We start from the raw sequence: 144179 nt of genomic DNA on the forward strand, positions 1-144179 counted from the left end.
ATCACGTTATGTATCAAACAGTAGATAAAATTTAAAATATACCTTCTCGACATAAATATTCCCAGTGCGGAGTGAAAGGCACGACAATAATAAACGGTTGCGCATCCTCCGCCTGGCGCTAAGAAGTTTACACTTGTTCCAAGCACTCTTAAAAACGTCTAAATAAAAGTTAACATTATTTATTCTTAATTGAAGCTTTTGTATTAAACAAGGAACCTCTTTGAGTATGAAGAAAGTATTCATGTTAGAGAAAGGAAAGGTTCTGACTTGCAAACTCACCAAATCTCATCCGCTCGTGCACGCACATATATGCTGCGCACAAAAGGATGATGCCAACAGACTTCATATTTGCTTCGGAATGGAAGGCGCAGCTTAGGAAACGAAAGTAAAGTTCAGAACATTATTAGCCTGACTTGTTTGACATAGTATGTGTTAGAACTTCTGCTAATAGCACTCAATCAACTAAATCAATAGGTTTATTTTTCTAATACAACAAGGGGTTACTTGGCTAAAAGCTGTCTGTACAGCCTCACGGGGTCCAGGAAATCCGTGCACACAGTAGCACACGAGCGGTATAGGGAATGCGCAGATCTATCAACCACATGCATTATAGGCAAACAGAATGCGAGAAAAGAATAGCTTTCATATTTTTCGCAAGGTTTGAAAATGACCAAAATTAGTGCCATGCATATGCATGGCAGTGCCATGCCATGCATTGTATTTTTTGCAATGCATTACTAGAAATATCTAGGGAACCAGATCAGGAAAAGCAATTTACAGCAAAAACAATAAATCATATATATTATTACTGAGCGGTTTTCGCTGGCCGTGCTGACGAAAAAGAAGTGCGACAGACTCCCAGAAGAAGAAGACGCAGACGAGTGCTGTGCTGTGCGAGTGCTGTGCTGTGATCATCCTCAGTGGTGTGGACAACTGCCGTACTGTGAATATTTCCCGTAACATCTCTTGGTGGAGGTGAATCTTTCGATCCCCGTCACAAGCTGGATTTCCGCAGCGGCGGACGCATCATTACCACCACTATGACTACTGACGCCGCTACATCTGCTGCCGCCGCACCTGCTGTCGTCATGGCCCATGCCCGTGACCCCGGAACCTTCTGTGGGACCAACGACGTTGATGTCGACGACTGGCTGGCCCTATACGAACGAGTCAGCAAGCACAACAGGTGGGATCCCACACTTATGCTTGCTAATATCATCTTTTGCTTGACTGGAACAGCGCGGGTGTGGTTTGAGACCCATGAAGAAGACCCCACATCTTGGGACATCTGTAAGCAGACGCTCCACGAACTCTTCGGAAAGCCCATTGGCTGTCACCTTGCCGCGAAAAAGGCGCTCACCTGCTGTCGTCATGGCCCATCCCCGTGACCCCGGAACCTTCTGTGGGACCGACGACGTTGATGTCGACGACTGGCTGGCCCTATACGAACGAGTCAGCAAGCACAACAGGTGGGATCCCACACTTATGCTTGCTAATATCATCTTTTACTTGACTGGGACAGCGCGGGTGTGGTTTGAGACCCATGAAGAGAGCCCCACATCTTGGGACATCTGTAAGCAGAAGCTCCACGAACTCTTCGGAAAGCCCATTGGCTGTCCCCTTGCCGCGAAAAAGGCGCTCGCTTCTCGCGCGCAAACGTCTACAGAGTCTAACATCACTTATATACAGGACGTCCTATCCCTGTGCCGCAAAGTCGAACACTCCATGCCTGAGGAGGATAAAGTCGGCCACATAGTAAAAGGCATTGCCGACGATGCTTTCAACCTCCTTTTATGCAGGGATTGTTCCACCGTGGACTCTGTACTACAAGTGTGCTGACGTTTCGAACAAGCGAAACAGAGACGCATATCTCATCGTTTCGACCGTCTACCATACGCGGCTGCCAGCTCTTCCTGTGTCGATCTTCCGCCTCCTCGATCGCCAACTAATGACACTACTTTGACCCGCATCGTCCGCCAAGAGCTCGAGGCAATGACTCCTGCAGCTTCACTCTAGCCTACCCCCAACAATACCTTGGCTACAATATCACTCATTCAGGCTGTTGTTCGTCAAGAGGTTGCCAATATGGGTCTTCCTTCTACCTACCGCACCGACACCGTGGATTCAGGACCTGCCCCTCCAGTAATTGCAGCTGCCTCACCCACCGCCGGTTTCTCGCCCCGATATCGGTGCCGCAATCCGAATGAGTGGCGTACCCATGACAATCGTCCCATCTGCTTTACTTGTTCCCGCGTTGGCCACATTTCCCGTCACTGCCGTAGCCGTTGGTACATGCCATCTCGTCAATTCACCTACGTCGACCGCCACGGAGACTATGCCCCTCGCTATACCTCACCTCACCTCGCCCCGGCCAGACCACTGTTGACGTCGGTGTCCCTGCTCGTGATGCCAACCGTTCACTATCCCCGCAGACCCGACGCTCGCGTTCTCCTCTTCCTCGCCGCTGTTTGTCCCCGTCTTATTCCAGCCACATACCGGAAAACTAGCCAATGCAGCTCCCGGAGGTGACGCTGCATTTGTGACCCGGACTGAAAAACCTCTGCTGACCCCTGCACTACAAAGTAATCGCATCGACGTCCTTGTGGATGGTGTTACCGTTTCTGCTCTCATTGATACCGGCGCCCAACTGTCCGTTCTCAGCTCCTCATTCCGCCGTCGCCTCAAAAAGGCCCTCACTCCAGCCGTCTCGCCCACAGTTCGCGTTGCCAATGGAAACCCTGCTGCCGTGGTTGGCATGTGCACAGCGCGAGTTACCATTGGTGGTAATCATGCTCCAGTGTTGTTCACCGTCCTCCAAGAATGCCCCCACGACGTTATCCTTAGCATTGACTTTTTAACAGCCCACTCTGCCCCCATTGACTGCTCTACCGGCCTACTTCGCTTGGACCTTCCGCTCTGCTCTGAAGACCCCTCCTACTTACCCCGCCTTCGATCAGCACAGTTTTGCCGCCTTCCTCCTGAAGCTGCCGTCTACATCCCTATGTCACCATACAAACCCGTCCCAGACGGTGACTATCTCGCGTGTCCCATTACTGATGTCACCTTGCAGCGGCACGTCACCCTTCCTCATCTCATTGTGCATATCTCCCAGAACCGTACCACTCTCCCGGTCCTTAACTTCAGCTTATCAACTCAAGTTCTGCCCGAGGGAATTTCACTAGCAGAGCTGTCGCCGATGGCCGATTGTGCCATTTCAGCTCTGCCTACCGATAATCCAAATGCCGTCCCTGCAACACCTCCCTCGTCCTCTACATCGCGCACTGATCCTGTTAAAAGCATGATTGCAGCTGATCTCCAGCCTGAATTCGCCGCCGAGTTAAAACAGCTTTTGCTCACCTACAGTGACCTCTTTGACTTCGGTACCCGCCCATTGGATCAAACCACAGTTGTCAGTCACCGCATTGACACCGGTGACGCCAGTCCTATTCACAGGCGGCCCTACCGTGTTTCGCTTGCCGAGCGACGCGTCATCCAAACAGAGGTCGACAAAATATTGGCGAACGACATAATTGAGCCTTTCAGCAGCCCCTGGGCATCCCCTGTTGTGTTGGTCAAAAAGAAAGATAACAGTTGGAGATTCTGCGTTGACTATCGTCATTTAAATAAGATAAGCAAAAAAGATATGTACCCTCTTTCGCGTATAGACGACGCGCTTGATACTTTGCACGGACCCAGCTACTTTGCGTCCATCGACCTTCGTTCCGGCTACTGGCAGATCTCTGTCGACGAGAGAGACCGCGAAAAAAACAGCGTTCATCACCCCTGACGGCCTTTATCAATTCAAAGTCATGCCTTTTGGTCTTTGCAATGCCCCAGCAACCTTCGAACGTATTATGGACTCTTTGCTCCGAGGCTTCAAGCGGACCACTTGTTTGTGTTATCTTGACGATGTAATAGTTTTCTCGTCTACATTTGAAAGCCATCTCCGTCACCTTTCAGCAATCCTAGCGCTTTTTCGCCGCGCGCGACTGCAACTCCAAAAAGTGCAGCTTTGGTCACCGACAAATCAAAGTTCTTGGTCACTTGGTTAATTCTGCCGGCGTTCAGCCTGACCCCGACAAGATTCGTGCCGTCAGAGATTTTCCCACTCCACGTTCATCCAGCGATATTCGAAGCTTTATTGGCCTATGTTCTTATTTCCGACAATTCGTCACAAATTTCGCAGCGCTAGCTCGTCCTCTCACCGATCTCCTAAAGAAAGGCGTTTCATTCTCCTGGGGGCCTGAACAAGTTGCAGCCTTCTCGAAACTTATTGCTGCTCTCACAACTCCATCCGTCTTGGCCCATTTCAACCCATCTGCCAATACTGAACTCCGCACCGACGCAAGTGGCCACGGCATTGGAGCTGTACTTGCCCAGCGACAACACGGCCACACAAGGGTGATTGCATATGCCAGCCGCCTCTTATCTACGTCCGAACAAAATTACTCCTATCACAGAGCGAGAGCGCCTGACACTTTATTTATTCAGGTTACCCCTAAAGGCCCTCCAAAGGAGGGCATTACATAGGGGGGGGGGATACAATTGTAAAAAAACATGATGCAATTAGCAATAATTACAATAACAACAGTTATATAACATCAAAAGAGGAAAGAAAAAGAACACCAAACATTCTACATATTTCCGTCACAGCGAAGTAGCTCTTGGAATTTATTTATGTTAGTTTCTGTAGCGATGTGCGATGGCAAGTTATTCCATTCAATGATAGTGCGAGGTATGAATGAATTGGCATAAGATGATAAATGACACTTGGCGCGTTTAACTTTAAAGGCATGATCAAGTCGGGGAAAAATGACATCAGGTGACTGAAACAAATCACTGCGCAGTAGTGGATGGTGATAAAGCTTATGGAAATGTGTGTACCGAGCGTGTTTACGACGACATGATAAGTCTTCCAGTTCAGCACGTTTTTTTAATGCTGTGACGCTAGTGAAAGGTGAGTAATCTGAAAAAAATAAAACGCACAGCACGGTTCTGCAAGGATTCGATGTTGGTGATAACAAAGACTTGCTCAGGGTCCCAAATAGCCGCAGCATATCCAATTTTAGGGCGCATTAGAGTGATATAAGCAAGTTTTTTAACATGGATAGGAGCGTGTTTGAGAGCACGTTTAAGAAGAGCAAGTGAACGGTTAGCAGCAGCTAGTGTGAGGTCGATATGGTGATGCCATGTTAGATCAAACTGAAAGTGCACGCCAAGGTATTTGTAAGTGTCTGTTAGATCAACCGCATTGTCATTGAGCATGTAAGTGGTTGAAATGCGAGCGGTACGAGGGGTGAAAGATATAAGTTTAGTTTTAGAAACGTTTAAAGTCATTAACCAGGTTGATCACCATGAGTTTACTGCGTTCAGGTCCGATTGTAGGAATTGGCGGTCACTGTCATTAATAATGTTACCGTAAATTACGCAGTCATCTGCGAAAAGACGAACTCTAGATGTTACACAGGCAGGTAAATCATTAATATAGATTAGAAAAAGCAAAGGACCAAGCACACTTCCTTGGGGTGCGCCAGATGTCGCAAAAGTCAAGAAGAGTTGGAATTATTAACTGAGGTATACTGAGATCTAAAAGAAATTCCTTAATCCAGGCGAGCACATTAGGGTGGATGTTAAGCTTTGCTAGTTTTAGTAAAAGTCTGTGATGAGGAACCCGATCCAATGCTTTTCAAAAATCCAGAAAAACTGCGTCGACCTGAAAGCCTGCGTTCAGTGATGATTGTAAGTCATTAACAAAGCCAGCTAGTTGAGTGTCACATGAAAAACCCTTGCGAAAACCGTGCTGCTTTTTGAAAATGATCTTCGAGGTAGTTAATGTTATGATCTTCGAGGTGGTTAATGACTTGGCTATGAATGATATGCTCTAGAAGTTTGCAAAAGTTGCTGGTTAACGAGATGGGTCGATAGTTTAGTGGGGAGGAACGATCACCTGATTTGAATATAGGTATTACCTTTGCTACACGCCAGTCATTATTAATTAGTCCGTTCGATAACGACTGCGAGAATAAACAGGACAAGATAGCGGAGATGCTTCCGGATGTATTTTTTAGTATCTTATTGTTAAAGCCAAGGTGATCCGAGCTACTTGTAATTTTGAGATTGTTTAATAAAACTGAAATACCTGCTTCGTTAATAACTATGTCAGGCATGCAGATGTCATGAAATGTAATTAGGATAGGAGATGAGCTAATGTCTTCGTTGGTAAAAACTGATGAGAAGGTAACGTTAAGAACCTGAGCACAATCGGATTCATTGATTATGACGCCGTTACTGTCGGAAAGCAAAATGTCAGGGTGAAAGTGAAAATTTATGATGCGCCAAAATTTACGAGGGTTGTTGGTTAACAGAGAGGATAAGTCATGATTGAAAAACTGACGTCGAGTGGATTTTAATAATAACTGGTATTCTCTGTCGCATTTCTTACACCTTCCCCACGTGCCTAAACTACCATCTTTTTTGGCCTGCCGATAAAGTCGCATTTTTTTGTTATTCATACGCCGCAGCTTGTGATTAAACCATGGTGTATTGCTGCTACATCTAATGGACGTAAGAGGCACAAAGTTGTCGATAAGGGTAGTAAGGGTAGTTTTGAATAAATCCCAATTTTGTTTAACAGTGCGCAATAAATATTGGTTTTTGAACTGGACAGCGAAATAATCTAATTCAGTGTTAATTCTTTCATAATTAGCTCTGTTGTAACATGTGATTTGTTTAACAGTAGTTTTCTTTTCGTTAAAAGAACCGGTAATGCGTCCTGTTATCACGTCGTGATCAGAAATGCCGTCTAAATGAATTATGTCTGAACAAATATCAGGATTATTTGTTAGTAATAAATCAAGAATGTTTGCGGTGCTCGATGTGCGACATGACGTGTGGGATTGGTGATAAGTTGCGACAGCGAAAAATCGACATGATTTAAGAAACATATGAGCTTCGATTTCACTCGCTGTGACGGATTGTGTAAGCCAGTTTATGCTAGGGAAGTTGAAATCTCCAAATATGAGCAGTGTAGAGTTAGGGTTGGTTTGGTTTGGTTTGTGGGGTTTAACGTCCCAAAGCGACTCAGGCTATGAGAGACGCCGTAGTGGAGGACTCCAGAAATTTCGACCACCTGGGGTTGTTTAACGTGCACTGACATCGCACAGTACACGGGCGCCTTGCTTTTCGCCTCCACCGAAAAGCGGCCGCCGAGGCCGGGATTCGATCCCGCGTCCTTGGGAACAGTAATCGAGCGCCGTAACCACTGCGCCACCCCGGCGGGGCTAGAGTTAGGGAAACGCGTACAAATTTCACACAGGATTTGATTAAATTCAACAGAAAAGTAAACAGTCATATTAGGAGGACGGTAGATAACACCAATGATTACATCAATTGAAAAGCACTTTAAAGAAACCCATACACATTCAAGAAAAAAACTAACCATTGTTTGGGCTATTACAAAATTCCGCCCTTATTTGTTTGGCCGGGATTTTACTGTTATAACAGACCATCATGCCTTGTGTTGGCTTTCCTCCCTCAAAGATCCTACAGGCCGTTTGGGGCGCTGGGCGCTTCGATTACAAGAGTATACATTTTCCGTCGTGTACAAGTCCGGCCGGCTTCACCAAGATGCAGAATGCTTGTCCCGTCATCCCGTCGACTCCCCTAGTCCTACAGACTCTGACGATGACGCATGTGTCTTGTCTGTGTCGGCCTTTTCTAACATTGCCGACGAACAACACTTAGATCCTTTGCTCTATTCCATTATCCTCCGTCTCACCTGCGACCAACCTGATCCATCTCTTGCCTTATATGTACTCCACGAGAACACCCTATACCGACGCAATATGCGACCAGACGGCGCAGACATTTTGCTCCTCGTTCCTCAACATCTGCGTTCCACCATCCTTGACCAGTTTCATGATGCTCCAACAGCTGGCCACCTGGGTGTCTCTCGCACATACGACAGCCTGCGCCGACGCTTCTGCTGGCAGGGGCTCTATCGCTCCGTCCAGCAAGACATTGCCGCATGTGAATTGTGTCAGCGTCGAAAGAAACCCACATTTTTGCCTTCAGGCCATTTGCAGCCGATTCCTATACCCACTGACCCGTTTTCCCGTGTAGGTGTTGACCTTCTTGGGCCCTTTCCAGTTTCCGCCGCAGGGAACAAATGGATCGCCGTTGCCATCGATAATGCTACGCGGTACGCCATTACCCGAGTCATCCCGACTAGCTGCGCCACAGCCATTGCTGACTTCCTCCTAGAAAACGTGATTCTACATCATGGTGCCCCTCGTGAACTACTAACTGACCGTGGCCGCTGCTTTCTGTCGCGAGTGGTTGACGAAATTCTCTGTTCTTGCTCCGTCCGTCACAAATTCACCACAGCCTATCACCCCCAGACCAACGGCCTCACGGAACGCCTAAACCGTACCCTCACAGACATGCTGTCCATGTATGTGTCTGACGACCATCGGGATTGGGACGTTCATTTACCCTTTGTGACATTCGCCTACAATTCATCTGTCCATTCTACCGCTGGATACTCCCCATTTTATCTGTTATTTGTCCGACACCCGTTACTGCCCTTCGACACCTCACTACCCGCGGCAGACGCCACCAGTGCTTACGCCAGTGATGCCGTAGCCCACGCTCATGATGCCCGCCGGAGAGCTCATGCCAGGCTCTCTGCATCCCAAGACACTCAAAAGTTCCGGTACGACAGTCGCCACCGTGATGTCCACTACACTCCTGGGTCACTCGTCTTGCTGTGGCTCCCGTGCCGTCGCGTGGGCTTGTGTGAAAAACGTTTGCCCCGTTAAACAGGCCCTTACCGAGTTCTGCGCCCCGTGACAGACGTCACATACGAAGTTGAATCTGTGCCTCCAAAATCCTCGTCCAGAGCACCATCCTCTGAAATAGTGCATGTGTCCCGCCTAAAGCCCTATTATGCACGTTCTGTTTCAAAAACGTAGAACGCTCCGGGACTGTGCTTTTCCCGAGGGGGGCAGTGTTACTGAGCGGTATTCGCTGGCCGTGCTGACGAAAAAGAAGTCCGACAGACTTCCAGAAGAAGAAGACGCAGACGAGTGCTGTGCTGTGCGAGTGCTGTGCTGTGATCATCCTCAGTGGTTTGTACAACTGCCGTACTGTGAATATTTCCCGTAACAATATTTCAAAAAATTCCAAAAAATTATTTCCAAGGTTCAGTTTTGTTATACCATATTGTGTTTTTATGTAGCATTAAGTGTGGTTTAGAGATCTGCACATTTCCTATACCGCTCGTATGCTACTGATGCGCGGATATTCTGAACACTGTCAAACTGTACCGACAGCTTTTAGCCAAGTAACTCTCCTGTTGCGTGTTATCTGTAATATGTATATATATATATATATATATATACATACATATATATATAAACAAATAACCAGGTTGTAGGACAGCATCATCAACATCAACATCAGCCTGATTATACCCACTGCAGGGCAAAGGCCTCTCCCATATTTTTCCACTTAACCCGGTTCTGTGCTAGCTGCATCCACTTGACCCCTGCGAACTTCTTGATCTCATCCGCCCACCTAACTTTCTGGTGTGTCCGTTTCTCATGATTACTCATACGCCACACTGCAAAAAAGGGAAAAAACTATGGTAATCCATTGAAACCGATGGCCAACCTGGTGATAAAGGAAATATAGTCCATGACAAACTACTGATAAGCGACGAACTGTATGCCTGGGACGATGCTAGGAACGGCAGGGTGCTGTTGCGCAGAACGAACCAGCAGAAGGAACCATGATGCCGTTACGCTGAAGGGGTCGTCGGCGGAAAAGATTTTCGATTTATTTGTCTAAATGCGCGAAGTGTGCGCAATAAACAGGAACAGATTGAACATGTTTTGCTTTCCTACGATACTCACGTGGTGGTACTCTCAGAAACATGGCTGCAGCCTGATATACCTGACTCTTGTATTTTCCCGCCTTCATACGCTTGTTACCGCAAGGACCGCTTGACAAAGGGAGGCGGTGTTGCGATTTTAGTTAAAAGCGGATTGTCATCTCACGTACTCCCATCAATCGACAGTGATCATGAAAGCGCGTTGTGCCGAATCGACTTTTATGGTAACACTATTGTTATAGTTGGTGTCTACAGGCCTCTCGGCGCTCGCCATGGCTTTATGTTAAAACTGTACGATGAACTAGAAAGATACAGAAGGCATAAAATGATAATAGCTGGCGATTTTAATCTACCAGATATCAATTGGAAATCGCTGACTCCAGGCGGACGTGAAGTACTGAGTGCAGAAACCCTGCTCGACATCTTACTAGCGTATAATCTACAACAGGTTGTTTTACTCCCCACTCGTGTAACCGAATCAACGGCGTCAGTGTTAGACTTAATCCTTTGTCCAAAGTGTGTTAACATCCCGTCAATGACTGTAGCGAGTCTTCGGAAATAGAAACAATACTTGGTTAGTATCCGCGAAGGCAGAAGATTGTTTTACTGTTACAAATCTAAGTTTGTAACAGTAAAAAATTTTGCCTTAGCGGATCATCCAAGTATTGTTTCCTATTTAGAAGACTCGCTACAGTCATTTGACACCGGGGATGTTAACACACTTTGGGCAAAGGTTAAGTCTCTATGCCAATGTTGCCCTCACAACTTCGTTTTAGACAAGAAAAAGAGGGCAGACAGAATGAACCCGTGGATAACAACAGAAATATTCCACATCAAACGTAAACTTAAACGTTGCAGAAAACAAAAGCAGCCCACCACTTCCATCATTAGCAGCCTAAAAGCTACACTTTCAGCAAAATTACATGCATCTAGAGAGCGCTACTTTAACCAGACACTTACCCGTTTTGTTACCGAACATCCCAGTAAATTTTGGCAGTTTCTCTCGAACAAAGCAGATCGAACATCTGACAAAATAGTAGTAAATGACTCCCCTGTTACAGACAAAATCAGATGGCAGATGCTTTCAATACGTATTTCCAAACCATCTTTACTAAACATATATGAGGCGTTCGACCACGGATACCCCACTGACTCTCACACGGCTATAACTATTAGCAGGAAGGAATCCTAAAACTGCTATTGCGCTTAGACCCGAAGAAATCAGTCGGTCCCGATAAGATTCCCACTGCTTTTCTCAAAACTTACGCTCAAATAGTAGCGCAGTTCTTAGTAATAATATATAACAAGTCTCTTGAATCTGGTATTGTGCCAGATGAATGGAAAATATCCCGTGTGGTTCCGATGTTTAAAAGTGGTAGCCGAAAGGAAGTCAGTAATTACCACCCAATTTTATTAAATTCTTCTAGCGGCAAATTAGTCTAACACGTACTTACGACCTACCTGAACAACTTCTTAGGGCAATTATGGATTCTAACTAATGCTCAACATGGCTTCCGACGAGGATTTTCAACTACAACCGAACTGGTGGTCACTGTAGATGAACTTGCTAAAGTACTTGATAGTGGGGGTCAGGTGGACATAATTTTTTGTACTATTCTAAGGCCATCGATACAGTTTCCCATAATAAGCTAATAACTAAAATGAAAACGATAAGCGTCTCGCACCAAATAATTAACTGGATTGCATCATACTTAGCAAACCGGAAGCAATTTGTTGACATCGATGGGGCCAATTCTCGCTTCTTATAGGTGTACTCAGGTGTGCCTCAGGGATCGGTCTTGGGCCCAGTACTGTTCAACATTTATATAAACGATCTCGTTATAGCTCTAGAACCGTCTGTGTGCGTTAAGTTGTTTGCTGATGAATGTATTCTTTTTAAATCAATCTAAACAGTTGATGATCAGTTCGTTTTGAACTCTAACCTACAGCTGTTAGCAAATTGGTGCGACAAATGGGAAATGGTTATCAACTTCGATAAAACTGTTGCTATCCATATGAGTAAAAAAATTAACCAATTAAAGTTTGAATACTATATCAATAATAATGCACTCAAAGAGGTAAATGAGTATAAGTATCTAGGTGTCACAATATCGTTCTGCATGAAATGGACAAATCACATAGACAATATATGTTCCTCCGCCCGTAGGAAGCTTTGTTTTCTCAAGTCTCGTATGACCAGTGTATACTAGTGTATTGAGGTTGAAAGCATACAAATTTATAGTAAGGCCGAGCCTCGAATATGGTTAATTGGAGAAATATGGGAGAGGCCTTCGCCCTGCAGTGGGTATTTTTCAGGCTGATGATGATGATGATCATATTAATAATAAGAGGGGAGGTCCTGAGGAGGTGTCTCTATATAGGCGGTTTTGAGGCAATACAGGGAGCCGACTTCATCACGACAATCCAGCACGATAATCGCCGACTTCGTTGTCTTTTTGAGGACGCAGTAGGGGCCCCCTTATGGGGTTGCAAGAGGCGCTTTTACGGCTCTCGCCTTAGAAACACATGCGTTGAGGACGCAACACTCTGGATGCACGAAGACCTGACGGTAAAATAATCGAGGCGGCAGTGTGGGCAGGTGTTCAATGCAGTCTTTAAGGCGTTCAAGATACTGCGGAGACTGGGAAGAGGAAGCCAAAGGAGTAAACAAGTTTACAGGAAGCCGCAGGGGTGCACCGGAAACGAGTTCAGCGGCTGAACAGCCAAGGTCACGGCGAAGAACGGCGTGTAGGCGAATACTTACCATATTAGGGTAGTCATCGCAGTGCTCATAATAAAGGTGAGCAGTGAGGGCAGAGATGGCAATCTTGAGCTGATAATGGAGCCGCTCTACCATACCGTTTGCACAGGGATGGTATGCTGTGGCGCGGCAGTGTTTAGAGCCGAGCAGACGGGTGAAGGAAGTGAAAAGGTAGGATTCGACACGGAGGCCGCGACCCTTTTTCGCAATTCTGGCACAGCCGAAGCGAGAAACCCATCCTGAAACGGAGGCTTTGGCAACTGCTTCTGCAGTGTTGCCCGGAATGGGCCCTGCTTTAGGCAAGCGAGTGAAGCAGTCGATTATTATCAGAATATACTAGCGGCTGTGAGAGGGAGATAGCGGTCCAAGTGAACATGAATGTGGTCAAACAACCAGGTGGCATGAAAGACAGGTGGAGTCTTCTTGTGGCGGGTCAGTTTGGTGGACTGGAACGTTAGGCATGACCGGGCCCACTGGCGAACGTCGGTGTCAATGTTCGGCCAGCCGAACCGCTGGCTAACGAGGCGCTGTGTGGCTCTGATGCTAGTATGACAGTTGTAAATTGAATTGAAAATGACCCGACGAGAGGCCTCCGGGATTAATGGACGCGGTAGAGCTGATGACATGTCGCACCAGAGCAACCCGGTCGCAAGTGAACTAGGCACGAGCTGCAGACGGAGTGCACGGAGTGCACGGAGTGGCCACGCAGTGCTTCTAACTTATGGTCTTCTAGCTACGCCGGGGCCCGACATTCCCAGTACAGAGCAGATACAGACACTCCGACGGACGTAATGCGAAAAAGCGCTTCAGCTCCTTTATTGTCGACGCCTTTGATGTGCCGGATATCCGTTGCGAACCCCGATATGCAGGCCAGCTGAAGAAGATCGTGGGCGATGTACATGGAAGAGTTTGAACATAAAACATATAGCAGAGGCTTATGATTCGTTAGAATGTAAAATGGCTGACTCTTCATGAAGTGGCGGTAATGCTGGATGGTGGGGTAGAAGACGGTGGGTTCCCGGCCACATACGCTGAAGCGAGTCTCGGCGGGTTGGAGCGTCCGAGAGAAGAGACCCAATTAGAGCCACTCGGACTCGAATTTCTGCTGGAAAACAGCACAAATGGTCACGCTGGAAGCACCCACTAATATACCAGTAGGCACGGAAGCGCAAGGGTGGATGAGAAGGATCAAATCGGCGAGGGCTTGTTTGCAGCTGGGAAAGAAGCCTTAGCTTCGGGAGACCAGGAAATCGCAGAGGAGGATTTGGTTGTGAGAAGGATGTCGGGCGGGGGGTGAAGAAACTCGGCGCAGTGCGGAATAAAGCATCGGGAAAAATTCGGTAGTCTCAGGATCTCGGCGAGCTTGCGTGATGTGGTGGAAGCTGGGAAGACTTTAACAACTTCGACGTTATAAGACAATTGACGAATTACCCGCGCCAAGATGTGGTGACCCAGGAACTCGAGCTTAGGAGAGCCCAAGACACATTTCTGGGCATTGGCAAACAATCCAACGTCTTGGAGGCTTTGAAATACTTCCCAAAAGTGAAGCTAATGCCTTCTGGAGTATGAATCGGGATGACGATGTCGTGGATGTGGGAAAATGCAGCCGCGAGCACGCACGTCACTTCAGCAATGAACATTTGGAAAGATTGAGCTCCGTTGTGTAGTCCAAACGGCATGTACACGTATTCAAACAGGCCGAATGGCGTGATGATAGTCTTTTTTCCGGGTATCTGTCGGTTCAACGGGTATTCGATGGTACGCATTGATAAGGTCAACTTTACTAAAGATCTCGCATCCGTCCAGTTGTTCGATGAAGTCTTAGATGTGTGGAAGAGGATAGCTGTCGTGGATCGTGCAAGCGATGAGCTCTGTAGTCGCTGCACAGACACCTGTCTCCCGGTTCTTTCTAAGGCACAAGATGGAGCTCTGATGTCCAAATGTTGGAACAAGGGCGAAGACCCAGCTGGAGCTTGTGGTCGAATTCCCGTTTAGAAATCGCCAGACACTCGCCAAAGAGGCGGCGTGGACAAGCTGCGACGGGCGAGCCACGCCTGACAATGTGGTGTTTTATACCATGCTTTCGTGGCTGGTGGCTATTACAAGGCCTCGTGACCACACTAACGTTTGCCAGGACTTGGTCATACGGGCATGACGGGATCAGCATGTGAATGTCAGTGGAAGCGACAGCCGATTTGACGCCAGTGACGGCAAGGCGCCTGGTGCTGTCGATGAGACGACGGCGACGCATGCTGACCTCAGGATCAAAATGCGTCAGGAAATCGGATCCGAAGATGAGTTGATGGACGTCGGCGACGAACGATAAGACTCATCGAAACGTCCGCCGCATGCCAAGGACCAGACTGAGGGACTGGAGAGCATACGTGGTGATGGAGGTTGAGTTAGCCGCACGGAGAGTAAGTCTAGGCGGCTTGGGAGTACGCTCAGCCTTGGTGGACGCCAGTACGCTGACTTCGGCACCAGTGTTCATGACGAAGCGCAGCCCGGAATTGCGCTCGTGGTAAAGGTGAGGTCACATGCCGCCCTTGGTGAATTCGCAGCGCATTTCCCGACTTACTGCATAGTGGGGTACATTGGCGGGCGGAATTTTGAAAAGTGCGGTGATACCAGCAAATAGGCTCACTGCGGAGACTAAAACACCCCAAAACTTTCGGCGAAGACGAACGGCGGCAAGGACTTGAGAAGGACATCCGAAAGGATCTCCGAAGGGCATCGAGAGATGCGGCCAGCTGATCGATCCGCGTTTCTAATCCTTAAATGACCGAGAATTTTGATGGAGAAGAGAGGGCAGCCAGGGAAGAAGGCGCGTCGTGAATTCAAGCTAGCTGTGCAAGGCGTTCAAATGTCAATTACCCCGTAGCAGCCAAGACGAGGTGAGTAGACTACCACATGCGCTGCAGGAAGAGCTTTCTCATTAGTGCGCAATTCAAGTCGGCGTTGCATTCGCCGCAGGATCTGCCGAATTAAGTATTTCGGGAGCTTAGTAGTTGGGAGAGGTGGCGCTCTCCAAGCTATTCGCAGTGAGCAGCTTCTCGATGCGCGCAGTCTCAGACGCTGTGGTGCGGTCCAGAATTCACTGCTTAAGCCGTTGGCACGGAGTGTCGCCCAAGGGCCTAAGGATGACATTCGCTACCTATTGAGCCACATAAGAGAAGGCTAGTTGAAAAGGAAGGGACCTAACAGAGATGCCTCTGACATGACGTGGTGAAGATGGAAGATGGCTTCCACCTGGGCAAACGGATCTACGTGTGCTGAACCAGAATGTCGGCAGACGGAGCTGGATAGCGGTGATGTGCCGTGGGTGGAAGGTAGCGTCAGGTGGAAGGTCACCTGAAGGCAGTAGGTCACTAGGGTCTGTCATGTCATGTGCCACAGTCACCATTGTAGACACGCGCCCTGGATGCATGTCTTTTTAATGCGAGACGCTGTAAAAAACGCATCTTCCACTCCCCCTATTACGCTCCCAAACAACAGCCCGTACCGCGTCTTCAACAAGACGACCAAACTAGCGACTATGGTAGGAAAGAAGTCGTCCCCTTGGATGGCATTAAAGCATATGTAGACTCAAGGACCTCCCCTCGGATGTTGCTGGTTTAACCGTCTATCTGCCTGCCACGAAAGTACCCTCATCCTTGCCACATCAGCACGTACATTTTGCCGTTATGTCTGTGCAGGGACCCTGTAGCACACAGCGACGCCAGGAAGCGGAGACGCTAAGATTGGCGTTTTAAGCTCTAGGAAGAATAAATTAAAGTTGAATGGCGCGCGCATGGCACGGCTTCCTCACTTTTCGTTTCAAGTTGAAAGCCTTTATTGCCTATTACTGTCATTAGCAGCAGTATCGGCCAATGTGTCCGCGTTTCGACGGCGAGAGTTAAAAATATATATTTAAACCTGGTCTTCCGCCAGGGCTGGCTTCAGCGTACAGGATGTTTGTTTTGCGTCGCATGGCATTTTGTTGAATTTGCTTGGGTCGAGCTTTTCGTCGTTCACTGTGGTGTAGGTGGTCGATGTTGGTTGAATTGGGAGGACATGGTACTCTCCGCGGGTGATGAAGGGTAGCGTGATCCGTGGTTTGTCAACTTTTTCTGCGTGGTGGTGACGTCCCAGCCGCTGAAGGGTGCTGATGCCTGTACAGCTGAGGCGCAGGCGGCGTTCTTGGGCAGTTATGAGGACTTCCTTGTGCTCTGCGTAGGTATCGAACGCGGCCATGCAGATGGCATCAGTAGGCGCAGAGCTCGGAAGACCGAGTGCGATTTTATGGGCCTTGTGGATTTGGGCTTCTATTTTTTCTTCTTCCGTCCTGGTCGTATTGTGGAAGGGTAGGCTGTATGTCGACAGTGGAATGATCAAGGTCGGACGGCTGCAGCAGCAACCGTCGCAACCAACCTCTGGGATGAGATAGCCAGTGCCATGGTCCTAAGCCGAATCATAGCGGACGCTTAAGAAGTTGCAGTTACGCTTGCCATCAACCACGCCTACACCGCCGAACAAATAAATACAATCTTGAGCGACTCGCAGGAAGCCTGCAAGGCGTACTTCAATGGGGAACTCTGCCAAGCTGCCACTCACATCATGAGAAATCACACGCCTGGCACACACACCTGCTACAGTATTTTGTGGATCCCAGCACACGAAGGCATAGAGGGCAATGAAGTGGCTGACAGGATAGCTCCGGGCCATATATTCCCAGCCCTGTCAGCGTCCGCCTCCGAATCTTTATCTCCACTAAGATACAGCGAAATATTAACTACCATAGACTTTATCGCAGAACATACGCAGATCCCCACAGAGACTTCACTCGTCAGGAAGCCAGTTTATGGCGAAACATGCAAGCCTGCACACTACCAAACCCAACCCGACACAATAAGATTGCCCGCGCAATACCCCACAAATGCATGTCTGGCTTGCGGAGAGATGTCCGACATCCTCCACATGGTTTGAAACTGTCCCGAACAACTTAAATTATATGGCTTACAGAAAATTAGCCATCAGCAGTGGGAGGCGAAGCTGGCTCACACAGAGCTCCCCCTTCAGCGCCAGCTGATCGGTCAGGCATGTAGGGCTCTATGCGCTAAAGGTTTCCCAGGCCTGGGTGAACTACCCGCTTCATCACACTGTATACATAAAGTTTATTTTCACTCTCTCTCTCTTCCATAAGGGAATCGAACCTCCATCCTTAGGATCCCCAGCCCAGCGCTTCCCTACTGCGCCGGACCCCGGAATATTTCTTTTATTACGAAAGCAATACTACTCTAGGTTTCGAGCCTTCAGCATAGCGCAGCCGATAGCCACGTCTTACCCACGTGACGCTGTCACGTTACACCCCACTTGACACTATGGTGAAAGCTGGGCTACCAACTCAAGCGGTCGGCAAGAGCTGCCAACTTGGGTCTCTCGTTTCACATGGGATGAATGTGTCAGAATCAGCCTGCTAGAACCCTGGCATTCACGTTACCTCTATAGGCCACTAAGGCACGTTCATACGGCTTGGTTAAACGGGGCTTTTTATGTGGGCTGACGAAGAAGAAAAAGAGAAAAAAACGCTCGTTCACCCGCAGCTAATGCTTTCGCTCAATATTTGGTTCAACAGCGTTGAACGCTTGTCGAAGCTACAGCAAAGGCTCTACCCTTGAGAGCCATTTGGGAGGTTCTGCCGCCACTTTTTGGATGGCAGTAAACCACTCAACACTCTCGAAAATAAATTCGAGCAGCTCTTGCATTGCTGTCACAGTGATAGCCTGCCATTCTAAGCGCCATATACACTGTACGCTCAAACGCATAATTACGTCAAATTAAACCTCATCGTCATTCTCTATGCTTAAATATCGAAAGCTGCACGAGTCTAGTGGAAAATGCGTCTTCATGGTTCATTGTAATACATCCCACGTTGTAATACTCCTTCCCAGCAATGTAAAAAACATGATATATTGTTTCTACCCTCCAAACACTTCTTCACTGCTAACGTTCCGGTATGTACCTAAAAAAAAGGTCTTAACTCCTGGCGCAACTTGCATTTTATTTCCTCTCTTTAATACATCTGTGCCACGGCCCCCTATGTACATGGCCCTGTAAAAGGGGTCTGCGAAGACAATATCACACAGATCGTGGTACAACTTTTTCCTCTGTTGTTGTTGTGGCTATAAGAAGGAAAATAAAATGCATGGGCCTGCTACTAGCTCTGCAGCTGAGCCATCTCCGCTGTCTCGTGCAGACAGAAGAGCCGTCGTCCACCACCGAAGCAGTGGCGGGTGCAATGACCGCCTACAACAAATAAAAATCGGTGGCTGGCTACCGGAGTTTGTTGTTTCCACCGAAGTAGTGTGTGAGATTTACGGATGTTACTAGGAGGCATCGAGAGAGTCAGATTTGTTTTTCAGTGCGTTTCCGTATGGAATATTTCTTTGGTGTAAAAAGGGAAGGGTGGCAGTTCCTGGCCCTACGAGGCTGGAACGGTAGGCCAACGCCGCTTGCGGCGGGGGCTAATAATAATTATTAATATTAGTCCCCCGCAAGCGGCGTTGATAATAATATTTAATATATAAAAAATTATTAAGTTATAATCATTATATAATAATTATTATTATATTATTAGGCCCCGGCGCAAGCGGCCTTGACCTATCTTCCCAGCCCCGCAGGTCCAGGAACCGCCATCCTTCCCTTTTTACATCAAAACAGTATTCCATAGGGAAGCGCGCTTAAAATACTCTGACCCTCTCGATGCCTCCCTGTGAAATCCATAAATCGCACATGCTACTTCTGTGGTGGAAACAACAAATTCAGGTAACAGGCGCCGCAGCCACACTTGGGAGACGGTGCGCAAGAGTGGGTCGGAAACGTCGCGAAAGAACAAAAATCGATTGATCACCTGGCGTCAAATTAGATGCCCAAGCCTCAAACCTCCATTTTTAACCCGCCGCAACAGATTCGTCCTGCTGCAGCGTTTCCTTTCCGCCGCACAAATGTAAACGGCAAAAATCCTTTGAAGCTTTTCTAAGTTTAACTGCGCGCGATGCAACACTTGCAACACGTACCATAGCTTGCTGATAAAAAAAAAGATTACAAACTTAAGCTCACTGTAAAATGGATATGTTGGCGCCTTTCTACTTCTCTGCTTTCGCCCGTAGTTCTTGCGTCTTCCCTTTCCAGCTCGCTTTGGCGGTAACTTCCAGCTCGATACCTAAGTACTTGATTGGGGTCTTCACCGATATAAAGAGAATGTATTGGGCACATACATACATACAAAAAAGCACATTACTCACACACTAAAGCAATATACAAAACACTATAGGTTACATATACATAATAAATTTAAAAACATATTTCCCCAGAGAGGGGAAACGTATTACGGGGGGGGGGGGGGCGTTCTAATGAAGGACGACAGGCATCAGAAGTCTGCTCCCCCATACAAAATAGTAGCACCCGTGTGCCAGCGCCGCAGAAACCACGTCTCCCCTATTGCAAAAACCAGCATCTCCAGTGCGAAACCAGTAAGATTTTCGCGCTGGTTTTGCACTGGATCTGCTGGGCACGCTGGAGGTCTGCGATATTCACTGGAGCAGTAACGGGAAGACACTGGCTGCACTGGAGCGATGGGAGAAAAACGCTGGGATTATTTTTTTGACGCTGGGTGTGTCGCTGGCATCCGCGATGCACTGGGAGAAGCGCTGTATGTGCGCTGGGCCGCACTGGTCCCAGTGCCCCAGTACAGCCGGTGCCGCCTGCGGCGTCAGCCGGAGTAGCATCCCTCAGGGGCCAACAGGGCAACAGCGTACTTTCAATCGACCATCGGGGGGCATATGAAAAAAAATGGTTCAAGCAAGCGCTTTTTGCTGCGAAGTCGTTGCGCATTTGTAAGAAAACAAAGGCAATATCTTTTTTCTAGAGTTTTCACGTTTCGATAGGTCGTTTCGAGCGTTTCGAGAGTCACAACGATCGCCGCGCCTCGATCTCATGACAGACAGACGATTAACGCACTACTAAAGCTGGAATTGAATAATGTGGGCTACCATGCATAACCAACTTCACAGCTGATCTTAAGGGCACTCTAACACAATGATTACTGCCAAAATGTTCAATGCGGGCTCAATCGTAGGCGAGCGTAGCCTGCACCACGGCCCAGTATCAACAGCAGAAAGAAAAACTAAAACGAGGAAGAGAGTAGTTTACCGAGCGATGGGTCCATATGAGAGAAAAAGCAACAACATACAGCGCTTGTAATACATAATATTTGGCGTGTTTCTCAAGCTTTTGCGCTCCTTCTTACTCTGCGTATCAAGCAGCCGAGCCCTCGGTCATCGCAACGCTTCCCGCAATGTTTACATACAAATAAGGTTTAGTTACACGCAATTAGGGTCATCGCTGCGGCGCTTGCCGGTATTGAAGCTTGGTCGCACGTTTTTTCTTGAAGGCTTCTACTAAAGCTCCGTGTTCAGCGAAAATTACGCCCGCCCACGGTAGCAGAGCACCACCCAAGAGCCGGCGTTGGCAAATTTGCCAGCGATGTCAAACTCCACATGTTAAAATGATTCCAGTGCACAAAATAGCGCGCATAGGCACCCGGAACATTAGTTGCAAGTCGTGAGAGCAGACAGCAAGCTAAAATGATCAAGAAGTTGCAATTGTTAGAGCGGTAGCAATGGCCTGTAGACTGCGAAACATGAAGTCCCAACCTTATAAATGCGGGGCATGACATAAAATGCAAAAATGTTTATAAAAAACCAAGTTCTCGGCGTGGCCGAGTGGTTGGCGTGCTGAGCTAGTGATTGGTATGTACCTAGGGACTTAGTTCGAGGCACGCTGGGTGCACTTTTTTTTTACTTTTTTTAAGGTTTTTTTAAGTACCTAACTTGTTTCGTTACCTTTTACTTTTAGTTTTTATCCCACGCCTTTTTTTTCCGGGCGAACAGTGCCGCCAGCGCGGAGCGTCCCAGTATGCCGCGTCCCAGTGCGCCCAGTGTCCAGCGTCATACTGGGACCATAATCAGGTATGGCGCTGGGGCGCTGGCTCCCAGTGGCACTGGTTTTTGCAATAGGGTCGCCGTCCTTTTCTAACTGTCGAGAAAGATACTTCCAGATGACGGGGCGCAGCCTTTGCAAGGCTATGTACATTGCTCGGGCGGTTAGTGTGGCGCGCCTCAGCGAGGCACCTGCGACGCCACAACACAAACAGAACCACAGTGAACACAAAGTGTTCAAAATGGTTGCGCCGGCGCCTGATGCCGGGGTTCATATGGACGTTAAACATGCTATATGCGAGCCGCCACATTGTTCTCGTCACTACACATTCGAAAAAATATGCGCGAGGCTCTCGGGAGCACCACAGTTGGCAAACTGGTCACTGGGTACACTACCCCATCTGGCAAGATGCGCTCTCATGAATATGAAGCCCCTGAGCCTAAGCTAGTCATGTTCTCACACTTCATTTGGCAGTCGATAAGCTACCCACACTCCCGATTTGGGTACAGCGGTCTCTCGTTGCGCATCAGCTGAAAGCCTGCGAACGGCTACTAGTTCGCTGATGGGTATGGCTGGTAGGTCGCCTACGTTAACGTCTGACAGGTCTGCATCGAGAGTCGACTTTATCTCGCCAACCTCGCGGTAAAAAGGCAGAGGTCTATCCACCTGTGGACCGAGGTAATGTTCGGGTGCAAGCACACGACGCGCTCTGCTCATCCAGTACAGGATGAGCAAGCGACCAGGGTAAGACTCGTCAGCTAATAGCCTCTTCACCAGCCTTAACGCGAGTACTCGAGCTACTGTCGAGATTCACGTCAGGCCATGGCCTCCCCTGCTCCTCGGAAGGTGTAGGATGTGACGGGTGACTAACGCCGTCCTGCCATTCCAAACGAATCGAATGTCCATATAAGAGACTCGAGTCTGTTCACCACACGGCGCGGGATAGTCGCGATACGCGCCACATAAAGGGTGAAAGCACGCGCTCGTGTCTTCACGACACGAACTTTAGCTTTGAGCGTGAGGTTGAAACGCGCTGCGTCAGAAAAGGCGCGCGTTGCTCTCGAGGGAACTACGTCCCATGTCTGGGGGGAGACTCCGTTTGACTCAAATAGCACACCAAGTACACGTAGTGCGTCCACAAACGGTAGGGAAGCGGCTAAAGGGCCCCTGAACTGACTGAAGCGGATTGCGTTATTTTTCTTCGTGCTGAGCGGCGCTCTAGACAAAGTTTGTTTGTTTGTGGGGTTTAACGTCCCAAAGTGACTCAGGCTATGACAGACGCTGTAGTGGAAGACTAGCGAAATTTCGACCACCTGGGATTTTTTAACGTGCACTGACATCGCACAGCACACCGGCGACTCGCTTTTCGCCTGTAGCGAAAAGCGGCCGCCGAGGCCGGGATTCGATCCCGCGTCCTTGCAATGGGAACAGTAGTCGAGCGTCGTAACCAGTGCGCCACCCCGCCGGAATGACGCGGTGCTCCAGATAAAGCTGCGTATTGTGAAAAGACGCAATAAAAACAATGAAGCTGTCATTGTCACGCACGTAGATAGAAATGTCGTCCACGTGTGCAGATACAACGACTGTCCCCTATCCTACTGATGAAAACCTCGAATGCGCCTGTACGCAGTGACCCTACGTAGCAGCGGGTCGAGCGAAAGTAGGCAGAGTACCGGAGGGAGCGGGCGCCCTTGACGCACACCCAGCGTACTCGAAAAACTGCCGGCACATTGCCAGGCTTCGGCACTTGACCCAATTTACCCCAATACCGGTAACACGGAAAAACTCTCAGACACATTTGATAGCCTCAAGTACACTTTTATGGCTAACAATAAAAATAACAACATCGTCCGCATACGCCAACAACTTCCCCTCCGCTGCTTGTAACTTGAACCAATTAATGGTGTCGATTTCCATTCAGTTCAGTTCAGGCGTTCAGTCGTGTCCGACTCTTCGTGACCCTATGGACCATGTCACGCCACGCTTTCCGGTCTCTCACTATCTTCTTAACATCACATAGCTTCATCTGCAATGCCTCGAGAATGCCATCTAACCATCGCGTTCGCTGCCTACCCCTTCTCCGGCGACCCTCAACCTTTCCTAACATCAAATCTTTCTCCAGCGACTCCTCTCTTCTCATCAGATGACCAAAGTAGCTGAGCTTTAACTTTAGAATTTGACTCTCTAATGAGCAGTCAGGGTTTATGGTCGACAATATCGACTGATTTGATCTTCTGGCAGTCCAAGGAACTCTTAAGAGTCTTCGCCAGCACCACAATTCAAACGCGTCAATTCTTCGGCGGTCAGCCTTTTTCACAGTCCAACTCTCGCATCCATACATCACAACTGGAAAGACCATAGCACGGGTTATACGGATCTTGGTTGGCAGACTAATGTCTCTGCTCTTTACTAGGCGGTCAAGGCTAACCATTGCTCTCTTTCCCAGAAGCAGGCGTCTCCTAATTTCATGGCTGCAGTCTCCTTCCGAGGTAATCTTGGCGCCCAAGAACAGAAACTCTGTCACAGCTTCCACTTCTTGTCCATTGATGCTCCAGGACTTGATAGGGCAAGACGCCATGATCTTCGTCTTTTTAATGTTCAGTTTAAGCCCAAACTTCTCACTCTCTTCTTGTACGCGCATCAGAAGTCTCTTGAGATCCAATTCACTTTCTGCCATTAAAGTGGTATCATCCGCATATCTAAGGTTGTTGATGCGTTTTCCAGCGATCTTCACTCCAGCTGAAGACTCGTCCAGACCGGCCTTCCTCATGATGCACTCTGCATATAGGTTGTTGTTGTTGTTGGGAACTTTGGGATATTCACGGGGGGTGGGGGGGAACCGGACACGGGTTATGCCGGCCTAATATCGCGGCGGCACTCTTGGTGTCCGGGGGGCGGGGAAGTGGGATGTTGGGAGGGGGCGGGGGGAGATCGCCTTTTCGTCGTGGCCCGCACCAAGCAAATAGCCCGGTGAGCATCGGCAGGTCGGTGGTCCGGTGCGCAGCCTCCGGTGCAGCAGCGCTTCTGGTTGTTCCAGACGAAGCCTGGTACTGCGCCTCTGCGAGGCACAGGAAGGACTGCTGTTGACAGCAGCACGCCACGGCGATTGGAGCAACCGCCGCAGCAGGAGGGGACCGCGATAGACTGCTGCCAAGGCAGCAGCGCGGCGGGTTTCGCTGAGGTGACCGTCAGTAGACAGCGCGCCGAGGCCCGCGAGCAGGGAGCCCACGGGGAGCTGTCCCGGAGTATCCAGGTAGCAGCAGGAGGGGGTGCCAGGATTCACGAGAACACGTGGTCCATGGCGGCGAGGTGGAGCCGCCTCGGTGCACACAAGTGGTGCTGCGAGGACGACGGGTGGCTTGCACGTGGCAAGCATGCTGGCTTGGCTGGAAGCGCGAGTGCAGCGAGGACTGCGGCATCACAAAGATATCAGCAGGGAGTCACCGCGACGACGAAGTCGGGCGGCAACTGGGGGGGCTGCCGGTAACTGCTGCAGCAGCAGCAGCGCGACGGGTAGGTCGCCGGACCCACGGCAACACGTGGTCCGTGGCGATGGGGGGAGGCAGGGTTCTCGCGCCACGAGGGTGCAGCGAGAGTTAGCCAGGGTGCGTCCCAGATCCCAGGAGCTGCAGGAAGCCGCGGGCGGTTCTGCAGGCTGCTGTCCATGAAGTAGAGAGGGGGCCGCCGCCGCCGCAGCAAACGACGGCGGCCCCGAGGAAATCCTTTTTCGAGGAGTAGGGCGCCGCGGCCGCCGAAGCGGCCCGCCGAGCTAGGCCTCTAGGAGAGGTAGCGGGTGGCCGCTGACGCGGCCGACTGCTGGGAAGACCTCCTAGTAGAAGGTACTCGCCGGAGCTGGAGAGCGCGCGACGAGCGAGGACGTACGCCTGCCGCTACGGGCGGTAGCGGGCGCAGGCGAAGGTGCTCGGCGGCAGCGAAGCTGGCGCGACGGAGCGAGGCGCGACGATATCGCGGGAGGCGAGCAGGGACACATCCGCTCACATCGAAAGTCTCTATATAGGTTAAGTAGGCAGGGCGACAGTATGCAGGCTTGCCTCACCCCTTTCTCAATCGGAGACCAATCAGTAAGACCATGCCCAGTTCTGACTGTGGCCTCTTGCCCTTCATAAAGGTTCCTGAGGAGACAGATGAGGTGAATTGGAACTCCCATCTCTTGGAGAGCATGCCACAATCTGTTCTGATCTACGCAGTCAAACGCTTTCGCATAATCAATAAAGCAGAAGTAAATGGGTTTCTGGAACTCTCTTGCTTTTTCCATGATCCCGCGAAGGTTGGCAATTTAGTCTCTAGTTCCTCTGCCCTTGCGAAACCCAGCTTGCACGTCCGGAAGCTCCCGATCCACACACTGCTGCAGCCTACCTTGCAGGGTTTTTAACATCACCTTGCTAGCATGCGAAATAAGCGCGATCGTGCGGTAGTTGGAACAATCTTTGGCACTGCCTTTCTTTGGAATGGGGATGTAAACTGACCTCCTCCAATCCTGTGGCCACTGCAGGGTTGTCCAAATCTTTTGACATAATGTATGCAGTGTGTTAACAGCGTCGTGGTTGAGGTTTTGAAGCAACTCAGCTGGAATACCATCAATTCCGCTAGCTTTGTTCTTAGCAAGGCTGGCTAAGGCCCATTCAACTTCACTCTTCAGGATGCCCGGCTCGAGATCAGTAATCACAACCGTCCTATGTTGGGTTTGCACATCCGGGTCCTTCTTGTACAGTTCTTCTGTGTATTCCTGCCACCTCTTCTTTATCTCAGAGGCTTCAGTGAGGTCCTTGCCTCGTTTGTCCTTTATCACGCCCAGCTTAGCACAGAAGCTTCCTTTGATGTCTTTGATTGTCTTATACAGAGCTCTTGTGTTGCTAAATTGGCTGTTGTCCTCAACTGCTTGACACTGTATGTTCAAGAAGGCATTCTTATCTCTCCTTGCTATTTTCTGAAAATCAGCATTGAGAACCTTGTATCTTTCTCTTTCCCCCATACCTTTTGCCATCCTCCTTTCCTCAGCCATTTGCAAAGCCTCTTCAGATAACCAGTTTGCTTTTTTTGCATTTCTTTTGCTTTGGAACTACCTTAGTAGCAACTTCTTGTATTATATCACGAACATCAGTCCACATCTCTTAGGGCTCTTTGCCTTCTAGATCTAATTCTTGAAATCGATTGCTCACTTCCACAGCATATTCTAATGGAATCTGATCCAGATCATACCTGAAAGGCCTTCTAGTTTTCTGCGTTTTCCTCAATCGAAGCTTAATTTTGGCAACAAGAAGCTGATGATCGGTGCCACAATCGGCCCCAGGCCTTGTTTTTACTGCTTGTATAGTGCTTCTCCATCTCTGCCGGCAAATAATATAATCGATCTGATTCCTGTACAGAACGTCCGGTGAAATCCATGTGTACAGGCGCCTCTTGTGCTGTTGAAAATGGGATTTTCATTATGTTCTTACAAAAGGTGCAATGTAAATAGAAAACAAAATAGGGCTGACGGAGTAGCCCTGCCGCACCGAATGCTGCACGTTAATGGGGGCCCCCAGAATCTTGTTTGCGATAAATCTTGTCGTGCAGTTTTGGCACGCGAGGGCCACGACCTTGCAGATAACTGAACCAACGTTCACACGATCGAACATGTACTGCAAAATATCGTGAGCAACACAGTCGAATGCTTTTTCTAAATCGATCTAGAGCATGGCTACGTGACCATTCCAGTCATCGCATCTCTCTATAGAACACTTCGCGCCTTTTGAATACTGGAAAAAGCGAGCGTCCTTTTATACCGCACGTCTGGTGGGGATACACTATGTCCTTAATCACTCTCTGGAACCTTCCAGCTAGTACATTCATAAATATTTTGTATTAAACGCTTGTAAGCGTTATTGTTTTGTAGGCTGTAACTAGTTGTATTTAATTTATCTGGTTCATTTTTGGGATGAGGACCGTGTGTGATGACGCATATGATGGAGGTAGTGAATTAACATTAAAGGCATTGTTGAAAGTCAAGGTCGAGATTGGGATAAGTTTTTACTTGAAGTGTTTGTAAAAACCCGCTCTGAATCCATCTCGTCAGGGTGATTTGCCGGCGTTTAACCTGTCAATTTCATTCTCGACTTCTGTCTCACTTATCTCTAGTTCTAATCGCTATTTTACCTCGTCGTCGAGGACAGGTATCAGCTACGGAAACCTATCTTTCAATGAGCTACTGTCTACTACATGCGACGCTAAAAGCGCCTGGTAATGTTCCCTGAAAGGCGCGTGGATGTGATCGTTGTGTGCTGACAAGATGCCGCACCATTATATTTTGTTGATTGGGTTTCTTTAAGCATTTGCTTTTTCCATCCCTAGTGCTCGCTTTGATGGCGCTCCCCCTACGGCTAAGTCCGTTGATCAAGCCCTCATTAAAGCTCCCCGACACCGTTATTCTTCCATTAATTCTTATTCTTGTTTTATTTCCTTATATCTTTCTACGATTTCCCTGGCGCTTGAGATTCCTGTTGAAGCAACTTCAGTAGCAGTGCCCTTAGCTCTGTCCCTTTCTGCCTTCCACTGCTGCAATATATGAATGTTTTTTCACTCTACTTTATCCATTTCTCGTGAAACGCATTTCATAATTTTCCATGTCTACAGTGAGAATGATAGCGGGATCCCGCAAGTGACAAATACTTTCCTGCATTGAAGTTATAGAATGCCGGTGAACTTCGAAGCGTTCAATGAAATTGCAGGGACGTCTATATAGTTGGTGGGAAGTGACGTCGCTTCTTCCGACGGGTATAATTACGGCGCCTAACACGTGGTGACGGAACCAGTCAGCGCGGCCGCTGCTCGACATGACAGGATGATGAGAGAATTGCAGCCAGTGGCCGCAGAAGGGATTACTTTATCAGTGTGCTTGCTTTGTCAGTGGCCTGCCTGGTGCCAGCGTGGGCTTTCGCCTCTCCACACTTTAGACAGAGAAAGTGTCCCCTGATGTTTTCTTGTTTCTCCGGCTTGGAACGGAGCCCTTAGCGCCTCCTCTTCACAGTGTCGCTATGCGCTACAAACTATTTGTAATTTTTAAATCTTTTTACATTTGAAAATATAAGAGCTAATTCTGGCAGCCTCTGCAGGCTCTCAATTAACTGGAAAAACAAGAAGAGGGCATTTCTCATTTCACCTTCTCTTATGCGTTATAATTCAGATCTTTAAGAGAAATGCCAATAGACAGGGCCGCAGGAATATATATATATATATATATATATATATATATATATATATATATATATATATATATATATATATATATATATATATATATATATATATATTGCACGAATATACAAAATATATATAATTAGGAAGTATCCAAATAAACTGTTTCGATTAAGAATAACTCGAAAAAAAGCACAAAGGCTGTGTTGCTTTACTATGTCAGTGGACAACTTTTGTTCCCAGCTTGAAAAAAGCACGGTCGATCTTCGGCTCAACGATGGTTCGAGGAAGTTTGAGACTAGGGGTTTCCAATACACCTGAAGAGCTCATTGGGGCTGCAATGACCTCGAGATACCAGAGACTTTTGCGCAGTCGTACTGGTCGGAGCATTTTGAAGAAACTAGGCTATGAGCCGCAAGCATACTCTAGACGTACAGACAAGGTTCCTAGACAGATTAGGGACAAATCAAAAATACCTCCGCTCCCCAAAAACATTGCACCCCGTCTACCATGAGAGCCAGAGGAGTGATAGAGCAGCAGCGCTGCAAGCCCATTTTGAGGACGGACATATGGTGCGAAATGTGCGGACGGTATGGGACGTGTTTCAGTAGCAACTAGAGAAAAGGGAGGCTCGGTAGTTTGCTGCAGCACCCGACCCTTGACCGCAGCGGAGGCGGAAGAGGTGGCCATTGCGCTAGCTGTAGCCCAACAACAGGTCAAATTTATGGTTACAGACTCCAAATCAGAGATTAGAAACTTTGACACGGGCCGCATTTCTGCCATAGCAGCAAGCGTGTTGGCTAGTGGTCCACCACCGTAGAGCTGGTCGCGCTCATTTGCACACCGGCGTGCTAGGGGTTGAGGGGGAACGAAACAGCGCACGTACTGGCCTGAGGATTAGCTACATTCCGGGATCCCAGTGACGTCTTATGCGCAACCCTGTACCGCTTGCGCGATGTGGAGCCCCTACAGTTCAATAATGACCTTAATACCTACCAAGATATCCTAAATCATTACAAATTAGGCAGATCAATATTTCCAAAAGCGTGTAAGGAACTCCCCAAAGGCGAGGAGGTTATGTGGCGCAAGCTACAACTGGAGTATGCCTGAACCCCCAGATTTACAGCAAGTGGCACCCGGAAATATTTAGCCCCATGTGCGAACGTTGCGATGGCATAGCGGTCATGATCCGCATGGTATGAAAGTGTGCTAGATTTGGAGATCCTGACAGAACAGGCGAGTCCTGGGAGGCACTACTTCTTCAACTGGACGAAAAAGGCCAACCTGAAGTCATCCGTCTCGCCCTGGCCGCTGCTCAGATCCTAGAAATCCTAGTCGACATCTGAGGGGGATAAAATAGCTGTTACACAGGTGAACGTCGGATCCTGGCCAACCTTTTAACAGGTTCCAATAAATGTTATTTCTCTCTCTCTCTCTCTTCCCCACTGTATGAATTTAGATATAATCACAACTGCTAACTATTATGTTATCTCCGTTCTGGCTAGAAGAATGAGAGAGCAATGAAAACGTTTTTGGTATAACAACGCTTTTGTTTGTTTGATTATGCGATAAGGGTGGTGGTGGTAATAACTTTATTAAAACAGGAGTTTGGGGCATGCACGCCCCTGGGCCCCCGCACGGCCCCACTACTCTGAAACGTTCATGTTTATATTGCCAGGGGGCGCTCGGAGCGAAAGACGTCGAAGCAGCGCTCGGAAAAAAAGACGAAGTGAATGGGCTCCGGACTCGCAGGACATACCTACAGCTTGGACCGTGTAATTCCACCTGCACCGGCTCTGTTAACCTAGCACCAGTCGCCAATACCGTGACAAATCTGGTGAAGGTCAGGTCTGATGTCCCGTATCGCTCCGCTAAGCAGGAGTGCTGGTCATATATTCGAGGAAACGCCTGTGCACCGCCCCAGCCGCAGGCAACGAGGCCTACCACCTGAGTTTTCCCCATCGGCTATGACTACCGGCAGCCACGACGTCGTCGCAATGCCTCGAGCGGCTCCTACTTACGTGAAGTTTAAGAACCCCCGCATCACAAAGACCTTTCACGGGGACATCTATGAAGACGTCGACGACTGGTTGCAGCACTACGAAAGGGTAGCTACCTTCAACCTCTGGGATGTCGCCGCCCGGCTTCGCAACGTCTACTTCAGCCTTGAGGATGGCGCTCGGACATGGTTCGAGAACCATGAAGACCAGCTGTCTTCCTGGAGTGAGTTCCAGCGTCATCTTGCGGCTACTTACGGTAGCTCAGATCGCCGCGAACTGGCCGAACGCGCTCTCCAATCTCGGGTTCAAATCCTTAACGAAACCGTCGCAGCATATATAGAAGACATGACACGCCTCTTCGAGCGGGCAGACCCTACAATTTCCGAGGACTAAGAGCTGCGCTACCTCATGCTTGGCGTCAAAGAGCAGCTTTGTGCTGGCCTGGTGCGCAGCCCACCGAAAACTGTCGCAGAATTCCTTGCGAAACATGCACGATAGAAAAAGTGCCTCAGCAGCGAGCTTCGGCACCGAATCGTACCGTCCACGCCAACTCCGTCTCTGCCGAGTTACCATCGCATGGCATGGACGCATCGGCGCTACGGGAGCTCGTACGTTCGATTGGGCGCGACGAACTCAGACAGCTGTATGGCGCACCTCAACCAGCTTCTACGTCCATTGCGAGCGCTGTCCGCGACGAAGTGCAGCAAGCGCTCCGGCCTCCGTTTCCAAGCGGTGAACCTCACCCTGCTCCTCCTCTTACGCCACCTGAGTGTCAGCGTCCCACATACGCCGAGGTGCTACAATACTCTCCACCCCAGTCGCTGACCCTTATTCCTGCTAACGTAGCTGCACCGACAACACCGGCCACTGTGATCCAGTACGTAACGGATTCCCGACCGTCTAGACGGAAAGCAGACGAGTGGCGTACCCCCGACCGACGGCCTTTATGCTTTCACTGCGGCGAACAGGTTCATGTCTATCGGCGCTGTCCCTACCGTCGACTGGGCCTCGAAGGTTTTTCCGCCGATTCTCCGCGGCCTTGGTACGGCGAACGGCCCCGAGCCGTTGAAGATTTCGTCAATGACCAGCGCCGTGGTGTTCCGTCTCGTCTGCGGCAATCTCGATCACCGTCGCCCAGGGCTCGCCCTTCGCCATCTGCTGCAAGGTCCTCATGGGCAGCGCAGGGCCGATTGCCCAGCCCCCAACGGGAAATCTGAAACCTGCGACCTTCAGGGGTAGGCTCGCTGGACATCGCTGCGCGGGAGACCCCCCATCGACGCAGACATGGAAAGACTATGAATCGACATTGGAAAAGTCCGCGGTTGCCGATTATAACGCTGCCTCGACGCCACCACGACGCACCCGCAACGACGACGAATTGCCGGTGGAACCGACGACGCACCAACGCACCCGCAACAACGACGAATTGCCGGTGAAACAGACGACGCAACAATGCCCCCGCAACAACGACGAATTGCAGGTGGAACGGACAGCGCAACAACGCGCCTGCAAAAACGACAAATTGCGGGTGGAACGGACACCGCAACAACGCGCCTGCAACAACAACGAATTGCAGGTGAAGCATACAGCGTACACCGACGCAGAGCACTGAAACACTCAGAAGCCTGACATTCGCGAGCAGCTGTCGTTGGACATACCAGTAATACTGGATGGTCGCCATGTTCGAGCTTTGTTGGATACTGGCGCTCATTATTCTATTTTGAGCATCCAGTTTGCCGCGATTCTCAAGAAGGTTTTGACTCTGTGGGCTGGCACACACGTTCGCACTGCGGGTGGTCATCATGATTACTCCTCTAGGCATGTGCACGGCCAGGGTTCAAATTCAAGAGTCGACATTTGGGGTAAGCTGCCTCGTTCTGAAAAGCTGCTCACGTGACCTAATTCTGGGCCTAGATTTTCTCCGTGAATATGGCGGAAGTATTGACCTCCGGGATTTTAAGGTCTCGTTTTCTACTGAGAAAGCAGTGGCCCTCAGCAGTACACAGCAACCACTCAATATGCTTCGAGTTTACGCGGACAGTGTCACGCTGCCACCCCGAACCAGCAGCTTCGTTAATGTCAAATGCAATGCACTTCACGATGGAGACGCAATAGCCGAAACTAACGTCTCGTTACTGTTGACGCAGGGAGTCTGCGTGGCTCGCAGTTTGATCCATCTTAACTGTGGTCAGTCCAAGGTACTTGTTACCAATTTTCGCACGAGTATCGACACCTTTTTCCGAGCACTTCCGTAGCTTTCGCGGAACGCATATCTGAAGTCTCCGAGTGCTTGTCCACAGAAACCGTGCCACCGCCCACATCCCTCGACAACCTCGATATTAGCTCAGAGTTATCGGTGAGCCAGCGTGAACAGCTGTTTTCATTGTTACTTGAATACAGAGTGTGTTTTGCATCATCGTCAAAAGTGCATCAGACTTCCATTTCCAAGCACCAGATCGTGACGTTCGATGATGTGCGCCCAATTCACCAGCACCCCTACCGCGTCTCTTCGACCGAGCGCGAAGTTATTAAGTCATAAGGTAAACAAATGCTCGAAGATGTTATCCAGCCTTCAAATAGCCCATGGTCCTCCCCAGTCGTTCTAGTTAAAAAGAAAGATGGCACGTTACGTTTTTGCGTCGATACCGCAAGCTGAACGCCGTAACCAAGAAGGATGTTTACCCCTTGCCGCGGATTGACGACTCTCTCGACCGCCTTCGGCGTGCGAAGTACGTTTCTTCAATCGATCTAAAAAGTGGCTACTGGCAGATTGAGGTAGATGAGCGAGATCGTGAAAAGACGGCCTTTGTCACACCCGACGGACTTTACGAATTTAAAGTTCTACCTTTCGGACTTTGTTCCGCGCCGGCCACATTTCAGCGGATGATGGACACAGTCCTCGCCGGGCCTAAATGACAGTGTTGCCTAGTTTACCTAGATGACGTGGTGGTCTTCGCAGAATCGTTTGCACAACATTTTAAGCGCCTGCGGTCAGTACTCGCATCCCTTCGATCCGCTAACTTGACACTTAAGCCACAGAAATGTCACTTTGGCTACCGAGAGCTTAAATTCCTCGGTCATGTCGTAAGCGCTGCCGGCGTGAAGCCCGACCCTGACAAGCTTACTGCTGTTGCGGAATTTCCGTTCCCACGTGACAAGAAAGCTGTTCGCAGATTGCTCGGCTTGTGCAGTTATTACCGGCGTTTTATCGATAACTTCGCTGATCTTGCTGAACCGCTGACTCGACTCACCCGGGGAGACACTCCTTTTGTTTGGAGTCACGAGCAAGAAGCTGCTTTTACCGAGTTGCGTCTCCGTCACCAATCGCTGCCTGTTCTAGCCCATTTCGATGAGCACGCTGAGACAGAAATCCACACTTACGCCATTAACATTGGCCTTGGGGCGGTTCTCGTGCAACGTCAAGAGAGTGGGGAACGAGTCACCGCCTATGCCAGCCGTACTTTATCCCCCGCTAAGATGAACTATTCAACTACTGAGAAGGAATGCCTTACCATTATATGGGCTGCTGCAAACTTTCGCCCCTACCTTTGTGGTCGCCCATTTAAAGTGGTCACTGACCACCATTCCTTGTGTTGGCTGGCCAACCTGCGTGACCCATGCGGCCGCCTGGCGCGATGGAGCCTTCGCCTACAGGAGTTTGACCTAACTATCGTGTATAAGTCCGGACATAAGCATGAAGATGCTGACGCGCTCTCTCGTGCGCCCGTCGAGCTCGCTTCACCACACACGGGTGACTCTGGCAGTTTTCTCGGAGCTGTTGATGCTTCAGATATGTCTCATCAGCAGCGTGCTCATACAGTTACGAGCTCTGATCGATTATTTAGAAGGTCAGCCAACCACAATACCTAAGTGCTTTTCTCGGAGCCTCTCAACTTTTTGCCTGAGAAGTGGTGTACTCTGTGAGCACAGCTCTAGATCCGAGTCGAGAACCTACCTCCTCGTGGTACCTGCAGCTCTGCGAGAGGAAATCTTTTCCATGTGCCACGATGAACCGACTTCTGGCCACTTGGGCTATACTCGGACACTTGCTAGAATACGAAAGACATTCTACTGGCCCAACCTTGCCACTGTTGTTAAGCGCTATGTCAAGAGCTGTCGGCAATGTCAGCGTCGGAAGGTTCCGCAATCAAAGCCTGCAGGCCTCCTCGTACCCATAATACCACCACGCGCACCGTTTGATCAAGTCGGCATGGACCTTCTCGGTCCTTTCCCTCGATCCTCCGGTGGCAACCGTTGGATAATCATCGCCACAGACTATCTGACTCGATATGCCGAGACAAAGCGTTACCTAGTCGAACAGCATCTAAACTTGCCCATTTCTTTGTACACCAGATTATGCTGCGGCACGGTGCTCCGACCTGTAATATTATTGACAGAGGGAATGCCTTTACTTCACAAATGATGGCCGAAGTTTTTCATCTCGGCAGTACGGCGCATCGAAAAGCTACTGCTTACCATGCGCAGACCAACGGGCTGACGGAAAGGCTTAATAAGACCATTTCGGACATGCTGGCGATGTATGTCGACGCCCAGCACAAGACTTGGCATGCTATCCTACCATATGTGATATTCGCGTACAATACGGCAGTCCAAGAGACGACACGCTTCACGCCGTTTCGCCTAGTTTACGGCAGGGAAGTTCGGACGATGCTGGACACAATCCTCCCTTACGAAACAGATACCGAACTGTCTACCGACGCCGAGCTCTTTGTCCAAGATGCTGAGCAAGCACGCCAACTAGCACGTGTCCACATCGCCCAGCAACAGGACAAGGATTCACGCCGGTACAACCTCCGCCACAAACAAGCTTCCTACAACACCGGGGACCAGGTGTGGGTGTGGACTCCCGTTCGGCGCCGTGGCCTATCAGAAAAGTTGATTTGCCGATACTTCGGACCATATAAAATCTTGCGGCGCCTCAGCGACGTTAACTATGAGGTGCTCCCAGATGGCCCAGAGCAGAGAGGCCGTCGGCTACCACGTCCAGAGACAGTTCATGTCCTACGCATGAAGCCGTATTTTACGAAAAACGGCAGTTGCAAACTTTTTTTTTTCTTCGTTTGCTTTTGTCCACCTGTGTGCACGTGTGCCGTGTGCGTCATGCTTAAGGAGGGAGGAATGCCAGGGGGCGCTCGGAGCGAAAGACGTTGAAGTGCAGTTAGGAAAAAAAGACGAAGTGAAACGGCTCCGGACTCGCAGAACGTACCTAAAGCTTGGACCGTGTAATTCCACCTGCACCGGCTATGTTAACCTAGCCCCAGTCGCCAATACCGTGACAATATGCTTCCTGACGGCGGCAGCCCAGTCTGTGACGATCTTTTGCCGAACCGTAATCTCAGAATGCAGCAGCGTCTCCTAGTCCTCCGAGGTAGTAAGGTGCTCTCGACCCCGCGGGGGAGCATCTGCCGGGAATTGGAACAGGATTGGGGCGATGGTGGCGGTGGGGTTCTTCAAAAGGGGGCAAAAGGAATCGGTGAGGCTGTGTTCGCCTGTCTTTAGGGGACGGGAAGGTGCGCGTCTGTAGCCGTTGCCAGAGCGTCTGGTGGTAGTTTTGCAAAGATAGGAGCAGTGGAGGGTACAGAAGTCAGACGGCCCAATCGGCCTGCGTTATCTCACTGAAGAAGTGCATGCGGTCACGCGTGAATCCCGGATCGGAGGCCGCCGGCACCCGGTTTTAAGAACCTCGGGCTAACGCATTGTCGGCCTCGTTACCGGGATTGCCGGTCTGTGCAGGCCCCAATATCAGCTCCACATAGCGGGGTGGGTTAGCGGAGGGCGAGCTCAGCATGCTGAACGCCGAAACGTGAACTCTACCACACGCACAGTTTAGTATCGCAGTTTTAGAGTCGAAAATTATGTAGCGTGCTTCCATGTGTGCAAGCACGTAGGCGATGACTGCTTCCTCACCTGCCTCTGAGGAGGTGACCGAGGGAAGGGGGATAGTAGCAAAAGGTTGCAGGGAGTAATCGGTGACGGCCAATTCCGCTCCCTCATTCGCACTTTCGGCGTCCACTCATACGGCGTTCGTTTCGGAGACGTAGTATTTGTGGAGCGCCGCTGCTCGGGCTCGGCGGCGTTGCTCGTGATACTCGGGGTGCATGTTGCGAAGGAAACGCCTGGTTACGGTGGAGGGAGCGATGTATGGGGAGGAGGGTAGGGTCATTCGCTGGGACGCGAATGTCTAAAGTCTCCAGGATGTGGCGACCAGTGGAGGGTTCAGTGAGACGCAAGTATTAGGCTTGGCGATGGGCCTCCACAAGCACCCCAAGTGTGTCGTGGAGGGCAAACTGTTGTGTGGAAGTATTGATTGGAAGATGTAGGGCCGTCTTGAACACCCTGCGCAACATGACGTACAAGGCGTCCATTTCCTGCCTGTTGAGTTGGAGATGGGGAACTGTGTACAGGAAACGGCTGAGGACGAAGGCGTAAATTAGATGGGCTAGGTCGTCACCATGTATCATGAAAATATTTCCACTGGTATTTTTAAAAATGATCAGTTAGTATATGGTGTAAGGAGCGAGTGCCAAAATGGTATCTACAACTAGCGGCACAAGAAGGCACGTAAGACAGGGAGTGACACGAAAGAGAGAGATCGGCAGAGCAGGGTCGCTGGAGGATGGGTGGTTACGGAGCTGCGGCTGATCGCGTGCTGCTTGGCCTACGACCCGGGATACCAGATCTGGAAGGGGCCATCACAGATTTCCTTTGAGACGGGAGACCAGACCTGGGTGCGGCCGACTCCTGATAGGCTCCTGGGGCACGTAAGCAGTACACGCGCTTGGCGTCGTCGTGAGTGCGCTGGACAGACGCACCAGGAAATCGGGCGTCTCTGCCTCGTGATGGCAACCTGAGGCTTCTCGCATCGGCAGAGCGTCTCCCGCCGCCAAGCTACCTGTTGACGTGGACCAAGCGTCTGCGGACAGCGGACGGTTCCATGCACTGCGAGCTCGCGCAACCGGGAGCGCCCAGATTGACTTCCTGCTGCCAGCATCCGGTGACTGTTATTATTTAGGAATACTAGCGCTCTCAACCGAGAGCCTAGCAGATGGGCAAAACATACATTTTACGTATATACATAAATAAGAAAAAAATTCAGAAGCAAAGCAGTTTCAACAATTGCATACAACAAAGTATCGAGTTTTTGTGAAAAATATGACCGAACAATAAGCACAACAGCATGGTGACATTTCTTAAAAAACAACAAAACTTTCAGTAGTCTTCAATAATAATAGGAGTACAAAATATTATTTCTATGAGTTATCAGTGTCATGTAAAGGAAAGGCGGGAATAAAAATAAGCGTTATTGATATCTTACGAATAATTCTATTCGGGATACGAACTGCGATAGTGTGCTTCTTTAGAGATGAGCTAAGTTGATGTATCATCCCCAAGATTCCAACAAAGACGTAGAATCACCCTTTTTCCCATTAGCAAATGTCACGACGAGCGGATGAGCGAAAAATGGTCATCTAATGAATCTGCGCGTATGCGCTTGGGTAAAGTGGCAAGAGGATACCACGTGACTCGACTCATAATCGCGCTCGCACCTTCATTTGCTGGTACTGTATCGCCATTCGCCTCTCGGGACGTAGGCTGCTGAGGTGCGCAGGCCTTGTCTAGATCTCTGTGGTAACGGTTGATTCCATTCTCTTATCGCCCGTGGATAGAACGAGCACCTGAAAGCGTCGTTAAAAAAAGAATATTTCGTTAGCGCATGCTCCTGTTGGTGCCGTGTTGTTCTAGACTGCGAATGCGATATGTACTCAGCGGTATCCGTTTTGTACTGGCTTTGCTATATTTGAAAAATAAACTTGAGTTGAGTTTGGTTTGGTCTGGTCGATAAAGTGTTTAGATCTGAACGACCTAAGAGAAGTGAGGGTGAGCGTTTACGGCGGTATTCGCTATGAATTCACCTTGCTGCTTTCCCTCTCAAGCCTTCCCATTTAGATATGTTGGTTGCTTTATAAGGAAATCAAATTGTGTTAGCGTATTCCAAAATTGGTCTAAAGAAGTTTTATAGCCCAAAAGCTTGATATTAATGGGGGCGATCTTCAGGCGTCTTATTAGATAGAATAACTTTTGTAGTGTTGCATTCATAACATTATTTATGTGTGCTTCCCAATTAGGATTTGATGCCAGTGTTATTGCTAAGCATTTATGCTGGTCAACTTATAAATGTGGTGTCCCATTAACACGGCGGGTGAAGTGAGGCGATTGCTTTTATTCTTGGAATTGTCGTTGTTGCTGAAATAATAGCATTAATAGGTAATGCCAGAGGGAACACCACTCGAATACCGTGTTGAGGGATTCAGAAGGAATGAAATGGTCGTTGTTGTTTTAATTTCTTTAAATATCACGCAATCATCTGCGAAGAGTTAAATTTTGCTCCCTATATATTTCGTTATGTCATTGATATAGATCAACAATAGTAGTGCGCCGAGAAATGAGCCTTGTGGCACTCCAAATGTGACGAAACGGTATGAGATGGCGTATGGTCGACTATAACAAAGTGTGAACGATTTGTTAATAAACTTGTTATCCAGGCAGAAACTTCTCCCTTCCCAATAATGTTATTTAATTTTGCTGTTCTCTTGTTGTGACTCACGAAGTCAAAAGCTTTAGATAAATCAAGTAGAACGATGTTGATTGGAGAAAGACTGTTAATGCAAATGGTAGGGTCATGGACTACTGTTATTTGAGTGACTGCTGATAACCCAGCTCGAACACCACCTTGGTGAGAAGATAGTATGTTTTCGTGTTCTATAAACATAGTTATATATGTTAAGAAATATATGCTGTAGTATTTTACATGAAGTGTTTCTCAGTGATGTAAGTCTGAAGTTAGCAACAATCACTTTGTCTCCTGTCGTGTGAATTGGTATAATTCTAGCCATTCTCCAGTCATGCAGTACATTACCAGTCGACAGCGAATTATGAAAGATCTGTACCAGATATTTGCTACAGCACTCTGCATAATTTTTAAAGATTTTCTTTGGAATTTAATCAGGGCCATTGGATATTTTGGAGTGCATGTTGAATAGAAGATTAAGCATTCCGGAAATAGTTATTATCAATTGATCAAGTATCGACGTACGAGGTGGTGGCAGAATAGAAAATTTTCTTGAAGACAGAATGAATATACCTGTTGAAGTTATTAGCGATTGTAGTTTTGTGTTCTTTTGTTAGGTTGGTTGTTGCAGGCTGGATACTGCGTAGATGCTTCCAGAATATTTGTGGGCTACTTTTATGGAAGCTGGGAAATTTTACACTGTAATAATGTTGTTTTGCGTGTTTTAGTTTTTATTTGTACTTTTTTAGTGCCGGTTTCAACTTCGAAGTCGTAGATGGTGTCGGATTGTTTTTGTTAGCCTTGCGAAGCCGTTTACATGTCGCATAGCATGACTTCACGTGTGATCCAGGATTTTTCAGGTGTTGCTTTTAGAGGTTTGCCCAGGCCGACATCTTGAGCCCAAGCCCGGCCCGGGCCTGACGCTACAGACCCGAGCCCAGCCTGGACTGACTATGCAAGGTACTGAGCCCGGCCCGGTCCGACACGGCACTCAAAATTAAGGCCCAGGCCCGACCGGCCCAACATGCTATAATTGCAGTTGAAGCTGTGAAAAATGAAAAGATAAAAATTTCAGGTTAATCAGTTGGCCCAAGATCTTGGAATGTTGAGTTTTCTCGTTTGAATCGGCAAATTGGCTGAATATCTAGAGGCATACGAAGTACGTAAAATTAGCTTATCGCGCAAGAACCAGTTATGCTTTGAATTGGCGCACTTGCGGCGCTCTCGGGTAATGAACGCGACAGTAGCGCGGAAGTTTGTTTTGGCGTTAAAACTTATGACTGGAATGATTACCACGTTCTCTGATAGGAAAAAACGTTTTTGGTAAGCGGGTTGTTTGCTTCTCCAACAGTGCGCTGCTCTGAACATAAATAGGGGTTGGTTTTGTGGTCAAGTACTCGGGGAGCTCGCCTGGCTAACCGTGAGCCGTTCACGTGAACTTTTCGCAACCAGAGAGACAAGAGAAAACTCGTCTTCTGCAGATGCTTTTGGCTGTGTTGCGCTTAAAACTATAACATGTCGAGGTATAGGAGTAGTTCACAACAGCTACATTTGATAGGCAACAGCACGGCGCGAATCGTGAAACGGATATAGTTACAAATTGCTGCACAATGTTCCTAAAATGAAGCCACACTTAATTTACATCAGTGGATACATGAAGCTTTTTCTTGGAAAGATGGAAATTTATGAGCTAGATAGGTCAGTATGCTGTCGTCATCTGCCTTATTAAAGTTATTGATCCTCTTCACATTAGGAGGGCTAGTAATAAAGTCGATGAGTGGGAATGCGTGCATAGGTATACCGTGGTGAGATATACATTCGATGATGTCCAATTGCGTTTGGTTCATTTGAAAATGGCTGCTGAGAAGTATGAGGTCGAGGATATTTTTCGTTGTACCTTGAATGCGAGTGGGGCGAGAAACCAGTTGATGTAGCTTAAACTTTAGCATCAAATCTATTAGCGAATCTGAAGCTTCTGATGTGTGCTGCATTGAGGCCCAGTTTATGTCGGCAAGGTTAAAGTCACCTGTAAGAATATTCCTGGATTGATGGACATGACGCGGAATGTATACTCTTGAATGACTGAATGGCATGTGGTGTCAGAAATGGACTGCAATAAACACAAACCCGGTAACAATCTTCATCCCGTCCTATAACAGTTTACAGAACACGGCTTCAGTGCTGCCCACATCGAAAAAAAGGACAAAGCGAAGGAATTTTTCTTATCTCTTACGCCACTCCGCCTCCCCGTGAAGGCCGGTCTTTCCGAAATATTGCGTAGTTCGATTGGCCAATCTCGTGGTCGAAGAGAGCAGGTGATAACCATGTCTTCGTGATGGCCACTATATCTACATTCTAATCAATTCCTAGGTTTTCTTGAGTGAACTGTGGGCGTTTACATTTATCGATGTCAGTCTTTTGATTGTGCGACGTTTGGCATCGGCACTTTGTCCTCCTTCTCTTCGTCCCAAATATATGCACGTCTGTTAATGCACCATTTGCCATAGGAAAATGATGCCTTTTCTGTCGCCGTTTAGTTTGCCGCGGTCCTAATGTTCTTCTATAGGTCTCGTACTCTTTTGGAGGAGTCTTCCGCAATTAAGTTGTCTGTTGATTTCAATTTGTATCCTCTTCTTATGATTGCTACTTTTTGACTGTCCTCCAATAATTTCATGATTACTGGCGTAATCTTACCTGTCGCTGGCTTTTATAACCTGTGTATTCTTTTTATTATAACATTTTTGATCTCTAAAGTGTCGACAATAGTACTGCCGCATTCCTAATTACTGTTGTTGCGCTGTCATGCGGCCGAAATGCATTACCGGGTGGTTTAGGTAGCCTCAGCAAAGTTAGTGACCCCGACGTTCTTAGTCTTCCTCGCAGACTTCCCGGCTGCCTTGCCCACGTGGGTGCGCTCATTAAACCTACCTTCTGGGTGAAGCTAATTTGTCTGCTGGCTGTTTGACGGTGCATTTGGTGGAGCCGTCCCAAATATCGTCCCATGTACGCTGACTTCGATGGTACCTTTAAAACCAGCTCAAAGTTTGTAGATACAACTATCCTTAAGGCGAGCGGTCGCCTATGAGGCCTACAGCTTGAGTTTAGTGGCCTGAGAACACCTTAAAGTGTCATGCCTTTTCCCACGGGCGGCCATACTCAGAAGTATGAAACGCTCCCGTCGTTTGTCGTCCACACACCTCTGTCCCCACCTTCATTCCATGGTGATATGTTCGAGAACGTTGACTGCTTTGCTAGTTTAGACCATGTGGCGGGGGGCTTCAACCAGAGGGACGGTGAGTGCAGGCTACAAAACGTCTATTTTTCTTTACTTGATTCAGCCACAACATAGCACGAGAATCACGAAGCGTTTTTTTACCAGCTGGGCAGCTTTTCGCCGAGTGTTGTTGGCGATATTTTGCACCGAGGAGCGGAAAGAGAAAGCTGAACTTGCCCTGCACTCCAGATCGCAGCCGCGGAATGAATGTACCATGCTAATTGAATTCTTCACGCGACTCTTCAACTGGGCAGATCCAGATATGCCCGAGGCCAAGATGGTGCGCCACAAAATGCAGAGTGTAAAGAAGGAGTTGTGTGCGGGACTCTTCCGCGCCCCTCCGAGAACTGTGGTGAACTTTACAAATGAGGAAATGGGAATGGAGTGCTCCTGGCAAGAGCGGGGTGCGCAGTGCTGCCGACGGGCTTCTGCAGTAAACGCTCGGCACTGCACTCGTACGTCTCTGCCCGCTGAAGAACTTCAAGAGTTTGTGTGAAATATTTTGCATTGAGCTCCAGAAACTACGCTTCGAAGCTGCAATGGCAAGCGTCACTGCATTAACGGACATGGTCCGGGATGAAATCGGACGATTGGTGCATCCAGCGCCAGTACCCCGCAACCGGGGCCATATGTACTGTCTTACAGCGACGCGTTACGAATACCTGCCCTAGTGCCACAAGCTATTCCTCCTGCTGCTACTTTACCTCCTGCGCAGTACCAAGTCCCAGCTGTGCCCATCACATAGCAGGAATTCAGACCCGCCATCCGTAAAGCGCACTTATGGAGAACGCAAAACAACAGGTCATTATCCCAGGCACCTCAACCGCGCTACGGTGAGCGTCCAGTCCAGAAGATAACGACTGACGTAGTTGTGGACTCGGGGACTGCACAGTAGCCTTGAAATAAGTGAGGAAATTAGAGTTTTTTAATGCGAGGTGCCCATGAATCCCATTTTCCCTGCCTCGTCAAAACCCACCCAAAGCCATGGCCGAATTTAACGAGAAGCATCCTTATTAGAACGGACCTTAGACGCCCGGAATCGACAGTACAACTTGCCTCTTGAAGTATTCTATACAAAAACTTTGATGCCACAGCTACAAGTCGGATAACCTAAGTGAGATTATCCGTGAGGTTGTTCGAGAAGAGGTTCGCCGAATCCTCCTATCGTCATCGCACCCGCAAGTTGCGTCGCTAGCAGACCTCGTCCGCGAAGACGTTCAGGATGCACTGGTCGTTTCTCAGACGAAGGTTCCGACAGCTATCACGCAAAAACAGCGATGAACTATGCTGCTGCCTTACGTCGTCCTGCGCCCCCCCCCCCCCCCCCCCCCGACGTGACTTTCCAATATAACAGCTTGAGGGGCATGTGGTGCTTTATAGTACCCAGAAATATGGCGCAACAATCACAATCACATGAGAAGAAAAACAACAAAGGCGCACGCTACCTACTGTAATATGGATCTGAACACACACTTCCTCTTCCCCACTCATCCTCTACTACACCCGAGAAAATCTTCTTCACACACCTTTTCTTTGACAAGGAGATAGTAGCCCTTTCTTCCCCGCAGAACCTAAACATCGTCCAAGCATGACACTCACCGATTCTACACTCAAGTACATCTCCACGCACCTCTTCTTTGCCCAGCAGCTAACATCCAGGCAAGACAGCCAAAAAGTCCACCAATTTCACACTATCAAACAACCGTCACACATGTGCAATAAGGCATGTCCATCCAAAACACTTGACTTGTGAAGTCTCTGTGTAAAGAGAAAACTGTAACCTGCCCAGCACTTCAGTTCATCTCCTGAGTTACTTAGCCAGGCACCCTCATCAGCAAATAGCAGATTACTGAGGTATTCTTCATCTACCCTTATCCCTAACAGCTCTCATTCCAAGTTTCTGAATGCTTCCTCTAGGCAAGCTTTGAATAGTACTGGAGAGATTGTGTCTCCTTGCCTTACACCTTTTTTTATGGGAATTTTGTTACTTTCTTTATGCACAACTATGGTGGCTGTGCAGCCGCTATATACATCTTCCAGCACCCCCTGAATTCTCAATACCTGCATAACCGCCGAGTTGTTAACTGAGTGAAATGCTTTTTCGCAATTAATCAATGTTATATATAAGGCTTAGTTATAGTCGGAGCATTTTTCTATCACCTGATTGATGATATGGATATTATCGATAGTAGAGTACCGTTTCCGAAAAATGCTTTTTCGCAATTAATGAAGGTTATATATAAGGGCTATGTATAGTCGGAGCATTTTTCTATCACCTGATTGATGATATGGATATGATTGATAGTAGAGTACCGTTTCAGAAAGCCTGCTTGATGCTTTGCTTGATTGCAGTCTAAGGTTGTCCTGATTCTGTTAGTGATTACCTTAATAAATACCTTTACGCAACCGACAGTAAGCTGATTGGTCTGTAATTTTTAAGGTCCCTAGAGTCTCCTTTCTTATGAATGAGGATAATGTTTGCATTCTTCCATGGTTCCGGTACCGTCGATGACACCAGCCTCAGCGTATACAGGGTGACCAGTTTTTCTAGCACGATATCCGCCGTGACCTTCAACAAATCTGTAGTTATTTGATCCTCTCCAGCTGGTTTCCCCCTTTTCATAATTTCTAATGCTTTCTTGACCTCGTCCTTTGTCACTGGTGGAACGTCTAACTGTCCCATCGGATGTTGCTGGCTTACTGCTGACCTGCTTCCAGCCGAGGTACCCTCGTCCCTGCCCCGTCGGCGCATACATTTCCCCGTTCCGTCGTGTCAAGGGGGGGAGGGGGGCTATAGTGCACAGCGACGCTGCAAAGCGGAGGCGCTAAAATCAGCGTTCCCAGCCAGCGAAAGAAGCAAATAAAGTTTAACGACGCGGGCTCGGTGCGCGCGCTGTGCATGGGCTGCCTGCCGCGCTGGTTGTTTTGTCGGATGCTCTGCTGTGACCCCACAAATTCCTTACACGGTGTCCTGCTCCAAGTGCTAAAATATATCCACATCAGCGCATTGTTAGATATCACAAGAAATATACTTTCTTATGTCATGCTGACGGTTGGACCAATGTTCAGACAAATTTTGAATTGTTGGTCCCCTTCACAATAAGATGCAATTACTAATTCCCATGGAGCCAAGAAGAGGCACACAACTAAGGCTGAGCAATATATTGCTATCTCAGAACTTTCAGTTTGTGAAAAGAGCATGTCAGTGAAATGTTCAACCAGGACAACCGACTTTGCGGCTGAGCTAGAAATAATGGCTAATAAATCATTAGATAGGGCGAGAACAATTAGAACAACATAAGGGCGGAAAATTGCCTTAACATTACTTAGGAAACTCCCAAATGTGGAGCGATATTTTAGTAAAGGGGTGATTACTCAACAAAAGCCGTCAATAAGCACCCGCTCGGCTGCCAAGAAAGGCTCCAGTAGCTTTCTAATAGAAGAAACATTCATAATTTTCGGCTTTCAGAGGCAGTTGCTTTACAAACTGCGCTAAGCAGAATAACAGCTTGAGGAGAAAGTTTGTACTGCATAGTACCCAGAAATATGGCGCAATAAACACGAACACGTTGTTTCTGTTTTGTGTTTCTTCTCACGTAATTGCGTTTGTTTCGCCGCATTTCTGGATACTATGCGCTAAGCATGGGTACTATAATTTCCGGGTTCATGGCGAGCGCTAATAACTAAAATATTGTTAATGGAAGCTTACACAGTGGTAAACGCCAGATAACTCTCAGAAGCACACACCACCAGCACGAACCCAGCTTAGCCTGATCGTCGTCTTCTTCACAACACCACACCAGTGCGTCGTCGTCAACTAGATATTGCGCACCGTAACAGTTTTCCCCGTGCGAGAAAAGCACCGTCCCGGGGATGCCTACACAGGAGAACTTGAATGGTATGGTTTCAGACTGGCGACGTGCACAATTTCTGGATGAGGGGCTGTAGAGGGGCGATCTCATAGGTCACATTGGTGACTTGTCGCAGGACGCAGTAAGGACCCACGTAACGAGGCAGAAGTTTCTCGCACATCCCCACACGACGTGCCGGAAGCCAAAGAAGTACGAGGGAACCAGGAGGGTAGTGGACGTCTACGTGATGTAGGTCATAACGACGCTTTTGTGAGCACTGAGACGCGCCAAGCCGGTCTCGAGCAATGTGGCGGGCGGCATCAGCGCGGGCGATTGCGTCCGAAGCGTAACTACAGGAAGAGTTGTCAAGAGGCAGTAAGGTGTCGAAGGGGAGTACAGGGTTGCGGCCGAAAAATAGATCAAAGGGAGAGTATCCGGCGGTATCATGGCGTGAGGAGTTATAGGCGAACGTGACGAAAGTTAAGATGTCCCAGTCACGATGGTGATTGGACATATACATAGCATGTCGGTCAGTGTGCGATTTAGGCGCTCAGTAAGACCGTTCGTTTGCGGATGGTAGGCAGTGGTGAATTGGTGACGAGTAGCGCATGAGCGGAGAAGGTCATGAACCACTTTAGAAAGGAAACAGCGGCCACGATCTGTGAGCAGTTGATGCGGAGCGACATGAATCAAGATTACGTCATGCAAAAGAAAGTCAGCAACGTCGGAGGCGCAGCTGGTAGGGATGGCCCTGGTTACAGCATATAGGGTAGTTTAATCAGTCGCCACAGCAATCCATTTGTTTCCAGACGTCGACGTCGGAAAAGGCCCAAGAAGATCGAGGCCCACACGAGAAAACGGTTCAGTCGGCACTGAGATTGGTTGCAGGGGCCGACTAGGTTGAAGCGATGGTGTCTTACGGCGCTGACATAGCTCACAAGCGGCAACGTAGCAACGGACAAAGCGGTAGAAACCAGGCCAGAAAAATGGTCGTCGCACACAGTCGTACGTGCGTGATACTCTCAAGCGTCCTGCTGGAGGGGCGTCGTGATGTTGGGCGATGACAGTAGAGCGCAGATGAGCCGGAACAACCAGTAAAAGGTCCGCGCCATCTGGACGCATATTGCGTCTGTATAATGTCTCGTTATGGAGCACAAACATGCTGGCGGAAGAATCGGGGTTGTTGCGCAGCTGGTCTATAATTGGTTGCAGGGCAGGATCCCGACGCTGTTCAGAGGCGATATTTATAAAGTCCGAGATGGACAAAATGTAGTCGTCAGCAGTATGGTCGGACAAATCGGGAGGATCTACGGTATGGCTGGACAAGCAGTCAGCGTCTTGGTGTAAGTGGCCGGACTTGTATACCACAGTAAATTCATGCTCTTGTATTCGCAAGGCCCAGCGACCTAAACGGCCAGTGGGGTCCTTAAGTGTGGACAGTCAACACAAAGCATGATAGTCTGTCACTACACAGAATGACCGCCCAAACAAATAAGGGCGAAATTTTTCTATCATCTGAGTGATGGTATGGACATCTTCGATAGTACAGTTCCGTTTCCGAAACCCTGCTTGATCCTTTGAATGATTGAAGTCTAAGGTTGTCCTGATTCTATTAGCGATTACCTTACTAAATACCTTATACGTAACAGACAGTAAGCTCATTGGTCTGTAATTTTTAAGGTTCCTAGCATCCTTTCTCTACTGAATGAGGATTATATTTGCGTTCTTCCATGGTTCCGGTACCGTCGATGACACCACCCAAGTAGCACAAAGGGGGCTATGACGTGGGGGCCCGCGTTGGGCCCGTGAGGGCAGCCCATACGGGATTTGCAACACGTAACCAGAGGGGCCCCGCGTGGGCTGCCCAATACTGCCGCTATCGGTCCCAATCTGTATCCGTGTGGGCAGCCCAAATAGGGCTGCCCGCATTCAGCCCAGGTAGACGAATGTGGGAGCACACCAGAATCATTAATGGGTCCCACATTTGTGCAGGCAATGCCATCCCATTGATCAAGGTTTTAATTTTTAAGTCGAATAATCCCTCCAATACCGGAATTATATAGGCGCGGGATTTGCGAAAGCCAGTCCGTTTCGGGCTGACCCACGTAGAATCTGGCATTTTCGGGGCTGCCCAAATTCCATTAATCATCAATTGCGAAACATTAAGCGATATTTTTTTGCTTGTATGCGACACTCAGTAACATGAGAGAAATTTATTCCCAACACTACAATAATGTGGGCTGGCCCACATCAACCCCAACATGTTGGTCGGAAAATTTATTTCGGTGGTGCGTGTAGAATAGTAATGCCGCAAGAAACATTTGGAGGTCGTTCAGTGCATACTCGTAAAGCGGAGCAGTTACTGTTGCATATTTTCTGCCGACACTGAATAATTAACGTAGTTGTTAGAGTAAAAATGAATAGTCTTTATTCATAGCAGAGATATGCTTAGGACAGTTATGTGAAACCTTCAGAAGAGGCAAATATTAGCCGGTATAACATGATTTGCATAAATAAAATGATGCCTTAAAGATAGGGTGGAGACGTTTCAGAGCGGTAAGCCCGCCTACGGCCAATTTGGGGCCCACTGCAGCATTTCATGGGCCGCCCCAATTGTGCTGATCTTGATTTTACCGCATTGACTACGAATATATGTTGCATTTTCCCGCAAGTACCACAAGAAATACCCGTGTGGGCAGCGTGGCGGTGTGGTCGCTTTTCAGCCCGGCCGCAAATCATGCTGGACCTATTCGATTTTTGCGTGGGCAGCCCCAATCGTACTAGCCCGTCTTCTATTTGCTTTAGGCCCAGATGTGCATCGCATCTGCCCTAAATTGTCCTGCAAGAGACCGATGCGGGCAGAAGTGGGAAGGAGCAATTGCCTGCCCCGCTCCCGCCCACGCGGAAATTATCTAGGTTTTTGGTGGGCAACCCTATTTCGGGCAGCCCAGGAATTTTCTGCATGAATACCAGATTTTCGTCTGACCTTCCCTCAAGTAATCCTCAAGGGTCCCATGTAGGCAATGTGCGGGCATACCCGTATTTAGCCCCGCCGCGGCCCATGCGGGACCTATTCGGCTTTTGAATGGGCAGCCCCAATTAGATCAGCCCAGGCGTTTCCTACACAAAGCCCAAATTTCATTTGCATCGGCCCTAAAATTTCCCGAGCGGGAACCTTGAGGGCCAGATGTGGGAATGTGTACTCAGTTAGCCCTTTCCACGCCTATATAAGGCCCAAATGGAAAAAGCAGGGGCAAGCCCAATTTGGGCTTGCCCGCTTGATCCCTAAAGCCGGCCCTCGTGGGTGTTATTGTGGTTGCCCAAGCCCAACTTGCCCATACGGGCCCCCGGTGGGCCATGTAATGTGTGCTACTTTGGCAGGCACTGCAGATACAGGGTAGCCAGTTTTTATAGCACAATATCCACCCGGCCTTCAACAAATCTGTAGTTATTTGATCCTCTCCAACTGATTTCCCCCTTTTCATAGTTCCCATTGCTTTCTTAACCCCGTCCTTCGTCAATGGTGGAAGGTATGATTGTTTTTGCTTGCCGCGAATCTCATTACGGTCCTGGGTACTTTGCCTACTGTAGTGATCACTATAGAACTCCTCAGTTACTTTGACTACCTTGTCCATACTCATGATGTCGTTGCCGCCTTATTCCTTAGCGCACACACCAGATTTTTGCGCATGCCCAAGTCCTTCTTCGCCGTTTTAAGGCTTCTGCCATTTTTTACAGCGTGCTCAATTTTCTCCGTGTATACTTCCTTATATTGGCCACTTTGCGCTTATTGATTAGCATTGATATCTCTGGCAATTCTCCCTGGTTTGTTGTATTGGAAGCTTTCATACTCTAACGTTTCTTAATCAAATCTTTCGTCTAATTAGACAGCTTACCGGTATCCTCTCTAACTATCCTACCGCCTACTTCTACAGCGCACTCAGTAATGCTCTCTGAAATTCTTGTTTATTGCTCCTAGGGTATTGTCGCCATCCTCGGTTAGAGCTGTATATCTATTCTACAGCGAGATCGTGAGCTCTACTACCCTCCCCATCACCCCTAATTTGTTAATGGACTTTCTCTCTTACTAACCTTTTGCGTTCCTTCTTCAGCATTAGACTAATTCGGGACCTCGTCATCCTCTGATCACTGCATCGCACTTTCCCGACTACCTCTACATCTTGCATAATAGCGGGGGTGAATACAGTATGAAGTCAATTTCATTTTTAGTCTCCCCGTTAGGACTTTTCCATATCCATTTCCGGTTCTTCCCTTAGCTGAAGAAGGTATTCATTATTCTTAAGTTATTGCGCTCTGCAAACTCAGCTATTAAATCCCCCCTACTATTCCTAGAACCAATGCCATAGTCACCTACTTCCTGGTCGCCTGCCTGCTTTTTCCCTACCTTGGCTTTGAAGTCACCCATTAGTACAGTATAGTGCGTTTTTACTTTTCGCATTGCCGATTCTACATCTTCGTAGAAGCTTCCAACTGCCTGGTCATTGTAACTGCATATGCCTGTAGAACCTTAAGTTTATACTGCTTATTCAGCTTAATCACGATGCCTGCCACCATCTCGTTAATACTATAGAATTCATCTTATTACCCGCTATGTACTCATTGACAAGGAATCGTACTCCTAGTTCTTGCCTCTCCGGTAAACCTCGATAACAGAGTACAGGCTCATCTCTGCTATATGCCTCATTCGGCCTCCTAGGAGAGATCGATAAATAATAGTAAACTTTCAATGATGTTCAGTTCATTCAACTTTAAAAAACACTGTTGGTTTTAAATCTTGATCCAAATCAGCTGGGACGCCGCACGCATCTATCAAACCTTGTCTTCGCAACCTTACATAAACAAATCATATTTGCGTAGGATCACATCTGATTCCTGTATCCTGGGCGAAAATAACTATCCAAAGCTCCAATAAATCCTAATAAATATCCCACATGTTACATAGAGAAGTTTCAGGAATCTGTTTATAAGTAACAGGACCTATATGCTTATCCTGTGCGTCCTCCTACTACTCCTGCAAGCTTCTTTGCGAGTCCTTTATGCCGCACATCGGCTCCAGAACACTTCCATATCATTTCACACAAGACCTAATAAAATCGCGTATAGGTTTCTTCAATAGCAATATGTGTCAATTTTTAGAAATTCTCATGGTATTGTTATGCGTCGCCTGCCACCTAAATCATGCAACGGTTTTATTCTGTGAAATAGGCGTGAGGAATTCTCCTCACAGTACCGCCGGAAACAAATCTCCGTAATTATATGCACCGCTTCCTGTTTACAGGTGGCCAGTTTTGTGACCACACAATTGAAAACGGGCAGCTTACAGAAAAAGTAGTAGTTCCGCACACAATACTAGTTCCGCACATAATCAGGTGCTATTCCTGACATTTGTGTCCAAACAGTGAGCGGAAAGCAATTACGAACTCTTGGTTTTTAACAAATAAGGATAATTATGAGTCAATAAATTAAATGCGGAAACTGAATTCTTCATTCTTACGCCAGAGATATAATGGTGGGATCTGAATGAAGTGCAAATAATACAGACTTCTTCCACATTTACACAACTGTTGCGTAAACACTACAATGCCTTGTTTTTTCGTGAAGAAACATAAATCGGCGCCACGTTCTGTCCGTCCTACTATATGGTTTATAGTTTAAAACAAGATGGTACTACACTTAGACACACCCTGTAGCTAAAGCTGCTCACGGATTAGAGAGATAAACTGTCTCCACGTGCGGCATCCGGAAAGAGGGTAATAATAGGTCTGAAAAGCGGTGCACGCCAGCGCTTTGACTTGTTATAGTCTGAAGGTTACTGTTGACAGAACCCTTTTTACAGAACCACCGAAATGTTCATAGTCGCTAGTGCAAACATTGTAAAAAAGTCAGCATTTGCAAATGTCCCCCTAGTTGAAAACAATGAATAAGAATATTCCAGCGCCACAGACTTCCCACGCGAATTTTTAACTCTATGAAAGGCGAATTCAGTCTAGGAATTTCCTTTTTAATTGATTGGTTGGTGTAGTGTTCTTTCTCGGTTACATTTTCGATCCCTTACCAGTGATAACGCGCACAATTCGGCATCTTTATTGTTTCATCATTGCAGCTTCTGCACTTAACTTACGTAACACAAATTCTAACCAAAGTGCAATTCCGAAATATTTCCAATGCATTAGCCGTTGCCCGACCACCGCGATCGTCCCTGCGAGATACTGAAGAAACTTGAAACATATGTATCAGTTCAGTTCAGTCGTTCAGTCGTGTCCCACTCTTCGTGACCCTATAGACCATGTTACGCCAAGCTTTTCGGTCTCTCACTACCTTCCTAACATCACATAACTTCATCTCCAGCGCCTCGAGGATGTCATGTAACCATCGCGTTCGCTGCCTACCCTTCTCCGGCGATCCTCAACCTTTCCCAACATCAAATCTTTCTCCAGCGACTCCTCCCATCTCATCAAATGGCCAAAGTAGCTGAGCTTTAACTTTAGAATTTGACCCTCTAATGAGCAGTCAGGGTTTATGGTCGACAATATCGATTGATTTGATCTTCTGGCAGTCCAAGGAACTCTCAAGAGTCTCAATTCAAACTCGTCAATTCTTCGGCGGGCAGCCTTCTTCACAGTCCAACTCTCGCATCCATACATCACAACTGGAAAGACCATAGCACGAGTTATACGGATCTTGGTTGACAGACTACTGTCTCTGCTTCCACAAAAAATAATGACAAGGTGAATGAGCGCAAAGCGGTTCCCCCTTTTTGAAACTGAATGTATCCACTCGCCAATCAATTCGCATTCAAGATCCGGCGTTGAAACATTGGTGCGTCGAGATAAAAATATTGCACAGCAAAAACGATACCGCTCAGGATTTTAAGGCTCTTCCTTATTTAGAAGATATTTAGCGTTCTATTCAATTTCTATAGAAATATACGTGCGCCACTACTATGTAAATTTTCATTTCAACAGGTTAAAATAAAACAATTGTGTATGCACACACAATTGCATGACGGTACCGGAGCCATGGAAGAATGCAAACATTATCCTCATTCACAAGAAAGGGGACACTAAGGACCTTAAAAATTACAGACCAATCAGCTTACTGTCTGTTACGTATAAGGTATTTACTAAGGTAATCGCTAATAGAATCAGGACAACCTTAGACTGCAATCAATCAAAGGATCAAGCAGGGTTTCGGAAACGGTACTCTACTATCGATCATATCCATACCATCAACCAGGTGATAGAAAAATGCTCGGAATATAACCAGCCCTTATACATAGCATTCATTGATTACGAAAAAGCATTTGACTCAGTTGAAACCTCGGCGGTGATGCAGGCATTGCGAAATCAGGGGGTAGACGAGCCGTACGTGAAAGTGCTGGAAGATATATATATAGTGGCTGCACAGCAACCATAGTTCTGCATAAAGAAAGTAACAAAATTCCCATAAAGAAAGGTGTTAGGCAAGGAGACACAATCTCCCCAGTACTATTCACAGCTTGTTTAGAGGAAGCATTCAGAGACTTGGAATGGGAGCAGTTAGGGATAAGGGTAGATGGAGAATACCTCAGTAATCTGCGATTTGCTGATGACATTGCCTTGCTAAGCAACTCGGGGGATGAACTGCAAATAATGATTGATGACCTAGATAGAAAAAGTAGAAAGGTAGGCTTGAAAATCAATATGCAGAAGACTAAGGTAATGTTCAACAGCCTCGGGAAGGAACAGCAGTTTACATTAGGTAGCGAAATACTGGAAGTAGTAGGCGAATATGTCTACTTAGGACAGGTAGTAACCGCAGATCCGGACCATGAAAAGGAAATAACAAGAAGAATAAGATTGGGATGGTGCGCATTTGGCAAGCACTCGCAGATTATGACTAGCAGCTTACCGGTATCGCTCAAGAGGAAAGTATACAACAGTTGCATCTTGCCTGTACTCACCTATGGGGCTGAAACGTGGAGGCTAACCAAGAGAGTTCTACTTAAGTTGAGGACAACCCAGAGGGCTATGGAACGAAAAATGGTAGGGGTAACATTAAGAGATAGAAAGCGTGCAGAGTGGGTCAGAGAAATAACTCAAGTTACCGACATTCTAGTAGAAATTAAGAAGAAGAAATGGACATGGGCAGGACATGTAGGGCGAAGAGAGGATAACCGATGGTCGCTGAGGGTAACAAACTGGATTCCAAGGGAAGGAAAGCGTAGCAGGGGGCGGCAGAAAGTTAGGTGGGCGGATGAGATTAAGAAGTTCGCAGGGGTCAAGTGGATGCAGCTAGCACAGAACCGAGTTAAGTGGAGAAATATGGGAGAGGCCTTCGCCCTGCAGTGGGTATAATCAGGCTGATGATGATGATGATGATGATGTATGCACACACATGAATTCGTTAAGAAGTCAGACGCTTCTTTGTGAATAAAGGGTAACGTTGCTGGCTCACCATACTGGTACAAAACAATTCACCTTTTAACGCGAGTATCAATATATTACTTTGAAGTAAAAACATTTCAAGAAGTCAAGCTTTCTGTCTTGACTGCCCCAAGCACACTAGTTCACAATAGACAAAACGCCGTTCCGGCTCGTGAAAAGCTATAGGACAGTTAGGAAAGTGTAATAAGCAAGCGTACCACAATATTTGTTGTCGGGCACATTGTCAGGCGGCTGGCCAATGTACGAAGAGGGAGAGAAAAATTAGGCAGACTTCTTAGGCGAGCAGGATATCACAACCAAGACGCCGAGGCAAACAAAGCGCCAGCAGTACTTCAGAGAGACTACGGTGCTTATTACCAAGATGTATGCACGCACGAGCCAGAGAAGACGGCACAGCGCTAGTGCATGTGGTTATGATTATAGCATACTTTGCTACAATATGATTTCATTTTCCAGCGCAGACGCAGCGGGCAGGCTTCGCGCACTTGCGCGGGAACACACGCTCTCCTTGTGGAATTCTGACCAGTGTGCGAACTGCCGCCAAAAATCCCTAGACCCTGACCTGAAGCTCCGGCTTCCACCTGCCCTACCCCGTTGTGAAGAAACTTTGCTGTGCCGCCTCTGGGTTGGTGTAGCATTTACAACTCTTATTCTTTTGTGATAGGTATGCCAAATAGCCCTGGATGTGCAAACTGCGGTTGCGACGAGACTATAGGCAACATTCTTTGCGAATGCCCCATATACAGCGAGGAAAGAAAGTGTCTATGCCGTACGCTGGAGCGTCTAGATGGACGCCCACTGACTGAAATTAAGATCCCAGGTCCCTGGCCACGGTGATCGTCTGCGATGAAAGCCTCCCATGCATTGCTCCGCTTTATGAAAAGCACAGGACTGATCGAAAGGCTTTGATTTTTCATGTTACGTGATATGAATGTAGCGTGATGTCATGTGACATGTCTGTAATGTGACTGTACTGTCTTCACCAATACCTCACTCACCCACAACTTTTATACCCACCTACCTCTCTCCCCCAGTGCAGGGTAGCAAACCGGTTCCTTTACCGGTTAACCTCCCTGCCTTTCCTCCTCATCTTCCTCCTCCTCCTCCTCTTTGTTCCAACAGTGCATAGGCCTAAATTAATATCGCTTAAGCTCGCGTTTGCTTAGTATGGCTACGGCTTCATAGACTGCATTGTAGTCAGTCAGACGTAATAGTATTTGGTGTATGTAGATAAGCCAAGGTTTCAATTTGATCGCTTACCTCATGGCATAGCTACCGCTTGGACGTCGCAATCAGTGCAAGCAGTTTACACGATACCTTAAACCAGTAGTACCGTTGCGGGCAAAAGTAAACTTAGCACGATTTTTCTTTCTACCATTTTTTGCTCATACCGTAACTGAAAATCGCAGTCGCAGTACGTGCGAACCGGTAGTAGACGACAATGCCCTTTTACTTTGACAAGGATTGTTTTTAAATACCCAGTGCACAAGGCATGACAATAGTTTGAACGGAAAAGCTGGCTCCGTTTACTTATGCGCTGTACATGGTGAGGAGACCATCTGGGTCCAATATGGGAAACATGTGCTGGTGACTGTCCACATAAACCTACACTATTATGAGATACCGACCATAGACATAAAATTACGCTTACAAATGTTGCAAAGTAAGCCGTCTTGAAATCAAAGAACCCGCCAAGCAATCAATGCCAGGTCATGTCAACTTCCAGCTACCACGCTCACCAGTTTTGGCTTAAAATGCAAAAGCCTACAAAGTTCAAGCCGGATTTTAGGACAGGAGGGACTTCAACGGTATTGCGCGGGAATTAGATATTATACCCCTTCCACCTGTTTCATGTATTTGAATGACTTTGTATTCTGTGTATCTACTATGCTGATGCAACTTCAACTAAATGTTCAGCAATGAAATACGTTTCCACTTTGTGCACTTCCTTATGGGTATTATATGTAGCGTTGAGCTGGACAGAAGGTTTTTTTTTTCTTCTCAGTAATAAAATATTGCTTATAAAGGTAGTTGCATTTACTTTACTTGCATAATACCACTGACATGAAAGATAGTCAGGGTCTTAATGCCTCCCACGTCAGCCCATTTTTCTCGTCAACCTCTCCACATTAGATGAATTTTAGACCATATTTTGGACTCATTGGGTCATTTTCAAACAGGCATCAAACACTTTGTAATCTAACAAAACTTTCTTAAGCCAATAGTCATCTTCCAAGCTCACGTACCTGTAGACTAGCACGCAATATTATATGCCTGATGGTAGATTAAACAGTGATCCTAAAAAACTTGATATCTTTATTAGACACCAGCTCAGCTTTAAAAGCCCTTATGTGCTCTACATTTAAAAAAGGTTGGGACGTTCCTGATGGATCCTCTACAATTTGCAGAGTCGAAAAACGAGCAGCCACAGAGATGTGATTTCCATTTCGCGAAACGCATTGTTTTCTGGACTGCTGTCGGCATTAGATGTGGCCCTTGCTTGGCTACCAGGCATTTGCGGTAGAGCTTTATTCGCTTTATGCATATAGCATTAGCCCTTTCTATGCTTGGAGTGAAGAGGTTTAACATTGAGATTGACATTCCGAAGGAAATGCGCCCGGTTATTTCATAATTCTGGGCTTAGTTAAACATCCGATATGAATGTGCTAGCGCCCCCGTTAGAATATCACCCCCTCTGCAGGCAATTATTAAAGCTACTCTTATGTCTGCTTAGCACCCGCATCAGATGGACTTTTTGGGATCTGTCACTGGTGTCGTGACGCTGGGACTAAGTCGATCCGGCCTTAACTCAATAGCGTGCAGAAACTCCGGGTTGATGAAGGATTGAATTTTCGAAGTTGGTAAAATATATACAAGCAGGTTTAATGGCACTTTGAGAAAACTTATTTACATGAAAAAAGGGTATATCAGCAAAATGGCAAGCGTTAAGAGTTCATAGCGAGCAGCGTCTGGATGAGCCGTTTACCCAGGGCTCAGAGCGTCATTTCGTGCTCTGCAACGTCCTTAAAACCCTCTATGTCCAGCCCCTCTCTGAAGATGCTGACCAACCAGTTCCAGGGCACGCCCCTCAGATATCGGCATTCAATCAAACACATCACTGCACTGACTGGTCCGGTATTGTTTCGTCGGGCGTGGTCACTTGTTGGCGGGTAGAGCTTGGGAACGGCGAGGAGGTACATTTCTATTCTTCTGCAATGGTCCGATATGATGGTTCCGGCAAGTGGATTTCCTTCTCTAAAACCCAAGTGTACGTAACCGCCACAAATACTGCTCCCAGCATTGTCCCTTTCTGGTAATTGCAACTCTTTCCTGCATTCCCGGGAAATCCTCTAATGGCCGTATTCCTCATGCTCCTTTCTTCTCCTGTAAGTCAGCGGACGTGTCATTCCGATCGTCTCCTTTGGACAATAGGCATTCCTCACTTGACAATAGCGCCTCTCGACGGGAAGGGTGAACAGTTGAACAAAAGCACTTCCGGCTATTTCCCACAGGGCGACATTTCTTTGTATTTTTCTTGAGGTTCCCTTGACAGGGCCAATTTGGCAGTTGCAGGGTCTCGACAAAGCAAAGCAGGCTCACACAAAAAGATTCATGGAACCAGGCTCGCTTAGAGCCCTTGCAATAACAGCACATATCAACACCATGCCCACAGGCGAACAATAGTCGCGCGCAAGCGCGGACCATGCACGGTCACAACAACCTCCTCCCCCGATAGAAGAGTCACGGAGGGCAGCAGTCGCAGCTGCTGCATGAAGAGACGACTTAATGGCCTGCACATGAATGCTTGAAGCTCGCCGTCGTTTGTCGAGTTGTCTTGATTGTCGTAGGCCAAATTGCTTGAGCTGTCTCTGAACCTCAACCACATGTCTAAGCAAGCACTAGGCTCCCGTCCAAAGAGACGAGGTCAAAAGAAAACTGCCATCGTTGTCCGAGAAAAGCCCACACTCAAGACGCTCAGGACCCACGTATGCCTAGAAAACCAAACGTGCTGCTTTTTATAGTCACACATATACAAGCGCACGAAAAAAAAACCTGAGTATCAATTTAGATACATGATGAGGAGCACCTCGGACCGCTTAGAAACTACGGCTAAGCGCGTCCGCATTCCCATTTAACTTCCCCTTTTTGTATTTCAAAATTGTACTGCTGTAAAATCAAGCTCCACCTCAGAAGGCGACTGTTCTTTGATGTCGCAGTTTGCAGCCAAGCCAGGGGACAATGGTCCGTCTCTATGGTGAATTTGGCCCCTCCAGGATAACACTGCAATTTCTGAATGGCCCAAAAATGCAATGATAAATGCGCACTTCTTTACGCCTACCGGAGATTTTCACTGCGTAGTTGCGTAGTTAGTGCTAGAAAGCTTTGCAACGGCTTCAGCAGGTCCTTTCCACTGTACTTCGAGCTTATCCTGCCTTGAACCTCTCAGCAACAGCACCTGGTCCCCGATACGAAACGTCCTTTGACGGGCTGACTTATCACAGTACACTTTGAAACGAGCTTGGGCTGACTTCATGCTGGCCTCAACGAGTTCCTTAGTGTTATGTAAGCAATTCAGGAGGTTCAGAATGAATTCTACTACTGTTCGGTCTTCTCCGCGCCCCTCCTAGGCTTCACTCACCATTCCCAAAGGTGAGCGCAGTGACCTTCCGTACACCAACTCGGCTGGGCTAAATTCAGTGGATTCGTTCGGCACTGACCGCAAAGCGAAAAGTGTTGCAGGCAGACAGGTATCCCATTCGCGCTTGCTTTCACAGCACAGTCCCCTCAGGACTGTTTGAGAACAGAATGCCATCTTTCTACGCTGTTGCTCTGCGGATGGTGGATCGAGCTATGCACTACTTAATGCCGCATCGCTCGAGAAATGAGGTGGTGAGGACACTTGTGAAAACGCTACTCTGATCACTTTGGACTTCGAAAGGGAATCCAACTCGTGCAAACACTGACAGCAGCGAATCCACTACACTCTCGGACGTCACCTCGCGCAGCGGAACAGCCTCTGGAAACTTTGTGGCTGGGCATAACATAGTAAGGATATAACGGTACCCTGACTCTGTCGCAGGAAGGGGCCCAACTACATCTATTACTAACCGGTGAAACGGCTCGGTAATGATTGTTACTAACACCTTCGGAGCTTTCCACTTATCTTGCGCCTTTCCAACCCGCTGGCATGTGTCGCATGTCCGTACAAAACTTTCCGTGTCCTTAAAACATATAGGCCAACAGTATTCTTGCAACAGCCTCGGCTTTGTTTTCTTTATTCCAAGGTGACATGGACCACGAGCTGCCATGGGAAAGTCGCAGTAAGTCTTCGCGGTGCTTTTGGGGAACGACTAATTGGTCCCGCTCTACTCCGCGCTTATCCTTGAATAAGCGATACAGCACTTCCTTTCTCATCTCGAAAGAAATATTAATTGCTGTCTTAGTGGCGCGGTGGCGCTCCCTTATCTCCTGTATCTTGGGATTATTGGCTTGCTCCATAGCTAAGTCCTCTCGGGTTCCACTTAGAAGTCTCGTGAGATTACTAGACACTGGCGGCAAGAGGTTAGTCTCAAGCACGTCCTCATTTCGCGTCTACTTTCAAGTTGCCTTATCTGAGATGCCACGCTCTCAAAGTTTTCTGACCCGCTATCTTCCGCATCGACCACAGTTTTAACTGCTGTTTCCTCCGCTGTAGAATTTTCTGGAATGAGCAGCGTAGCTAGTTCTCGCGCGTTTGAACGTGTTAAGGCTTCCACAACTCTTTCTCCGAAAAGGATGCCCCTCTTTCGCAGCAGCATGTCCGATTTGTTGGAAAACAAATACGGATAGCACTTAGGAAGCTTGACTGAAACGGCAGCCTCGGTTGTTAACTCGCCGAAAGGGCCCTCGAGGACCACGTTCGCGATTGGCAAGCACACACTCTGTTCCTCCACTACCTGGCGGATCCATGCACACTGTCCTGTATAGTCGGAAGGCGACACATACGCCGGATGGACAACATCCATCGTTGCGGTCGAATCGCGCAATACCTTGCAAGGCTTCCCGTTGACTACTAGGTTGACAGTCGGCGGTTGTGTCTCGTCTCTTGTCCTTAGTGGTCGTGTCTGTTTGCGCTCTATCAAGATTTTCCAAAAGGGTTCCAAAACTTTATGTTTTCGTCGCAGTCACTGACATATAAGAAAGCAATCTTTTCTTTCCGGCAGTTGACGGCAATGTGACCCTGCTCATTACACCTAAAGCATGTGAGCGGCTTTCTAGCCTCAAGCTTGTTCTTTGTGTTCTGCGCGTTGGTCACTTCCCCACTTTTCTCACTGTCGTCCTTTCTAGGGAGTTTGCCTGAACAAGCCTTCCTTTGTTCGTTTGCAATTAACTCTAGCAAAGTGCCTTTCCTGACGATTATTCACACTCAACTTGGGATTGCGGGGCCTATCCACTGCTGAGTTGCTGAATTGGCGGCGCGAAGCGTACTCCTCAATCAGTTCGGCAGCTTCAGTAGCCGACTTAATGTCGCCTCGGTCCTGTAACCAATTTCTTTCTTTTTCTGGGAGGCAGTTATAAAACTGCTCCAAAAGAATTCGCTCGACTACAGCGTCCCTATCACTGTAGGAATCAGTGCTCTTTAGCCACTCGCCCAAATTGACTCTTAAATTGTACAGGAATTCAGGGTAACTCTTGTCCCTGGACTTAGTAGCGTTCCGAAAACGTTGTCTGGACGCCTCGTCGCTAAGCCTACACTTTCTCAGAAGGCAAGCCTTTACCTTCTCGTAGTTGTCCGCGTCCTCCTTGCTTAGCCGCGCGACAACCTGCGCTGCCTCGCAGGGCAGAACCGTCAATAATCTCCGAGACCAAGTGTCTCGCTGGAAGGACAGTTTTTCGCAGGTTCGCTCAAAGTTAGCCAGATACAGACCAATATCCCCTGATATCACATATGGCTGGATGTACTTTGACATCTTGAAATCTGCCTCCTTGTTCAGAAGAGGTACCGCTAGCTGGGGACAATTGACCGACTTCTTGCTCAACTCTACTTCTAATTTCCGGAGCTCAATTTCTTGCTCTAGCCTTTTTGCTTCTCTCTCAATTTCACGCTCACGCCTCTTTTCCTCTTTTTCCTGCTCTTTCTTTTTTTGTCCGATGAGGTTGCATGCTTCACTGAGCTCCTCATCATCGTTTCCCAAATCAGTGATTGCCTTTAAAATCAAGGGTTTTCGTGCCCAATTCCCAATTCCTCATACAATAGCAACCGTTCCGGTTTCTGCAGCTTTTGTAGGTCCATGATCGCTCCGAGTGTCGGCTACTTCCAAAACAACTGTACAAACTACCAAACCTAAAGGCGTTTCAACACTCTTTACCAGTTATAATATTTAACCCTGTTCTCGAACCTAGTCCACATCAGAAGAAAAGCCAAGCACTCACCCACACATGCGATCGATGTTCCGAGCTGCTCTCTTGGCCGATTGTTGCTCCTGCTTGTTGCTTGAGATGCCACCTCCGATCACCAGATGTTGTCGCTTGTAGCTTCAGATGCCACCTCCGATCACCAGATGTTGTGGCTTGTAGATTCTGATCCACCTCCAATCACCAGATGTTGTGGCTTGTAGATACAGATCCCAACGCTGGTCATCAGTTGTCGTGGCGCTGGGGCTAAGTCGACCCGCCTTCACTTGGTAGCGTGCAGAGACTCCGGGTTGATGAAGGATTGTATCTTCGAAGTTGGAAAAAATATATACAAGCAGGTTTAATGGCACTTTGAGAAAACTTATTTACATGAAAAAAGGGTATATCAGCAAAATGGCAAGCGTTAAGAGTTTATTGCGAGAAGCGTCTGCATGAGCCGTTTACCCATTGCTCAGAGCGTCATTTCGTGCTCTGCAACGTCCTTAAGGCAAGGAGACACAATCTCCCCAGTACTATTCAGAGCTTGCTTAGAGGAAGTATTTAGAGACTTGGAATGTGAGCAGTTAGGGATAAGGGCACATGGAGAATACCTCAGTAATCTGCGATTTGCTGATGACATTGCCTTGCTAAGCTACTCGGGGGATGAACTACAAATAATGATTGATGACCTAGACAGCTAAAGTAGAGAGGTAGGCTTGAAAATCAATATGCAGAAGGCTAAGGTAATGTTCAACAGCCTCGGGAAGGAATAGCAGTTTACATTAGGTAGCGAGATACTGGAAGTAGTAGGCGATTATGTCTACTTAGAACAGGTAGTAACCGCAGATCCGGACCATGAAAAGGAAATAACAAGAAGAATAAGATTGGGATGGAGCGCATTTGGCAAGCACTCGCAGATTGTGACTAGCAGCTTACCGGTATCGCTCAAGAGGAAAGTATACAACAGTTGATCTTGCCTGTACTCACCTATGGGGCTGAAACGTGGAGGCTAACCAAGAGAGTTCTACTTAAGTTGAGGACAACCCAGAGGGCTATGGAACGAAAAATGGTAGGGGTAACATTAGGAGATAGAAAGCGTGCAGAGTGGGTCAGAGAAATAACCCAAGTTACCGACATTCTAGTAGAAATTAAGAAGAAGAAATGGACATGGGCAGGACATGTAGTGCGAAGAGAGGATAACCGATTGTCGCTGAGGGTAGCAAACTGGATTCCAAGGGAAGCAAAGCGTAGCAGGGGCGGCAGAAAGTTAGGTGGGCGGATGAGATTAAGAAGTTCGCAGGGGTCAAGTGGATGCCGCTAGCACAGAACCGGGTTAAGTGGAGAAATATGGGAGAGGCCTTCGCCCTGCAATGGGTATAATCAGGCTGATGATGATGATGATGAAGTCCTTAAAACACCCTATGTCCAGCCCCTCTGTGAAGATGCTGACCAACCAGTTCCAGGGCATGCCCCTCAGATATCGGCATCCAATCGAACACATCAATGCACTGACTGGTCCGTTATTGTTTCGTCGGGCGTGGTCACTTGTTGGCGGGTAGAGCTTGGGAACGGCGAGGAGGTACATTTCTATCCTTTTGAAATGATCCGATATGGTGGTTCCGGCTAGTGAATTTCCTTCTCAGAAAGCCAAGTGTGCGTGCGCGCCATGAATACTGCTCCCAGCATTGTCCCTTTCAGGCAATTGCAACTCTTTCCTGCATTCCCGGGAAATCCTCTAATGGCCGTATTCCTCATGCTCATTTCTTCTCCTGTAAGTTAGCCGACGTGTCATTCCGATCGTCTCCTTTGGACAATAGGCATTCCTCACTTGACAATAGTGCCTCTCGACGGGAAGGGTGAACAGTTGAACAAAAGCACTTCCGGCTATTTCCCACAGGGCGACATTTCTTTGTATTTTTCTTGAGGTTCCCTTAACAGGGCCAATTTGGCAGTTGCAGGGTCTCGACAAAGCAAAGCAGGCTCACACAAAAAGATTCATAGAAACAGGCTCACTTAGAGCCCTTGCACCAACAGCACATATCAATACCATGCCCACAGGCGAACAATAGTGCGCGGACCAAGCACGCAAGCGCGGACCATGCACGGTCACAACACTGGAACGAATTCTAGGCATTCGATGTAGGTTTAATGCGGACGGTCAGCAGCCCGTGTTCCCCATATTGGACCCAGATGTTCTCCTCACCATGTACAGCTGCGCGCATAAGTAACCGGAGCCAGCTTTTCCGTTCAAACTAATGTCATGCCTTGTGCACTGGGTATTTAAAAACAATCCTTGTCAAAGTAAAAGGGCATTGTCGTCTACTACCGGTTCGCACGTACTGCGACTGCGATTTTCAGTTACGGTATGAGCAAAAAATGGTAGAAAGAAAAATCGTGCTAAGTTTTCTTTTGCCCGCACCGGTACTACTGGTTTAAGGTATCGTGTAAACTACTTGCACTGATTGCGACGTCCAAGCGGTTGCTATGCCATGAGGTAAGCGATCAAATTGAAACCTTGGCTTATCTACATACACCAAATACTATTACGTCTGACTGAGTACAATGCAGTCTATGAAGCCGTAGCCATACTAAGCAAACGCGAGCATAAGCGATATTTATTGCAGGCCTAGGCCGTGTGGGAACAAGGATTAGGAGGAGGAAGATGAGGAGGAAAGGCAGGTAGGTTAACCTATAAAGGAACCGGTTTGCTACCCTGCGCTGAAGGAGAGGGGTAAGTGGGTATAAAAGTTGTGGGTGAGTGAAGTATTGGTGAAGACAGTACAGTCACATTACAGACATGTCACATGACATCACGCTACAGTCATATCACGTAACATAAAAAAACAAAGCCTTTCGTTCAGTCCTGTGCTTTTCATAAAGCGTTGCAATGCATGGGAGGCTTTCATCGCAGACGATCGCCGTGGCCAGGGACCTAGGATCTTAATTTCAGTCAGTGGGCGTCTATCTAGACGCTCCAGCGCACGGCATAGACACTTTCTTTCCTCGCTGTATATGGGGCACTCGCAAAGAATGTGGCCTATAGTCTCGTCGCAACCGCAGTTCGCACATACAGGGCTATTTGCCATACCTATCACAAAAGAATAAAAGTTTGTAAATGCTACACCAACCCAGAGGCGGCACAGCAAAGTTTCGTCACAACGGTGTAGGGCAGGTGGAAGCCGGAGCTTCAGGTCAGAGTCTAGAGACTTTTGGCGGCAGTGCGCACACTGGTCAGAATTCCACAAGGAAGGCGTGTGTTCCCGCGCAAGTGCGCGAAGCCTTCCCGCTGCGTCTGCCCAGGAAAATTAAATCATGTTGGAGCAAAGCATGCTATAATCATAACCACATGCACTAGCGCTGCGCCGTCTTTTCTGGCTCGTGCGTGCATACATCTTGGTAATAAGCCCCGTAGTCTCTCAGAAGTACTGCTGGTGCTTTGTTTGCCTCGGCGTCTTGGTTGTGATATCCTGCTCGCCTAAGAAGACTGTCTAATTTTTCTCTCCCTCTTCGTTAATTGGCCAGCCGCCTGACAATGTGCCCGACAACAAATATTGTGGTACGCTTGCTTATTACACGTTCCTAACTGTCCTCTTGCTTTTCACGAGCCTGAACGGCTTTTTGTCTATTGTGAACTAGTGTGCTTGGAGCAGTCAAGACAGAAAGCTTGACTTCTTGAAATATTTTTACTTCGAAGTAATATATTGATGCTCGCGCTAAAAGGTGAATTGTTTTGTACTAGTATGGTGAGCCAGCAACGTTACCCTTTATTCGCAAAGAAGCGTCTGACTTCTGAATTACTTTATGTGCGTGCATACACAGTTGTTTTATTTTAACCTGTTGAAATAAAAATTTACATAGTAGTGGCGCACGTATAATTCTACAGAAATTGAATAGAACGCTAAATATGTTGTAAATAAGGAAGAGCTTTAAAAGCCTGAGTGGCAGCGTTTTTGCTTTGCAATTATTTTATCTCGACGCACCAATGTTTCAACGCCGGATCTTGAATGCGAATAGCTTGGCGGGTGGATACATTAAGTTTCAAAAAGGGGGAACCGCTTTGCGCTCATCCACCTTGTCATTATTTTTTGTGGAAGCGTGAAAAATGGCGGCCAGCATGCTTATGTTTCAAGTTTATTCATGATCTCGCAGGGACGATCGCGGTGGTTGGGCAACGGCTAATGCATTGAAAATATGTCGGAATTGCACTTTGGTTAGAATTAGTGTTACGGAAGTTAAGTGTAGAAGCTGCAATGATGAAACAATAAAGATGCCGAATTGTGCGCGTTATCACTGGTCAGGGACCGAAAATGTAACCGAGAAAGAACACTACACCAACCAATCAATTAAAATGGAAATTTCCAGACTGAATTCGCCTTTCATAGAGTTAAAAATTCGCCTGGGAAGTCTGTGGCGCTGGAATGTTCTTATTAATTGTTTTCAACTAGGGGGACATTTGCAAATGCTGACTTTTTTACAATGTTTGCACTAGCGACTATGATAATTTTGGTATTTCTTGAAAAAAGGGTCCTGTCAACACTAAGAACAGTAACCTTCAGAATAAAACAAGTCAAAGCACTGGCGTGGACCGCTTTTCAGACCTATTATTACCCTCTTTCCGGATGCCGCACGTGGAGACAGTATATCTCTCTAATCCGGAAGCAGCTTTAGCTACAGGGTGCGTCTAAACGTAGTTCCATCTTGTTTTAAACTATAAACCATATAGTAGAACGGACAGAACGTGGCGCCGATTTATGTTTCTTCATGAAAAAACAAGGCATTGCAGTATTTACGCAACAGTGGTGTAAATGTGGAAGAAGTGTCTGTTATCTGCACTTCATTCAGATCCCACCATTATATCTCTGGCGTAAGAATGAGGAATTCATAGTTTCAGCATTTAATTTATTGACTCGTAATTAGCCTTATTTGGTAAATCCTGGAGTCCGTAATTGCTTTCCGCTCACTGCTGGGACACAAATGTCAGGAATAGCACCTGATTATGTGCGGAACTAGTATTGTGTGCGGAACTACTACTTTTTCTGTAAGCTGCCCGTTTTCAATTGTGTGGTCACAAAACTGGCCACCTGTAAACAGGAAGCGGTGCATGTAACTACGGAGATTTGTTTCTGGCGGTGCTGAGAGGAGAATTCCTCACGCCTATTTCACAGAATAAAATCGTTGAATGTTTTAGGTGGTAGGCGACGCATAACTATACCATGAGAATTTCTAAAAATTGACACATATTTTGCTATTGAAGAAACCTATAGGCGATTTTATTAGGTCTTGTGTGAAATGATATGGAAGTGTTCTGGAGCCGATGTGCGGCATAAAGGACCCGCAAAGAAGCTTGCAGGAGTAGTAGGAGGACGCACAGGATAAGCATATAGGTCCTGTTACTTATAAACAGATTCCTGAAACTTCTCTATGTAACATGTGGGATATTTATTAGGATTTATTGGAGCTTTGGATAGTTATTTTCGCCCAGGATACAGGAATCAGATGTGATCCTACGCAAATATGATTTGTTTATGTAAGGTTGCGAAGACAAAGTTTGATAGACGCGTGCTGCGTCCCATCTGATTTGGATCAAGATTTAAAACCAACAGTGTTTTTTAAAGTTGAATGAAGTGAATATTATTGAAAGTTTACTATTATTCATCGATCTCTCCTAGGAGGCCGAATGAGGCATATAGCAGAGATGAGCCTGTACTCTGTTATCGAGGTTTACCGGAGAGGCAAGAACTAGGAGTACGATTCCTTGTCAATGAGTACATAGCGGGTAATAAGATGAATTCTATAGTATTAACGAGATGGTGGCAGGCATCGTGATTAAGCTGAATAAGCAGTATAAACTTAAGGTTCTACAGGCATATGCAGTTACAATGACCAGGCAGTTGAAAGCTTCTACGAAGATGTAGAATCGGCAATGCGAAAAGTAAAAACGCACTATACTGTACTAATGGGTGACTTCAAAGCCAAGGTAGGGAAAAAGCAGGCAGGCGACCAGGAAGTAGGTGACTATGGCATTGGTTCTAGCAATAGTAGGGGGAAGTTAATGGCTTAGTTTGCAGAGCGCAATAACTTAAGAATTATGAATACCGTCTATACCAAAACGAAAAAACCGGAAATGGACATGGGAATATCCTAACGGGTTACTTAAAAATGAAATTGACTTCATACTGTATTCACCCCCGCCATTATGCAAGATGTAGAGGTAGTCGGGAAAGTGCGATGCAGTGATCAGAGCATGACGAGGTCCCGAATTAGTCTAATGCTGGAGAAGGAACGCAAAAGGTTAGTAAGAAAGTCCATCAACAAATTAGGGTTGATGGGGAGGGTAGTAGAGCTCACGATCTCGCTATAGAATAGATATTTAGCTCTAACCGAGGATGGCGACAATACCATAGGAGCAATAAACAATAATTTCAGAGAGCATTACTGAGTGCGCTGTAGAAGTAGGCGGTAGGATAGTTAGAGAGGATACCGGTAAGCTGTCTAAGGAGACGAAAGATTTGATTAAGAAACGTTAGAGTATGAAAGCTTCCAATGCAACAAACCAGAGAGAATTGCCAGAGATATCAATGCTAATTAATAAGCGCAAAGTGGCCAATATAAGGAAGTATACACGGAGAAAATTGAGCATGCTGTACAAAATGGGAGAAACCTTAAAACTGCGCAGAAGAAATTAGGCTAACGCAAAAATCTGGTGTGTGCGAGAAGGAACAAGGCGGCAACGACATCATGAGTAAGGACAAGATAGTCAAAGTAGCTGAGGAGTTCTATAGTGATCACTACAGTAGACAAAGTAGCCAGGATGGTAATGAGATTCGCGGCAAGCAAAAAAGAATCATACGTTCCACCATTGACGAAGGACGAGGTTAAGAAAGCAATGGAAACTATGAAAAGGGGGAAATCAGTTGGAGAGGATCAAATAACTACAGATTTATTGAAGACTGGGGAGATATTGTGCTAGAAAAACTGGCTACCCTGTATACGCAGTGCCTGGTTTCATCGACGGTACCGGAATCATGGAAGAACGCAAATATAATCCTCATTGAGTAGAAAAAAGACGCTAGGGACCTTAAAAATACAGACCAATGAGCATACTGTCTGTCACGTATAAGGTATTTTAAGGTAATAGCTAATAGAATTAGGACAACCTTAAACTTCAATCATTCAATGGATCAAGTAGGGTTTCGGAAACGGTACTGTACTATCGATGATATTTATACCATCACCCAAGTGATAGAAAAATGTTCGGAATATAACCAGCCCTTATAATAGCATTCATTAACTACGAAAAGGCATTTGACTCGGTACAAACCTCGGCGGTGATGCAGGTATTGCGAAATCAGGGGGTAGACGAGCCATACGTGAAAGTGCTGGAAGATATATATAGTGGCTGCACAGCAACCATAGTTCTTCATAAAGAAACTACAATTCCCATAAAGAAAGGTGTTAGGCAAGGAGACACGATCTCCCCTTTACTATTCACAGGTTGCTTATAGGAAGTGTTCAGACTTGGGATGGGGAGCAGTTAGGGATAAGGGTAGATGGAGAATACCTCAGTAATCTGCTATTTGCTGATGAGATTGCCTGGCTAAGTAACTCAGGAGATGAACTGAAAAGAATGATTTGTGACCTAGACAGGAAAAGTGCTGGGCAAGTTACAGTTTTTTCTTTACACAGGGACTTCACAAGTGAAGTGTTTTGGATGGACATGCCTTATTGCACATGTGTGGCGGTTGTTTGATAGTGTGTATGTTGTGGACTTTTTGGCTGTCTTGCCTGGATGTTACCTGCTGGGCAAAGAAGAGGTGTGTGGAGATTTACTTGAGTGTAGAATCGGTCAATGTCATGCTTGGACGATGTTCATGTTCTGCGGGGAAGAAAGGGCTACTATCCCCTTGTCAAAGAAAAGGTGTGTGAAGAAGATGTACTTGGGTGTAGAAGAGGATTAATAGGGAAGAGGAAGTGTGCGTTCAGATGTATATTACAATTGGTAGCGTGCGCCTTTGTTGTGTTTCATCTCATGTGAATGTGTTTGTTGCGCCACATTTCTGGGTACTAACAGCAGCAACTTGCCCCTCAAGCTGTTATTTTGGAAAGTCACGTCGGGGGGAGGGGGGGGGGGGACGCAGGACGACGTAAGGCAGCAGCATAGTTCATCGCTGTTGCTGCATGATAGCTGTCGGAACCTCCGCCTGAGAAACGACCAGTGCCTGCTGAACGTCTTCGCGTACGACTTCTGCTAGCGACGCGACTTGCGGGTGTGATGACGATAGGAGGATTTCGCGAACCTCTTCTCGAACTACCTCACGGATAATCTTACTTAGGTTATCCCGACTTGTAGCTGTGGCATCAAAGTGTTTGTATAGAACACTTGAAGAGGCAAGTTGTACTGTCGATTCCGGGCGTCTAAGGTCCGTTCTAATAAGGACGCTTCTAGTTAAATTCGGCCATGGCATTTGGTGGGTTTTTGACGAGGCAGGAAAAGGGGATTCATGGACACCTCGCATTAAAAATCTCTAATTTGCTCACTTATTTCAGGGCTACTGTGCAGCCCCCGAGTTCACAACGACGTCAGTCCTTATCTCCTGGAGTGGATGCTAACCGTAGCGCGGTTGAGGTGCCTGGGGCAATGACCTGTTGTTTTGCGTTCTCCATACGTGCGTTTACGGATGGCGGGTCTGAATTCCTGCTATGTGATGGGCACAGCTGTGACCTGGTACTGCGCAGGAGGTAAACTAGCAACAGGAGGAATATAGCTTGTGGCACTGGGGCCGGTATTCGTAACACGTCGCTGTAAGTCAGTACATACGGCTCCGGTTGCGGGTTACTGGCGCTGGATGCACCAATCGTCCGATTTCATCCCGGACCATGTACGGTGATGCGGTGGCGCTTGGTATTGCAGCTTCGAAGCGTACTTTCTGGAGCTCAATGCAAAATATTTCACACAAACTCTAGAAGGTCTTCATCGGGCAGAGACGTACGCGTGCAGGGGCGAGCGCTTACTACAGAAGCCCGTTGGCAGTCCTGCGCGCCCCACTCTTGCAAGGAGCGCTCCTTACCCATTGCCTCATTTGTAAATTTCGCCACAGTTCTCGAAGGGGAGCGGAAGAGTCCGGAATAACTGCTTCATTACACCGCGCATTTTGTGGCGCACCTTCTTGGCCTCGGGCATATCTGGATCTGCCCAGTTAAAGAGTCGCGTGAAGTATTCAATTAGCATGGATACATTCATTCGGCGGCTGCGATCTGGAGTGAAGGGCAAGTTCAGCTTTCTCTTTCCGCTCCTCGGTGCAAAATGTCGCCAACACCCCTCGGCGAAAATGTACCCAGCTGATAATAAAACGCTTCGCGATTCTCGTGTTATTGTGGCCGAATAAAGTAATTAAAAATAGACGTTTTGTAGCTTGCGCTCACCGCCCACTGGTTGAAGCCCCCCGCCACATGGTCGAAACGGGCAAACCAGTCAACGTTCTCGAACAATATCACCATGGAATGAAGGTGGTGACAAAGGTGTGTGGGCGACAAACGACGGGAGCGTTTCATACTTCTGAGTATGGCCGCCCGTGGTAAAAGGCATGACCCTTTAAGGTGTTCTCAGGCCACTGAACTCAAGCTGTAGGCCTCGTAGGCGACTGCTCACCTTAAGAATAGTTGTATCTACAAACTTGGAGCTGGTTTTAAAGGTACCATCGAAGTCAGCGTACATGGGACGATACTTGGAACGGCTCCACCAAATGTCACCGTCCAACAGCCAGCAGACAAATTAGCTTCACCCAGAAGGTTGGTTTACTGAGCGCACTCACGTGGGCAAGGCAGCCGGGAGGTCTGCGAGGAAGACGAAGAACTTCGTGGTCACTAACTTTGCTGAGCCTACCTAAACCACCCCTTAATGCAGTTCGGCCGCATGACAGCGCAAAAACAGTAATTAGGAATGCAGCAGTACTATTATCAACACTTTAGAGATCAAAAATGTTATAATAAAAAGAATACACAGGTCATAAAAGCCAGCGACAGATAAGGTTACGCCAGTAATCTGGAGGACAGTCAAAAAGTAGCAGTCTCAAGAAGAGGATACAAACTGAAATCAACAGACAACTTAATTGCGGAAGACGCCTCCAGAAGAGTACGAGACCTACAGAAAAACATATTGACAGCGGCAAACTAAACGGCGACAGAAAAAAAAATGCATCACGGCAAAAGGTACATTAACAGACGTGCATATATTTGGGACGAAGAGAAGGAGGACAAAGTGCTGATGAAACATCGCACAATCTAAAGACTAACATCGAAAAACGCAAACGCCCACAGTGTACTTAATAAAATCGAGGAATTGATTAGAATGCAGATATAGTGGCCATTACGAAAGCATGGTTATCACTTGCTCTCTTCGACCACGGGATTGGCCAATCGAACTACGCAATAGTTCGGAAAGACCGGCCTTCTTGGGTAGGCGGAGTGGCGTAAGAGATAAGAAAAATTCCTTCGCTTTGTCGTTTTTTTCGATGTGGGCAACACTGAAGCCGTTTTCTGTAAACTGTTATGGGACGGGATGAAGATTGTTACCGGGTTTGTGTTTATTGCAGTCCATTTCTGACACCACATGCCTTTCAGTCATTCAAGAGTATACATTCTGCGTCGTGTCCATCAATCCAGGAATATTCTTACAGGTGACTTTAACCTTGCCGACAAAAACTGGGTCACAATGCAGCACACATCAGAAGCTTCAGATTCGCTAATAGATTTTATGCTAAATTATAAGCTACATCAACTGGTATAGGTATAGGAGTAGGCACAACGCCCCACTCGCATTCAAGGTACAACGAAAAATATCCTCGACCTAATACTTCTCAGCAGCCATTTTCAAATGAACCAAACGCAATTGGACATCATCGAATGTATATCTCACCACAGTATACCTATGCACGCATTCCCACTCATCGACTTTATTACTAGACCTCCTAATGTGAACAGGATCAAAAACTTTAATAAGGCACATGACGACAGCATACTGACCTATCTAGCTCATAAATTCCCATCTTTCCAAGAAAAAGCTTCATGCATCCACTGATGTAAATTAAGTGTGGCTTCATTTTAGGAACATTGTGCAGCAATTTGTAACTATACCCGTTTCACGATTCGCGCCATGCTGTTGCCTATCAAATGTAGCTGTTGTGACCTACTCCTGTACCTCGACATGTTATCGTTTTAAGCGCAACACAGCCAAAAGCATCTGCAGAAGACGAGTTTCCTCTTGTCTCTCTGGTTGCGAAAAGTTCTCTTGAACGGCTCACGGTTAGCCAGGTGAGCTCCCCTAGTACTTGACCACAAAACCAACCCCTTTTTTATGTTCAGAGCAGCGCACTGTTGGAGAAGCAAACAACCCGCTTACCAAAAACGTTTTTTTCCTATCAGAGAACGTGGTAATCATTCCAGCCAGAAGTTTTAACACCAAAAGAAACTTCCGCGCTACTGTCGCGTTCATTACCCGAGAAGGCCGCAAGTGCCCCAATTCAAAGCATACCTTGTTATTGCGCGATAAGCTAATTTTACGTACTTCCTGTGCCTCTAGATATTCAGCCAACTTGCCATTTCAAACGAGAAAACTCAACATTCCAAGATCTTGGGCCAACTTATTAACCTGAAATTTTATCTTTTCATTTTTCACATCTTCAACTGCAATTATAGCATGTCGGGCCGGTCGGGCCTGGGCCTTAAATTTGAGTGCCGCTTCGGACCGGGCCAGGCTCAGTACCTTTCATAATCGGGCCAGGCTGTGCTCGGGTCTATAGCATCGGGTCCGGGCCGGGCTTGGGCTCAAGATGTCGGCCTGGACACACCTCTAAAAGCAACGCCTGAAAAATCCTGGATCACACGTGAAGTCATCCATGCTATGCGACGTGTAAAACGGCTTTGCAAGGCTAACAAAAACAACCCGACACCCTCTACGACTTCTAAGTTGAAATCGGCACTAAAAAAGTACAAATAAAAACTAAAACACGCAAAACAACATTATTACAGTGTAAAATTTCCCAGCTTCCATAAAAATAGCCCACAAATATTTTGGAAGCATCTACGCCGTATCCAGCCTGCAACAACCAACCTAACAAAAGAACACAAAACTACAATCGCTAGTAACTGTAACAGGTTTATTCATTCTGTCTTCAAGAAAAGTTTCTATTCTGCCACCACCTCGTACGTCGGTACTTGATCAATTGATAATAACTATTTCCGGAATTCTTAATCTTCTATTCAACATGCACTCCAAAATATCCAATGGCCCTGATGAAATTCCAAAGGAAATCCTTAAAAATTATGCAGAGTGCTGTAGCAAATATCTGGTACAGATCTTTCATAATTCGCTGTCGACTGGTAATGTACTGCATGACTGGAGAATGGCTAGAATTATACCAATTCACACGACAGGAGACAAAGTGATTGTTGCTAACTTCAGACTTATATCACTGAGAAACAGTTCATGTAAAATACTACAGCTTATATTTCTTAACATATATAACTATGTTTATAGAACACGAAAACATACTATCTCCTCACCAACGTGGTGTTCGAGCTGGGTTATCAGCCATCACTCAAATAACAGTAGTGACCCTACCATTTGCATTAACAGTCGTTCTCCAATCAACACGGTTCTACTTGATTTATCTAAAGCGTTTGTATTCGTGAGTCACAACAAGCGAACAGCAAAATTAAATAACATTATTGGGAAGGGAGTAGTTTCTGCCTGGATAACAAGTTTATTTACACATCGTTCACACTTCATTATAGTCGACCATACGCCATCTGATACCGTCTCGTCACATTTGGAGTGTCACAAGGCTCACTTCTCGGCCCACTACTATTGTTGATCTATATCAATGACATAACGAACAATATCGGGTGGAAACTTTAACTCTTCGCAGATGATTGCGTGATATTTAAAAAAATTAAAACCAACAACGACCATTCCAATCCTTCCGAATCCCTCAACACGGTATTCGAGTGGTGTTCCCTCTGGCATTTCCTATCAATGCTATTAAATCAGCAGCAATGACAATTCCAAGAAAAAAGCAATCGCATCACTTCACCTGCCGTGTTAATGGCACACCAAATTTATAGGTTAACCAGCATAAGTACTTAGAAATAACACTGACATCAAATCCTAATTGGGAGGCGCACATAAATAATGTTATGAATGCACTACAAAAGTTACTCTATCTAATAAGACGCCTGAAGATCGCCCCAATGAATATCAAGCTTTTGGGCTATTAAACATCTTTAGACTAATTTTGGTATACGCTAACACAATTTGATTTCCTAATAAAGCAACCAACATAGCTAAAAGGAAAGGCTTCCAAAGGAAAGCAGCAAGGTGAATTCATAGCGAATACCGCCGTAAAGGCTCACCCTCACTTCTCTTAGCTCGTTCAGATCTAAACACTTTATCGACCAGACCGAATCAAGCTAAACTAAAGTTTATTTTTCAAATATTGCAAAGCCAGTACAAAACGGATACCGCTGAGTACATATCCCATTCGCAGTCTAAACAACACGGCACCAACAGGAGCATGCGCTAACGAAATATTATTTTTTTATCGACGCATTCAGGGGCTCGTTCTATCCTCGGGCGATAAGAGAATGAAATCAACCCATCGCCCTCGCAGCCTCTGACTCCTCCTCCAAATACATCATAACCGACTCGCGAGGGGCTTGTCGGAACGTCCAACAAGGGTGGACTGCTCCTCTAGCTTACCGCATATACAAAAATTGCAGTCGAAATTCGGATCCCGCGTACCGATCTCTCGTTTGGGCTCCAGGTCACCAAGGTCCCCAAGGGAATGAGGCAGCCGACGCCGCCGCCCGCGCGCTTTCTCTCCGGGCATTTCCCGCGGAACCCGGCGCGGACCGGGATTTTGATTTCAGCCCAGTGTACAAATTTAAAGAAATATATGAATATTACAGATCTACGCACCAAACTCTTCCCACCCCGTGCAAAGGGCTGGGGAAGGCTAACGAGCGGGTGCTCCTGCGCCTGCTCACCAATACAATGTTGTGCCCGGCTATTCTAAAACATTTTGATCCGCAATTCGACGGGCTGTGCTCGCACTGTGGGGAGGTGTCTGACATCTACCACATGGTGTGGGCCTGCCAGAAAACCCCATTTTTGCCCCCTATCCCCAACCCCATCCGAGAGAACTGGGAGGCGACCCTGTCTGGCTGCTGCACCCTAGAGGCCCAAAAGGTCTTAACGCAGCGCGCCCGGGCTGCGGCAAACGCCAATGGAGTGCCTGTCTGGGCATCCCACCTAGTGTACATACCTATATGTATTACAAAATTAATGTTTTCACCACCACCACCAACCGTTACCACAGAGATCTAGACAAGGCCTGCGCACCTCAGCAGCCAATGTCCCGACAGGCGAATTGCGATAAAGTACCAGCAAATGAAGGTGCGAGCGCGATTCTGAGTCGAATCACGTGGTATCCTCTTGCCACTTTACCCAAGCGCATACGCGCAGATTCATTAGATGACCATTTTTCGCTCATCCGCTCGTCGTGACATTTGCTGACGGGAGAAATGGTGATTCTACGGCTGTGTTGGAATCTTGGTGGTGATACATCAACTTAGCGCACCTATAAAAAACACACTATCGCAGTTCATATCCCGAATAGAATTAATCATAAGAGATAAATAACGCTTATCTTTATTCCCGCCTTTCCTTTACATGACACTGATAACTCATAGGAATAATACTTTGTGCTCCTTTTATTGTTGAAGACTACTGAAAGTTTCGTTCTTATTTAAGAAATGTCACCATGATGTTGTGCTTATTATTAATAATAATAATAATTGGTTCACTGGAAGGGAAAGGCGCAGTAACTGTCACACTTGCTCTGCGGACACCCGACACGCGCCGTAAGTGAAGGAAAAAAAGAAGGTGGGAAATGAAAGTGGAAAGAGAGAAAGAGGAGCCGTAGTGGAGGGCTACGGAGTAATTTCGACCACCTGTGGATCTTTAATGTGCGCTGACATCGCACAGCACACGGATGCCTCTTCGTTTCGCCTCCATCGAAACGCAGCCGCCGCGGTCGGGTTCGAGCCCGGGAACTCCGGCACAGTAGTCGGGCGTCTTACCACTGCACCACCCCGGCGGGGCCTCGTGCTTATTGTTCGGTCATGTTTTTCCTAAAAACTCGATACTTTGTTGTATGCATTTGTTGAAACTGCTTTGCTTCTGAAATTTTTTCTTATATATGTATGTACGTAAAATGTATGTTTTGCCCATCTGCTAGCCCCGCCGAGGTGGTGCAGTGGTAAGACGCCCGACTACTGTGCCGGAGTTCCCGGGATCGAATCCCGGCCTCGGCGGCTGCGTTTCGATTCAGGCGAAACGAAGTGGCGTCCGTGTGCTGTGCGATGTCAACGCACGTTTAAGATCCTCAGGTGGTCGAAATTACTCCGTAGCCCTCCACTACGACCCCCCTTTCTCTCTATCCACCTTCACTCCCACCTTCATCCCTTCCCTTACGGCGCGGTTCAGGTGTCCACAGAGCAAGTGTGACAGATACTGCGCCTTTCCCTTCCTATGAACCAACCAACCAACCATCTGCTAGGCTCTCGGTTGAGAGCGGCAGTATTCTTAATAATAACAGTCACCGGATGCTGGAAGTAGGAAGTCAATGTGGGCGCTCCCGTTTGCATGAGCTCGCAGTACATGGAACCGTCCGCTGTCCGCAGACGCTTGGTCCACGTCAACAGGTAGCTTGGCGGCGGGAGACGCTGTGCCTACGCGAGAAGCCTCAGGTTGCCATCACGAGGCAGAGACGCCCGATTTCCTGTTGCGTCTGTCCAGGGCACTCACCACGATGCCAAACGCGTGTACTGGTTACGTGCCCCAGGAGCCCGACAGGAGCCGGCCGCACCCAGGTCTGGTCTCCCGTCTCATAGGAAATCTGTGATGGCGCCCCCCAGGTCTAGTACCCGGGTCGTAAGCCAAGTAGCACGCGATCAGTCGCAGCTCCGTCACCACCCATCCTCCAGCGACGCTGCTCTGCCGATCTCCCTCTTTCGTGTCACTCCCTGTCTTACGTGTCCCTCGTGCCGCGAGTTGTAGATACCGTTTTGGCACTCCCTCCTTACACCATATACTAACTGCTCATTTTTAAAAAGTACCAGTGCAAATGTTTTCATAATACATGATTACGACCTAGCCCATCTAATTTACGCCTTCGTCCTCAGCCGTTTCTTGTACACAGTTCCCTATCTCCGACTCAACAGGCAGGAAATGGACGCCTTCTAAGTCATGTTGCGCAGGGTGTTCAAGACAGCCCTACATCTTTCAATCAATACTTCCACATAAAGCCTTCTACAGTTTGGCCTTCACAACACACTTGGGGTGCTTGTGGAGGCCCATCGCCTAGCCCAATACTTGCGTCTCACAAAAACCTCCACCGGTCACCATATCCTGGAGACTTTAGACATTCACATCCCAGCGAATGACCCTACCATCCTTCCCATACATCGCTCCCTCCACCGTGACCTTCTCATCAGGCGTTTCCTTCGCAACATGCACCCCGAGTATCACGAGCAACGCCGTCGAGCCCGAGCAGCGGCGCTCCACAAACACTACGGCTCCGAAACGAATGCCGTATGGGTGAACGCCGAAAGTACGAATGAGGGAGCGGAATTGGCCGTCACCGATTCCTTCCTGCAACCTTTTGCTACTATCCCCCTCCCCTCGGTCTCCACCTCAGAGGCAGGCGACGAGGCAGCCATCGCCTACGTGCTTGCATGCACGGAAGCACGCGACATAATTTTCGACTCTAAAAGAGCGATACTAAATTGTGCTTGTGGTAGAGTTCACGTTTCGGCGTTCAGCATGCTGAGCTCGCCCGCCGCTAACCCACCCCGCTATGTGAAGCTGATATTGGTGCCTGCACAGACCGGGAATCCCGGTAACGAGGCCGCCAATACGTTAGCCCGAGGTTCTTTAAACCGGGTGCCGGCGGCCTCCGATCCGGGATTCACGCGTGATCGCATGCACTTCTTCAGGGAAATAACGCAGGCCGATTAGGCCGTGCGACTTCTCTACCCTCCACTGCACCTATCTTTTGACAACTACCACCAGACGCTGTGGCAAAGACTACAGACGCGCACCTTCCCGTCCCCAGGCGAACACAAGAACCCCACCGCTACCATCGCCCCCATCCTGTTCCAATTCCCGGCAGATGCTCCCCCGCGGGGTCTACAGCACCTTACCACCTGGGAGGACTAGGAGACGCTGCTGCACTCTGAGGATACGGTTCGGCAAAAGATCGGCACAGACTGGGCTGCCACCGTCAGGAACTATATAAGAATGAACGTTTGAGAAAAGTGGGGCCGTGCGGGTGCCCAGGGGCGTGCATGTCCCAAACTCCTGTTTTAATAAAGTTATTACCACCACCACCCTTATCTCATAATCAAACAAACAAAAGCGTTGTTATACCAAAAACTTTTTCATTGCTCTCTTATTCTTCTAGCCAGAACGGAGATAACATAATTATGTCTAAATTCATACAGTGGTGGAGAGAGAAAGAGAGAGAAATAACATTTATTGGAGCCTGTTAAAAGGTTGGCCAGGATCCGAGGTTCAGCTGTGTCTCAGCTTTGTCATCCCCCTCAGACGTCGACTAGGATCTCTAGGATCTGAGCAGCGGCCAGGGCGAGACGGATGACTTCACGTTGCCCTTTTTCGTCCAGTTGAAGAAGTAGTGCCTCCCAGGACTTGACTGTTCTGACAGGTTCTCCAAATCTAGCACACTTTCATACCATGTGAATCATGACCGCTATGCCATCGCAACGTTTGCACATGGGGCTAAACATTTCCGGGTGCCACTTGCTGTAATGCTGGGGGTTCAGGAATACTCCAATTGTAGCTTGCGCCACATAACCTCCTCGCCTTTGGGGAGTTCCTTACACGCTTTTGGAAATATTGATCTGCCTAATTTGTAATGATTTAGGATATTGTGGTAGGTATTAACGTCATTATTGAACTGTAGGGGCTCCACATTGCGCAAGTGGTACAGGGTTGCGCATAAGACGTCACTGGGATCCCGGAATGTAGGTACTCCTCATGCCAGTACGTGCGCTGTCTCGTTCCCCCTCAACCCCTGGTACGCCGGTGTCCAAATGAGCGCGACTTGCTCTGCCGGTGGTGGACCACTGGCCAACACGCTTGCTGCTATGACCGAAATGCGGCCCGCGTCAAAGTTTCTAATCGCTGATTTGGAGTCTGTAACTATAAATCTGACCTGTTGTTGGGCTAGAGCTAGCGCAATGGCCACCTCTTCCTCCTCCGCTGCGGTCGAGGGTCGGGGGCTGCAGCAATCTACCGAGCCCCCCTTTTCTCTAGTTGCTACTGAAACAACCCAAGCTGAAGTTTCTCCGCGCGATGGCAGCGCCGCATTCCTGGCATGGTGGCGAAATGTGAAACGGTGGGACGTCGACGGAGAAGACGCTCCGCTAGCTTCCTGTGCACGTGCGGCGATCGAATTGCGCCTGGCGGTTATTTGGCGATACAAAAACGCTTCCGTTGATGCGAAACGGAGGTAGGAAGTAGCATTGTGTCATGGGTAGCCACAATAGTAGGCGAAGCGCCAAAAAACGGGGCTCACGTGTGGAACTTTGCACTTTCATTGGAAGCGTTTCCACAAGACCTGTTTTCCAACCGCATGACAGCATTCTGAGAAGTCTCGCTTTTTTTGTGGAAAAGAAATGGGCCAATTTTCCCCTTCTCCATAAACTCAGAAATGTTCGACAGTTGACAAAGACGTCATAGAGAGGCATCAAAAGAGTACAATGGTTTAACACTATCTATACGAAGTGAAGGGGGTAGAGGATTATCCTGCTCTTCGCTCCGCGCATGTCTTGCTTTGCCGATTTTCTGTGCTCTCTCCCTGCTTGCGAGTGCTCTAAAAGCAACCAAATCAACAGATATCCAGCTTGCGACGTCCGCGATCGATGATGATGTGCGGATGTGCCCTACGACCGAGAAAATATCTAGGAACAAGGCCATTTTTTTTTGGGGGGGGAGGGGTGGAAAACATGCTTGGCTTAGCCGCTTTCACAGATTTCCGCAAATTGGCCAATAAATGAACCAACATTATTAATATTATTCATAACCAAAATATGTTGGGAGTGCAATACAAAAGCGATCCTAGTTATGGCTCGATTGACACTACTCGCACGGAGCACCCTATTCGCGTCACAGGTTTCGTAAATGCAAACCAAATAAAAATGAAGCAGAACCATTTAATAAGAACCGAAATAAAGCACGATTGTAGTACAAGCTTGGATTTCACCTTCCTTCCGAGCCAGCGAGCCGGTTATTTCGCGCGCAGCGCGCGGAGCACGCATGTGCTTTTGAGACTGCTAGCGTTCGTGCCTTTGAAGAAACATCTCCTTCGGACTATAGCTTATTCTTCTACTGCAAGATTTGCTTTAGTAACATCGTAATAATAAAAACAAAACCGTATATAGATCTCATGCTACAGGCCAAAACAATAATCAACAGGCGAGCAACTTTATCTCAGAGTACTGATAATACTTCCGCAGTTTTTAAACATATTATATACGACAATATAGTTGCATAGCTGACTTACCTCGAGATAAACTTCCCACGTTTTCGCTAACGTGGGAAACGCATTCACAATCAATATTTGCCCATCGCCGTCTCGCCTGCTCCACAGTGCTGACGTGAATAAAAATTTTCTCGCCTATAATTACGTTTCCTCTTTGGAAATACACGGCAGGTTGTCCAATAATCAAGACGGAATGCAGGCAGCATGTTGCGATGCGCCTACGGGGGCGCGTCAGGGCGCGTGCTGGTTCGAGAGAAAGCGCGCGGCGCACGTCGCGAAGGCAGCGAGCTGAGCCGGCGGCGTCCCATTGTGTGTTTTTCTGCCACAGATGGCGTTGTCCATCAGGAGCCACAGCGCCGCCCAGCGATGCTTTGGGAGCCTCATTTCGCAGCATCTGTCCGCCCTAAAAATGGGCTTGCAGCGCTGCTACTCTATCACTCCTCCGGCTCTCATGGTAGACGGGGTGCATGTTTTTGGGGAGCGAAGGTATTTTTAATTTGTTCCTAACCTGTCTAGGAACCTTGTCTGTACGTCTGCAGTATGCTTGCGGCTCATAGCCTAGTTTCTCCAAAATGCTCCAACCAGTACGACTGCGCAAACGTCTCTGGTATTTCGAGGTCGTGGCAGCCTCAATGAGCTCTTCAGGGGTATTGGAAACCCCTAGTCTCAAACTCCCTCGAACCATCGTTTAGTCGAAGATCGACCGTGCTTGTTTCAGGAAGGGAACAAAAGTTGTCCACTGACATAGTGAAGCAACACTGCCTTCGTGCGTTGTTTTCGAGTTATTCTTAATCGAAACAGTTTATTTGGATACTTCCTAATTATAAATATTTTGTTGGTTGGTTGGTTTGTGGGGTTTAACGTCCCAAAGCGACTAAGGCTATGAGAGACGCCGGAGTGGAGGACCCTGGAAATTTCTACCACCTGGGGTTCTTTAACGTGCACTGACATCGTACAGCACACCGACGCCACTCCGTTCCGCCTCCAACGAAACGCAGCCGCCGAGGCCGGGTTCGAACCCGGGAACTCCGGCACAGTAGTCGGGCGTCTTACCACTGCGCCAATTGTGTATGTATATATATATATATATATATATATATATATATATATATATATATATATATATATATATATATATATATATATATATATATGTGTGTGTGTGTGAAGGGGAAATGAGGGTGCTCGCTATAATATATGAAGGAAAGAAGCCAACAGTCGGCGAGGCCAAGGAAAGCGTTGGGGATAATACTGTATGTCTTTTTTTAATGTTTACTTGGATAATCACAGAAATTAGTAATGTAATCTGTTTAGGGGAAAGATAAACACAAAGTCCCCTTCATGGATCACTGCCTTGTCGTGGCGGAGGGGCTTGCGAAACTCGATGAAGTCGTGAGCTCTGCTGTGTAGGGCCACCCAAGATAGACAGGTCACGGCAGAGAGTTCTGACAAAATGTGATTCACTGGAGAAGGTAATGGCAACCCACTCCAGTATTTCCTGCCAAGAAAACCCTATGGCCAGTCACAATACCATTATCGATATGGCGCCGGAAGATGAGCTCCCCAGGTTGGAAGGCGTCCCACATGTTACTGGGGATGAACAAAGGGCGATTCCTAGTAGCTCCAAGACGAATGAAGCGGCTGGGCTAAAGCCAAAAGGACGCTCAGTTGTGGATGTGTCGGGAAGCGACCGGAAAGTCCGATGTTGCAAGGAGATATATCACATAGCAACATGGAATGTAAGATCTATGACGCAAGGTAAACTGGATATCGTCAAGCGAGAAATGGACAGATTGAACATTGATATCTTGGGTATCAGCGAGCTCAAATGGACCGGAATGGGAGAATTTAACTCCGGCGACCATTATGTCTTTTATTGTGGGCACGAATCCAAGAGAAGGAATGGGGTCGCTCTCATAGTAAACAGAAGAATGGGCAAAGCAATGCTAGGGTACAACCCCAAAAACGACCGAATGATTTCACTTCGGATCCAAGGTCGCCCTTTCAACATAACAGTTATCCAAGTCTATGCACCGACCACTGCTGCTGAAGAAGCTGACGTTGAGAGGTTTTATGCGGACCTACAATGCCTTTTAGACCGCACCCCATCATCAGACGTCGTTTTTCTCATAGGAGACTGGAATGCTAAGGTCGGGAGTGAAGAAATATCCGGAATTACAGGCAAGTTCGGTCTTGGTGAGCCAAATGAAGCTGGGCAGAGGCTAGTAGAGTTCTGTCAAGAAAACAACCTGACCATAGCGAATACTCATTTTCAACAGCACAAGAGGCGCCTGTACACATGGATTTCACCGGACGGTCTGTACAGGAATCAGATCGATTATATTATTTGCCGGCAGAGATGGAGAAGCGCTATACAAGCAGTAAAAACAAGGCCTGGGGCCGATTGTGGCACCGATCATCAGCTTCTTGCTGCCAAAATTAAGCTTCGATTGAGGAAAACGCAGAAAACTAGAAGGCCTTTCAGGTATGATCTGGATCAGATTCCATTAGAATATGCTGTGGAAGTGAGGCATTGATTTCAAGAATTAGATCTAGAAGACAAAGAGCCCGAAGAGATGTGGACTGATGTTCGTGATATAATACAAGAAGTTGCTACTAAGGTAGTTCCAAAGCAAAAGAAATGCAAAAAAGCAAACTGGTTATCTGAAGAGGCTTTGCAAATAGCTGAGGAAAGGAGGATGGCAAAAGGTATGGGGGAAAGAGAAAGATACAAGGTTCTCAATGCGGATTTTCAGAAAATAGCAAGGAGAGATAAGAATGCCTTCCTGAACATACAGTGTCAAGCAGTTGAGGACAACAGCCAATTAAGGAGCACAAGAGCTCTGTATAAGACAATCAAAGATATCAAAGGAAGCTTCTGTGCTAAGCTGGGCGTGATAAAGGACAAACGAGGCAAGGACCTCACTGAAGCCTCAGAGATAAAGAAGAGGTGGCAGGAATACACAGAAGAACTGTACAAGAAGGACCCGGATGTGCAAACCCAACATAGGACGGTTGTGATTACTGATCTCGAGCCGGGCATCCTGAAGAGTGAAGTTGAATGGGCCTTAGCCAGCGTTGCTAAGAATAAAGCTAGCGGAATTGATGGTATTCCAGCTGAGTTGCTTCAAAACCTCAACCACGACGCTGTTAACACACTGCATACATTATGTCAAAAGATTTGGACAACCCTGCAGTGGCCACAGGATTGGAGGAGGTCAGTTTACATCCCCATTCCAAAGAAAGGCAGTGCCAAAGATTGTTCCAACTACCGCACGATCGCGCTTATTTCGCATGCTAGCAAGGTGATGTTAAAAATCCTGCAAGGTAGGCTGCAGCAGTGTGTGGATCGGGAGCTTCCGGACGTGCAAGCTGGGTTTCGCAAGGGCAGAGGAACTAGAGACCAAATTGCCAACCTTCGCTGGATCATGGAAAAAGCAAGAGAGTTCCAGAAACCCATTTACTTCTGCTTTATTGATTATGCGAAAGCGTTTGACTGCGTAGATCTCAGCAGATTATGGCAAGCTCTCCAAGATATGGGAGTTCCAATTCACCTCATCTGTCTCCTCAGGAACCTTTATGAAGGGCAAGAGGCCACAGTCAGAACTGGGCATGGTCTTACTAATTGGTTTCCGATTGAGAAAGGGGTGAGGCAAGGCTGCATACTGTCGCCCTGCCTATTTAACCTATATGCAGAGTGCATCATGAGGAAGGCCGGTCTGGACGAGTCTTCAGCTGGAGTGAAGATTGCTGGAAAACGTATCAACAACCTTAGATATGCGGATGATACCACTTTAATGGCAGAAAGTGAAGTGGAACTCAAGAGACTTCTGATGCGCGTACAAGAAGAGAGTGAGATGTTTGGGCTTAAACTGAACATTAAAAAGACGAAGATCATGGCGTCTTGCCCTATCAAGTCCTGGAGCATCAATGGACAAGAAGTGGAAGCTGTGACAGATTTTCTGTTCTTGGGCGCCAAGATTACCTCGGAAGGAGACTGCAGCCATGAAATTAGGAGACGCCTGCTTCTGGGAAAGAGAGCAATGGTTAGCCTTGACCGCCTAGTAAAGAGCAGAGACATTAGTCTGCCAACCAAGATCCGTATAACCCGTGCTATGGTCCTTCCAGATGTGATGTATGGATGCGAGAGTTGGACTGTGAAAAAGGCTGACCGCCGAAGAATTGACGCGTTTGAATTGTGGTGCTGGCGAAGACTCTTAAGAGTTCCTTGGACTGCCAGAAGATCAAATCAGTCGATATTGTCGACCATAAACCCTGACTGCTCATTGGAGGGTCAAATTCTAAAGTTAAAGCTCAGCTACTTTGGTCATCTGATGAGAAGAGAGGAGTCGCTGGAGAAAGATTTGATGTTGGGAAAGGTTGAGGGTCGCCGGAGAAGGGGTAGGCAGCGAACGCGATGGTTAGATGGCATTCTCGAGGAATTGCAGATGAAGCTATGTGATGTTAAGAAGATGGTGAGAGACCGGAAAACGTGGCGTGACATGGTCCATAGGGTCACGAAGAGTCGGACACGACTGAACGCCTGAACTGAACTGAAACACAAAGTAGAAGAAAAAACAACGTGCCGATGGTGGGAACCGAACCCACGATCTCCGAATATCGCGTCCGGTGCTCTTCCAACTGAGCTACATCGGCCGCTGTCCCGACTGCTACCTGCTTGGATATTTATGTTGTCTGTATACGATCCTTGAGAGTGTTCACCGGCGCCACCCTCAACCATAGCGGTGGACGTGGAACGTCCTTTATTGCCGCCAGCGTCACGTAGAACGTGACCAAAAGCGAGGGCGAAAGCTGTGCTAGAACCCTCTTACGCTACCTATGGCTTCAAGACTGCCACCGCGTAAGCTACAAGCAGATCAATTAAGGGCAAATGAGGGTGCTTGCTATAATACATGAAGGAAAGAAGTCAACAGTCGGCGAGGCCAAGTAAAGCGTTTTTTTTATTTACTCTCAAGGCCCAGGCATTACAGAGAGGGTAATACGTTGGGGTAATACTATTTGTCTTTTTTTTAATGTTTACTTGGGTAATCACAGAAATTAGTAATGTAATCTGTTTAGGGGAAAGATAAACACAAATTAGAAGAAAAAACAACGTGCCGATGGTGGGAACCGAACCCATGACCTCCGAATATCGCGTCCGGTGCTCTTCCAACTGAGGTACACAGGCCGCTAGCCCCCCTGCTACTTGCTTGGATATTTATGTTGTCTGTATACGAACCTTGAGAGTGTTCACCAGCGCCACCCTCAAGCATAGCGGTGGACGGGGAACGTCCTTTATTACCGCCAGCGTCACGTAGAACGTGATCAAGAGCGAGGGCGAAAGCTGTGCTAGAGCCCCCTTACACTGCCTGTGGCTTCAAGACTGCCCTGAATAATCTCAAGGTTCGTATAATGCAACCTTTGGAGGTGAGGTTGCTCAACGGCAAAAAGGCGAAGATCCTCCGCCGCCGACGACCACTAACGACGACGCAACCATTTCATCGCTGCTTCACACAACGACACCGACGACAACACGACCAGAGTGCAAGCAGACACTGCCGCCTAGCGAAGTAACAGCGGTATCCATACCATCAATCAGGTGATAGAAAAATGCTCGGAATATAACCAGCCCTTATACGTAGCATTCATTGATTACGAAAAAGCATTTGACTCAGTTGAAACCTCGGCGGTGATTCAGGCATTGCGAAATCAGGGGGTACACGAGCCGTACGTGAAAAGATATGTACAGTGGCTGCACAGCAACCATAGTTATGCATAAAGTAACAAAATTCCCATAAAGAAAGGTGTTAGGCAAGGAGACACAATCTCCCCAGTACTATTCACAGCTTGCTTGGGGGAAGTATTCAGAGACTTGGAATGGGAGAAGTTAGGGATAAGGGTAGATGGAGAATACCTCAGTAATCTGCGATTTGCTGATGACATTGCCTTGCTAAGCAACTCGGGAGATGAACTACAAATAATGATTGATGACCTAGACAGGAAAAGTAGAAAGGTAGGCTTGAAAATCAATATGCAGAAGACTAAGGTAATGTTCAACAGCCTCGGGAAGGAACAGCAGTTTACATTAGGTAGCGAAGTACTGGAAGTAGTAGGCGAATATGTCTACTTAGGACAGGTAGTACCCGCAGATCCGGACCATGAAAAGGAAATAACAAGAAGAATAAGATTGGGGTGGAGCGCATTTGGCAAGCACTCGCACACTATGTCTAGCAGCTTATCGTATCGCTAAAGAAGAAAGTATATAACAGTTGCATCTTACCTGTACTCACCTATGGCGCTGAAACGTGGTGGCTAACCAAGAGAGTTCTACTTAAGTTGAGGACAACCCAGAGGGCTATGGAACGAAAAATGGTAGGGGTAACATTAAGAGATAGGAAGCGTGCAGAGTGGGTCAGAGAAATAACTCAAGTTACCGACATTGTAGTGGAAATTAAGAAGAAGAAATGGACATGGGCAGGACATGTAGCGCGAAGAGAGGATAACAGATTGTCGCTGAGGGTAGCAAACTGGATTCCAGATAAGCAAAGCGTAGCAGGGGGCGGCAGAAAGTTAGGTGGGCGGATGAGATTAAGAAGTTCGCAGGGGTCAAGTGGATGCCGCTAGCACAGAACCGGGTGAAGTGGAGAAATATGGGAGAGGCCTTCGCCCTGCAGTGGGTATAGTCAGGCTGATGATGGTGATGATAGCAAGTGAGACAGATACTGCGCCTTTCCCTTCCTTTGAACCAATTAATCGACTATAAGCCTAAAGAAACCTAATCAACGAAATATAATGGTGCAGCACCTTGTCAGCAGACAACGATCACATCCACGGCCTTTCAGGGAACATTACCAGGCGCTTTTAGCGTCACATGTAGTACACACTAGCACATTAAAAGATAGGTTTCTGTAGCTGATACCTGTCCTCGACGAAGAAGTAAAATATCGATTAGAACTAGAGATAAGTGAGACAGAAGTCGAGAATGAAATTGACATGTTAAACGCCGGTAAATCGCCCTGACGAGATGGATTCAGAGCGGGTTTTTACAAACACTTCAAGTAAAAACTTATCCCAATCTCGACCTTGACTTTCAAAAATGAGTTCAATATTAATTCACTGCCTCCATCATATGTGTCATCACACACGGTGCTCATCCCTGAATAGAATCAGATAAATAAAATACATCTGGTTACAGTCTACAGAACAATAACGCTTACAAGCGTTTAATACAAAATTTTTATGAAGGTACTAGCTGGAAGGTGTCAGAGAGTGATTAAGGACATAGTGTATCCCCCACCAGACGAGCGGTATAAAAGGACGCTCGCTTTTTCCAATATTCAAAAGGCGCGAAGTGTTCTATAGAGAAATGAGTTGACTGGAAATGGTCACGTAGCCATGCTCCAGATCGACTTCAAGAAAGCATTCGACTGTGTTGCTCACGATATTTTGCAGTCCATGTTGGCTCGTGTGAACGTTGGTTCAGTTATCTGGAAGGGCGTGGCCAAAACTGCACGACAAGATTTATCGTAAACAAGATTCTGGGGGTTCCCATTAACGTGCAGCATTCGGTGCGGCAGGGCTACTCCCTCAGCCCTCTTTGTTTTCTATTTACATTGGACCTTTTGTAAGAACATAATGAAAAATGACACCATTAATTGGTTTAAGTTACACGCAGCGGAGGGGAAGCTGTTGGCGTATGCGAACGATGTTGCTGTTTTTATGGTTAACCATAAAAGCATACTTGAGGCTATCAAACGTGTCTGAGAGTTTTTCTATGTTACTGATAGTGGGGTAAATTGGTTCAAGTGCCGAAGCCTGACAATGTGCCGGCAGTTTTCCGAGTACGCGGGGAGTGCTTCAAGGGTGCCCGCTCCCTTCGGTACTCTGCATACGTTCGCTCGATCAGCTGCTACGTAGGGTCACAGCGTGCAGGCGCATTCGAGGTTTTCATCAGTACGACAGGGGACGGTCGTTGTATATGCACACGAGGACGACATTTTACTCTTCGTGCGTGACAATGACAGCTTCATTCTTTTATTGCGTCTTTTCAGAATACGCAGCTGTATCTAGAGCACCCCGCCATCACGCCGGGGTGGCGCACTGGTTACGACGCTCGACTACTGTTCCCATTGCAAGGACGTGGGATCGAATCCCGGCTTCGGCAGCCGCTTTTCGCTAGAGGCGGAAAGCAAGTCGCCCGTGTGCTGTGCGTTGTCAGTGCACGTTAAAAACCCCAGGTGGTCGAAATTTCGCTAGTCTTCCACTACAGCGTCTGTCATAGCCTGAGTCACTTTGGGACGTTAAACCCCACAAACAAACAAACTTTGTCTACAGCGCCGCTCAGCACGAAGAAAAATAACGCAATCCGCTTCAGTCAGTTCAGGGGCCCTTTAGCCGCAACCCTACCGTTTGTGGACGCACTGCGTGTACTTGGCGTGCTATTTGAGCCAAGCGGAGTCCCCCCCGGATATGAGACGTAGTTCCCTCGAGAGCAACGCGCGCCCTTTCTGACGCAGCGCGTTTCAACCTCACGCTCATAGCTAAAGTTAGTGTCGTGAAGACACGAGCGTGCGCTTTCACCCTTTATGTGGCGCGTATCGCGACGATCCCGCGCCGTGTGGTGAAAAGGGATGGCAGGACGGCGTTAGTCACCCGTCACATCCTACACCTTCCGAGGAGCAGGGGAGGCCTTGGTCTGACGTGCATCTCGACAGTAGCTCGAGTACTCGCGTTAAGGCTGGTGAAGAGGCTATTAGCTGACGAGTCTTACCCTGGTCGCTTGCTCATCCTGTACTGGATGAGCAGAGCGCGTCGTGTGCTTACACCCGAATATTACCTCGGTCCACAGGTGGATAGATCTCTGCCTTTTTACCGCGAGGTTGGCGAGATAAAGTCGACTCTCGATGCAGACCTGTCATACGTTAACGTAGGCGACCAACCAGCCATACCCATCAGCAAACTAGTAGCCGTTCGCAGCCTTTCACCTGATGCGCTACGAGAGACCACTGTACCCAAATCGCGAGCGTGGGTAGCTTATCGGCTGCCAAATGAAGTTTGAGAATATGACTGGCTTAGGCTCAGGGGCGTCATCCCCATGAGAGCGTGTCTTGCCAGATGGGGTATTGTACCCAATGACCAGTTTGCCAACTAAGGTGCTCCCGAGAGCCTCGCGCATATTTTTTCGAATGTGTAGTAACGAGAACAATGTGGCGACTCGCATATAGCATGTTTAACGTCCGTATGAACCCCGGCATCAGGCGCCGGCGCCACCATTTTGAACACTTTGTGTTCACTGTGGATCTGTTTGTGTTGTGGCGTCGCAGGTGCCTTGCCGAGGCGCGCCGCACTAACCGCCCGAGCAATGTACCTAGCCTTGCAAAGGCTGCGTCCCGTCATCTGGAAGTATCTTTCTCGACAGTTAGAAAAGAACGGCGAGACGCGGTTTCGGCGGCGCCTGCACACGTGTGCTTCTTTGTTGTACGGGGGAGCAGACTCCAGATGCCTGTCGTCCTTTATTAGAACGCCTCCCCCCCTCCCTGTTATACGTTTCCCCTCTCTGGGGAATTATGTTTTTTAGCTTATTATGTATATGTAACCTATAGTGTTTTATATATTGCTTTAGTGTGTGAGTAATGTGCTTTTTGTATGTATGTATGTGCCCAATACATGCTCTTTATATGGGCAAAGCCCCCGATCAAGTACTTAGGTATCGAGCTGGATAGCTACCGCCAAAGCGAGCTGGAAAGGGAATACGCAAGAACTACGGGCGAAAGCAGAGAAGTGGAAAGGCGCCAACATATCCATTTTAGCATGAGCTTAAGTTTGTAATCTTTTTTTATCAGCAAGCTATGGTATGTGTTGCAAGTGTTGCATCGCGCGCAGTTAAACTTGGAAAAGCTTCACAGGATTTTTGCCGTTTACATTTGGGCGGCGGAATAGAAACGCTGCAGCAGGACGAATCTGTTGCGGCGGGTTAAAACTGAAGGTTTGAGGCTTGGGCGCTAGGTGATCAATCGAGTTTTGTTCTTTCGCGACGTTTCCGACCCACTCTTGCGCACCGTCTCCCAAGTGTGGCTGCGGCGCCTGTTACCTGAGTTTGTTGTTTCCACCACAGAAGTAGCATGTGCGATTTATGGATATCACAGGGAGGCATCGAGAGGGTCAGATTATTTTAAGCGCGCTTCCCTGTGGATTACTGTTTTGATGTAAAAAGGGAAGGATGGCGGTTCCTGGCCCTATAGGGCTGGGACGATAGGTCAAGGCCGCTTGCACCGGGGCCTAATAATAATAATAATAATAATAATAATAATAATAATAATAATAATAATAATAATAATAATAATAATAATAATAAGAATAATAATAATAATAATAATAATAATAATAATAATAATAATAATAATAATAATAATAATATATTATCTATAACATAAAGATTATATTTTTATATAGTAAATAATATTATCAACGCCGCTTGCGGGGGCCTAATATTAATAATTATTATTAGCCCCCGCCGCAAGTGGCGTTGACCTACCGTTCCAACCCCGTAGGGCTAGGAACTGCCACCTGTCTCATTTTACACCAAAGCAATATTCCATAGGGAAACGCGCTGAAAAAAAAAATCTGACCCTCTCGATGCCTCCTAGTAACATCCGTAAATCTCACACACCACTTCGGTGGAAACAACAAACTCAGGTAGCCAGCCACCGAATTTTATCTGTTGTAGGCCGTCATTGCACCCGCCACTGCTTCGGTGGTGGACGACGGCTGTTGTTGCGGCGCGCGTATTTCTCTGCCTCGTCTTTTTCCTTTCTTCTCTATTTACTCTTCTGACTGCATCAGACAGCGGAGATGGCTCAGCTGTAGAGCTAGTAGCAGGCCCATGCATTTTCGTTTCCTTCTTGCTACAACAACAACAACAGAGGAAAAAGTTGTACCACGATCGGTGTCATATTGTCTTCCCAGGCCGCTTGTACAGGGCCATATACATTGCGGGCCCTGGCACAGATGTATTAAAGAGAGGAAATAAAATGCAAGTTCCGCCAGGAGTTAAGACCTTTCTTTAGGTATATACCGCAACGTTACCAGTGAAGAAGTGTTTGGAGGGTAGAAACAATATATTATGGAAGGGGTATTAAATCATGGGATGTATTACAATGAACCATGAAGACGCATTTTCTACTAGACTCGTGCAGCATTCGATATTTAAGCATATAGAATGATGATGGGGTTTAATTTGACGTAATTATGTGTTTGGGCCTATAGTGTATATGGCGCTCCAGAATGGCAGGCTATCACTTAGACAGGAATGCTAGAGCTGCTTGAATTTATTTTCGAGAGTATTGAGGGGTTTACTGCCATCCAAAAAGTGGCGGCAGAACCTCCCAAATGGCTCTCAAGGGTAGGGCCGTTGCTGTAGCTGCGACAAGCGTTCACCGCTGCTGAACCAATATTGAGCGAAAGTATTAGCTGCGGGTGAACGAGCGTTCTTCTTCCCTTTTTCTTCCTCCTCAGCCCACATTAAAGGTCCGCTTTAACCAAGCCGTATGAACGTGCCTTAGTGGCCTATAGGGGTAACGTGAATGCCAGGGTTCTAGCAGGCTGATTCTGACATAATCGTCCCATGTGAAACGGGAGACCAAAGTTGGCAGCTCCTGCCTACCGCTTGAGTTGGTAGCCCAGTTTTCACCCTAGTGTCATGTGGGAAGCCCTGCTGCGGAACGAGGTCCCTGCTCCACAGCTACAAGCCACCCGCCTGGCGGAAGAAGACACGAAGAGCCAAGACCTCTTTGCCTGCTTCTGACCGCGGAGGTCTCTGCTCCCGTCCCTTGGGCCTGCGTGCCAGGTGCGGGAATTGGGGGCCTCCTAATCTGGTGGGAAATAAAGTTGTTATCATCATCATCATCATCATCATCTATCGGCTGCGCTAGGCTGAAGGCTCGAATCCTAGAGTAGTATTGTTTTCGCAATAAAAGAAAAATTCCGTGGTGCGGCGTAGTAGGAAAGCGCTGAGCTGGGGATTCTAAGGACGGAAGCTCGATTCACTGATGGAAGAGAGAGAGAGTGAAAATAAACTTTATTTATACAGTGCAATGACGCGGGTAGTTCACCCAGGTCCGAGAAAGCATTGGCGAATAGGTTCCTCCATGCCTGACCGATCAGCTGGCGCTGAAGGGGGAGCTCAGTGTAAGCCAGCTTCGCCTACCACTGCTGGTGGCTAATTTTCTGTAAGCCATATGATTTAAGTTGTTCGGGACAGTTACAAACCATGTGGAGGATGTCGGACATCTCTCCGCAAGCCGGACATGCATTTGTGGGGTATTGCGCGGGCCAAATCGTATTGTGCCGGGTTGGGTGTGGTAGTGTGCAGGCTTGCATGTTTCGCTATAATGTGGCTTCCTGACGAGCGAAGTCTTTGTGGGGATCTGCGTATGCTCTGCGATAAAGTCTATGGTAGTTAATATTTCGCTGTATCAGTGGAGATGAAGATTCGGATATGGTGGTGGTAGAAAACATTTATATAGGACAAATACAGGAGGTTATGCGGGAGCTGACCCTGAAGGGGCCAACCCTCACAAACACTAGGTGGAGGTCCCTAGTTCGGGACCCCAGTGGCGTCTGCCGCCACTCGGGCTCGCCCGACTAAGGCCCGTTGGGCCTTCAGGTCAGAGCAGCCGAGCAGGGTCGCCTCCCAGTCCTCCCGGGTTGGGTTGGGGTGAGGGGGGCTAGCCGGATTTGAGGGGCAGGCCCACACCATGTGGTAGATGTCCGAAGACACCACCGCACAGTGCGGGCAGCTACCAGAGAAAGCAGGGTCGAAGTGTTTTAGAGCTGCTGGGCACAGCAGTGTGTTTGTATAGAGGCGGAGTAAGAGCCGCTCATCCGCCTTTGAAAGGCCTTTATATGGGCGGGGGTAAAGGCTGTGGCTAGATTGGTAGTAATTTACGATATCTTTGAATGTATAAGCCGGATTAGGATCAGCGTCCTGGTCGGAGGGGGAGGAGGAGGAAACTTCCCGGAGAGAGAGCGCGCGGGCGGCGGCTTCGGCAGCCTCGTTTCCAGCCAGCCCCTGATGAGCAGGAGCCCAAATAATATATCGGGTAGCGGGGTCCCCAATGTAGAAGCTATTTTGAAGTATTCGGTAGGCTAGATAAGGGGTCCAGCCCTGTTCGACATTCCGACAGGCCCCTCGCGAGTCGGAAATTATATATTTCGAGTCAGAGTGGGAAGCAGCCAGTGCTATGGCGACCTCCTCCGCATGAGTTATGTTGCGGGCCCTGAAGCTAAGACCATTGACTGTTTTCGCCTCGTGGACGACTGCGGCCGTGTACCACCCCCCATGGTGCGGGTCAGAGGCGTCCTCAGCCACCTCATTGCCCTCTATACCTTCGTGTGCTGGGATCTACAGAATACTGTAGCTGGTGTGTGTGCCAGCAGTGTGATTTCTCATGATGTGAGCGGCAGCTTGGGACAGTTCCCCATTGAGGTACGCCTTGCAGGCTTAATGCGAGTCGCTCAAGATTGTATTTATTTGTTCGGTGGTGTGGGCATGCTTGATTGCAAGCGCGACTGCGACTTCCTAAGCGTCCGCTATGATTCGGCTTAGGACCGTGGCACTGGCTATCTCGACCCAGAGGCTGGTTGCGACGGTTGCTACTGCAGCCGTCCGACCTTGCTCATTCTACGGTCGACATACCGCCTACCCTTCCACAATACGACCAGGAAGGAAGAAGAGAAAATAGAAGCCAAAATCCGCAAGGCTCATAAAATCGCACTCGGTCTTCGGAGCTCTGCGGCAACTGATGCCATCTACGGCATGGCCGCGTTCGATACCTACGCGGAGCACAAGGAAGCCCTCATAACTGCCCAAGAACATCGCCTGCGCCTCAGCTGTACATAAGGTAAGATGGAGTCCAAAGTCAGACTCCGCCCGCACCAATAATGTATCGCGTTGAGCCTCAGCTGTACAGGCATCAGCAGCCTTCAGCGGCTGGGTCATTACCACCACGCAGAAAACGTTGACAAACCACGGATCAGGCTACCTTTGACCACCGCGGAGAGTACCATGTTCTCCCAATTCAACCAACATGGACCACCTACACCACGGTGAACGACGAAAGGCTCGAGCCAAGCAATTCCAACAAAATGCCATACGACGCAAAATAAACATTCTGTACGCTGACGCCAGCCCTGGTGGAAAACCAGGTTTAAATATTTATTTTTAACTCGCGCTCTCGAAACGCGGACACATTTGCCGATACGGCTGCCAGTGACAGTAATAGGCAATAATGACTTTCATTTTAAAAATAAAAGTGAGGAACCCGTGCCATGCGCGCGCAACGAGCGCGTGCCATTGAACTTTAATTTATTATTCCTAGAGCTTAGAACGCCAGTCTTAGCGCCTGCGCTTTCCGGCGTCGCTGTGTGCTACAGGGCCCCCGCCCAGACAGAACGGCAAAATGTACGCGCCGATGGGGCAAAGATGAGGGTACCTCCGTGGCAGGCAGGCAGACGGTTAAACCAGCAACATCCGAGGGGAGGTCCTGGAGTCTACATATGCTTTAAGGCCATCCAAGGGGACGACTTCTTTCCTACCATAGTCGCTAGTTTGGTCGTCTTGTTGAAAACGCGGTACGGGCTGTTGTTTGGGAGCGTAATAGGGGGAGTGCAAGACGCGTTTTTTACAGCGTCTCGCATTAAAAAGACATGCATCGAGGGCGCGTGTCTACAATAATGACTGTGGCACACGACATGACAGACCCTAGTGACCTACTGCCTTCAGGTGACCTTCCACCTGACGCTACCTTCCGCCCACGGCACATCACCGCTATCCAGCTCCGTCTGCCGACATTCTGGTTCAGCACACGTAGATCCGTTTGCCCAGGTGGAAGCCATCTTCCATCTTCACCACGTCATGTCAGAGGCATCTCTGTTAGGTCCCTTCATTTTCAACCTGCCTTCTCCGGTGGCTCAAGAGGTAGCGAATGTCATCCTTAGGCCCTTGGGCGACGCTCCATGCCAGCGGCTTAAGCTGTGAATTCTGTACCGCATTACAGCGTCTGAGACCGCGCGCATCCAGATGCTGCTCACTGCGAATAGCTTGTAGACTGCCACCTCTCCCAACTACTAAGCTCCCGAAATAATTAATTCGGCAGATCCTGGGGCGAATGCGACGCTGACCCGATTTGCGCACTAATGAGAAAGCTCTTCCGGCAGCAAATGTCGTAGTCTACTTACCTCGTCTTGGCTGCTACGGGGTAATTGACCTTTGAACGCCTCGCACAGCTAGCTGATTAAATCCACGACGCGACTTCTTCCCTGGCTGCCTTCTCTTCTCCATCAGAATCCTCGGTCATTTATTGATTAGAAACGCGGATCGATCAGCTGGCAGCTTCTCTTGATGCCCTTCGGAGGTTCTTTCGGAAGTCCTTCTCAAGTTGCCGCCGTTCGTCGTCGCCGAGAGTTTTGGGGTCTTTTAGTCCCAGCAGTGAGCCCATTTGCAGGTATCACCGCACTTTTCAAAATTCCGCCCGCCAATGTACCCCACTATGCAATTAGTCGGGAAATGCGCTGCGAATTCACCAAGGGCGGCATGTAACCTCGCCTTTCGCACGACCGCATTTCCGGGTTGCGCTTCGTCGTGAGCACTGGTGCCGAAGTCAGCGTACTGGCGTCCACCAAGGCCGAGCGTACTACCAAGCCGCCTAGACTTACTCTCCGTGCGGCTAACTCAACCTCCATCACCACGTGTGGTCTCCAGTCCCTCAGTCTGGTCCTTGGCCTTTGGCGGACATTTCGGTGGGTCTTATCGATCGTCGCCGATGTCCATCAACTCATCCTTGGATCCGATTTCCTGACGCATTTTGATCCTGAGGGCAGCATGCGTCGCCGTCGTCTCATCGACAGCACCACGCGCCTTGCCGTCATTGGCGTTATATCGGCTTTCGCTTCCATTGACATTCACACGCTGATCCCATCATGCCCGTATGACCAAGTCCTGGAGCACGTTAGTGCGGTCACGAGGCCTTGTAATAGCCACAAGCCACCAAAGCATGGTATAACACACCACTTTGTCACACGTGGCTCACCCGTCACAGCACGTCCACGCCGCCTCTTCGGCCAGTGTCTGGAGATTTCTAAACGGGAATTCGACCACAAGCTCCAGCTGGGTCTTCGCCCTTCTTCCAACACTTGGACCTCACAGCTCGATATTGTGCCTTAGAAAGAACCGGGAGACAGGTATCTGGACGGATGCGAGGTATTTAGTAAAGTGGACCTTGTCAATGCGTGCCATCGAATCCCCGCTGAACCGGCAGATATCCGGAAAAAGACTATCATCACACCATTCGGCTTGTTTGAATATGTGTACATGCCGTTTGGACTACGCAACGCAGCTCAATCTTTCTAAATGTTCATTGCTGAAATGACGTTCGGGCTCGCGGCTGTATTTGCCCACATCGACGACATCGTCATCCCAATTCATACTCCAGAAGGCATTACCTTCACTGTCGGGAAGTAATTCAAAGCCTCCAAGACGTTGGCTTGTTTGCCAATGCCCAGAAATGTGTCTTGGGCTCTTCTAAGCTCGATTTCCTGGGCCACCACATCTTGGCGCAGGGAATTGGTCCATTGCCTTATAACATCGAAGTTGTTAAAGACTTCCCAGTTCCCACCACACCACGCAAGCTCGCCGAGATCCTGGCAGTAGCGAATTTTTCCCGATGCTTTATGCTGCACTGCGCCGAGTTTGTTCACCCCCCGCCCGACATCCTTCGCACAACCAAATCCTCCTCTGCGATTTCCTGGTCTCCCGAAGCTAAGGCTTCTTTCCCAGCTGCAAACAAGCCCTCGCCGATTTGACCCTTCTCATCCACCCTTGCGCTTCCGTGCCTACTCGTATCTTAGTGGGTGCTTCCAGCGTGACCATTTCTGCTGTTTTCCAGCAGAAATTCGAGTCCGAGTGGTACCCATTGGGTCTCTTCTCTCAGACGCTCCAACATGCCGAGACTCGCTACAGCGTATGTGGCCGTGAACCCACCGGCTTCTAACACACAATCCATCATTACCGCCACTTCTTGAAGCGTCAGCCATTTTACGTTCTAAACATTCATAAGCCTCTGGTATATGTTTTATGTTCAAACTCTTTCATGTACACCACCCACGATCTTCTTCAGCTGGCCTGCATATCGGGGTTCGCAACGGATATACGGCACATCAAAGGCGTCGACAATAAAGGAGCTGAAGCGCTTTTTCGCATTACCTCCATCGGCGTGTCTGCATCTGCTGTGTACTGGGAATGTCGGGCCCGGGCGTAGCTAGAAGACCATGAGTTTCAAGCACTGCGTGGCCACCCCCGTGCACTCCTTCTGCAGCTCTGTCCCATTCACTTCTCACCGGGTTGCTCTGGTGCGACATGTCATCAGCTCTACCGCATCCATTAATCCCGGAGGCCTTTCGACGTGAAATTTTAAATTCAATTCACAACTGTCATACAAGCATCAGAGCCTCACAGCGCCTCGTTAGCAATCGGTGCGGCTGGCCGAACATTGACACCGACGTTCGCCAGTGCGCCCGGTCGTGCCTAACGTTCCAGTCCACCAAACTGACCCGCCACATGAAGGCTCCACCTGTCTTTCCTACCATCTGTTTGTTCGACCACATTCATGTTCACTTGGACCGCTATCTCCCTCTCATAGCCGCTGGTATATTCTGACAATAATCGACTGCTTCACTCGCTTGCCTAAAGCAGGGCCCATTCCGGGCAACACTGCAGAAGCAGTTGCCAAAGCCTCCGTTTCAGGATGGGTTTCTCACTTCGGATGCGCCAGCAATGCGAAAAAGGGTCGCGGCCTCCATATCGAATCCTCCCTTTTCACTTCCTTCACCCGTCTGCTCGGCTCTAAACACTGGCGCGCCAAAGCATACCATCCCTGTGCAAACGGTATGGTAGAGCGGCTCCATTATGAGCTCAAGATTGCCATCACTGCCCTCACTGCTCACCTTTAATATGAGCGCTGGGATGACCACCTTACTATGGTACTTATTCGCCTACGCGCCGTTCTTCGCCGTGACCTTTGCGGTTCAGTCGCTGAACTCTTTTCCGGTGCACTCCAACGGCTTCCTCTAAACTTGTTCACTCCTTTGGCTTTCTCTTCCCAGCCTCCGCAGTATCTTGAATACCTTAAGGACTGCATTGAACACCTACCCACAGTGCCGCCTCGATTATTTTATCGTCAGGTCTTCGTGCATCCAGAGTGCTGCGTCCTCAACGCATGTGTTTCTAAGGCGCGATCCTCTAACAGTGCCTCTTACTCCCCCATACGGTGGCCCCTACTGCGTTCACAAAAAGACAATGAAGTCGGCGATTATCCTGCTGGATGGTCGTGATGAAGTCGGCTCCCTGGATTGCCTCAAAACCGCCTATATAGAGACACCTCCTCAGGATCTCCCGTCTTAATATTATTGTCGTCATCATCATCAGCAGCAGCCTGAAAAATACCCACTGCAGGGCGAACGCCTCTATCATATTTCTGCTATTAACCCGGTTCGGTGCTAGCTGCGTCCACTTGACCCTTGCGAACTTCTTAACCTCATCCGCCCCCCTAACTTTCTGCCGCCCCCTGCTAGGCTTTCATTCCGTTGAAATCCAGTTTGTTACCCTCAGTGACCATCGGTTATCCTTTTTTTACACTACATGTCCTGCCCACGCCCATTTCTTCTTCCTAATGTCCACTAGAATGTCGGTAACTGGAGTTATTTCTCTGACCCACTCTGCACGCTTCCTCTTTCTTAATGTGACCCCTATAATTTTTCGTTCCTTAGCCCTCTGGGTTGTCCTCAACATAAGTAGAACCCTCTTTGTTAGCTTCCACGCTTCCGCCCCATAGGTGAGTACAGGTAAGATGCAACTGTTGTATACTTTCTTCTTGAGCGATACCGGTTAGCTGCTAGTCATAATCTGCGAGTGCTTGCCAAATGCGCTTCATACTAATCTTATTCTTCTTGTTATTTCCTTTTCATGGTCCGGATCATGGTTACTACCTATCCTATGTAGACATATTCTCTTACTACTTCCAACACTTCGCTACCTAATGTAAACTGCTGTTCCTTCCTGAGGCTGTTGAGCATTACCTTAGTCTTCATATTAATTTTGAAGCCTCCCTTTCTACGTTTTCTGTCTAGGTCATCAATCATTATTTGCAGTTCATTCCCCGAGTTGCTTAGCAGGGCAATGTAATCAGCAAATCGCAGATTACTGAGGTATTCTCCATCTACCCTTATCCCTAACAGCTCTCATTCCAAGTTTCTGAATACTTCCTCTAAAGAAGCTGTGAGTAGTACTGGGGAGATTTTGTCTCCTTGCCTAACACCTTTCTTTGTGGGAATTTTGTTACTTTTTTATGCAGAACTATGGTGGCTGTGCAGCCGCTATATATATATTCCAGCACTTCCACGTACGGCTCGTCTACCCCCTGTTTTCTCAATACCTGCATAACCGCCTAGTTTTCAACTGAGTGAAATGCTTTTTCGCAATTAATGAATGTTATGTATAAGGGCTAGTTATAGTCCGAGCATTTTTCTATCACCTGATTGATAATATGGATGTGATCGATGGTATAGTACCGTTTCCGAAAACCTGCTTGGTCCTTTGCTTGATTGCAGTCTAAGGTTGTCATGATTCTATTAGTGATTACCTTAATAAATACCTTTACTTACCAGACACTAAGCTGATTGGTCTGTAATCTTTAAGGTCCTTAGAGTCCCGTTTCTTATGAATGAGGATAATGTTTGCATTCTTCCATGGTTCCGGTACTGTCGATGACGCCAGGCACTGCGTATACAGGGTGACCAGTTCTTCTAGCACGATATCCCCCCTGTCCTTCAACAAATCTATAATAGTTATCTGATCCTCTCCAGCTGGTTTCCCCCTTTTCATAACTTCTAATGCTTTCTTGACCTCGTCCTTTGTCACTGGTGGAACGTCTCACTGTCCCATCAGATGTTGCTGGCTTATCTGCTGACCTGCTTGCAGCCGAGGTCCTGCCCCGTTGGCGCATACATTTCCCCATTCCGTCGTGGCGAGGTGGGGAGGGGGGGGGGCTATAGTGCACAGCGACGCTGCAAAGCGGAGGCGCTAAAACCAGCGTTCCCAGCCAGCGAAAGAAGCAAATAAAGTTGAATGACGCGTTCTCGGTGCGCGCGCTGTGCATGGACTGCCTGCCGCGCTGGTTGTTTTGTTCGGATGCTCTGCTGTGACCCCACAAATTCCTTACACGGTGTCCTGCTCCAAGTGCTAAAATATATCCACATCAGCGCATTGTTAGATATCATAAGAAATATACTTTCTTATGTCATGCTGATGGTTGGACCAATGTTCAGAGAAATTTTGTAATGTTGGTCACCTTCACAATAAGATGCAATTACTCATTCCCATGGAGCCAAGAAGAGGCACACATCTAAGGCTGAGCGATGTATTGCGGTCTCAGAACTTTCAGTTTGTGAAAAGAGCATGTCAATCAAATGTTCAACCAGGACAATCGACTTTGCGGCTGAGCTAGACATGAAGGCTAATAAATCATTAGATAGGGCGAGAACAATTAGAACAGCATTAGGGCGGAAAATTGCCTTAACATTACTTAGGAACCTCCAAATGTGGAGCGATATTTTAGTAAAGGGGTGATTACTCAACAACAGCCATCAATAAGCACCCGCTCGGCTGCCACGAAAAGGTCCAGTAGCTTTCTTATAGAAGAAACATTCGTACTTTTCGGCGTTCAGAGGCAGTTGCTTTACAAACTGCGCTAAGCAGAACAGCAGCTTGAGGACAAAGTTGGTACTGCATAGTACCCAGAAATATGGCGCAATAAACACACTCACGTTGTTTCTGTGTTATGTTTCTTCTCATGTGATTGTGTTTGTTTCGCCGCATTTCTGGATACTATGCGCTAAGCATGGGTACTATCAATTGCGGGCTCATGGCGAGCGCTAAGAACTAAAATATTGTTAAGGGAAACTTCACAGCGGTAAACGCCAGATAACTCTCAGAAGCACACACCACCAGCACGAACCCAGCTTAGCCTGAGCGTCGTCTTCTTCACAACACCACACCAGTGCGTCGTCGTCATCTAGATATTGCGCACCGTAACAGTATTCCCCGCACGGGAGAAGCACCGTCCCGGTGCTGCCTACACAGGAGAACTTGAATGGTATGGTTTCACACGGGCGACGTGCACAATTTCTGGATGAGGAGTTGTGGAAGGATACTTGGGCTGTAGAGGGGCGATCGCATAGGTCACATCGGTGACTGGTCTCAGGACGCAGTAAGGACCCACGTAACGAGGCAGAAGTTTCTCGCACATCCAAACACGACGGGCCGGAAGCCAAAGAAGCACGTGGGAACCAGGAGGGTAGTGGACGTCTCGGTGATGTAGGTTATAACGACACTTTTGTGAGCACTGAGACATGTCAAGGCGGTCTCGAGCAATGTGGCGGGCGGCATCAGCGCGGGCGATGGCGTCCGAAGAGTAAATACAGAAAGAGTTGTCAAGAGGCAGCAAGGTGTTGAAGGGGAGTACCTTTACTCCCCTTTTTTGCGGCCGAAAAGTAGATAAAAGGGATTGTATCCGGCGGTATCATGGCGTGAGGAGTTATAGGCGAACGTGACGAAAGTTAAGGAGATGTCCCAGTCACGATGGTGATTGGACATATACATAGATAGCATGTCGGTCAGTGTGCGATTAAGGCGCTCAGTAAGACCGTTCGTTTGCGGATGGTAGGCCGTGGTGAATTGGTGACGAGTAGCGCATGAGCGGAGAAGGTCATGAACCACTTTAGAAAGGAACCAGCGGCCACGATCTGTGAGCAGTTGATGCGGAGCGCCACGAATCAAGATTACGTCATGCAAAAGAAAGTCAGCAACGTCGGAGGCGCATCTGGTAGGAATGCCTCTGGTTACAGCATATCGGGAAGTATAATCAGTCGCCACAGCAATCCATTTTTTTTCAGACGTCGAAAACAAATGGATTGCTGTGGCGACTGATTATACTTCCGGTGTCCACAGACCAAGTGTGACAGATACTGCGCCTTTCCCTTCCTGCTAACCAATTATTATTCAGACGTCGACGTCGGCAAAGGCCCAAGAAGATCGAGGCCCACACGAGAAAGCGGTTCAGTCGGCACTGAGATTGGCTGCAGGGGCCCACTAGGTTGAAGCGATGGTGTCTTACGGCGCTGACATAGCTCACAAGCAGCGACGTAGCGACGGACAGAGCGGTAGAGACCAGGCCAGAAAAATCGTTGTCGTAGACGGTCGTACTTGCGTGATAGTCCCCAGTGTTCTGCTGTAGGGGCGTCGTGAAGGTTGGCAAGGACAGTAGAGCGCAGATGAGCCGGAACAACCAGTAAAAAGTCCGCGCCATCTGGACGCATATTGCGTCTGTATAATGTCTCGTTATGAAGCACAAACTTGCTGGCAGAAGAATCGGGGTTGTTGCGCTGCTGGTCTATAATTGGTCGCAGGGCAGGATCCCGACACTGTTCGGAGGTGATATTTATAAAGTCCGAGATGGACAAAATGTTGTCGTCAGCAGGATGGTCGGACAAATCGGGAGGATCTACGGGATGGCGGGACAAGCAGTCAGCGTCTTGGTGTCAGTGGCCGGACTTGTATACCACAGTAAGTTCTTACTCTTGTATTCGCAAGGTCCAGCGACCTAAACGGCCAGTGGGGTCCTTAAGTGAGGACAGCCAACAGAAAGCATGATGGTCTGTCACTACACAGAAGGACCGCCCAAACAAATAAGGGCGAAATTTGGTCAGCGCCCAAACAAGTACAAGGCATTTCCGCTCTGTAATTGAATAATTGCGCTCAGAGGACGAAAGCAGGAGGCTGGCATAAGCAATGACGCGGGAGCACCCATGCTGGGATTGGGCAAGGATAGCCCCAATACCATGGCCGCTGGCGTCGGTGCGCAGTTCGGTAGGTGCAGAAGGATCGAAGTGCGCCAAAACAGGTGGTGTAGTGAGGGCGGAAAAAAGCGTCGTGAAAGCATAGGCTTGGTCACAACCCCCTGTGGAAGGTACGCTTTTCTTCAGAAGAGAGGTAAGCGGACGAGCGATCTCTGCGAAGTTCCGAATGAAGCGGCGGAAGTAGGAGCAAAGGTCAAGGAAGCTTCGCACGTCACTTGAGCTACGCGGTGTAGGGAACTCGCGCACGGCTCGAACCTTGTCAGGGTCGGGCTCCACACCATTTGCATCAGCCAAATGACCCAGGACTTTGATTTGGCGCCTACCGAAGCTGCATTTTTTTGGCGTTCAGTTGAATACCGGCGCGGCGAAAAACGGCCAGGACTGTAGAAATTCGATCAAGGTGGGTTGCGAACGTGGAAGAGAAACCTACGACGTCATCTAAGTAGCATAAACATGTTGTCCACTTGAAGCCACGGAGGAGGTAGTCCATCATGCACTCGAATGTCGCAGGAGCGTTGCAGAGTTCAAATGGCATCACCTTGAATTGATAGAGTCCGTCGGGGGTGACAAATGCGGTTTTCTCGCGATCCCGTTCGTCGACAGCAATTTGCCAGTAGCCTGAACGCATGTCGATGGAAGAAAAATACCTGGCACCATGCAAGCAGTCAAGTGCTTTGTCAATTCGTGGAAGAGGGTAAACATCTTTCTTTGTTATTTGATTAAGGTGGCGATAGTCCACACAAAATCTCCAACTTTGGTCTTTCTTTTTGACCAATACTACAGGGGACGCCCAGGGACTGCTGGAAGGCTCAATAATGTTTTGCGTCAGCATCTTTTCAACTTCTTTCTGTATAGCATGCCGCTCAGTAAGGGAAACACGATAAGGCCGTCTGTGGATGGGGCTGGTGTCACCCGTATTGATTCGATGGGTCACAACGGATGTTTGGCTCAATGGTCGGTCCCCGAAATCAAACATAACAGCGTACGACAGCAAAAGGTTGGAGAGAGCTCTGGCTTGGTCATCTGGCAGATCCGCAGATATCATGCTTGAAAAGAGGTTCGAATGTGACGATGCTGATATAAGCTGCTCCGACAGATGCTGAAGCGTTAGAGCAGCAACTTCGCAGTCCGCCAAAGGAACCAGATCAGCAAGTGCGATGCCATGGGGTAAAACTTGGGTCGAGCCGCTGAAGTTAAGGACGGGAAGACAGGTGCGGTTAGCAGTGACAATCACAACGGTATGAGGGATTATGACGTTGCGACGCAGAACAACATCGGTAATTGGGCAAGTGACGTATGTGCCGTCAGGAACTGCGGGGAACGGGGCCAGTGGAACATAAATAGCAGCTTCGGGTGGCAGACGACCAATTTCGCGGATCGGAGGCGGGGCTTGACATCGGTGTTTTCGGGGCAGTAGGGCAGGTCTAAGCGAAGAAGGCCAGTTTAGGAATCAATCAGGGCAGAATGGGCCGTTAAAAAGTCGATGCCGAGGATCACGTCGTGAGGGCAGCGGTCGACAACAGTGAAGAGGACAGGGGTAGTGCGACCGGAAATACTGCCGCGCGCAGTGCACAGTCCCACGACGGCAGCGACGCTTTCATCGGCGACACAAACGGCGCATGAAGCGGCGGGTGTGACAACCTTTTTGAGACGGCGACGAAAGGATGAGCTGAGGACTGAAATTTGGGCACCAGTGTCAATGAGGGCAGTAACAGGGGTACCATCCACACAGATGTCTAGAAGGTTGCGGCGATGATCGAGGGTCAGCAGAGGATTTTCGGGCCGGGTCGTCAATGCAGCATCACCTCTGGGAGCTGCATTGGTTAGGTTTAGGTTTCCGGAAGAGAGCCAGAGAAGTGAGGAGGTGGTGGACGGTGAGGTAGGGGCGAGCGGGACCTCCGGGTCTGAGGCGTCGGTGAGCGGCTGGACATGCGCGGGGCTGGCGAGTTAAAGTCACGAGAGCGCGTATCCCGGAAATGGTTTGGGTGTGGATATTCGGCGCTGCGATCAGGAAAGTAGCTGGGTTGAGGTGGCGGAATCCAACGGCTGCGGCAATGACGAGAAATATGGCCGACACGGGAACAGTTGAAACAGATCGGTCGGTCATTCGAGGTTCGCCATTCGTCCGGATTGCGGTAGCGGTAGCGGTATCGCGTCGGCAAGGGCGCAGTCTGAGCCGCAGCTGCTACCACCGGAACGGTGGGTTGGACAGATGGCTGTGCATTAGGTTGAAACGAGGACTGTGAGGAAGACTGGCTAGAGTTGAAGCCCACGTTCGCGTTGAGGCCCACATTTGCGAACTCCTGGCGAACGACAGATTGTATTAAAGCTATAGTAGCATCTGCCGGCTGAGGAGGGAACGCAACGGGCGCCATAGCTTCTATGTCTCGGCGAACAATCCTGGTCAAGTTGGAGGGATGAGATGGCTGCTGCAGTGTTGGACTGTCTTCGCACGAAGACGCAGCAGCTGTGTTTGGCAAGCGGTCGAAGCGGGGAGTAATGCGACGGTGTTTTGCTTGCTCAAACTGCCGGCAAACTTGGATGACTGAGTCGACCGTCGGACAGTCTTTGCAAAGCAGCAGATTGTAAACATCGTTTGCAATGCCCTTTAATATGTGGCCCACTTTGTCTGACTCGGACATGGCGCTGTCCACGTTTCGGCATAAGGCTAGAATATCTTGAATATAAGACAAATATGATTCCGTGGAAGTCTGGGCACGGGATGCGAGGTCTTTTTGTGCGCCGAGCTTGCGTCCGATCGGCTTGCCGAATAGATCGCGAAGCTTCGCGCAAATAACCCAGGATGTGATATCATATTCATGCGTCTCAAACCAGACGCGCGCCGTACCTGCCAGATAGAAGATGACGTTTGCGAGCATGAGGGTCGCGTCCCAATGACTGTGCTTGCTTACGCGCTCGTACATACTGATCTAGTCTTCTACGTCGACATGGTCGATGGCGCAAAAGGTTCCCGGGTCACGAGGCTTCGTCATGACGACTGTGGAAGCCGGTGGTGCAGCTGAAGCTGACGTCGCGTCGGATGGCATAGTGATGGTACCAATCTGGTGGCCACTACGGTGATCCAGGTTTCCTACGGGTGCACTTCCAGCAATCCTCCACCAAATGTTAAGGGAAATTTACACAGCGGTAAACGCCAGATAACTCTCAGAAGCACACACCACCAGCACGAACCCAGCTTAGCCTGAGCGTCATCTTCTTCACAACACCACACTAGTGCGTCGTCGTCATCTAAATATTGCGCACCGTAACAATATTAATTCAAGAATCAATGAGGAATTTTCATCAAATATGAAGTTTCAGTAAATCATGTGCAGCTTTCCTTTCTAGTAACAAGGTGACGCTTGGGTTGGACCTTACATAGAATCACATATATTTATTTAAACATAAGAAAATAATTGGTTTGGTTTGTGATGATTAACGTCCGAAAGCGGCTCAGGCTATGAGAGATGCCTTCGTGGAGGACTCCGGATATTTCGACCGCCTGGGGTTTTTTAACTTGCACTGACATTGCACAGCACACGGGTCTCTTGCTTTTCGCCTTCTTACAAATAAATGCGGCGCTTGTATGCAATACATACGAGGAGAGCTTGCACCCATAGACGCCAAGAATAGCAGACGATAATTTTTGCTACATTGCACTAAGTGAATTTTTAATGTTGCGCGCAGCACTCACGCTCAGTGGTGATTTCGAAAGAAAATGGTCCTGAGGTGGAAGACGTTTGGTGCTGAAGATGGCCACGCGGAAGGGGATGACGGTATTCTTCAGGTTCAAGAAAGACTTCGCGCCGTCACTGAGTTCTTTTGGTACGTTCAGAGATAAAGTTACATAATTAGTTACATAATAATCGACAATTTAGCTTCTATTATAGTAACCCCACACTGATGGCTTGGCCGAACATTTCAAACCATATTGAGTGACATGCTGCCTATTACTATTGCAGCCGACGGATCAGACTGAAACTGGCTTCTCTCGTTCGTCACATGCGCCTATAAAGTCACGATTTTAAGTACGACCGCCTTCTTCCCCTTGTCATTTGTAAATGGTGATATCAGCTCCAAGATGGTCACAGTGATAAATGCCCTATCTCTCCTTTGTCCCTGATATTTTCTCAAGGGGCCGCGTATGCCGAAGAATGGCATCTGATATGCAGCATTATCCCTAGGCTTGAATAAATGTAGTTGAACAGATGTGCATGTTTTCGCAAATATAGGATTGAATGTAGCGACGGAAAGTAACTGGCCTTAATTCTAGAGGTTGCTTTCAGCTACGTTCGACACCCTTAGACTCTGTCTTTAGAATACGCATTGTTCTGCTCCATAAAATAAACAGGACTGAGGCTACTGTCTAAAGGTGAAGAGTTAGGGGTCGCTAATATACTAAGGTATATAGTACACTATTGAAAATTGCGTTTTAGAAGCTTTCGAGTTTAAAAACAAATTTGATTGAGCTGCATGATTATGTTCAAGGCTTGATTCGACATTTAGACCGTTCTGCTCTGCTCTAAGCATTTGGAAGTAATATATTCATCCGAATACTTACGTGACAGTTCCAATTCTGAGAAAGCTAAATGACGGACTGCTCTATACACCTAAAAGTACTTTATCCTCACGAATATTCACCTCTCAAACCTAATTATTGAAGGGCAGATGACAGAAACATTCTTTCAAACGTTCACAGTTGCTCACTGGAAAAAAGCATTTCGATAACAGTGGTAATCGTATATTGCAGAATGTTGAGCGTTTGATGGTTATATCAGCCAACATAATCATCGGAACCCGTACCAGGCGCTTTTAAATAAAGAGGCCATCCCACATGCCAAAATGCCCTGAGCGTTCAAACTTCCTCAAGAGATGTCCTCTATACGTACCTCGCAGCAGCTCCCTGCTACCGTTTACAGTGTTTTAATTCTTATCGTTCAGAACTAAACATCCTCTTTCAACTGTTACTCGTTCAGCTAGCGCTTTTCATGCTGCATACAAATGCATGGGTTCAATATACGAGAAATATATTCATGTTTATTTACAATAGTTCAGATGCGGGAGTTTGTTGCTCACATTGGTTGCAACAGCATCAAAGACAAAGGCGGAGATAAAAAAGTACACCTGCAGCGCAGCGGAATGAGTAATCAGCACAACACTTCATGTCCTACTTAATATTGGTGTTCCTCCTTTGCACGATTTAATCCAACTAATACGTAGAGTATTTGAAAGTCGGCAGCACTTTTCCTAATCTGCGCCATTATGAGCACTTTTATTCGCCTTATTTGCTTTTTCATAAAGCTTTCCTTGTGCCCTCACGATTCAGACTTCCGGGTTTGGTTACGTTGGTGCCACGCACAAGTAAATCGTATCCCATCCTCTGTAGCACATCGCTACAAGCTTCTTCAATCACACCAACTGTTTTTCGCTTGACAGGAACACTGCTAGTGTTGCGTTTCGTCGAATGGTCATCTGTCAAATCTTTATGGCTCGCCATTGTGTGTTTCGCAATGTACTGCGCTATAGACGCTGTGTAATCAAGACCAAGACGGTCGTACAGGCGCTCCGTTTCGTGCGCTGCATCCGAGGCAAGATCTTCGAAACGGAGTCTTTGAATACGGGTGGTGGGCAGGAAGCCCGTGAGCTCTTCGAATGCTTCAATGTCATTTCGCATCCGATCGCAGAGGGCACTCGCTTTGTCGCAGTCGGGGTTGTCAGTGCACCATGTCAAACCCCGACGAGAGCTGTAGATGGCGCGCGGGTCTCGCACGAGATGCTGCACTCTCACCGACCGAGCAATGTCTGGATTCCGTTTAAGCAACCAGCCACCTGCGGAGATGCAAATGACTTCATGAGTGACACTTGGCGTATTAGATAGACTGGTGAAAGGCGATGGGGGACGTTCGAGATTTTCGGCACCTCAGAACTTGTTTTCAACTATCCATTAAGGCACTATCCTTGTAACGCTATACGCGTATGAACCGTTTCAAAAACGTATCTGAAACACCACAGGCGTTCCGCGCTAACTAGGCACAAGCAGTATAGCCCAACTAGTATCTTGAGACAGCCGAGATTTCGATGTCGTCCTCCGTCCTTACAAAGATCTAGGTGCATGTTGAAATTCCCATTTTAATGCAGTGGTCAGCTACTTGTCGACTGTTTTCAGCTAGAGTCGCCTTGAGATATCCTGCTTTGAGTCGGAAGGGCTCTATTCCGAATTTAACACAAGTAAAATCGCAATAGGGGGGTTGTAAAATATTTAGCGCTGCAGGTATCTCTTTTTTTTTTCAAGGAGAGCCCATAGAATGTTATTCAAACAAACAAACAAAAATCCATTTACATACATACAATACGCACAATGCTCTAGGACCCATAGCCAGAGGCTAGTTTCGGGTCCATCACAATATTGTACATTTTAAATGCAGCATGCGAAGACGATATATTGCGTACATAAAATAAAAATTCACATTCTCAACAATTTAGAGATAAACAAAAGCAAGCGTACACAATACACACTTCCTCACAAGAAGAAAAACAATACACCGTAACTTCACATATTCATTAGGAATGTTTTCAAAGATTGCACAAAGTTTCTTTTCAGTTTAGTATCGTCAGGTATACCATTCCAAATCAAACCTCTACTGAACTCTATTAGTCTTTGTCCGTAACTATTGCGACACACTGGTAAGTTTAAATGCTTGGCACTTGCCGCCTTAGTTTCCCTTTTTGGTCTTATAAATATGCTATGTGGAAGTGGGTCATTAATTTGTAAGATTTGGTGAATTTTCTGCGCTACCTTTAAAGTGAATATTGAGTGAAAAGGCAGAATGCGGGTTGACTTCAAGAGCGGTTTGCTAGAGTCAGATACTTTTGAAGAAGTCATAATTTTTACCGCTCTCTTCTGTAATCGGATTACTGGTTCGAGATATGTAGGATACGTGTTACCCCATGATTCTATGCAGTACATTAGTTGGCTCTGTATAAAAGCAAAGTAGAGTAGGCGAAAAATTGAAAAATCAAAACATTCTCGCACTTGCAATAAAACATGACATCCATAAGCTAACTTTGTGCAAACCTGTTTTACCTGATTTTTCCCGTGCCAGTCAGAGTCAAAATGTACACAAAGATATTTGAAATTATTTACTCTTTGTCGTGGCACGCTATTTAAATACAATGCAACGTCGTTGTAGTTTAAATTTTTCCCCTTGAACTAAATACAGTGTATTTAGACTTCTAAATGTTGACGGAAAGACTATTGTTAGTGAACCACTTAAGGATAATTTCTAATTCGTTATTTACATAGTGACGAACTGTGAACATAGAGGGCAAAATCAGATAAGATAGTGGGAACCATTCACTTGTATAGCCTCAAATGATGGGCAATGGTGAAGTTGTTCCAGTATACTCACATGTTATTTTTGATGTACTGGATTGGGCAAGGTTTTAGCGCATCTAAAAGGGGCGAACTTGTAGCAACTGAAAAAGTGATATACAGCAGCAGTATCGAACAGTGTGTCAATGGCAGCACACACAGAACTCGGAACAGCTGGGCTGAATTTCAAACAAGACTATCACTGTGCTAATTTTTAGGATAGCAGTGGGGAATGGAGCACTTAAAGCTGGAGAGAATAGGAGTCTTAGAGAAGGAACAATTGGTGCTCCTGTTTCATTAGGACGGTATCTGTCCATCAGAGCAAGACAAGAAATGCAAGATGGACGTTGAAATCGTTTGTTATTATCAGCCATATTACTGTTCACAGTAGAAGTTTGGGCAATTAGTTCTTAGTCATTTTAGTGTTCTTATCCCACGAAAGAAGGGCAAATCGAATTTTACCTTTCTTTACAATTGTGATTTTTATTTCATTCATGGCGTTCGTCATTATTCCTACAATTGCTTTTGTTACCTTATTGTAAAGGCCTGCTCACCTTGAAATACAGTGCGCCACTTTGGAGTAACTCCGAGATGTGTTCAATACCGTGGTGGCATGAGCAGATCAGCTTAGCTGGGCATTGCACTAGATCATCATCGAAGACAAAATTCAGCCTTTTTAACAGGAAGAAACTCGCGCTGTTCATTGAATATAGTCTTTGGGAATTTCTATAAGGTGGCAGAAAAATTTCAAAACGTGCTGCTATAGCATTGCGTTAAGAAGCTGCTTAAACAGCCTAACAGTCTTTCAGTGCGTAGCCAAAAAGGTTTCTTAATCACCAATTTCGCCGATATATATCTAAACCTGGCTTGATTATGAGAGCTTATATGCACTGCTAATTCGCGTTCGCCCCAAGCAGTCTAAGTCGCCCTTGTTGTTTTTTTTTATTTTTCGTGATTGTAAATTTGGCAGTAGCAGCCGGAATCGAATACATCACCTTCAGATAAGGAGCCTTAATGTAGAGTCTGTTTGAACATCACGCCTAGTAAAGACGAAGAGCAGGCTGTTTGTGGCGCTGCTTGGGTTCTCAATATTTCTCGAGTCAGTTGAGGGCAAAGTCACTGTGAAACTGAGCCTAGAAAATGTCCTTTAAAATATTTCATATTTTGTTGGTACTATTGCGCAAATGTATGTACCCAACTTCCATGTGTTGTTTCTAGAACCTAGTATGTATAAATAAACAAAGGAAAGAACATAAGGCTTGTTAGTTTCTCTTTTTATATGAATATAACAGACGAGCCGAACACCTATATATTTGATTTTTTCAATTGGTTGCTCTTCAGAAGTAGGATGTGTGTAGACATTCTTGTTTTAGAGAAAACCTACTCAGCTCGTCCTTTTCTCCTTCGCAACGTGCCACAAGAAGGATGCTTTGTGACACAAGTTATTTATTCATCAATGCTTTTCTGTTCTTCCGGGTTCTCAACAGGTGCCATAAATCCAGCTGTGGTTTCTTATAGTGTAATAAGATTTGTACATCGAGCCCAAGGTTCTAAGAATAATTCTCGCCATTGGTGTTGCATTTTGCAGGTTCCGCAATGCAACAAGCTAATATTTAAGTCGCCATATTTTAAGTGCGTTAAAAACTACAACAGCCGGTGTTATAACTAAATAGCACTCTCGCTACAGTGTTTTTCGTATCCCCAAGTGCCACATCGAAATGTTAAATACTACATACCACTTCATATGAACGCTTGCGCAGCGTAGAGAAAAGAAAGGATCAAAGGCAAAGACGGTTACATAAAAGTGCGTTACTTATTAGCTCATTTTGTTTAGGAAGGAATGCGTTATTTTGGTCTTGAGATAATAGCGCTATGCAAAAAAAGTCGGACCTTCCGTTCTCGGGGGGGGGGGGGGGGGGGGGGTAGTTTATTTTCCCAAGCAAAAGAAAATTCATTTGATATTACCACTTGTACCATCATCTGTAACTAAATGCATCACCAAAAATTTTCTTTCTTATGCCAGAGCACAGAGGACTCGTGACACGCACTTGCGCTCTTCACTTCGCCAGGTACACCTGGAGCAGGTCTCTTCTATCTTCCTTCTTTCACTCAATGCATTTATTTTGTCTAAATGAGGAGCAAAACCATAGTATACTTCATGTCAAAAGCGATGCCAAATAACTATTCTTTTCAAGTATGGGTGTTGGCCTGGTAGCTTTTGATAAAAAAGGAAACATGTTAACACGTGTTTCGTGACCGATGCTTTATATAAGCCTATCAGAAAAAAAAAGACGTTTGTAGTCGGGATTTTTTTAGAGGTGAGGAGATACAAAACTAGGCGCGAAATTCCATGTTTCTTTTTTGGTGCGCAAAAGTTTGTGTTTACTTAACATGGAAATTCTGTATAGTTGATTTGTCTGAGTGAAAATCAGGTGATGCTCGGAACTAGTGTATAATATCGATCTGCCTCTTTCACCCATTGTTTCGTGCTGCGTAAAAATGAATGTGAATAAAGGAGGACAGTGTTCTGTTATTCGCACTTGTGCCAATTGCATACCGTGAGAAGTGTCGTAACGTGCACAGATAACCTCAAGAAGCAACGATAAAATATATCATAAGTAAATAGTTCATAATGTCGTTACCCGATGTTTAACGGATCGGCTTGTTGGCTATACTGACCGACAAAAGAGTACAATATTGATGCACAGTCAGAAATGATGACCGCATGATCTCCGACCTCAGTGCAGTAGAGTTGGAACATTGTTACGTTTAGTGCAAGGTTTTGATCTACAGGAGTTCAGAATAAGTCCAGGAGTGTCCACAATGTAGCCACTTTTAATACAAGCGCCGCTACAAACAGAACAAATACAATTTATTACGAACAAAACACATCATTAGATGCGGGAAAACAGCTAGTAATATATGCCAGTTTCATAGATGGTCAACAGCTGATGATCACGCTCTACATCATGTGTATCGTTATACGTGGCAGTGAGCGCTATGAAATAATAAACCTGTAATCAATCAGTGAAAATTACAGGATGTTGTAATACTCCAATCTCTTCGCTCAGATCTGAGGCACTATAGTCTTGAAAAGTTACTTTCGAACCTTGCAGCTTGTCGGCGCTTTATAACAAGATAGGTGCCTATTGTTTTCTCGCAAATTGGAAATATTTTCGCTAGAGGGCAATTACAATGGCCATATTTCGCAGATGTTCTTACTAATAAATTGACTCATGCAAGAATATGTTAACACTTCCATGCGCTGGGTGACCCGTTTGCACTTTGGCGTACGGCTTAGCGCCCTATAGTAGGCGTTTGAGGTTGCTGTTTGCATTCACTACCCCCTTCAACTGCTCCTACATTAGACAAGTGTGAATATTTTATTAGTGAAAGGCAAGGAAAATACGGCAGCACTTGCTTCTTTTTTTTGATGGGGAAAATGGTTTCACTTGCTTGCACTGGTTGAGTGATATCATTAAACTGTACAGACGTACTCTGTTGGAAAAAAATCAGGGCTTTATTCAATATATAACAGACCCAATGGCTCGTAAACGCCACAATCATACTCTACCTAAATCCCCAATACTTGATGTCCACCATGTAGCAGAAGCGTGCCGCCCCACAGATCGAATGCTAGTAGCCCCATGTCACCACGTCATACAGTCATATTGCGCAATCGAAGTACGCTTTTCAATTATGAAATGCTAGCTGTTCTTGGAAATCCTGCACATGAAGACCCTACAAATCCAAAGTTGAATTACAGGTTTAGCGACTCACATCATTTGTTTACAGGTGGAAAGCAACTCCTAAAATACTCAGCTTTGAACATAGATAACTTTGTACAACGCCTTTTGCGTCATTTCTATTGGCATGTAGTTTATTCTAGGTGCTTTTTTATTGAAGTTTAGAAAATAAGTGAATTCGATAGGCACAAAATTGCGCGTGGCTGGTTGAAGAACTAGTCAACAATCGGCGGCTGTATTACCGTATTTACCTATGTGCCTCTTTTGTGGTAGGCTGCCATAAATGTTGGATTATCGGTGGTGAGATTAGGGTGTAGGCACTCAATTACAAACAACGTGGCAAACTCTATAAGACATCGCTCTGCCTTGATTGCCACTTTTAATATCGAAGGAGGTCGAAATCATTACTGATTTCTCTTAAATCTGATTTGTGCTCGTAAGAGAAAATGTTTTGCTTCATGTTGTGGGCCTACTTTATTTAGGCTCCTGGTTTAAGACTTCTCCTTCGTAAAATTCCCACTGAGGCTATTGTTGCTAAGGTATCTTCTACCGAGGTGCCTGCGATCTCGAAGTCCTCGGTACCGACGAACCTGTTCGTGAGGTCCCTGCTTCCAAGGAACCTGCTGCCAAATGCCCTACCGAGTATCTGGCCACGCTTTCTCCTAACGAGGTTTCTGCTGTCGATGCCTTTGTTACCTAAGTCCCCGCTGCCGAGGCCGTAGCTATAAAGGACTCTAAAATTCGCCAACTCGCTACCGCATAAAGAAGCGCGCGTTGGTTAGTGTTATTGCTATATAACGCGTTTAGAGCCAGCAACATATGCGATGAATTCGAGTAAATTGCCGCTGACAACAAATTATTTTGCCTCTGTCAATTTAAAGTGCCATCTCAGAATCACTAAAAAGTTGTATGTACTGAAAACGGAACTTTATAACCAAAGTGCGGCCAACATTATTTATAAAGGTATTCTCAAACCGGCCGCCTGCGTTTTTGCGTGTAACTTGTATTCATGGATTTTTTTGTTGGGACTATCAGGCCTCAAAAAGAAGGTGGCTGCCAGTGTAAATGTATTAGATTTGCTGGTCACTGCTTAAAACCACTGGTTCATCTCTGGTATTGTCATCTTTGTCGCCAATGCGTGATCTTGGTAGCCAATTTCTTTATGTGCAAACTGCTGGTTTTAAAACTTTTCTTTGTGTGTTGCCTCCATTGGATTCATGTCCACTGATAAAGTTGTTGCAGGGACTTCCAGTTCGGTCTGCTACATAATAATAAAAGCCTGAAGTAGCATTCAAATATTTAGCTGAACACACTAAACCGACACAAAGCCACGGGGATATATGGAACGCGCGCTTCGATTCTCCGCCTTGCTAGTCACTACATGATCTGTACCTACTGGAGGCTGCGATGACGGCCGTACTGCAAGAGAAGCTAAGAGAAGCACACTTATGATTCTTTTGCTGCATCGGGCGCATTTACTAAACAAAGCAAAACGTAGGTAAATGGGTGTTCAATCATTTATTCTTGAATGAATGTTTAATAAAGTGCCTCCTAAATTAGAGTTAAGTTTTTGTTCCCTGTGGTTGACATCGTTGTGTCCGAGAATCAGCAGAGTAACCAGGAAGTGTTTTACAATGAATTTATCCTGATGGCAAGACAGAGCCAGGGGTTCTCGCTTGCCCTGAATGTCCTGAATACTTTTGCTGATTGATAGGTCAATAAGAGCTGCTCAGCTACTTTGCGTAACGTGTCTATAGTAGCAATGACCTCGCCCACCTTGTCCCTTTCATCTAACCTCTTATTTTTCTTTAAATAAATTTCCTTTCACCACTTTCAGACTATCACGTCTCTGCAGAGCCTGTTAGTTTTCATAATTTATACTTTCTTGTGTCTGACACGTTATGCCTGTTGATTAATTTCTTAGCTTTGCCAGTTCTGGTCTGTGCATTGGTTTATAAGTTTTCATATTTTTCAAGTTCTTAATCAAATATTTCGTATATTAAGATAGTTTCCTGTTATCCTCTCGAACCATATTTCCGCCTACGTCTTGCGCGAACTAAGTAAATATACATCTTAATTTATTTTTTGCTCAGTACAGAGTTCATGTTACTCGGTTAAAGTTGTATATCTGTTCTGTATTCAGATCCAGAATTCGCCTACATTCCCTCCTTGCGCTAACTCTTTAATGGCTCTCGTTCTATCTAATATGTTCTGTGCCCACTTATTATCTCCACAAATTCGAGACCGTACTATACTGTTGTCACTGCACCGCACCTTTCTTATGCATCTCATCTTGCCGAACACTTGTATGAACACTCTGCACGATGCCAGTGTTATAATACAGTGCGAAGTAAATTTTTAATCTCTGCGTTATGACTTTTTCATGAGCCGTACCGACTTTTGTGTTTTTCAAAGGAAGTGGTCATGATTCGGAAGTTATTGCATTATGCACACTCGTCTAATATCTACTCCTCGTGCTTTTACTTTCCCAGTGCCAATTCTACGTCTTCGCTTTTGACTGACTGGTGAGCATGAAACATATTGGTAGGCGTGTACAACCGTCTATTTATACCGCTTATTAAGCTTTATTACGACGCCTGCTACACTCTCATTAATGCTGTAGACGTCATCTATGTTAAAAGCTATATGCCTATTAACAGGCAACAATACTCCTAGTTTGCGTCCCTTTCCTAAGCCTCGATACACTATACATATCGCCCGTTTGTAAAACATATGCCTCATTTGACCCCTAACCTCACTAAGCCCTTCGATATTCCATTTAATACCTGCTAGGTTCTCGAATAGCACTGCTAAAATAGCCTTACTGGCCAGGATTCTAGCTTTAAACGAGTCAAGTCTATTCCCAATGACGGCCTGTCGAAAGCTAGCAATTCTTGAAGCCTCTGTATTTCGCTGGTTTTATCGTTACCGTGGTCAGTTGTTGCAGTCGCTGGTGACTGAAGACCCGGGGTTAATTCCAGTATTCCAAGGAGGTGGAGGCCGATTACTGCACCAGGGAAGCGCAATCTTTTATTTTTGAGAGGAATGGCGTTTCAAGATATTTTCACCAGCAAGCAGTCGCACCCCGAACCTTCTTACGAAATTCCGTAGCTTCACGGATTTATTTGTTTGTCCGCCTAGGAGTTGCGTGGCCCCGGGTTTCAAATTCAAACTGCAGTACTTTTGAACGTGAGGCAGATGTTCTACCTCTACGCCACCGCTGCACCTCTGTAAGGACGCATATGTTTGCATTACCGATGTAATTGTTTATTCATATAGCACACCACAGCACTGCTACAAGGCTACAGAAGAATGCCTTAAAGCTTTCTGGGAAGTTTCGTAGTTAAATAAGATTTCGTCCTTTTCTGGGGATTGAACTTGGGACAAACCCCATTCTGGGCCGTCGCTCTACCCGCTGAGCTAACCTAGATGGCCAGCAAATGAGGTGGTAGGGCGAGAGCGAATTGATTATTACCTGAAAATAGGAATAGTGTTGTTCTAGTGTTTAGGCGAATCTTCCAACACATAGATTTGTAATCAGGGAGTAATATTACTCTTTGATGTCAACCCAAGCCCAGCCATACGGCCGCAGAGAAAAGCTATGCAATTTCCCCAAAACTACGCAGTTAAAGAAACTTCTTCCTGGTTCGGGACAATACGTTTGTATTAAAATTGGCATGTATTGCAATTTTTCAAACATTTCATCACAGTATTCCCCATTTCGTGTTATTGATCGATCTCGTCTTATACATAATTTGATCTGCTGGCCGTAATTTTGGTAGAATATTGGTAGCGCGACTAATTTCTAAAGACGGCGGTAGTCCCGTGTTTGAACCCCCGTCCAGGACGAAGTTTCTTTAGCTGCGATGTTTCTGGTACTGCTGGCTGTACAGCTTCCTTTGGAAACCATGGGCTTGCGCTTGAGTGCATTCCAATGATTCATTTACTGCTTTATTACAAATAAGCTCCCCGCTGTAGATTTTCGTTGAAAATTCGGCGAATTTTTTAAGTGCTGACGGACTACGAGTATTTGAACACTTGGCTGAGAAGACATGTTTTAAACCAAGTACACATCTTGGACTGAAAAGAATACACCTGAGTCCAGGAGCATGAAAAATTTATTGAATAACACAAAATCAGTTGAAGAGTACGACAAGCCTGAATGGCCAGTTATGTTTGTACTTGCTTTTTCAGCTCTTACTGCAAGAAAGAAGTGTCTGGTAGAAACTCCTGGCACTGCTTGAGAGCGCAAGTTCACAGCGCTTGCAGGCCGGAGCGGCCGGATCAGCAGTTCCTCACGGCACGGGACACCACTATGACACTCGCGCTCTTCGCGCTCCCATTGGTTGTTACCATCCGCCGGTGGGTTTGATGCACGCGGCCAGCCATTGACATCACGCGGAGCGACCTTCGAAAATATGCTAGTCGGGCTGACTACGTACAATTGCAGTAGCATTTTCATTGACCAACGCAGAGGGAAGAAATTTACCCTCACGAAAGTAAAGAGTACGGACGTAGTTTCATTGACATGGGCTTAATTTTCAGTTGCATTGGTTATGACTAACATTTCTTAATCGCGACAGTCGAGTAAATATTAGCGAGAATAATGTTTCTCAGAAATGACTCGATTGCACCTTTAATAATTTTGCAAAATACTGAGGCAAAACGTTTCAAGGTGATTTGTGTGCATGTATGTACAGTTTTGATTCATTCTGTTCCTGACAAGGTAAACAGAATTTCTGAGCACAGGAGAAAGAAGAGTCCCGGATGAGCAGCCCCTTATCTCGTGACTCTACTTTCCCTTCTCGCAAAACATTCTTTTTGCTTCGTGACTCTCTCGTGCCTCGAGACTCTCGCTCGGTTACACTAGAACGACATGAACGGTGACACGGCCCATTTGCCGAACGGGATCGTAAGAGGTGTTCTCTGAAACACATTGATTATCAAAGCTAAATAAACCTCACCGATGTGATAAGGGGGAGGGGGGGGGCTACACGTCCGGACATGGCGTGTTCCCTGGCGTAACCGCAAATACATCGTTCCTCGCCCCAGAATCTATTGCAGAAAGAGCCTGGGCCCAGTGGCCTTTTAGACGGGAGCCCAAAAGGGTTCCGCCTGATGCGAAACAGCCTGAAACTCATACACGCATCGTTTGTTTGTGCATCTGTAGCGCACCTGAGCAGGGGGTGGACACCACTCCTCTGGAGTCACTGGTGTCGGGTCGCACAAATTGTTTCAATGTTAAAGAGCAAAACACAAATAAAGTGCGTAGAAAAACGAAACATTGTTTAAACAGATCCATAAAGCCACTAATCATAGTGTTATCGGACCTAGAATTGTTGTGGACCAACCAGGAACACAGCTGTAAACGCTTTCATAGCCATTTTTTTTTCTGTGGTCTATAGGGCCTGCACGCCTCGGCGCGATGCGGCCTAAGCCGAGGGGTCGCTTTGTGTATTAACGCCAACAAGAAGTCATGCTGAGATAAGATGAAAGAACATATAAAGGAAGTAAAGCATGCTTTGGTGTGATGGAAATCAGGAAAATATCCTCTGTTGTGGTGTTCATAGTAATCGTTTCTATTATTTGTCGTCATAATAACTGTTTCTTAATAGCAAAAGCCTCTCCCATATGCCTCTAAGTAACGTATTGCTGTGCCAGATGAATGCACAATATTCACGTAAACGTCCCAAACCCATCCGCTCACCAGTCCGTATGGTGCGCCCTGCTCCGTTTAGCTGTTCTGGAGCCAAGATCGGCTTTTCTTTCGAAGCATTACAAGCTTTGCTCATGCCTATTTTGCTTCTAAATTGGAATACAACGCCAGTTATTCGCGTTTTTTACGTAACGCAGACTACGTTCTTTCTGTCTCAACGTTTTGTTTATTATTTAACTTTCTATATTTCTGAATTGTCCTCAATTTGTCCCCTGCGCCCGCATCTAGATGTACGTCTCTTTGCTCTTCCATGCACGTCCATTGCTCTGTGTTAACTATGATCGACCAACTACACGCCCAAGATTCCAGATTATTACAAATCAAGTTTAACATTTTCCAGTAGTCTGGATTTTTTTTCTCCATTGTGGGTACCAGTGGAATAGTGTACTTTTTCCCTTCAGCATTACCAATAAACGAATTCCTGATTTGTGGGCAATGCAAATACGCCCCACTCCAAAGATATTCTTTAGTCATTGCGCTCTAATGTTCCGCATCTGAGGGCACTAACTTTTCCAGGTGGACGTACACTCCGAAAACTTCAAACGCCTTGATATATTTCGAAATAATAAACCTCGGGATAACTGATTCATTACGCCAAAATACAGTGCAAGCTTCATAAGTAAAAACAAACCCTAGTAAAACTTTTCATATGATGCCTCCTAGAACGCAATGTGTTTTGTACATGAATTATTTGAAGCATAGAGAGAGCATGTAAAGTGAATGTTGACAATATGAACTACAAATATGAAAATATAGAGATACACTTCATCCCGCCGGGGTGGCGCAGTGGTTAGGGCGCTCGACTACTGTGCCCAAGGACGCGGGATCGAATCCAGGCCTCGGCGGCCGCCTTTCGATGGCGGCGAACAGCTAGGCGCCCGTGTGCTGTGTGATGTCAGTGCACGTTTAAAAACCCCAGGTGGACAAAATCTCTGGAGTCCTAAACTACGGCTTCTCTCATAGCCTGAGTAGCTTTGGCATGTTAATCCCCGAAACAAAACCAACTATGGGTCCACTCGGTCATATGAAACGAACTACAAAGTGCTATAATTGTGTATAATCAGTTGATACGAAAATTTTCCACATGGAAAGGAAGATGTGGGACAGCTCCGTGCTTTAGGCATGTCTTCTTTTCTGTGTACTTGTTATGTTTTTGTCCATTTTAGTACAAACTTTTCCTATACTGATTGTTCGTTCGAACTATGCTGAGATTTACACTTTTTCCTAAATAATAATATTTACATATATGGTGTCATACTTTGGCTGTCTAAGTGATTGATCTTACGTTTGCTGTTTACCCTCTGAGTTCCTTTGAAAGGCAATGTTATGATCAAATCGAGACTACTACTTTAATATTCATTATCCTCTGTCGGTATCTGTTTCCAATAAAAGTCTCAGGATATTTTTTGTAACCAAGTTGGAAACAGCACCGGGGAGTTTGTTAGAGAGCAAACCACCACTTTAATCAAAGAAAGCACAGACCGCCTCTTGCGGTGCTCAACGATATGAATAACAGCAGCATAATTTGACATTATACAAAGCCAAAAAGCAGTAGGCTGTGCATGATGTCAACGCCTGTTGCAGTCCTTCTATATATATTTATATATATATGATAACACGTCCATCATTTTTGCATATTTTCCGCTTCACTGGAGCGATCATTTCTCCTCTATTTAAACCCTTCTTCATGGTGAATTTGTTCGTTTCGTTACGGATTACCATGGCTCTTGGGCGGCCTTCATTATATATCTAATACTACTTCACATCGCTTAGACGTTTAACGCACCCAAATAACGGAATAATTACTCACTGACATAAACCCAAGGGCAGCCATAAGGCTAAAAAAAGAAGCTATACAGCTTTCACAGAAGCCTCGTAGTTGAAGAAAAAGTCCCCAGGATATCGGGATCGAACTCGTGACCACTGCCTTACCGCAGCAGTCGCTCTACCAACTAAGCTAACCAGTACTGTCAGCAGAGCAGATGGTAGCGCGAGAGCGAATTCATCAATATAAGTCGAAGTTGGAACAGTGTTGATCAAATAATTTCAAGAACCCCCCCCCCCCTTTGTATTTAGTAGATTTGCAGCAACCTTCAGTAGCCTTCAGTAACCTTCAATGACCTTGCACTGTAATAACCTTTGATAACCTTGCATTTTCAATAACCTTCAATAGCCTTCATTATTCCTCAATAACCTTCACCTTCAGTGCGCAGGAGGACAGCAGTGCGTTTTAGACCCAATGTACAGGGGCAGTCAAAAGTTCCCAGGCCACAGGGTCCGCTTCCTAACTTTATAGTCAGGAAGCTACGACGGCCCCAAATCTTAAAGTGCATGTGGAGAGTAAACGAAGTATTATTCTAACCTCATAGATAATTCATGGCATTAAGGGGATCTCACGTGCTTGAATATGCTGAACAGAAGCAAAACCTGCGGCCTGGGAACTTTTGACTACCCCAGTTAAATTATGGCGGTCACTACGGCAATGATCGAGGTATTTGCAACAACCGCGCATAATTATAATCTGCGGTGACGGTTAGCTTAGCCTATATGTAATCTGCTTGGTAATCTGCTCCCACTATCGGCCAGAAACTTTTATTTGATTGCAAGGCGAGTGAAAGGCTTTGGATATATATTTATTCTAAAATCTCACATTTACATTCAGGGTTTCATTTCTAAAAAATGCGCGACTTCATAGTGACATAATTCTTCTCTCTTAGAAATAGGAACACATGCATTTTCAAATTCTGCTAAGAGAGAAAATGTTAATGACATGAAAGTTCGAGATGTGAGCTTGTGGTGAGAAAACCATAGCCTGGTTCCGCGCACTGAGAAGGGGATAAAGAGGGTAAATTTTCAATAAATGCTAAGAATGTGTGAATAGTATCGCTTTACGAACCAAAAGAGCACAGAGTAGTGACATTGATCAGCCGACCATGAACCGAATGTCTGTAGATATTGTTACGAGGCACACTCCGCCGTAGCCGCAACAGTTCGCCGTCAGGGACACTCTCGCAGGACAACCAGAGCCTAGCTGCAGCGTCGTCGATGTTCACTAGCCCAGCACTTCATCATCGTCTTCGTGACTGCGTACCGTAACAATGTTTTCGGTAATTTTTCGTCTAAGTGTAAAAATCTAAAAATATTGTGAAACACTGAAGCACTATGAATGGTGCTGAGCTGCAATGCCAACGTGTGATAAAGCCTTAGCTATTAAATTTCTAAACCTGTATCTCCACTAGGAAGGTCGAAATCAATTCTAGCATGCTTACTGGATCAGCACCCTCGCAGAGGGCATTAGTTAATGGTTATGCTTGTTTTGCCGACTGACACCGCGGAGTCCGAGCTTCAACATCAAGCCATGCGTGGCTTCGCCACGTCCGAAGGAGCAGAGATCCTAGCGATTGAGCCCCTACCTAATATTTGTACCACTAAGGCATTTAGGTAGATGCAATACACAACTTTGGTCCCAACATCGCTTAGAAGACACATCCGGCCTCACCCATACGGGCAGAATAGGCACTTGTTCTCCCATATCCCCTTTCTAGATCTTTTTCGTAAGTAATTTCTTCAAATCTGCCCCTCGTCTGATTTCTTCCTTGGGCTCAGACTATTCTGGGCTCTAAGCTGGGTGTCCAGATTGGCTACTAAAAACAAATCGAATCTTGCAGGTATACCCAGAAACCTCCCTTTGATTGGCCGAGAAAACCATTTTGACCGGAAATGACAAACCAACATCAGAATGCCGATAAAAACTTTTCCAAAATGTTTGGTCTATCTTTCCATGGCAAATAAACCTGTAACTGACCTGTCCGCTTTTGTCATCGCAAGATCCACAATGAACAGCTTTGGCCAAACCAAGAGAAAGGCGGACGCCTGAACAGCTGCGTCTAGAAATCAAGACGAAAGTGCATAGAAGCAAACTGACATCTCATCCCAACTTTGGTGAATAGAATGTGCAGGTAACTTTCACCGCACCCTTAACTATGCGAAAGTAGTAAGCTTTGATCAAGAACTGTTACAAAGCATTGATTCTACTGCAGAGCATAGAACATGCCGAGCTGCAGTATTGCAGTCTGGGAATCAAATAATAAATATGCCAGCAGCGGGTAAAACAAACACCTGCTTCAAAATGTAATAGCGAAATAAATCTACCATCCATCTATGCAATAAATATACGCTGCAAGGTCCACACCTACGTCGAAAACCGAAGGCGATGCTTCATATGTCAGCGATTTGGGCACTGTTTGTCTTGCTATGAGAAGCCTACAGTTGCACATGTGGGGAAGATGAAAAAGCAGAAAACAAATTTGTCCGCACGCGCGAATGTAGTGGCTCATATTGACGCACACTGTTCGTGCTTATCTGGAAGAAATATGGGCCTTCAGTTATCCTTGAAACGAGCTTCACGAACGTAACCATCGGGAGTTACTGCCACTTCGGCGTTGGCTCGCTTCTGTGTTGGGTTAGCTTCTCGGCTCCATCGAGCCTGGCTTCTCGTTGTTCGATGGTCTCGACAGCCTAACGGCCCAGCTCCATTCGCTGTGCTTATCAGGAGGGCGGATGTGTGTGGCATATTTATTTAATTTAATTGAGGAAGCAATGCAGACGGAGCTTCATTATAACGACGATGTTCAGTGCACAGCGCGAGAACCCTTTGGAGCTGGACCTTGATGATAGCGATTAATATATACGGCCTAGCGCGAGACTGTGCTGAAGTTTTACACCAGGCGTGATCGACTTCGGCGATATGATAGTGCTCTCAAGCCTGGGAAAGACGATGAAGAAAGATGTTTGCTGCGCAGCTACAGTGTACAGTACACTCGAGTGTCATCCGAGATGAAATAGCCTGCGTATTTAGATAAATTAATTACGTGTAGGTATAGAGATAGTCAGATATATAGTGAGACAGATAGATAGATAGATAGATAGATAGATAGATAGATAGATAGATAGATAGATAGATAGATAGATAGATAGATAGATAGATAGATAGATAGATAGATAGATAGACAGACAGACAGACAGACAGACAGACAGACAGACAGACAGACAGACAGACAGACAGACAGACAGACAGACAGACAGACAGACAGACAGACAGACAGACAGACAGACAGACAGACAGACAGACAGACAGACAGACAGACGGACGGACGGACGGACGGACGGACGGACGGACGGACGGACGGACGGACGGACGGACGGACGGACGGACAGACGGACAGACAGACAGACAGACAGACAGACAGACAGACAGACAGACAGACAGACAGACAGACAGACAGACAGACAGACAGACAGACAGACAGATAGATAGATAGATAGATAGATAGATAGATAGATAGATAGATAGATAGATAGATAGATAGATAGATAGATAGATAGATAGATAGATAGATAGATAGATAGATAGATAGATAGATAGATAGATAGATAGATAGATAGATAGATAGATAGATAGATAGATAGATAGATAGATAGATAGATAGATAGATAGATAGATAGATAGATAGATAGATAGATAGATAGATAGATAGATAGATAGATAGATAGATAGATAGATAGATAGATAGATAGATAGATAGATAGATAGATAGATAGATAGATAGATAGATAGATAGATAGATAGATAGATAGATAGATAGATAGATAGATAGATAGATAGATAGATAGATAGATAGATTATTTATGAATTTATTGATTGATAGATGAATGGATTGATTGATTGGTTAATGGATGGATGCATGGATAGATGGATAGATGATAGATGTATAGATCAAAGCCTCCCCCTTTGCCCCGGAAAGCGGAAGGATCCACGAATCGCAGCCTCAACCACATTTACTCTCGGCAGCCATCAATCGTGTTGTTATCAAGAGCTGCCTATCTTATTCTAGTCAAAAGACAATAACACGACAGCCGTGCACTCTCACCGAGCCGCCAGAATCCGCGCCAAAAACAGCCGCGAAGGAAAAACGCTCTGTGCCTATCAGCCGAGGCCAACACTCCAAACGGCAGCTGAAGAAAAAGTCCTTCCCACAATCCCACGCCCTTCCTAATGGGCAACCTCTATACAACCGGCCCACGCAGGGATTTGATCGCAAACGATTTTGTTGCGGTATATGGTGTTGGGTCGCGATTAAAATTTTCGCAATGCCGCGGTAGAGGGCCCAAAGGCTCGACACCTACCCCCCTCCTCTCAAAATGCGACACCCCTTGGTGTTGCGGAAACCAAACGAACGAGGGCGTTTAAAACGAAGAAAACTGGACACTTGGGAAAGATTAGGAGTCTAGGTCAAGCAAATCGTCACTACTTTACCACTCTGCTACCGGTAGTTAACGCCGGTCCTGGCAAAGGGCGGTAATGGCGCAGTCCGCTTGGATACGGCGCTGGGTGTCGTTAGGTGCACCCTGTTCAAGCGTCCTTTTACGTATGTTGCTGAGCCGCTGCTGCTCCGGGTTGCCGGTGCTCGCGACGTGTGAGCGCTGCTTGCGACACCACTCAAGTTTCGCCAAATCAGCCCCACCCGACCTTAGCTGCCTCTGCAAAGGGGCAGAGATGGTCATCGTGGCGCAGGTCTCCGGCTCTACTGCCGGTGAACGGTGGTAGGCAGCTCCTGTCGGGGTGGTCCTGAAGTTCGCAAGGGGCCCCCGAAAAATATCTAGCCTCTGTGGCACCTCCGATATGGCACCACGTTACCACATTCCGCCTTCGACCTGGCTCCTCACGCATTGTCGCCTGTTCCTGACGATTCACTGTTGGTACCCAATGAAGGCTCGGGTCGTAGGGATACGGGACTAGGTCACGGCGACGACGGCGCGACCTTCAATCCGTTGGCTACCCATTGAAAGACTGCGCGACTGTGCGAGCGCCACTTTCTGCCACGCCGACCGCTTGCGGGGGTGCTCTGCGACTAGGAGATCTGATTGACGACCTATCATCTTTTGTACAAACTTCGGCGGTTCTGCATCAATGCTGTATGGCAGCTGCCTGAATGCAAATAGACAGATTCTTGCTTTAGAGATGATGTTACGACCAAACGTTACCAGACAGGAAAGGCCGTGATGACACAGAATGCGCTGACTTATGTTCCGCCTATCCACAGTAACTGCTAAACATACTGCAGCGGTTGTTGACGCTTACTGTGGCGACGCCATATGAAGCTTTGTGATCACGCTTCGCAAATGTAAATGTTTTAAATGGCACCCTTGTTCGGCACAATCCCCGAAAAGAGAAACGTAGAACCTGTCTTCAATAGATTGATCATTACCTTTTTTGTAATCCTGATAGCAACCAAAAGTGCATTATCTGGTGGCATCGTGGTGACAGAAATATGGCAGATCTCTTACGGTTGGTGTTTAATGTTCTGCACTTGTGCTTCAGGCACAAACGACTGACGAAGGGTCGGTCATTTGCATTGATACCAGTGCTCTCCGGTCAAGGGGGAAGACTTTCTTCATCTGCTGTGTCTCTGCCTGGCGCTGCCTGCAGTCTTGTATCTTGGCCACGGGGTGACGTCCCGAAAAAACACAGGCTTCGTGCTAGCCACATTGAACCTGTCGCGGCACGTATAATAGCGGACGGCAGCCGGAAGAGGCCTGGTCTGGTCTGCCACCCAATTCAGTCAGCCCTTCCAGGGAGGAGGCCCCTGCCACTTTGCGCGCTCGGTCACTCACTGGAGGCCCCGTCTGATCTTTCACCCAGCGCGCTAGGTCGGTCACCTAAGGAGGCCCGCTCTGGACTTTGACCTCGCACTCTTGGTCACGTACCAGAGGTGCCGCGGTCTGGCCTGCCACCACGCGCGCTCGGTCGCTCAACGGAGGAGGTCATAAATGGCCTGAACCCCGCTAGCACGGTAACTATATGGAGGTTGCCCGGTCCGGCCTGCCACGCTGCGCGCTTGGTCCCTCAGCTGAGGAGGCCCGGTATGGCTCGGTACGCCGGCGCTGTGGCCGCTCACTGGAGGAGGTCCGGTTTGGCCTACCGCGTTGAACGTCTGGTTCGTCACCTGATGAGTGCACCGAAAAAATCGAGGGGCTATTGTGACGAGGGTATATTTAGTGGCCAGCATATCATAAAGAATACGATGAAAGGGTTATATGATTACATTCGTCTGAGGGTGGTAAGTGGCACTAGTTTTCTGTACTGTGTCCAACGCATGAAGAACGGTTACAAGTACAGAGGAGAACGACCTTCCACGATCGCTGAAAAGGAAACGAAGTGCGCCATAGCGACGATGTGTAGTGTAGAGAACGAGGTTTGCGATTTCATAAGCGGGGCTGGAAAAAAGATGCGGTTTCAGCTTGTCGTGTGAGGTGGTCGACGGCAGTAACAACATAGCAGTTCCCCGTTGGAGTCAGGGGCCCGTACAAGTCGATGCCGATGACTTCTCAGGCTTGTAAAGACACGGGATAAGTGGCAGGAGAAGGACCGGAGGTGATGTAGACCGCTTGCGCCGTTGGCGAGGGGCCCAGACGTTGCGTACTTCAGAACAGAGTTTGAGAGGCAAGGCCAGCAAAAGCGGCTGTTGATGCGGTGGTAAGTTTTCTGGTGGCCAAGACAGCCAGCTGTAGGCTCGTTGTGAAGAGCTTGTAAAATTTGAGGGCGCAGAGAAAGGGGAATTAAAAGGCCCCAACTATTGCCCAGCGGGCTGTATTTGCGCCGATATAGCATGCCATCCCATAACTTGAAAATGTTTATCTCAGGGCGGAGACAGTGTCATTTGGCGGTCTAGTAACACCACAAAAACAATCTATCAGCTTTCGACAGTATGGCTCAGGACGCTGCAGTGAGTAAAATCACAGTGAGTAAAATCACAGATAAAATCACAATTTCTGGCGCAGGAGCAGCGGATTGGGTGGTCACGATTGCAAGCTCTGTACCATGTGGCTCCGATGGTGCAGGCAATAATGGGGAGGGTTGGTGTTGTGATGTTGGGAAAGGTTGAGGTTCACCATAGAAGTGGTAGGCAGCGAACGCGATCGTTAGATGGCATCCTCGAGGAGCTGCAGATGAAGTTATGTGGTGTTAGGAAGATAGCGACCGGAAAGCGTGGCGTGATATGGTCCATAGGGTGGACTATTTCGCATCCTGCGTGGACAGCTTGCTCCTGAAACCTAGCATTGTTTCGAAAAATACCTCCCTTTCCTCTGCATACTCCTGAAACTGTTTAGTATTACATGCTCCATCACCTTCCCTAGGCACGATGTTAGCGATATCGGCCTAAGCTTGCCTACTTTAAGTTTCTTCCCAGGCTTCGGAATGAAGACCACTTTATCATGTTTTCCACTCTGAAAGCATTCTACCTCGTTTCCATACTCCATTAAGAAAGTCTGTGAGTGCCGTGTCTGATACTAAATCTAGGTTTCTCAGCATTTTATTGCTGATCCCATCTGCTCCCGCTGCTGACGTGGTTCTTTAGCTGACTCATTGCTCGCCATACCTAAAAAAAAGTGGGACGCCATGATTAGGTTGGGGTTTGCATCTACTGGAAAATTCGAATTGTGGTGGGTTTGATGGTACTCTATTCGACCAATGAGGTCGAGGTAAATATTGTCAGTTTTATGTGGTTGTTTTTTTTGATGGAGGAAAAAAAGAAGGTGTCATGTACTGTGTCACGACAGGGTACTTTAAAGATCTCTAGGTAGTTGAAATCAATTCCTGGCTCTCTATTATGACATTCTTCATACTCGGTGTAGGCTTAAGACATTAAACTTAGTACGCCATTGTAATGTATCAAACTAGATGCCACCCCATAATGGATGCCTAGTTCGTAAGCATTGAAGCCTGTAGGCTGAAACATATAGAAAAGCATGTGAAGATACATTGCATAATGAACTTGTGTTCCTAAAGCTTGAAAATTGGCAGCGTAGTAATCCTTTATATATAAAACATTTTAACAAAAAAGACACAAACCCAAACCGCCATTTCAATTCCTACGAACGGTTTACGAATGCCGCATTTAAAGAGATGTACTAACTGAACAGCGGCGGCGACTGTTTATATTTCTCCTTGCATAACTAGGTAGATTTCACCACAGTCATTTTTAATTTTACACTTGAAACGTGTAATGCATGATTATACTGCAAGTGTCATGTACAAATGAACTGGCAATATAGGGAAGTAAATTCAAGGACTTTTTGTTGGGCTAGTTGGTGCAGCATTTATCAAAAATGAACGAAGCGCTAACGACACATTCACATAAAAGAAGACACGGACAAGCGCTCACTGACAACTGATATTTTATTGAATTTAAACACACATTATATAGGCACACCGTCGCGGCGCTAATCAGAGGCAGCAAACGTCAAAAGGTGAAAGGAGCATAAAAGCGATAAAAGATAACAGGCGCAAAAGTGATAAACAGTTATTATCGATGGTTCGAAAACAACCCAGTCTGAAAAAACCACAGAACATTTTCTGATGTTACGACAAAATTTCTGTGCGGTTTTTGACTGGAAACCTGTTGTGACAACAGAAAATTCTGTAGTAACATCAGAAATTTCTGTAGTTACAACAAAAAAGTGCGACAGAACTCCAGACAACAGAAATATACTACAGAAAAAGTACACAACTACAGGAAAGTACTACCGAACTACCGAAAAATGTGATGGTTACGGCAAAACTACAAGGTATTTTGTCGTATTTTTGACACAGTTCAGAAGTTTTTTCGACTGGGAACAAACTGATCTACGACACGTGGTGTAAGGACCCGATGGAGCATGAGGACAGTCACAAAATTGATCAAAAAATGACAATCACAAACAAACTTTTCAAGCAAACAACTAAAAGGAAAATACTTCAAGCGCTCTAGTAATAAAGATATTAGTTATTCAACTCATCAGGCATGCGCATCTTATTGCGATTCTAAAATTCATGCGCGAAAATTGCATGATTGCAGGCCTATCCTAAAAACATGCATGCCTATCCTAAAAAAAACTTCCGTACTGGATAAACGTCGAGACAATGTAGCTCGTGAGCTAAAAGAAGCCTTCTTCATAAACAGGAAAAATCTAGATGGCGTCAGCAAACCGTCCAAAGTGCTGTATCAGAGTGAGTTCTCTTTTATAGAAGGGTGCAGTTCAATTTTCGCGCATGAATTTTAGAATCGCAATAAGATGTGCATGCCTGATGAGTTGAATAACGAATACCTTTATTACTAGAGCGCTTGAAGTATTTTCCTTTTAGTCGTTTGTTTGAAAATTTTTTTGTGACTGTCAATGTTTTGATCAATTTTTGTGATTGTCTCCATGTTTCATCGGGCCCTATACACCAGGTGTCATAGATCAGTTTGTTGTTTCCAAACAATGGATAATAACTGTTTTTATCACTTTTGCGCCTGTTATCCTTTATCGGTTTTATGGTCCTTTCACCTTTTGACGTTTGCTGCCTCCGATTAGCGCCGCCACGGTGTGCCTGTTTAATGTGTGTTTCCCTTCAATAAAAGGTCAGCTGGCAGAGAGCTCTTGACCGTGTCTCCTTTCATGTGAATGTGTTGTTAGCGCTTCGTCCATTTTTGAAAAATGGAAGTAAATGTTGTTGGACCCTCTTGCATTATTTAGTGCACTAAGAATTACAGTACCCATAACTGCGTTGTACTCCAGAGTACACAAATTGGATAGTACCGCTCGTACTCCCACTACGTTAACCTAGCGTTTCATTTTCTTCGACATGTCGAATGAACTGCTCTAGGCTTTTAACCCGTGGAAAAAGAGGGAATGAAAAGAGTTCTTGTTGGGGAGCTATGCTACTAGAGTTTCATTCCGGCCACACAAGAAGTTTATGTCCTGTGATACGGAAATCCAGGTTATAAAGATTATCCCTACGCTACAGCGTCTCTCGTTGAACCTTATGTACCGTAAGTCCATATCACATTATAGCATACCATAACGTTTTGTATCAGACCGCACTAAGCCATACCATTCCATACAATACCCTACCGTACTATGCTATACAATATCATCCCATGCCATACCATACCATACCATACCATTTCATACCATACCATACCACACCATTCCATATCAACGGTTTGTTTTTAAAGACAATAAAAAGAGTCAGATATCCTGGAACAAAAATAAATGAACAGTGCCAGGTGCTGTTGAATGTGAATGTAGCATTCTAATAATTTTACGTAAACAAAGTATGGATGAAAACACAGTGAAATTTAAGGCAGCAATATATCTTGGGTGGGATTCTCACTCAGATCAGCGCTTGTAATATAGTGTGCTCTATCAAGTCAGTACGGCAGGAGCTTTCTTTTCATGCATGAACACCTATACGGCTAGAATAAATATCGCGCCCTTTCGGACGAGCTTCGGACCAACATTGAAAATCATGCCACCAGAATGTAAGCTTCGTTCCTTTTAAAATCGCCTCTTTCCATCTTGCATTTCAGATAGACTGAATGCTTTTCAAATTCCGTAAATCCTTTGACACTGCTCCTCATGCGTGGGTGCTTCACAAATGATTTTGTATCTGCATACACTCTGCAACAATTAATTGGATCTGAACTCACTGCTGGGGCTAAAAATGATTGTTTTAATGGAACGAAATCAACACTTGATGTGATCGTAAACTCCAGCGTGCCAAAGGGTATCTTTTGGTGCATTGTTATTTACCGTTATTTATATATCATTTTGGAAGATTTTGAATGCAAAGTGAAACTATTTGCGGATCATTACGCCATTTATAGGAACGCAGAATATAGTTGTCATGTTTGGTTTCTGCGATAAAGATCTGAGCAATATTTATACGTCATGCACCAATGGAGCACGTCTGAAAACTAAACGATGAAAACTTGTGTCATTCATTCGTAAGCCCTTTTCTCGCAACGATCACTGCAGAATTAAGGAACGCTCATCGATTCAGCGCTCTTTCTGTAATCCGTGGAGTGCAGCAAACAAACCCTGCTCCACCAATGGAGCCATCACGTTTCTTGAAGCGCAATTCGAGTTTCCCCAACGGATGAGCTCGTCAAGAATCTGCCGTCGACTAAATTGTTCACGCTAGGCAAATAGATGTCTGTGCGTGATAAAACGGCATACTTTCTGCAACATGAACCCCATGAAGCTTTGAAATATTAAGATATTGCCGCGAACTGTTTAAATCTTTATTTGTTCCTGTTCGAAAGCAGCTGGCAAGCGGCCTTATTATTGTGATTCTGGTGCACTTATCAATTCTGTATCCCGTGTTTGTTCATGCTCGTTGTCGCGATAGGACTGCTTGTTATCCTTTTTTTTTGTGTCGCGAATGATGTGCCGAGATCTGTCTCGAAACTTCCGGTCACTCGGGTATGCTTTTACAACGTTCCAGGTTGTGCTAGTAGCAGTTTGCGACGTTATCTAGATTTTTCTGAGCAGCCTTTAAATTGAGCGTTGACTAGTGCGACGGGCATTCTATGTTCGATGATATAAGAGCACGTTTGCTGCTATCGCCACCGCCGAGTTGCTTAGTTCATTGGCGGCCGCAACTCAGCCCAGTTAAGAATTTCTTCAGTGCAATCATCGACTCTTCATTTGTGTAATCGACCTTCACACCACCACGTGACATCTGGTGGATGTGCTGCCTTTTATCCTTAAGACCCCAGCCTTGTTCCTGCCGCCATGGGGGACCAGCCTATTCGTCACAGAGGCAGCCGCCGACTTCAAGTGCTCCAACTCGAACACGGTCTGCTGCCTGACCCCATTTTACAAAGAAATACATTAACTTTGGAAATGATCCAGTCAACAGCACCGGTTGTCTTCGTGCAGCCCCAGGAGCCCCCCCCCCCCATCTTCCAAGGACTGCCTACTGAAGATGCGGAAGACTAGATAGACTTTTTCGACCGTTTCGCAGAATTCAACAGCGTGAAACGACGAAGCCATGATTAAGGCAAGTCTCTTTTGCTGTTCAAGGATCTGCCCGTAGATGGTTCGAAAATAATGATGCAGCTTTGAAGAACAGGGATATTTTAAAGGAAGAGTTTTTGACTGCCTTTGCCAGTGTCGTTCGAAATGAAAGAGCCAAGGCCATCCTTAATCTAGGCTTCAACTTCCAAATGAACCAAGCCTGGTTTATGTCGAGGAAACAAAGCGCATGTTTCGCCGCGCCGACCTTAACGTGACTGAAGGTGAGAGAGTGAAATTATTAATGCGAGGCTTTAAAGAGTCGCTTTTTGTAGGACTTGTCCGGAATCCGCCGAAAATTGTGGACGAATTTGAAAGTGAAGCATCGACCATCGAGAAGACGACGGACACCCGGATGCGCCACTAGGATTGACCACTGCAACCGTTCAGCGCAAGAACTTACAGCAGCGCATTTACTAGCGGAGAAAGCCTTAGAGACCTCATCCGTGAGATCTTCCGAGAGGAACTTCGTCGATTGCTGCCATCATCCCAACAACCCCACGTGGCGACGCTCACGAACGTCGTCCGCGAAGAAGTCCACAAGGCGCCGAGTTTTCCTGAAGCGACAGTTCCGACAGCTCCAGCACAAGAAAAGACAGCGATGAATTACGCTGCAGCATTACGTCGACCTTCGCCCCGACGCGACTTTCCAAGCCCTCGCCGCTACGGTCCTGTTCCTAAAAGCCGCCCCTTGGCCCCGCCCGCCAAGCCATCTAATGATCCTCAAGCCCCAGGAAGTACGCTGCCTGACGGGCTACAAACAACCGGCCATTATGCTTCCACTGCAGGACCGGTCACATTTTACGTCCCTGCCCGTACAGACCAATCGGCATCCTTGGATTTTCAGTCGACGCCACACGACCACGCCCCGGTGAATGACCTCAAGAAATTGAGAACTACCTGCGCAGCTGTGCATTTGCGTCACCAAGCCGTCGGCTTAGGTCCCCATTGCCCTACAGGGCCCACTTGTCGTCTCCAGACCGCAGCTACAATGACAATGTGCGAGGAAGGTCCCCAAGCCCCCGTACGGGAAACCAAAGGTGGCAGGCTTTGGAGGTGAGGTTGCTCTACGGCGAACTAGCGAAGATCCTCCACAGCCGACGACGAGTAATGATGACGCCACAATGACATCGAAATTACTTATGAAGACGCCCTCGACGCGCCCAGACTTCAAAGTGACACCGCCACTCCGCACGACGTCAACATCCAAGACGATGCGACCAGACTCCGATCCAACATCGCCGCCCAGCGAGGTGACAATGAAGTGCCCCTGCCGCGACCTCGGTACAAGACGAAGCAGAGACCGAACACCGAAGCCAACATGCAATACGAGGACGCGAACGAGTGACCTCGAAGTTGCTATCGACGGTCGGACGGTTACCGCCTTAGTGGACACCGGAGCTGACTATGTCATCAGTGGAGCGTTCGCGGCCCACCTTAAAAAAGTGACGACCGCTTAGTATGGCCCGCTAATCCGCACTTCTGGTGGTAACCTTATTACGCCATTGGGGCGATGCACCGCGATGGTTATAGTAAATGGACATACCTACTCTACCAACTTCGTCGTCCTGCAGCAGCGTTCCTGGGACGTTACTCTGGGCATGAATTTTCTGAACGAACATCGGGCGATCATCGGCCTCTGCTCGAACCTTATCAAGCTCTCCACAGACAACGCAATACCTTCCACGACGAATTCGACGCAACACTTCGCTCTAAACGCCCTTGAATAAGTATTGAGCATACCGCCCTAATAAAGCATGGTCGTTTCCGCGGTTACCAGCGACATCCAACCTGCTGAAGGTTTTGTCGAAGGAAACACTCAATTGCTTTTGGAACGTGGACTAGGAGTCGCAAGAGGCATCGCCCGCTTCCGTCATAGACAAGCTCAAGTGCTCGTCATGAGCTCTACGGAAGGGTATGGGGTATGACGATTGCTTTCCTTGACGAGCTAGCGGACACCCGAGAAGTATTCGTCCCCGCCAGCCAACTTGAAGACGATGCACCCAACCGAGACAAGCAGCCCAATTTCGGCATCAGCCTAGCGCTCCTCCGAGACAGACAAGACCAGATTCTCACTCTTCTTGAAAGCTACAGCGACTGCTTTTCTTCAGCTTCGAAGGTGCGGCAAACTGCGTTGGTAAACCATCGCATCATCACAGACGAATACGCTCGACCGCTACGTCAAAGCCCCTACCGTGTATCGCCCGACGACAGGAAGCAATAGACCAACACCGATCTGTGACGTAAGCGCGATGCAGTGGCGCTTCTGTCACCAGGTTGGACCGGTTGGGGTGAAAGCTAGGCTTGGCGCCCATAGGAATACATGGGCCCGAAAAATTTTGAAGCGATTGTCTAATTTCACGGCGCACCTAAGATCTCGTTATTCTGTACAGATAAACCATGAGCATCCTAGAATAGATCACAAAAATATGAAATTCTTTAACGAGGCGAAGTACTTTTGAAATACCGCGAAACGTATGCGGATGCGAGATGAAAGGGCGACCCACAGAAACACATGTAAACTCAACTTACCGTAACATTTTACTCTGTTCAGTAGCGTTGAACAATTCTCATTTTTGGTGAGCATCTTGTATCACTCCCCGACATCAGGTCGCATGGCACACTACATTCTCTTGCAAGTATTGCAAGTCTGAAAACTTATGGGACCGTTCACAGCACGATAAACTGACCACGCACAGTTGCAGACGGCAATGCTCTACCGGCGCTGTCGCTAGCAGACGCTCCGGAGCTGGAGGCGGCCGCGGTGGGTATCGCCAGCTGCGGTGTCGTCTGCTGCAATGTGCGACTTTCGTTCGGTCCGTATTGTCGTACAGCGTTTGACAACTGTCTTTTAAATGCAATTCTGTCTAGGATGCATCACTTGAGGGACAGTATTATCAAGCTAATTTAGTCCAAGCGGCAGCATATCAGACTGCAAACAAACCCAAGTAGTACACATTACGTGGCCCACCAGGGGCCCGTACGAGCAAGTTGGGCATGGGCAACCACGATAACACTCATGACGGCCCCCTTTAGGGATCACGCGGACAAGTCCAAATTGGGCTTGTCCCTGCATTTTCCATCTGGGCATCATATAGGCGTGGAAAGGACTAACTTAGTACATATTCTACATCTGGCCCTCAAGGGTCCCGATTGTGTAATTTTAGTGCCGATGAAAAGAAAATTCTGGCTTTGTGTAGAAAAAGCCAGGGTTAATCTAATTGGGGCTGCCCACTCAAAAGCGCAATAGGTCCCGCATGGGCCGCGGCGGGGCTAAATACGGATATGCCCGCACATTGCCTACATGGGACCCTTGTGGGGTTCTCGAGGGAAGGTCAAACGTAAATGTAGGCTTCATGCAAAAATGCCTGGGCTGCCCCAAATGGGGCTGCCCAGCAGAAACTTGGATAATTTCTGCATGGCCTGTAATTGGAGATGAAAGTGCTCCTTCCCGATTCCGCCCGCATCGGCCTCTTGTGGGGCACTTTAGGGCGCATCCTATGCAAATATGGGGTTAAAACGAATAGTAGACGGGCTAGCCCAGATGGAGCTGCCCACTCAAAAACTGCATAGGTCCCGCATGGTTTGCATCCGGGCTGAAAATCGGGCTAGCCTCCATGCTGCCCACACGGGTATTTTGTGGGTTAATTGCGGGCAAATGCCACATATATTCGTACTACATGCGGTAAGAATAAGAAAAGCCCAATTAGGGCTGCCCATGAAAAGCCGCAGTGGGCCCCAAATTAGCCGTAGGCGGGCTTACCGCTCTGAAACGCCTTCACCCGATCTTTGCACCATTTTATTAATGTAATTCATCTCATGCCGGCCGCCAATTGCATCTTGTAGATTTTTCGCATAGCTGTTTTATGCATATCCATGCCATGAATAACGGCTGTCTAATTTTACTCTAAAAACTACGTTAATTATGCAGTATTGGCAGCCAATATGCACCAGTAACTGTTCCTCTTTAAGAGTATATACTGAACTACCTGAAAAGTTTTCCTGCGCCATTATTATGCTACACACACCACCAAAATAAATATTCAGACCAACATTTGGGGGGTGATGTGGGCGATCCCACATTATAGTAGTGTTGGGAATAAATATCTCTTATGTTACTGAGTGTCGAATACAGGGTAAAGAAATTGTGCTCTATGTTTCACACTTGATGATTAATGGAGCTTGGGCAGCCCCGAAAATGCCAGATTCTACACATGAGCGCAGCACGTGGGCCAGCTCGAAACGGACTGGTCTCTGCAAGCCCACGCAGGTACAATTCAGGTATTGGAGGGATTAATCGACTTAAAAATTAAAACCTTGATGAATGGGTTGGCACTGCCTCCATAAACGTAGGACCAATAATTATTCTGGTATTCTGCCCACATTCGGCTATCTGGGCTGAATGCGGGCGGCCCTATTTGGGAGCTGCCCACTCGGATACAGATGGGGACCAATCGCGGCAAAATCAGGCAGCCCACGCGGGGCCCCTGTGGGTACGTTTTGCAAATCCTGCATGGGGCCAGTGAGGGCTGTCCACACGGGACCCACGCGGGCCCCAACGTCATAGCCCACTTTGTGCTACTTGGAAAACTACGTGTTTCGCTGCATGAGCATTTTGGGGGTGTCCGGATTCACAACATAAATTATTCAGGGAGTTTTAAAAGTAGACCGCCTCCGCAATAACACAGCATACTTCTTAAAAGCGCTGGGCAACGTTTAACAACCGGCCACCACTTCTGGTGCTCTGCGAAACTAGAAAAATGTTGCAGTAAGTTGCGTTTACTTGTGTTTTTATGGGCAGCCCTCCCAACTTGCACCCCATACGTTACGCGGTGTTTTAAAAATACTTCGCCTCTGTCATGAGATTTCATACTTTCATGATTTGTTCTTCACGATTTGTACTTCTCATCGATGGACCTGAAGAGCGGCCACTGGCAAATTGAGGTCGACGAGAGAAATCGCAAGACTGCCTTCATCACACAGGACGGCCTATTCCGTGTTTAAGGTGATGCCATTTGGCCTCTGCTCTGCACCAGCCACGTTTCAACCAGTAATGGACACAGTTCTGGCTGGCCTAAAGTGGCAGATATGTTTGGTATACTTGGACGGCGTCGTTTTCTTCTCGTCAACTTTGAAGACCACCTGAAACGGCTGCAAACAGTGCTGGAAGCCATCAAATCACCATGACTGCCCTAAAACCGGAGAAGCGCCTGTTCGCCTACGAGCAAGGATGGTTTTCGCCCAGATCCGGAGATAACAGCTGCAATCGCACAATTTCCACCACCCGCCGACAAGAAAGCTATGCGCCTATTATAGACGATTTGTCAGGAATTTTTCGCACATCGCCGAACCGTTGACGCCGCTTACAAAGGCTGACGTACCTTTTAAAGGGGAAGCGCCGCAAGGAGCAGCCTTCGACGAACTTAAGCGCCGCCTGCAGTCCCCTCCTGTCCTTGGCCACTTTGATGAAAACGCTAAGACCGAAATTCATACCAACGCGAGCAGTATGCACCTAGTAGCCGTTCTCGCCCAGAAGAGTGCCGGACTAGAGAAGGTAATCGCCTACGCTAGCAGGTCCCTCACTAAAGCCGAAGTCAATTACTGGGAGATCGCGATGGAGTGCCTAGCGACCATCTGAGTCACATCTAAGTTTTGTCCATACCTATATGGTCGACCATTAAGGTGGTAAGCGACCACCACGCGCTCTGCTGGCTGGCTAATTTGAAAGACCCTTCCGGCCGCCTTGCCCCATGGAGCCTAAGGCTTCAATAATTTGACGTGATTGTAGTCTATAAGTCGGGCCGCAAGCATTTAGACGCAGACTGCTTATCCCGCGCTCCTTTCGACGCTCCCCCGAAGGACGATGACGACGATGCCTTTCTAGGACCTGTAAGCGCCAGCAGTTTTGCACAACAACCGTGATCAGATGCTCAGCTCAAAGACCTAGCAGATTACTTGGAAAGCAAGACCGTTTCTCCTCTTTCTGTGCTTAGGCGTCAGTTGTAGTCGTCCCATTTAAGGAATGACGTCATCGTAAAGAAGACCTTCGCTCTAACACGACTGCGCAGCTTCTTGTCGTACCTAAAGCCTCAGGCAGGAAATTCTTCATGCGTTGCACGACGAGCCAACAGCAGGGCACCTCGTCTTTGCGCGCACGTTGCATCGACTCTAGGAGAAGTACTACTGGCCGCGACTGCCTGCCGACGTTGCCCATTACGCAAAAACGTGCCGTGAGTGCCAGGGACTCAAGACGCCGCTGATCAGACCAGCTGGGCTACTGAACCCGATTCCGACCCCCAATCCTGCCCTTTCAACCTATTGGGATGGATTTTCTCGGCCCCTTTCCATCTTCATCTGCGGGTAACAAGTAGATCATCGTGGCCACCGACTACCTTACACGCTACGCCAAAAGCAAAGGCACTGTAAACGGTACTGCGGCAGAAGTCTCAAAGGTTTTTGTCGAACAGATTCTTTTGCGACACGGCTCCCCAGAAGTCCTCATCATGGACGGGGGAACGGCATTTACGGCAGAGCTGACGCAAGCCATCCTAGAATAGTCATACAATTGTCATCGACGAACTACTACGTACCATCCCCAGACAAATGGACTTACAGAGCGTCTCAACAAAACTATTGCGGATATGATTGCAATATACCTCGGCGCCGAGCACAAGACATGGGACGCCATTCTAACCTACGCCATCTTCGCTTATAATACCGCCGTCCAGGAGACAACCAGGTAGACCCCGTTCAGCCTATTGTGCGGCAGGGAGCCCACGACGACGCTTGACGCAGTGCTGCCACATGTAACCGATGAGGAGAACCTGGACGTAGCCGCCTACTTTCAACGCGCAGAGGAAGCCCGAAGACTCGCCCAAATGCGCAATAAAGATCAGCAACGAATCGACGCCCGACGTTACAACTTACGACGGCGCGATGCTGAGTAGAAGCCGGCAGATCAAGTCTGGATTTGGACGCCGAATCGCCGCCGCGGACTGAGCGAAAGCCTTTTACGAGTGCATCCAGAAATTGTTCATTTTGAACGCCTTAAGCCATATTATATGCGCTAAATTGCTATTCATCCTTTCTTTGCAATGTTTATGTTAATTCATGTCTGTTTATTTTGAAACATCGAGGTGATGCTTTTTTAACGAGGGTGTAATGCCGCGAACAGTTTGAATCTTATTTGTTCCAGTTAGACAGCCGCTGGCATGCGGCCTTATAAATGTGATTCTGGAGCGCTTATCAGTTCTGTATCCCGTATTTATTTATGCCCGTTGTCGCGATACAACGCGTGGTCATTTTTTTTGGCGCGTATGATGTTCCGAGATCTGTCTCGAAGATTCCGATAATTCACGTATGTTTCTATAATGTTCCAGGGTGTGCTAGTAGCAGTTTGCGATGTTATCTAGATAGTTTTGAGCAGCCATTAAATTGAGCGTTGATGAGTGCGACGGGCATTCTTTGTTCGACGATCGACGAGCACGTTTGGTGCTATCGCCGCCGCGTGAGTTGCTTAGGCCTTTGCAGGCGCAAGTCAGCCCAATAAAGAGTTTCTTCAGTGCATTCACCGACTATTCATTTGTGTCATCGACCTTGTCACCAAAAAGTGACTATTGTAACGGGTATTGCGCCAAACGTCCAGGCAAAGCCCTGAGCCTAGAGGACTGCTGAAGTCCGAGAGCGATCCGAGGAGCGGTCCGAGCTCGGTTCCAGGCAAACAACTTCGTCGTCTACGCCAACCTGCAACCACTTCATCGTCGACGCCAACTAGTCACTGATTGTCTCCGCTTCGTCGTCGGCTATAGTTTCTATCACTGCCCCCCTCCTATTTAGCATCGACACGATGCGACGCGGAACTGCTAGGAAGACGTTAGCGAAAGGGTGCACAAAACTGTCACAATCACCCAGCGGCATTTACGAAGAGTTCAGTCGTACGCAATCATCATAGGGCTTCAGCCGAACCACGTGCACGACTTCAGGAGGCTGTGGCCTTCTGGATGGATCTGAAGCTATGGAAACAACGGCGTAGGTGACGCCACTGATACGGCGAACAATCTCGTAAGGGCCAAATTATCGGCGTAGTAACTTTCCAAATAGGCCGCGATGACGAACAGGTGTCCACTTACACACGAATTCGCTCTGCTGGTAAGTGACTATTCTTCGGCCGAGGTTATACCGAGCAGCATCATTCGCCCGTTGTCAGTGGATTCTGAGGCATGCTAGTTGCCGCGCTCCTTCAGCACGCTGAACAAACATGTCGGCGTCAAGTTCTGAGTCAGAGCCGCAAGAAGGACCATTATGTCATCCAAAGGCGTACTCATTTGGCGACCGAAGACAATCTGGACCGGAGTCAGTCGCGTCGTCTCTTGAGTGGCGGTATTGTACGCGAAACATATATAGGGCAAAATCGTATCCCAGGTGCGAAGTTCTGCGTCCACATACATAGAAATCATGTCAGTGAGGGTGCGATTGAGGCGCTCCATCAACCCGTTGGTCTGAGTGTGAT

General features: G+C 47.3%; 1 long non-coding RNA gene and 1 pseudogene across 1 annotated transcript; one reads left to right on the forward strand and one right to left on the reverse strand.

The window, feature by feature from the left end:
• Positions 1–36202: 36202 nt before the first annotated feature.
• Positions 36203–107999, reverse strand: LOC146200320 (uncharacterized; annotated as a pseudogene).
• Positions 108000–114293: 6294 nt separating this feature from the next.
• Positions 114294–121030, forward strand: LOC146200321 (uncharacterized). The gene is made up of 3 exons (XR_014704817.1): positions 114294–114408; positions 118563–118595; positions 120265–121030. It is a non-coding gene; the product is annotated as an uncharacterized LOC146200321 (long non-coding RNA).
• Positions 121031–144179: the final 23149 nt, after the last annotated feature.

This window comes from Amblyomma maculatum, chromosome 2 (genome assembly GCF_055883805.1).
Source record: "Amblyomma maculatum isolate TAMU_Amacu chromosome 2, ASM5588380v1, whole genome shotgun sequence".
NCBI classification, from domain to species: Eukaryota; Metazoa; Arthropoda; class Arachnida; order Ixodida; family Ixodidae; genus Amblyomma; species Amblyomma maculatum.